The following is a 144,179-nucleotide window of genomic DNA, read 5'->3' on the forward strand; positions in this document are numbered from 1 at the left end:
TTAGACAATTACAATAATAACACATTTCCTTGCTGCAGAGGTACTTTTTTAAAAAACAGGTTTATTTAATGCCCCCCTCACACACCCCCCAAGAGAAAACAACCCTTTTCATGAAGGGCAGAGGCCTCTTTCATTCTGCTGAGATGCTATCTTAATGAAGGAACATTATTGACAAACCCCATAAAATGGGAGCAGATTCCCTCGGAGCAAAATCTCTTTTGCTCTCTCTCTGGTTTCTCTGGGGAAAAGAAAACCCTGTGCCTCTCTTTCGAGGGATTAGAACAGGTTGCAGCATAGAAAAGATGAAGGCAGGAAGAGGCAAAAGAAAAGAAAAATCATCTCAAACAGCTAGAGCTTGAGATCCATTGTTGGCTATCTCCTACCCCTTCTTCTTGGTTGGACGGCCCAGGAAGGGAGACAAGCTATTTATTCATCGTAGTAAAGGTGTGTTTCAGGTTGTTTTCCAAGCTCTATAGGCACAAGGGGTGCCTTGGGTGAGATGCCACAAAGGAGGAGATCACAGATGGATAAAGAGCAGAGCATGATTTTATTCCACGTGGGCACACCCACATTAGATGCTTCTACTAAATCTAGTTATCTCTGCTTTTTCCAAAAACACTTGGAAAAGCTTACGATAAAATGCCAAGCAACATCTCAAAATTAGACAGATGAGAAAATCAAGATACACACACACATTTCATAAACGTGTTGACAGACACGTAAGCCAATGTGTACTTTCCATACATGTATAAAAATGTAGACACCCCCCATACACATACACAGACATGTACCCCATACACAGTAGGCTCTCCATAAATATTTAGTGAATTAATGAACAAACTCACCCTTAAAGGCAAAGAAATATAAAAGTAAGTAACTCAGATACAGCCCAACATATAGACCTGTTAATACATATAAACATTGACACATACAATAGATATGTGAACATAGTCCTCATGTATATAAAATAGACCACCATCCATATGCACATGTCTTGTACACACCATTTTAAACACACACGTACAATTAAGCCTCACCCTTTTACAATAGACACAGTCCTAGACATACATGCACTTTGCAAACCTATATACACATATAAAACATGATCACATTTCCACATACATGTGGAAGTATACATTCACATAAACACACATTCATACACACAGACAGATGTGTACAGACAACACATGCACACACGCACAAACAAACAGAATATAAATCAAATAAGAACAGCTATAAAGATAAGCGTCTCTGCTCATTGCTCTTATCTTCTCTAAATGACAGTGCCTGGAGGCATGAACTTAATCTAGGGCTCTAGCCCATCACACCCAATGCAAGAGAAGGCAAAAGGTTGGGCCACCCACTAGGGAATCTGTCTCCAGGGCCAACCACGTATGTGTGTATCTTGTTCAAGAATCCGGGGATTTCAACTTCACCACAGATCACTGGGAGTGAAATATGTTGACCTACTTTCCCAGGTGCTCCAGATAAATCTCCTATTTCCCCTCCTTGACATCTAGTATCTGGTCTGGTCTGCTGCATCATACTTCACAGATGAGCCTTCCTCCATTCTCTGAATTTTCAGCCAAGGAGGGTGCCCCATACACCCAGGGATACTCCCCCTTTCCTTACCCACCCCACCAGCAGAGAATATCCTCTTTCCTCTCTTGAATATCAGTGCTTCTCTCTTCCAAGGAGCTTCTCAGATCTTTGCCTTAAGACATTCAGCAGCACATGGAACAACCATGTTTTCTTTCCACAAATAGCTTTCCTTTCCTGTAATGTCTAAAATGCACTTATTCCAACTGTCTTCAGTTACTTATTGGCTTTATTCTATGTTTTATTCTATTATTTGTATGTCTTTCATGAGTATGCCAAGATATCTATCTTAGATTTTAAGTTTCTGATTCTTAGAATACTGAGCCTACCTATGGATGCCTTTGCACAATGCTGACACTGTTGGGTATTTTCATTCTATCTCCACTCTGTCTTTAGACGGGCCCTGTCTTGGGTGTTTCAGGAAGATACACTTGGGTGTTTCAGGAAGATATACAGAGAAAAACAGATATTACATCCATCTAGGGGTTCTCAGACTGACAGTAGGAACAAACATTAAGAAAGAAACAGGGGGTGCCTGGGTGGCTCAGTCAGTTAAGGAACCAACTCTTGATTACAGCTCAGGTCATGATCTCAGGGTCATGGGATGGAACCTGTGTCTGGCTCTGCGCTCAATGGGGAGTCTGTTGAGATTCCCCCCTTCTCCCTCTGCCCCTCCCCCCACTCGCGCACTCTCACACTCACTCTCTCTCTCAAATAAATAAATAAATCTTTATTTTAAAAAAAGAAAGAAATGGGATAAAAAAGAAAAAAATTCTATAATGTCAGAGCTAGAAGAAGATTGGGGGAGAATTTAATTCAGACCCCTCATTTTCCAAGTAAAGGAATGGAAGTCCAGAGAAGTGAAGTGACTTGCCCGGAGTCACCTAGAAAAGTGAGTGGCAGAGAGGGAAGCAATTCCAGGTTCTTGTCTCCTAGTCCAATATTCCTTCCACAACTTAAGCATTTCCCAAACTGAATTTCAGGAAATGCTAATATCCCCAAAACTGATTAGAGGTTTTTCTTTAAAAGGGGTTCTGTGGTCTAATGATATCATTAGCCCTCTTGGAGATTTAAAATGAATATTAATATGTTAAAGTTTCTGAGAAGTCCTGCAGTTTAAGATTTCAGCTTGTCTAGTTCCATGTTTCCCAAACTGAGATGATCGTGTGGTCATTTTTAAGAAACCCCTATTAACATCACATGGGACATGCACATTCTGAGGCTTACATAGTTTAGGAAACAATGGGGAGGCTCTGAGTTGGATCTCTTCTAAAAAGGAGAGGCGATGAGCTGAGCAGAGATGTGAACATAAGATGGTCTCCTTTTCCGTGGAGGAAAACATGAAGTAAGTTTTGATGAAAAGCAAGAGGGAATATCGCAAGAGGTAGAAACGACTCCACCAAAGGCTTAATGAAAGGAGACGGTTAGGGTTCAGAAACCAAGTTCCTCCAATGGTGGAAAAGAAGAGAAAAGGTGTCACTACTACTAACTACCACTACTATTACAACAAAATGCTAGGAAAGGGGACTTTTGAATCATTTAGTCAGAGGTAAAAGCACCAGCGTTCTCCACAGCAAGAGCCAGCAAGCCTCCATCATGAGAACAGAGAGCCTCATACATAGTAGGCATTCAACAAATATTTGTTTAATGAATGAATCCATGAAGCAAGCTGATTTGCCTCAAGCAATGGAGAGAGCCCAAGCCAAGTGGATTTGAAGTTCCTGATAGTCTTCTGTACCTCCAGGGGGGTTAATTTTCTATGGGAAAGAAAAGTAGGAATATATGACCAGAGACCCATAAGTACTGGCTCTCTTATTTCCACAGGGTCTGAGGGATTTTTCCTGGCAAAGCCCAGCGATAGAACTGAGTACAGTTGTGGAGGGAATGAGTCAGGTTGAGCTGTTTGTTTGTTCTCCAGGGCAGGGCATTGCAAGAGTCAATAAACACACTGGAGCCTCTTTGACTGGGCCTTGGAGCAAGAGATCAGCTTGTTTGTTCTAGAGAATTTGAACTTGGGTCAAAATGGCTCTCAGGGCCTCCCTTCCCTGAGGTAGAGACCTCTAGGCAGCAACTGAGGTCATCCACTGGGCAGCCAGGTGCTCCACCTAACAATGCATTCCACATGGACGTTCCTTTCACCCAGCTTTTTTTTTTTTCTTCATAACATGCGGTGGACACACCAATCTGCCACCTACTAGTTGTTCAGGATGTCTTATTATCTAACACAGGCCACAGAATTGGTAACAGCATCAGGCTAGGGCTCTAGCATATCCAAGTTGGTGTACAAGGTTACAGAATCCCAGGACTGGAAATAACCTTAAGATATCATTCCAACTACCTTCCTGTCTCTAGCATACCCACCCACCTTGAGATCAGTCTTATCTTCTTTCCTCTTCCCAAATACAGAAGTGATTTAACTTTCTCAGACTGTCCAATCCCCCTGCTATGTGTTCTAGGCCTTGCCATTAGGAAGCTCCTAATCTGAGTTTGTTGACCGAAGATGAGTATCTATAAACTTCCTCCAAAATGCTTACTAAACAACAAAGTAGCAAGTACAAACTAACAACTGGGCTGAAAAGAGGATGAGCCAAGAAGCACCGAAAGACAGAAGAAGGCTTCCTGGAAGAGGGAGTATGCAGCTGGGCTGGGGAAGAAAGGGGCGGAAGGGAGAAGAAAGCGGCAGAAGGAAGGCATCCCAGCCTGAGGAGGGGATGTGTGCAAGGGACATTTCAGAGGACAGAAAAGGTGTAGCATGGACATGGAGGCCTGGAATAGGAACAGAAAAGAACTGAGTGGAAGGAGGCCAACAGGGGGAGTCTTGTAAGTAAAGCCAGAGTCCGAATGTGACAGGTACTAGCATGGTGCAGTATGGGAAGTCTTGAGGTGTGAGTCAAAAGACATGCGTTCCAGTCCTAGATCTGTTACCATCTCAGGTACCCCAGGCCTTAATCTTCTCATCTGTAAAATAAGGCCATTGGATCAGAGGACCTCGAGGGCGGTCCCTTGAAGTTGGAAAACACTCGATGCTAAGGTACAAGAGACAGTAAGGACTGCCATGGCAGTTCCTCCACAAATCCATTTAATATTTTTCCCTTATATAAGACAAGTCTAAGTTCCCTTTATCCCTGAGACTGAATTACAACTTGAGCATATTTACTACGTCAAAGATTAATCCTCTAAACCCGGCAAGTTCTCTGGTTGAACAGCAAGGAAATATCTCTATAAAAAGAATAGACTCTATAAATTATTGGTCACTTACCTAGGGTTGTTACTAAATTATTTTAAAAGGATATATATTCTGCTCCTACACTCTCACTTCTGTCTCTCTCAGACTAATTGCTTCCTGAACTAGGAAGGGTGTCCAGGCAGAGACCTAGGAAGTTTGATATATTCCGGATCCTTCAACTGCTGGGATTCCAGATGATAAATAAACTGCACAGTGGAATTTGAATCAACCTATTCACAGACTAGAAGGGAGCAAGAGGGTAAGTCATTGAAATTGCCCTCTTTTTTCCCTTCTAAGAAGCATTCTATGCAGTGTAACACTGCCATTGGCTTTAATTGAGAAAGTGTCAGCTTCTACCTCAGGCCTTATCATATTGGATTTTAAATGTCTATTTTTCTGTCCACCACCCTAGACTGCAAGCTCCCTGCTGGCTTGTTCATCTTCAAATATGACCTAGCACATGACTAGCACCTAGTTAGTACTTATGTATACAACCGTTCAGTGCATGAATGCATAGATTAAGACTGGTAATCTAATTGAGAAAGACTTTCTAGTGTCTAGCCTTAGTCTTATGTTACCACAACTACTCACCCCCTTCTGCCTCCTGGACCAGTAAATGACACCCCTTGCGTCTGAGTTAGATGTCTACCCTTCATCCCCATACCTCATGTGCACCTCCATCACAGCTTTGATCATGCTGTATTATAAACGCTGGTTTACTTGTCTATCTTCCCACCAACCTCAAAACACCTAAAAGGTAGAAACTTTGTCTTACTCATTTTTGCCTCCCTTGTCCAGATTAGTAGTGATCACAAATAAGGCAATTTGTTGACTGAATCCAGGAAGCATACTAGCTTATCTTTCTAGCGTTATGACCAAAGAAAGAATCCTTTAGGAGGATATCAAAAGTCAATCCCTATGACAAAAGATATACCCATAACATTATGTCTACTTGACCAAAGGCAAGGCTTGCAGAAGCAATCACATGGATATTCTAGTTCTCCAAACACATTTCAGAAAAACATAGTCTACACAGGACAAATTATCTAGGTAACTACTTACCTCTAGCACCTTGGATTATTATGAATTCAGGGCCTCAGTTGTACTCTGAGGGGTGTGGAAAGGAGCAAAAAGTGCAAACACAGGTTCTGTCTTCAGGGACACCCAGACTGAAACACATCAGTAAGGATGACCAGAAGGAAGCTGAAAACCATTAATGCTATACAATTAGCCAAAGAAAGGCATCAGACAAGGTAAGACCCTGGGGTACTTGGCTTGGGAAATGAGGAGGGATGGCCAGTTATTCACATTTTGACAAGCTGCCCTCCCGTTGGCCCAGAAGAGCTTCTGAGGTGTAATGAGGAAAGCACAGACTGTTAGAAGGATGAGGAAAAGATTGTCTAGTAATCTGGGGGAAATCAAACTACTGAAGTACAATAGGAAAGAATGTTCATATTCTCACATATGTCTTACAGGGGAAGAGTAAAAAGACCAAAAAGCATTCATTAGAGATGGTGGGCCAAGGAGAGGGGTGGTGAGACAGGATGATCTCAGGCCTGATTCGTGGGGTGTCATGAAATTCTTATGAAAGCATAGAGGATTACTGGGAGAGATTGAATATGAGGTAATTAATGGACTGGAAGACTAAGATGACAAGACTCTTGATGATCCATAATGGGATCTATGCTCCTAAAGTTGTTCTACACCTCCATCTTACCCACCTCTGCACAAGGGCCATTTCCTCCAAGAATGACCTCCTCCTCTGCATGTTTGCCTCCCCCAAGAAGCCTTCCAGAACTAATGGCCATTCCACACACACCGCCCCCCCGCGATGCCCTTCCCCACACACAGCTATTTGGACCTTGGCCAAGCTTTGTAGGACTCATTCATTTCCTGACCTTCTGTCACTAACTACCTCTAAAGCCTCTAGAGACTGTAGTCTATCTGCTCTCAGTAGACAGGTACTTGGAATAGAAATCACCTTATCCTCCTTTGTGAATTTTGCTCCCGGAAGTTGTTCACGGTAGGAAAGCACAGACTGCCTGAAGAAGACAGCCATCAGATGGCTCCATTCACCGCATCACAGAGTCTGCAATGGCCTCCGCTCCACACTAAAGTTATGGAGCAGGAGTTACGGCTTTCCCTGTAAAAAGTCATTATAATTATGAAAAATGTCTATGGCTCTTTCCACCATTTAGGCAAAGCCTCTGGCTGTCCCAATGAGCAGAGATTTAAGATCCTGTTCTCCATAAAGATAGCTAGATAGCCCCAGAGATAGATGTGTTAACGCCTAATTGGTCATGGTTGAGTCATCAAATCTGTTTCAGACAGCGGGACTGGACAATCCTGACTGATAAGGGAGGGCAGCAAACAGCTCGGGAGGAGGGTAACGAGGGATCACTGCAGTGAGCTCTCTTTCTGCTCCCTGCCCCCCTTCACTGTTCCTTTGCACAGGGCTCCTAGCTGCAGTAGATTCTATGGTCTCTCAGAGGGAATCCCATCAACTTCCCAGCAAAGCAATGCTTCCTCTAGTCTTGTCCTAAGACCTCAGGCTGAAAGTCCAGTTGCTTCTGCTCTGGCCTCAGTAACAGGCTAGCATTCTCCTTTGCTTGAGCTTCAACACTTTAAATCCCCCAGTCAGCATTCTCTCTCCTCCCTACTTCCTCTATCTTCCCCCTCTGTTCCCGACCTTTCTCTTCTCCATATTGATCACAACTTTCTTATTTATATCCTTTTTTCAAAGCCATGTGACTTTTTTTAAAAAGACCTTTCTAGAATCCTTAATCATTGCAATGAATATCACTTAATTCAGAGTGGGTAAAACATATTATTCGAACAATTGTCACTTTTGGCAGCAAACAATGCAGAGATGTAAGCCAAACCCCAAGCACCTGTGACGGGGAGGGGTGTGAGTGAAGAAAATGGCACTATTCGTAATTTGTGGCTTTAACAGCAAGGTAAAAGAGGACAATCTGTGGTTAAGTGAGATTTTTTTTAAATGCTAGAGTGTGTAACATCTTCATTTCAGGCTTTTATTTTTTTTTTAAGATTTTATTTACTAACTTGAGCAAGAGAGCACAAGCAGAGGGAGTGGCAGAGGGAGAGGGAGAAGCAGACTCCTCACTGAGCAGGGAGCCTAATGTGGGGCTCGATCCCAGGACCCTGGGATCATGACCTGAGCCGAAGGCAGACGCCCAAGGACTGAGCCACCCAGGCGCCCCTCCTTTCAGGCTTTTAAACGGAAAAGGGCACCACTCATGTCTAAGAAGATTCTCTAGGAGGTAAAACTAACTTCCTGGGAAGATGGGCAAACTAACTTCTCAAGGAAAATCTGTGCCTCTTCTTCCTTTCCAAGGAAAATGATTGGCTTTGTGGAAATGGTAAAGGAAAGGTGTTCGTTCCCAGAGTAAAGATGCAGAGGATGCAGGTAAGATGGGAAGCAGCAGAGGCCCTGGTTCCCTGGGCCAGTGACATTCCCACCCACCCGCCCATCCAGGTGGCTGCAGGAGCAATGGAGCAAAATTCCCATTTGAGTGACCCCTAAAAATCCTCTGCCATCTTTCACTATTAGGAGGGACAACCAGTCCTCTCAGGCAGAAAAGCGGGGCATGGTTGTGGCCTGTGGATTTATTTGCTTGGGAGGACATACTCCTTAGGGTTATCCCCAGTATCTTTCTGTGTCTGGAATGCTCCTCCACATCAACCATCCAAGTCAGAGATAAAAATTCTCTTCATTTAAAACCCTTCAGAGAGGGCGCCTGGGTGGCTCAGTCGTTAAGCCTCTGCCTTCGGCTCAGGTCATGATCCCAGGGTCCTGGGATCAAGCCCCGCATCGGGCTCCCTGCTCAGCGGGAAGCCTGCTTCTCCCTCTCCCACTCCCCCTGCTTGTATTCCCTCTCTCGCTGTGTCTCTCTGTCAAATAAATAAATAAAATCTTTAAAAAAATAATAAAAAATAAAAATAAAACCCTTCAGAGAAGGTGGAAGGCCTCCACGACTTCCCTGGTTTGACATGTTTCCTCTCTTTTTCTATAAATTTAACATAACTCCTGAGCAGCTTTAGTCAGAACCCATTTTTTTTTTCCTTCTCATGCCTATCCATTGAATTGGTTTTCTCAGGCTCCCAAGCACCAACCACTCCCCTCTCCTTTCAGTCCTGGAGACAGAAAGTCAAATGAAGTGGTCATCCTCCATCCCCAAGTCCCGAATGCTCCACTGGTCCCTCTGGAGATGCAGAAGCTGGAAAGGAGTCCGGTTTCTGTTGCTCTACACAAACCAGAACCACTTCACCTCCTAGAGAATGAGCATTTCAGAGTTTTCTGAGCTTTCTCAGTGTTACCTATCCAGCCAGAGGGAAGATGGCAGATCGTTAAAGGATCTTTGCTCATACCCCATCTGAATCCAAGGCAGATAAAGCAAGGCAATTTGTCATTCCTCAGAGAGCCTGGTGCTCCCATGAGGGACAAAGGAAGCTGGATGCCCTGATCATCTAGAGTAATTGCCGCCGCCACCACCCTGACAATAATAACCCCCGAACCACTGACAGCCCTTTTCATCTGAACGATCTCAAAGCACTTAGCCGCCAGGTGCTCATTAAGCCCTCTTGGATGAGGTTGGCTCGATGGGTCTGAGCCCTTGCTACAGACGGTCAGGGTCAGGGGGTGACTCAGAGAACCTAGGGAGCCAAATGTTGCAGAGGAGGGGGCCCATCAGCTTCCTACACGTGGGAAAATGAGCCTCCTTGGCCCAGGTCTGGGTGCCGACTCCAGGGGAATGAAAAGGAGGCTAGCTCCTCCCCCAGCAGTCTACAAGCAGGGTCATGTAGAATTAATCCAACACAGAGCTCGTCTCCCCCAATACCAGACAGGACTGTTTACTCCCCCAAGAACTGGTGGGAGGCATGGGGGAGTACGCACGGGCAAGGGCAATTTTGGAAGAGAGAGAGACAGCAATGAGGGAAACATCTCTTAAAGGAGATGGGAAATAGCTGAAGAAACACTGCCTGAATCAAGAGAGAGTCTGAGGAGGATGGTTCTGGGAAACTCAAGTCTTAGGAGTGGCCCTGGATGGCCAAGCAGGGAAGGGCTGCTCTTCATTTTCCTGGATGTCAAAAGAGGCAACATCAGTTTTTCTACAGAAGTGGCCTGTGCACAAAAGCTGAACACAAACCCATAGTATGTACATCAGAATGTGATTTCTATTAACTGGCGATCCTGCTCTCTTGCCCCACTTTACAGCCTCCGTAACACCACGCCAAAGAGCTGTGTGGATCAAGTAAATAAAAACATCCTAACCTACCTACCCAGTTCCACAGAGATCACTACACTGGAGTGAAGCCAAAATTATTTTGAATGGCTCTTTCTGATATAGACCACAAAGCCTGCCTTTAGAAAAATGGACCACAAACTAATTCCATGGACCTTTGGCTGGGTCATTAGACAATCTCAGAAAATCATGTAATCTACTCACTTCCTTTTGCTACTACAACTACCACAACAAAGATTGAAAGGGCTTTTGCCTGGTGGCATATGTGGCTTGTACAGAGCCAAACCTACATCCGAAAAGATACTTTAAAATAATGGCATTTTTGGTGACAATATGGAAATGCATAAATGGACAAGACTGCATACCTGTCTTGGTCTCTTTACATGACCCAAAGACAAATCACCACTGATTTGCCTAGTGGCAACTGCTAGAATTTCAGGTATAGGTGCCTTCAAGAAAACTGCCTTTGGTGTGCTAACTTTAATAGTCCCAAACTGAACAAAGATAGTAGAGTCACTTAGTGGCCTATGGACTTGGAGGAAGATGGCTCCCTGAGTATCAAACTTAAAGAAACAATTACTTAGGAAAACATGCCTTGAGGGAAGAGATGGGGGTCAGATGATAGCTCCCCAGCTTGCCTCTGGGACCAAAGCCCAGAAGCCCCCAAGAAATCCAAAGACCCCCAGACCTGCTGTCTTGCTCCTGAAGGTTTCCATTTCTCCAAAACTCTGCAATCAGAAGAAATACTAGAAGTATACTCTTTTTATTGAGTATACTCCTCAAGGTCATTTCCTTATTCTTCTGCCCCAGAAAAGAACACATCCCCACCCTCCAACCTCAATTTTCCCAGACTGTAAATAGGAGAAGGCATCCATTTGCCCAGAAATCGGGGGTCCCCACCCCCAACCTCCAGGAGGTGAGGGAGGCAGGGGAAAGACACTCATTAGCAAGTTGCAGGTGGTGTTACCAGGGTATTATTTATTATTTGTTGGCTGCCAAAGCTTCCCTGAGCCTGCAAAGACAGAGCCATTGCCTCGGGGGCTGCAAAGTCTGAGACAGACAAACAACACACAACCCAGGCATGAAATCCACCCCACTGAGGAACTGGAGGCAACCTCAGGGTTAGGAGCCACCCTCCTCTCTCGAGAGTCCTCTGGTTCCTGAAAGTCTTGGGGAAGGTACAAATGCAGGGGAGACTCTAGATCAGAGAGGAGCAGACTCTCCAAAGGAATGAGAGGGGCTCCAAAGAAAGGAGTGCAGGCACAGGTTGAGGCAAGAGGTCTTAGAATGGTGTGAGAGGTAGGAGGAAATGAGATCAGGGTTACAGGCTGGGACAACAGGCAGAGGAGGCGGGTTGGGGGGAGAGGCGTTGCTGAATGGATGGGGGAGGCCAAGAGATGTCATCAGCTGTTGCGTGGGGGAGCACTGATGCCAGAACACAAGTTGTGGCAAGAATGAACCGCCAGAGGTACCGAATGATTAGGAGTTTAACCAGAGGGGAAGAGGGGCTTGGTCATCAGTAACAGCCTATGTTGAGATGATATTGCTCCCTGATAACTGCTCCATTACCAGCAGAAAGCAGACTGCAAAGGAAAAGGCTAGCATATGGCATGGTAGGACTCTTCAAGGTAACATGTGGCCACATACCACTTTGCTGGGAGAAGCCCAACCATCTCAGCGAGTGGTGAAAGCTTTAAGTCTCGCCCATGACCTCTTTCCCTAGGAAAGCAACTTTAGGCTCGCTATCTTCTAGGAGGTCCATCCTCTGGCATCTTTGTCCTCGGTCCATGTTCTTGGTCTGATCTCATCTTCCATGCCCACCTTTCTAAAGCAAGAGAGCTTGTTTGGAGGCTTAGCAGAGAAGACTTCTGTCTAACCAAAGAAAGCACTTCTAACCAAAGACAAGCACTTCTCCAATTTTTAAGTATGCAGCTGCAACAGGGATGGACATGAAAGGGAGAGGAAAGTTGGGACTCCCATCCAGTCAACCCTGGAAACTGATTGGTGAGAGATACCATAATGACACTTGGCCCTCACACCCCAGGCAGGACAGCAGAAAAGAACGCCTGGGAGGAAGGCCAGAATGGCCTCAAAACCTAATGAGCTGGTCATGCTGTGCTTTCTATCAGGAAGTCTTTTGCTAAGTTTAATCTCAGCACCTCCAGCTCTAAATGATCTCTTTTCCTCTTATTTGGAAAAGGAAGTACCTTCTCCTTCATTTAGGTACCCCAGAAACTGGTTATCAAATCCCCGAGCCCCTTCTAAGCTCATCACTCCTGGCTACTCTTTACTGGGCTCTTCCCAAGGATACTAGGCACACCAAGTGAGGAATTCGGAAGACAAGAAACCTGCAAGAGTGTATTACCATCTCTCCTTCAAAACATGCACCCATTACTCAATATCTTTGGAGTGCTTACCCCATAAAAACAACTTCATACAAGCAAATGCTGCGGGACAGCTCACTCCTGCTATTTGTGCCCAAGCAGAGGCCAAATACCAGCCTCTTGCTTTAGATCAACTAAAGCTATCTGCAATAGGATGGGAATTTCTAAAGGTCTGGTCTAAAAGGGCTCTAGGAAACTTAAGCCAGGACTTCCCTCTGTAAGGACAACTACAGGATCACTACAGAGAGGAGGTCCGACCTCTGCCAGTATATCTCCAAACAATAACAAATGGAAAAGTCTTCTATCCCCAGCTCCCTCCAAACTGTCAAACCCCCTAAGTGGGATAAGAAATAACCGAGACCGTAATACAGGATAAATCTCTCTGTAAACTTCCACTTCCACCGCAGACTGTGAATCCTACATACTCTATGGGAATGAAGAACACAGACAATCCAAAAATGTTTGATAAATTTTCGAAAATCCATTTGGTTCTGAAATGTATGATGCAAAATTTTTGTACAAAAGATTTATCTGTGTTATTTAGGCAGACATGAGATTGCTTTTCCTTAATGCATGCTTGCTTGGAGCTGGGTGGGAAAACAAGTCTAAAGTCACAAACTCCCTGCGAAGATGTCCTAGAATGGAAACTAAATAATTGAAATAATTGACCACATTTAAGTGGTCCATCACGAGACACGGGGAAACCCAGACCCACCATGCATCCACCAGGGGGCCAGGCGGCCAGCAATCTTCCCCTGCAGCAAACACAGGGGCTGAGGGAAATGAGGTTATTATTACTAACTCCTGCAGGCTCTGAGAGCCCTGAAGAGTCTACTCTCATCTGTTAATCGTGGAATCAATTCTGTCCTTCAATTGGTTTCCAATGTGACTAATTTATTGGAAATGGGGAGGCAATCAGACCAGGCACAGTAAAAATTTTCCTAATAGGAAGGTGGGCCTATTAACCTCTAGGATCTTAGAAATGGTTTGCTTTAAAAGCATAGAATCTGTTTTCTTTTTCAAGCTAGGTTATGGGAGAGTCTGTCCTGAGGCAGCGGGCCCGGCAAGATGACTCTTGTGCTTGCTCAGAGTCTTGAATCTTTTCTCCTAAGGGAAGCCAGATCCAATATCCAGAAGGTGAGGGCTGCAGTGTTATTTTACAAACAGGCCCTCCCTATATCAAAGCCACTTACGGTACTGGAAGCTGGTATTAAGTGAACCGCTAGTGTAGTGCATCAAGGGCTTATTGAATATTGATTCCCATTTACGTGACAGCAAAATGGCCTAAGAAATCTTCTCTGGATGCCTCAGCCCCTTGATAAAGAGGGTGTTAGTTTTGTTTTATGAAGCCAGGATCCAGGCCAGTCACATCTTATAGCTCCACTTACTTTTATTTAATAAAAACAAGGGATGGTATGAGTGAGGAGGGGGAGTGTGTGGTGTCATGTTGTTTTTCAAGGGGATCTGATCTGTTGGCAAAGCAAGAGGAACAGGAGTTAGACTTCAAGAAGGATTTTTGCATCGGACCACGGGCCAAGGAAGGGAACAGAGAAATCCTAAAATGGGCAACCCCAAAAGCAGGTTTAGATCTTTCTTCTAAGAAAAGAACCCCTACCTGGGTGAAATAGGGAAGCGATTTTGCTAGCCAGCAGCTACCATACCAAGCAAACAATGGAAGAGGCTGCCTTTGGCAGCTCTAAGAGCAGAGTCATAGAGTCTCTCTTTAGGGAAACAGGGATCCAAAGGTTGCCCTCTCCCTTCCCCATATGCCAGATCTCCCCTAACCCAGCCCTTAATCTGTATGGGAATTCCTCCTATTCTCTGAATTTTCCAGGAAAAGAGATTATACTCGCTTTCCCACCGCACCCCCAGTCTCTAGTGGAGAAAAATTCCTTAATGTTAAATCTTAGTTCAATTCACCAGTTTCTTCAAAATGTTCCCTCTGGAAAATAAGCTACAATATTTTTGTGGAAAGCAACTGACAGCTCCATCCCAGAACAGCATGGGGGGCGTGGGGACCACGGAGAACAGGGGTGAGGCTTAGAAGGTGAATCCTCTCCTGGGTCTTCACCTGTACCCCACTCAGCCTCCACTCTTCAGCTTAGACACACCACCAAACTTCTCCATATGGAGGGCCACAGAAGCCACTTCCTTCTAGCCCAATTAGGGTGCAGAGGCAGGGGGATGCCAAGATTGGAGACGTGGCAACAAGGGAGGATGAACAGAGGAGCTGGGAAATGACCACAAATCGGTCAGCCTGCCAAGAGCCACTGACCCCGTTTTAATATCCCAGAGGTTGGAGGCGAGAATAGAAATCACAGGCTCCAGAAAAAACAATCTTTGAAAGAAAATTGCCTGTCGCAGCCAGAGATATATGAAAGTGCTGTTACAGTCGGGGGGGGGAGTGACTGTAAAACTACACCTGGTTATTGCACTGAGCGCCTGACACCGTGATGCTCTTGCACTCCAAACAGTTGTGTTCAAAATGAAAAATCCCTATGGACTTGGGTAGCCATGACCACGGGGGCTGAGGTGTGCAGACGAGTGGGGGGCAGGGCTGCTCCAGCTCTGGGGTAGAGCCAGATCTGTGATGACCAGATTGAGGGGAGGCACAGCAGGGGGACCAGGGACTTAGAATTCGAGTCCCACAATAGCAAGGGGCAAGAAGAAAGCAGGAATGTTCTTGGCCCAGGGATCTTACGCCGGCTTCTGCAAATGAACCGTTCGTCTCTGGCCTCTGACAGTTCTGTCTGGCCAGCTTTATCCCTCCTCTTCTTTCTCTTACCTCTCGCTGTTCCTCTGTGTCCACCTGTATATCTTTCCTGTTCTCTCTGCCTCTGCCTGGTGTGTATGCTCTGTTCCTCGAACTCTAACTGTCCCTGTCTCCATAGTGTCTGTCCCTCTTGTTGTCCTTCCGACTGTTTTGCAGTCATCCTCATCTACCCAGCTACATGGGCATCACTCTTTCTCTGCATCTCTACTCTCCCAAAAAGTGGCCAAGGAGCACAGAGAGGGAATTCTACAGACAACTGCTCACTGCCTTTTACTGAGCACTTACTTAGTGTCAGGCCCTCACTTAACAAACATTCTCTTATTTAACCCTGACAACTAGTCTAGGAAATAGGTCTTATTACCCCCATTTTACAGATGGGGAAATAAGATCAAGGAGTCTAAGTAATACAATACTAAGTGGTAGAGCCAGGATTCAGACCTAGGCCTGCTGGCTTCAAATATTCAACCCTTAACAATTAATGGGCAAGAAAAAAACAGAAAAATTGTAAGAAGGCAAGCAGATGGGAAAGATCCTGGAAAACACTATGGAGGTGGGAGCAAGTAAGTGTTCCAGACCAATCGGTAGGAGCAACTAGATGTCAATCCTTAACCTGCATGCCTTAAGGCCTGATGGGCCAATTATCAGATCTTTCAAGGAGATTATCAGCCCTGTCCTGACTCGAAAGTTGGGTGGAAGGGAAAAGAGAACCACTAGCCCCAAGAGGAGCATCCTCCGCCCCCCACCCCCACCCCAGTCTGGTCCAGGTCTTTTCCAAGCCTCCTAAAACCAGTCCTTTCCAACTGAACCCTCAAATCTTTTGTGAGAAAAGGCTGGTTCCTTGTGGCTTGAGAGAACATTATCTCTACCACCCGTTTCGTTTGTATAAATAACACCATCAGAGCTTTGTTGGATCACAAAACTCTCAGGCTAGAACATAGGTCTTTTATCTGTCCCCAATAAATCTCTTTTCTTTTAAAACTATAGTCCTCTCTATGCCCCGGTACTTCACACCCTTCCAGTCACAAAGTTTCCCTTAGCACCCCCGTCTATCTCTCCTGCTAGAACTGAGTCTTGGTCCCAGCACTGTGGCCATCTGATTGCATAAGGGATGGTGTCTTCTAGCTCCCATGAGTGCCTGGCGTGTGCCGTGGAGCATAAGATGGGATCTCTGCTATCTCGGCGTCGTTACAAATGGAATAATTGGTCATAAAATTACGCAGCCTGTTGGAAAAGAAATAACAACACACATACACACACACACACACACTCATTACAGATTCCTGAGATAGCTTCTCCTGGCTAAAACTTCATGATTTCTCCATATCCCCCCCCATCTCTGAGTACTCAAAACACTGAGTCTGCTCCAGAAAAAAGCCGGAGACAAAAGACAGACTCAAAGCTACAGCCTCGTCAGAAGTTCTGCTCAATTAAACCAACACGACCTGACCTAGAAGTTGAGGGCTTTTTTTTAATTTAATGTCTAATAACCTCTCTCATAATGGAACTGTGTGAAAACAAGTCGACACCTTAGATACTTTTGGAAGGAGAAATGTGGGACTCCCTTCAAGGCAGCCGTCAGCCTGATGGAGAAAAGGGACAAGTTTAGGACACTGAAATATTGCACTGAATGCTAGAGCAGTGATTCTAAGGTTCCAGATCGGGTGAGAGATGAAATGACCAATCCCACACTGCCCCCCAGGGAAGAGAGAAGTGAGGTGGGATTATTATTCGCTCTGAATGACTGAAAGGCCGGAAACTAACTGTATTCTGAAAGACCCGGGCTGCACTCCTCTCCTGGTCCTGACCACCAGGCCCCAATGCCTCACCCTGCCACTCTCAGCCATGCAATGACACTCGAGGACTAGATTATAGGGGGTGGTAAAATTCAAAGGGCACTGCTTCTGAGGGGAAATACTTTTGGAGAGATGACAAGAGATACACAGGAGTTCTCTGCTCAGGCTGTAATCCAAAGGCCTCTGCTCTAGAAATCACCTCTAGGGGTGCCCGGGTGGCTCAGTTGGCTGGGCGGCTGCCCTTCAGCTCAGGTCATGATCCTGGAGTCCTGGGATGGAGTCCCGCATTGGGCTCCCTGTTCAGCAGGGAGTCTGCTTCTCCCTCTGACCGTAGCCCCCTCTTGTGTATTCTCTCTCTCTCTCTCAAATAAATAAATAAAATCTTAAAAAAAAAAATAGAAATCACCTTTGGGAGAAGACCAAGAAATACATTTCTCCACCAGGACAGCACAATCCAGAGACCCAGAAAAATGTGGGAAAGATTCACAGTAATCTTTTCCATGACTCTGGGGGAAAACCTCTCACTACATTATTTGCCCACTCCACATACCGCCTCTTCCCAATTTACCCTAAGCTACTTTGCCTTCCAGTTCTTTTATAATCCCTTCAAGCCCTAAAAAGCAAGCAGGGATGCCAGTGAGTGGATCCTGGCATCCTCTTCTGGAGATAACCAAGGACAGCAAGGCACTAGCCTAAAGCATTTCAAACTCCCACCTCCGGCCTATGCTTCTGTGCATTGCAGTTCTCCTACCTCTGGAAGTGGGGGGGCAGGGGGAGATGTTACCTGTTCCCTTTAATTCCCACAGGGAGAGGGAACAAAAAAAGAGGGAAGCTGGATGCGAGCCAAGCAGACTCAGAGACTGGCTCCTCGTTTTCCCAGCTGTGGACTCAACTTCTTGGAGTGAGAGCAAAGAGTGAGGCGAGGCGACTGCTATGTGAAGAACAGGTTTGACTCCCACACCCTGTCTCCACTCTTCGTGCCTCTCCTCACTCCCTCTCCGTGGGGTGAGGAAGGAGAGAATTACACCAGCTCCTCAGCCATTCCCAGCTATGGTCAAACCTCCTACCAAATATGAATCAGCCAGCCATGGAGACAGAAACGAGGAAGATTATTTTGAGGCCTGAAACTCTGCTCCCCTCAGGACTTCAGTGATAAATGTCTGCTGGGGACGAGTGCTTAATTCTGGAGGAACACCACCGGTCAACCTCAAAGTGAATCATAGGGAACTTTGCCCCTGTTGTGCCTAACTGTGAGACAGACACCTAGGGGGGTTCCCGTGCCTTCCCCTTGAGAACACTGACTCCTGTTCCCTCTCAGCTTTCTAGGCAATTCTGATAGGGACTCATAAATTCAAAATACACAAAATATCCTCCTTCCTCCTCCTCGAAAACATTCACACAGTTTGAATCTAGTCTAGAAGTATTACTTAGGTAGCTTTTACTCAAACTCACCTGCAATATAAATTATTCATCCCCCCTCCTACGTGCTTCTCTCACCTAATGTACATATGCCAAAAATCTGGGGATCCTGTTAAAATGCAGATTCTGGCTCAGTAGGTCTGGGGTGGAGGCTGAAGTTCTGCATTTCTAACAAGCTCCTGAGTGACGCTAACGCTGCTAGAGCCCAGACCACACTGTGAGTGTCAAGGACCTAGAACAGAGGACATGAACCCGGAGTGGATTTCACCTGCTGCCTTGAGGTGGCCTCCAGTCTGAAAGGGAAGCAAGACACAGAGATGAAAAGGCAAGAACAGGGTAAGAGCAACCAGGCAGAATACTACAGAGATTAGGAAGGGGAGTCATCTAATAGAGGCTGGGACGTCTTAGGAGATGAGGGAGGATGTCTTAAAACAGGAGAATTATGAACAGAATATGAAGGTAGGGGCCAATGGGACTGAAAGGAAGAGTCAGGGGCAACACGTGCAAAGGATCGGGTGGGAAAGAAGGCTACTCACACAAGGTTATGGGCCTAAATTTGCCTCTCAGAGCAGGATTCTGGGCCAAGAAACGATAGGAGCTCATTGGAGTGAGTCTGTAGGAGCCGGTAGAGAAGGGTCTAGAAATTCAGCCAGAGAAGCTGAGATTTAATAGAAGAAATAGAGCCTCTGTGGTCAGAATGGTGCTTTAAGAAATTGAGTAAAATCATAGTGGAGGCATGCCAGGAGCTGGGGGCAATGGGGGAATGAGGAGTTACTATTTAATGGGCATGGAATTTCAATTTAGGAAGATGAAAATGTTCTGGAGATGGATGGTGATGACGATTGCACAACAATGTGAATGTACTTAGTACCACTGAACTGCACACCTAACAATGGTTAAAATGCTCAATTTTGGGGTGCCTGGATGACACAGTCAGTTAAGCGCCCAGTTCTTGGTTTCATCTCAGATCATGATCTCAAGGTTGTGGGATCATGCCCCATGACGGGCTCTACGCTCAGCGTGGAGTCTGCTTAAGATTGTCTCAATCTCTCGCTCTGCCCCTCCCCCTGCTCTTTCTCTCTAAAATAAATAAATAATTTTTTAAAAATTAAAAAATGCTCAATTTTGTTATGTATATTATACAATAAAAAATCATAGTGGAGGCAGAGGCCATAAAAAGTTGGTGCTACTATCTAACTAGAACTAAGATCCAAGCCTACTCTAGGCAGAGGAGACAGCTGAAAAATGAGCCTCCTGAAGTCAAAACAAAATCTGGAACCACCTCTCAGCCCCACCCCCCACCTCCATTTTACTACTTTACCATAAGATAGGTTGCTTCTGTTCTTAAGGATTTGACAGAAGAACCACCACATTACAAATGGGTTTCTGTTGTGCCTCTGAGCTAAAGCTGCTCAGCTTGAGTCACTAGAAGCTGCCATGTGCGCTCTCCTTGCTCAGCAGCCAGCAGATGAAAGAAGCAGGCTAACGATGAGGAAAGGCAAGCTCCAAAAATGCCCAGGCTCAGAGTCCTGGAGAACACGCAGCTCTTTCTGCAAAACTGGGGAGAAAAGGGATGAGCTGAACTGGTAGAGAATGAAACAACAAACTGAAAAGAACCTACCAACCATCAAAGTTGGAAACATTCCCACGAAGAAAATAGTGGTGGCTGCCTTAAGAAGCCAGAGAAGCAAAGAAACTGCTCTGCCTCGAGTCAGAGGCATGGAAGACACAAGCCCAACGAAAGTGGAAGAAAACAAAAAGGCCACTTGGGCTAGAGAAGAGGCTACACAACAGAACACCAGCGCAACGTGCCCACATTTCCACCAGGCGCACGTTTCCACCAGGCGCACGCTACACAACAGAACACCAGCGCAACGTGCCCACGTTTCCACCAGGCGCACCTTCCTTCCACCAGGAAGGAAGCTGGCCTGAAAAGAAAGGATGAGCCTCAAGCCAGACAACTGGAAAAAAATCCCTGACAGGATTCCAGTGGGGATGGGGACTGAGCAGAGAGTTTGGAAAACCAAAAACATTTCTTTGGGTCAGTCTGGAGGCAGACAGAGAAAGGAAATCTTGGAGAAGTCAGGTAGTTGCCCCGAAGCCTGATCCGCTGACCCATCCAGTGTGGAAGGATCAGAGTGATACCCCACTGCAACCTATCCATATGGGCGAGCCCAGTGAGCAAGGGCTCCAGGGAGCTGAGAAGAGGCTGGCTTCCCACCCTGAGATCCAAGCAAGGTCTCTGCCTCTGAGCAGCCTCTGCCCCTGCTCTCTGCTTCCACCCTCTGCAGGTAATGAGGTGAATCCAGCAGCTGCTCTTAAGTCATTAATAGGAGCAGAGCTTGATGATATTTTCTGACTCAGGGCAGCCTAGTCAGACTCTTAATTTCTCTTTGGAAATCCATCATCTGGGATCAAGCGTCATAGCACTCTCCCATGTAATCCTCGGGCTCCTCCCCAGTCATCATAGCAATTCCCCTGTCTCCAATGATAACGCAAAGGAATTGCATTGTGATCGGGGAGGATTTTGCCTGCTGCTTAGGCCCTCGTACGTAGGTGTTTAAGGGCTCCTTTCTGAAGTCTGCCCTCAGTCCCTATTACGACATTGAAAAGCATTTGTTTTCTTCAAGGAAATTTTTTTCAAGGGACATGCATCTTATTGGCAACAGAGGTCAAAGAATCACCATCTACAAATAACGAGTAAAGAGAAAGGAGGCTAAAGGTAGATGCAACTCATAATTATTTAAAATTATCTTGTGAGCTGTACTATTTGTAGGAGAAAAGGCTACCCTCTATTTCCACTGAGAAGTCAAGAGGGAATCACTATCTAACATTCACTAAGTTTTTAGAGGATTTTTACACCCATTATTTCAACCAATCTTCACAAATATCCCATATGGGGATGGGGAAAGTAGGCATTAGTATTATGATGCCCACTTTGATTAAAAAGTATAGGTAAGTAAATGGAAGCCCAGGGGATGATCTTCCCTGCAGGAGGAACTAAGGCTAGGCACTGAGAAGAACTTACCATCTGTAGGAATTGTGAAACATTGGAATGTACTACTAAGGGTTGTGAGTCAATCCAACTTGTCACAGCCGCAAGAGGACTCTGGAAGAAGGCCAAGGGGCTTCGCTTGTCACATTACATCAAAATTGCTGGAGTACTTTGTGCTTCCTCAAATTGCTCAGAGCCTATGTGCCCTCAGAACCAACTAGAGGACCTAGCACATAATAGGTACTTAATAAATGTTAGATGAAGGAAGGGGAGGGAGGTATAAGGAGTGGAAGCAGGGCTGAGGACGTTGTAGGGAAATGAGAAGAGGTTGAGAGGAAAATAGGAGAAGGGGACAAGAGCTAAAGGGACACAGGAAAAGGTGCAGGAGCTACCAGTGGAGGAGAAACAGACATTGTGGGGGAGGGGAGCACAGGAGTAAGAGAACTAAGGACCACCAGGATACCAGTGGAACCAGAATGCAGACAGGGTCACAGGGAAATAAGAAGGTGGGGGGAAATCTCTGCACAAGAGCCATTCCCTCATCGCCTCTCAGTTGGTGCCTACAATTGGAGGAGGCACCTTCTCAGGGACCCTGTAAGTTAGGTGCTAAGGATATGATGACAAAGAAGAACGGAGCACAGGACAGACAAGGAGGAGACATATTTTTTCAGCAAACATCCTGTAGCAAATCTCTGAGAGTGGAGAAGGCAGCGTTGGCAGCTGCCTCACTCTGAAGTCACTAGACAAGTCAGGCAGGTGGAAGGAATTTGGGGAGCACACAGAAGCTACTGTGCCTAAGACATGATCTCATTATGCTGGGGACCTGGGCACCCACTTCAACTGGGAGCTGACTACAAAGGGACATGACTGGAACAAAAGTCAGGGTACTCTGGGACAGGAAGTAAGTTCGAATCCTCAATATGCTAGGTGTCTTTTGGTAAGTCACTCAAGTTCTCCCAGCCCTCACAGGGTGGGTAAACAGAATGGTAGGGCCAGGAGTTTACAATATCCAGGCCTGGCACATGTGACACCTGAGCCATAGAAGCGACAGCTTCTTCACTGGCCTTTCCCACCACCCCACCGTCATCAACCTCTTCCCCTGTGATTCAATGCCCAATGCCCAACAGCAGCCAGACTGTGTTGAGGCTCCTTAAAGAGCTGGAGAGACTCAGATATAGGTTCCTACTGCTGCAAGGGCAATTTCAGGAAGGATCATTGGACTGTGGAGACCCAAACTTAGTCTCTGGTTTCAGAGGAGAGGCCCAGCTGGCTATACTCAGATAAGGGTGGCACTGCTTGAAGGACTCCCTGAAAAACCCCAGACCACCCCGCTGGTAAGAAGGGTCTCTGGATTCTGCGGCTTCTTTCCATCCACAGATTTCTTAAATGTAATGAGATATCAAAGGAGATAATTCAGTTAATCTTGGAACTACTCTACTCCTACCAAAGGCCCCTACCCCCACCAACTTCCCCAGCCCACCCCAGATCTTGATTCTTTTGAGGAGGCAAAAAGGTAGCAGTTCTCCCTTATGGCTTTTCCTGACCTGCTGCAGAAAACAGGAGAATAGAAATGAAGATTTTGGCCATCACCATGGAAACCAGCAGTCTCTCTAGCTCCCCCTCACACACGCTCCCCCAGCACTGCCTTCCTTCCCACCTCTAAGTCATATCAGCTCTTAAGATTTCTTTGTGGCCAATACACCAATTCATTTGAAACAAAGAACAGAAAAATCACTGGTTTGGGGAAAAAAGGCTGACCTCTAGCTTTCTAACCACTCACCTGAGCTGAAGTTCCTTCCCTACGATCACAGATGCTGCTCCTGCTCTCAATAGATGCTTCCCCTAACCCCTACCAGCCAAACTTACCACCCCTCTGATCCCTTCTCCCTATTCCCACACTTGCCCTATCCAGATCTCCTGTTCTACTGGTCCCCAAATACAGATACTTTAGCTTCATAAGCCCCCAGTGCAGACCTGCTCACCTTCAGACTGCCATCCTATCCTCCGAGGCCATTCGCCTTCACTCCTATCTAGACCCATTCTTCATACCACCCCTAAGCATAGTATCCCCTATTTTCATGTCCCCGAGCCTCCATTCTTAATGTCTTCCTATTCGGACTCCTCATCACCCATCCTGCCCCCAGATTCTCAAGCATTCTATAATAAAAAGAGTTCTTACAAAATATCAGTATTTCCCATTATCCATTCCCCTTTTTCTCTCTCAGTCTTAATTCAACCTCCAAACTGGATGCTTGAACATCAGGGTCCCTTGAGAGAAGAGGGATATAAGGGAAATCTCTCAGTGCTCTCTTCTCCTAACCTTGGTCTCTCTTCTCCTAACCAGTCCCCACTGGGGGCTCTGAGACTTAATTAGCCTTCCCAGATTACCCTGAGATTCTTGAGAGAGGATCCAAAGACTATTCTGAGCTGAGAGGAATTTTATCGGCGTCTTTTACGGCTTTGTTTGTTCTTCAATTTCTCCAGCTCGGACTCTTTATCCGAGTCTCTTCAGTCATAAAACAACCTCAAAAGGACAAGCTGAAACCAAACTGCATAGAACCACCTTGATGCCTGCCCTTAGCCCCACCCTATGATTGGGAAGGGGCACCTAGATCCCCACCACTGTCCCCCACCCACCAAGTACCCATCCCCAAACATGGTATCCCACTGCCACCCCCCCATCTGGGAAAACGGAAGCAGAAGATGACTCAGGGGGTCAGGGAGGATCAAGGCTTGTTTAGGGCTTTGAGATCTCTGGATGAAAAATAAAAAGGGTGGGGAATTGTGAAAAAGTCAGTTGAAGCGTCTGGGGCTCAGGAGCAAATCACTGTCCACCCCACCCACCCACTTCCCAGACTGAGATTCTTAGTCTTTCACAAATGGGTGCAAAACAGGTTTGCATCGAAGCATGAGAACTTTAAGCTAGCCTGAACAGAACTGCCCAAGTATTTACTTCTTCTCTAGGGAGTTGAAAATTGAGAAGACAGACACATTTATTTAGGATAGACTCTGCCTGTTTCAGCCAGATGAGTTAAATTCCATGAAAGTCCAGCCTATTACTGTCCTGGTCAAGATCCAGAATTCAGTGGAGAAGAAAACGCTCACAGAGGGCTGAGCATAGGGTCTTTTATGTATCTAGAGAGTTATTTAACCTCACCTCTCAAGAACAAGACCAGTAAAAAACTGGCCACAACACTGGAAGACATTAGAGGTGGCCCCTATAATGAACTCTTGCCTTCTGAAGATACCTCCAACTTTCTAGTTTTCCCCCGAGATACTTTTTTTCTCAATTGTCTCATCCATTTTCACAGCTTTAGTGATTATTTTTATGTGAGTGGGTTCTGAATCTGTCCTTCCAGACATGACCACATTCTCCGTGGTCTTCCACTTCCAATGTATGATGAATTTTCCTAGGGGGGTCTACCAGCAATTTAACCTAAAATATAATTCATATTCCCTCCACAACCAGCCTCTTCTTTTAACTTCCTCTTTTTCTGTTAGAGTCACCACTATTCTAATCACCAAAGCTGAGAAACTCCAGCTTCATCTTTGACTCCTCTTTCTTTTTCCCTCTTCTCTCATCTTACTCACCCTCCCCACCACTAGCCCATCAAAGTCCCTCAGTGACCAGGTCTGTTCATCATGCTTTCACAATGCTGGGACCTCCATCCTTTCATGTCTATTCCCACGCCATTGTCCTAGTTTAGTCTTGTAGCCTCTCTCATCTAGACTTCATTAGCATCCTAACTGGTCTCCCTGCCTCTGTCTCTTCTTCAAGTTATCTTCCCACTGCCTCCAGAATAATCTCATTTAGGGGCACCTGGGTGGCTCGGTCAGTTAAGCATCCGACTCTTGATCTTAGCTCAGGTCTTAATCTCAGGGTCATGGATTCAGGCCCTGCACTGGGCTCCATGCTGGGCATGGAGCCTACTTTAAAAAAGAAAAAAAGAAGAATCTCACTTAAACCACTTTGTGTGTCATTTCATCCCCTCTACTACAACCCATAGTTCAATTCATATCCCTTAAAAGATCCTCACATGAATGTTCTGTGCTAGATAAATGGGTCATTCATTCCTTCAACAAATACGCTTTTAACATCTAGCTACTTTATCTTTGGTGTGTTGAGAAAGCAAATGTGAATATATATCATCCTTGACCTTAAGAAGCTCAGAGAAAGCTCTATTTGGTATCCCCAGAACATATCTTTTACTTTCCTGATCTCATGACTTTGTACCATGAGATTCATGTAGAATGTCCTGTCTAGTCTTAATTTTTTCCTTAAAATCCTACCACTTCCATGAAGCCTTCCCTAGCCATCCCATCACGATTTCCCCTCCTTCTTCAGAATTCTAGTAGCACTTAATTGTCTGTATCACTCACTAGGCATTGTCTTACTGCCTTGACGTATAGTTTGCCAGTGCTATACTTAAATATACACTATAAATATTATACATTACCTATATATATGTTATAAGATACACATGTAACCTCCCCAAATGACTTCAAGCACCTGAGGTAGGGACCCTGCCTTTCTTTTTGTCACCCCAAGGCATTTAACACAGTGCCTTACACACATGATTGTGCATGTAATATGAATGGAGACACCACACAGGCCAACTGAAGAAGTGAACTTCCAAGACGGAAATGCAGTGTAGAGTCATGGATAAAGCAATGGTTCTCAAGTCAGAAGAAGTGAGTCTGCCTCCCAGCTCCACCAGTTATTAGAGACCTTAAATTCTGAGCCTACTGTGCAGGGTTTTATGAGGATTTAACTTGGTGAGAAAACATATGGAAAGAGTAGATCAGTGTCTAGCACCTATAAATAAATGCTCAATAAATATTCATTTCTTTCATTTATTTCAGTTTGGTTCTGGTAAGAAGGCAGGTTGGATGGAATAGTCTCCTTTGACCTTCCAATTTCAGAGTGTGCAGGTCTCAGGAACCAAGAGAAGCACTAACCTACTCAATCACTGCTGGTTTTCTCTCCACCTTTATTCTTTTTTTTTTTAAGATTTCATTTATTTATTTATGAGAGACAGAGAGAGGGAGAGAGAGAGAGAGAGGCAGAGGGAGAAGCACGCTCCCAAGGAGCAGGGAGCCCGATGCGGGACTCGATCCCAGGACTCCGGGATCATGACCTGAGCCGAAGGCAGACGCTTAACCATCTGAGCCACCCAGGCACCCTCTCCATCTTTATTCTTAAAATCCTCAGCACTTAGCCTACTTTTTATCATCACATTTGTTATATCCCAACCCCTATTCTCTAGGAAGCTTCCCACTCAATTTTTACCCAGGATTCCCTAAGGTAGAAAATTAGTCCCAGAATTCCATGTCTGGAGAATTGATTTTCTCCATCCTCCCATTTCCTAGGCCCGACATCATCTATTAATCTTCTCTGAAAATGCTTAAGCCTTCTAGGGTATTAGGTCACAGGGCCTCAGTTTCCCTTCCCTTCTCCTCATCAGCCTCAACCACCACCTCTCCCAGCATCTCACAGATATTGTGAAAAATCTTAGGACAGTGACCTGAACAATGAAGTGACCACAGAAGGCTCAGGGAGGTCTAGCACTTCACTGTTCAATTGAAATAAATCAAGGGTCATCCAACCCAGAAGGAGAGGAAGTGACTAAAACATTCTTTCCATTTCTCTTTATTTTTTTTAAGATTTAATTATTTATTTATTTGAGAGAGAGAGAGAGTGTGTGTGTGTGTGTGAGCGGTGGAGAGGAGCAGAGGGAGAGGGACAAGCAGACTCCGTGCTGAGCGTGGAGCCTGACGCAAAGCTTGATCCCAGGACCCTGAGCCGAAATCAAGAGTCAGACACTTAACTGACTGAGCCACCCAGGCGCCCCTCAATTTTTCTTTAGATTCAAGTAAGGATCAAAAACCAGACAAATAAAGAAGAACAAAAGGGTACAACCCAGGAGTCCTGATCCAGCAGAGGCAGAAGCCTCCTCTCCCATCACTGCCACCTCAGGCAGCCACAGCAGGCCTCCACTGGGGCCAGGAGAGCTCCTCTCATGGGGAGAAGGGGAGAGGGAGGGATGAGTCAGCGGGAGCTGGAAACAGAGGGTTTTGTTCAAGGGGAAGAAGTCTGTGATGCAAGCTCTAGAGAAACAATGTGCTCCCTGTATCTTCCCCCCACCTCCACCTCCTCTCCCCACACCCCAGCCCGGTCATTGACCAGGTCTCTGGTCAGAATCAGGACAACAGAAGAAACTTGCTTAGAGCCTGTAGCTTCCATCTAGCCATTCCACACTCATCGATCATAACTTTCACTGTCATCCTGATCTTTCCTCTTCTCAGGAGCCGGTGGGTGGCTCACAATCATCCCTAATTTTAAATCATCATTTCTCAGCTTAAGCTTTAGAGCCTAAGCTTCCAGCTGCGATTCCACAATGCTCTCTCTGCTTTAAGCAAGCAAACCTGTTTCTATTCTCTCTGCCTTCAAACCATCTCACTGACCTCTGCCTGGCACATACTTTTCTCTTTTTCACCTAGATCTAGCCTTTCCTTTCTTTCAAGCCCTGCCCAGGATTCTCCTCCTTTGGGAAGGCTTCCCTAAGCAAGCCAAATGTCCAATTCCAAGCTCTCTTTTATACTATGTATCTGGTACCCAGCTGGCAATTTCCTGTGTATGTATCTATCAGACTCATACTTGTATAGCCTGATGCTCCTCCTCCCCCTCAATAATTTCAAGAGTTTTATGTTCGGAATCGAGCATAAATAGAGTCCAAGTTACGGAGTTATCAAAACCGAGTGGGCAACCTGGGGAGGGGGGAGGCAACAGTGATGGGTAGAAGATCATGAAGGTGGGAATGTGCGATGTAGAACTGATGGAAAAGGCAACCTGACATAAGAGCATCATCTTCAAGCTTTTCTTCATCATCTATCTACACATACTCCTGGGCTGGGTTATACAGAAAGAAATTATATAGATCGGCCTCCTGCACGTTCAAGTTTCATAATACAGTCACAATGCTATAATAAATAAAGAACAGACAAACCCAAAAAATCAAAAAGGAAAGATCAGAAGGCTGAGATATTAAATAATAATATCCCACAGAAATCAGAAGTAAGTGTAAATAAGAGACTAGAGACCAAGATGTGTGCAACATGAGAGGGAAGGACAAAGTTTGAGAAAAGGAGTGGGGGAGGGATACAGGATGAGGTTGGGGGCGGATGTCCAAGTCCAGCCCTCGTGAGCCCAAGGAAGTCAACAGTTCACCTCTAATCCAGGAAGGCATCCTTGAAATGAAGGAACTTCTGGAATGTTTTGAAGGATAGGAAAGAGATGGTTTGCTAACGAGCATAACCCCTGTTTGAGAGAAAGTGGAAAGCAAAGAAGTACAAGAGGATCATAGCAGATAAGCCTGAGCGGGGGGAGGATGGGGGGCAGTGTTCTGCTCCCATCGTAATCCTCCACCGGCCAGCACCATACTCCCAGACTCCCACAGCTGGCTGGAACAAAGCACTGTGCATAATAGTCAGACCCAGTATCACAGACACAGTGCTACTAGTTCCCATTTCACAGTGCCTGGCATATAGCTGGTGCTCAATAAACACCAAGGAATAAAGCGTTGATTAACTGATCGAATGTTTTAATTTCAACAGAATGGGGTGAAGTTTGATATCAGAAATGACTTCCTGCCTGTGAGAATGGGAAGACAGTAAGAGCCAAAATCATTCACAGGCACAGAATTGTTCCACAGATTCTTGGGCCAACACGGACCTCTAAAATGTCTCGTCCTCCACCCCTCGCTTCTAAGAACGAAGGTGACACTTGTTATATCCCTACTATGTGCCAGTAGTAGGTGCTTAGAAGTGGGGTTACATACATAATACTGTATGTATGAAATACATACAGTATTTCATTTATGCAAGCCGTATTCTAGCCCAGCCCGTCCAGAAAGATTGCTTACATTTTTTCCTTTAATATCCTGCAGAGAGGGTAACTTCACACATTTCACATGGGGTCTTCCTACTTCCATTTTTAAGGCTTTCCTTTTGAGTAAGGGCAGCACTTTATGGTACAATTTAAACTCATTTTCATTCAGTTTCTCTCTTATAATCCCTCCCTTATCCCTCTCCCTCTCTTATCCCAGCAGCCCCTACATACATCCCACATATACATTGTTTTCTTCTCTTCTGGGTTCCTTGCTCCCTTTTTCCACCCCAAAGGCAAACAACCCTCCCTAAACCAGTAAAAGGTAAATGGAAAGAAGGAAGGAGAGGACACTAGGCTAAAATGGAAGCCTTGAGCCCAGAGAGACTAATGAGGGCGGGAGGAGAGAGCTACCCGCCCTCCGTCAAGGTGGCTTTGCCTGCAGTTTTTATTATGCATCGATTTTCTTATCCATCTTCTTTAGAGCCTCTTAGATCTTCGGGTTGCGGCTGTTTCTCCAAATTGTCATTCACTCCAAGCTCTCTAGCTCCTTGCAGCAGCTTGGCGGGGGGGTGGGGGGGATGGGGGGGTGGGAGGATGGTGGGCTGGGGGGCGGCCAGAAGGAGAAGGCAGCCAAGAGAGGTGAATGAGGGTTGCTAAGTAACCGTTGCCAAGCAGCCAGTACCAAGGAGCATCCCAAGCTGCCTGCTTATTCCAGCCTACCCCCCTTTCCACATCCTCCCTTCACTTAAGTTCTCTCAGGTCTATAAAGCAGCTTGATTCTGTCACCTTCGCCAGCTGCAGAGCTATTTCCTCAGCTCTTCAGGTAGAGGACTGCAGATTCCAGTGACTGAGAATCTCACATTCCCAGACCTGGGCTGGTCGTCATGGGCACCCATCTGTCCTTCAGATGACACAGTTAAAAACAAATTACTAAAATGTTTTAATTTAATTGACAAAAATAAAGATCCTGTCTGAGTTCAGAGGGTGGACAAGGAGGCCAGGTGGAGAGCCAGAGTGTGTCCAGCTCCCTAAGAGGATTTGAAACCCCTCAGGGAAGCTCCATTATTTGATCTGAAATTTTGTGAACTCCAAGAACAGAAGATGTATCCTATTCCAAAGTCAGCTCATTTCCAAACTAAAATGATACTTTGATTATTTAAAATTGGGATGATCTGCTGATTAGGATTATCCATGACTGCCCCCTCAGTCAAGGCAGAGACACCAGGCAGTACTACATAATATTTTATAACAAATTTACTTTATTAATTCCATTCAACTCAAATAAAAATTAGAAGTTCACATCCCTTCAGGGGTAGTAGAGGGAGTACATAGCAGAAAAAAACTGAAGGGAGTGGGCAGGGAGAGTATCACTCTGGAAAACCAGTCTAGAATTCAAACTCTGCCACAAATAATCCAGAAGGCAGATAATCATTCTTCCACCAGTAAACCCAGATAACCTTGGAGTCACCATCTTTCTGAGGCTGGTTTAGAGGAGCTTGGCATTACCCTGGGCTCTCACAAGTAACCCCACTTCTATTTTTTTAAAAGACTTTATTTATTTATTTGAGAGAGTGCGAGAGAGCGAGAGAGAGTGAGCGAGGTGAGGAGCAGAGGGAGAAGCAGGCTCCCTGCTGAGCAAGGAGCACGATGCGGGGCTGGATCCCAGCACTCTGGGATCACAACCTGAGCCGAAGGCAGCCGCTTAACCAACTGAGCCACCCAGGCGCCCCGCAAGTAACTCCATTTCTAAATGATTAAGGGTATTCTCTTCACTCCACCCAAATCTGATCATATGCCAGATATTGTTCTCAGAATGGCCAAAAGCATCCCTGTCTTTGGTCAAAAGTTTTTCTCAGCCATCCTCCCGTCATTATTGAGGAAAAATGTATTCCATGGTCTCCTTCAGAATCTACCAATTTTCTACTCCCAAGAGTCAATACATCTTAAATTTTCTGATACTGCTTTCAGGCCAATCAGTAACATTAAGGATAAGACGTCTTTTTATCTAAAGATTTCCAAAATGTAGTTGTACAGTATAGCACCAGGGTGGGTAAAAGCAAGGCTTTCAAGTCATAGGCATAATTTCTTGAGCAAAGAACTCCACCTCTCTAAACTTCCATTTCTCATCTATAAAATGAAAATAATATCACCTATTTCACAGAATTCTTGTAGAATTACAGGAGGTGGAGTTGTTTAAATATTTGTATATATTTATTCAATATCTGTATGTATTGTGCAATGATATGTACAGGGTCTTAACGTAAGTGCTCAATAAATACTGCTGTCATTATTGTCATCATCACTATTATGATGATTCTGGTCTACTCAAAATTAGGCAAATGGACAAATCAAAACATGGAAACACTCACCAAAAAAACCCAAGTTTATGTGGCCACCCAACTTCCAAAGGTGAGCAAATTATCAACAAAGTGAAGCCAGAAGGCTGAGGCTATATCTAAGGAACAATATGGACCCAAGAAGGAAACCTCCACTGAGGCTGGGATAAAGCTGCAATCAAGGCCATAACCTTGGCCCATTCTATCTTCTCAAGGAGATTATGAGTCCAACAAACAAAGTCTGAATTAAGAAACTGAGAAGAAAGAATGGATAAAGGAACGTGTTCTATAGGACCAAAGGTTCCCTCTGCCTTGACCCTTTAATCTAACCAACTTTATTTAAGTCTCTGTCACTTGCACCTCAGTCCCATCTATTCGGGAAGATGGGTCAGGAGGCCACTGCCCCTTAGGCCACACAAGTCAGTGTCTATCAGGTTCTTCTTGATGTCTGACCACCATGTCTCTTGCTGTGCCCAAAGCCCACCCCCTCAGAGATGCAGTCCTTAAAACATATCTTCCCATCTCTTCACGGATGAAGAAGGTTGAGAGGAAAAGAAAAGTGGAAAAGAGAAAGAAAGAAGGCAGGAAGAACCGACCAGGCAGTGGGTGGAGAGGAGTTACAAGGATGGTAGGGAGGGAGGGAGAGTTTGCAGGGTGAGAATCAAAAGAAGGAAGAAGCAAGAGTAGAGTAAATGAAATGTATAGAACATTATCCCCAACTCCACTAGGTGGTTATAGAAAGAAATGGGCCTGATTAGGAGGGAAAAGAGGAAGAAGGGAGAGGAATGGAGAGGGGAGCAGACAGCTATTCTATAGGAAAGTTTAGGCCTAAGGGAGAAATCCCCAATATACATGCTGCTTTGGTGTTGCAGAGCCTTTTCTGGAAGGGACTTGGGACTTAAAGCCACTCCCCCTGAAAGTGATGGGTCGCAGGAGCATCTGCTGAAGGGAGATTTGACAAGGTAAGCTCATGTGACGTGGAATAGAGGATCAGGGAAGTTATTAGCAATCTATTTTCTATTTCAATCACTTGGATTATGGTTAAAAAGGGATAAGTACCAAAGTAAGGTAGTTAATAGAGACCGTGATTCTAACTGAAGTCTCTCCTTCTCTCCCATCCCCTAATCCAGTGAACCCAGAGAGGATAATTGGACCCTCGTCCTTCCTCTATCTGCCATCCCTCATCCTCCATCTTTTGAACAAAGCTCCTTGGGAAAATCTGCCCATATTCACCCACATTAATGTCAGCTCTGGCACCAGAATCTGCCCTGGCCTGCCCTGAGCTACATGCCCCATCCTGTGTGCCTCAGAATGGAGCCAATAATGCTGCTGCCCACTGAGGGAGAGACTCCAGAAAGGACCTTCAGCTAGGAACTAGAGTATTAGCACAGCTCGGGGATTATGAACTCTGCCCTGGCTATAAATCTGGGCTCCCTGGGTTCAGGAGTCAGCTTCACCATTCCCCTGCCTCCATGTATATTCAGACCTCGCTCTTCCATTTCCTCTTCCAAGCAGTGTTCATTCTATCCTACCTCACTTCCCTGCACCCATAGCATGAAGTCCCTGGCCAGATCTAAAACCCACTTGAGCTCATCTCAGGTGCCAGCCCTAATGCAGATGTTGGAAGATATGCCTCCCGTTTCAGGCACAGCAAGTGGCCCACCTGGACAAGAACTTGGCTGTTTGACTTCAAGGGCTCCGTAGGTACCACTATTCGGAAGTGCCTGTCCATCTCCGATGATGAGAAGTGTGTCTTGTGTATGCCCTAGGCAGCTCAAACAAAGTACAGTTCTTCCTTCTCTAACAAGCATCTCTTCAAAACAAAGCAGTGTGAGTCCTCTAGGTAAAATTCTGGATTATGGAGCAGAGAGGTGGGGTTCCTCTTGAAGGAGAAGTACAGCGTTTTCCCTTGTGCAGGACACCACTTGCACAGAAGCTTGTCCCAATGGGGTGGGCAAGGGGTGAAGAGAGGTGAGGGCTACAACTTCAATCAGAGGAACTTATGGTAACCTAAGTAAGACCTCTCAACAGTCTGAGGTATCCCTCAGCATGACCAAGGAGGTCAGGGCCTCTGTGAGAAGGGGAACCATTACTCTTGAGCTAGCAACCAAAATGTGTTATTCTAACAGGAAGCAGGGCTCAGGAAAGGATTCGTGGTTGTAAAAGTTCCAGGACCAGTACCAGTCTCAGATTCTCTTTACCCACTCCCAAGCGTTTCTTAATGTGACCACTCCTCTACAAGAACCAAAAACTAATGCTACCAACTTGTGCCAGAGGAGGGGGCAGGAAAGTAGAAAAAGGAAGACCCTGGTAATGAAAGAACTAGCTGAGGCTGCTGGGAGATTGGTAGACCACATGCTCCTCACAGCCTTGGTTGTCTTCAGCCTTGGAGCACGGATCCCGGAGTGACCAGGGTGGGTCTCGAAAGTCACTCAGGGATATCTTGCCCCTCCCCAAAATCCAAAAGCCCTGACCAGCTCCCCCAAGAAGGACAGAGCCCAGAACCCACTGAGACTGAGGTGGGAGGTAAAAGGGAGTCTCTGTGACAGCAATTTGCCTCTTTCTTTGTGTACTTCTGTCTCCATCTCTTCCCCAGCTTCTCACATCCTGGGGCATTATTTCAGAGGCCTCTACCTTGATCTGTCTCCAAGTCTCTAACAAGATCAAAGCTCTTAACACCTGTTTTGCTTGCCGACTCCTAGGCTAGAGAAGAGGGGGCAGGGTCCATCCTGAGGCAAGGGGAGGGCCTTGACTTCCCCTCTTCCCAAGTCAGTTGGGAGGTTGGGAAGTTGGACCAAAGAAGGAACCAAACCTAAGGTTGGGTTGACAAAAACGCCCCCTGGTGGGAAGGCTGCTATTCTCATTGTGTTATTGATTTTATTATTATTGCGCTTCAGGTTATAAATTGAATTAACTCATAATAATAATAGGGTAAATGTATTACAGTGACCATAAAGGCCTTTCCTAACCTCCCTATCTAAAGAAAATACCCTGTTATTCTTTATCACAAGATCCTGTTCATTTCCTTTGGGTGTTTATCCAACTCCGTAATTATTTGAACACTTGTTTTCTTGCTTAATATCTATTTCCCACTAGGAAAAGCTCTAGATTTGAATGAGGGAAAGAATGAATTATAAATAAATAAACTATATGGGAATAAATCTACTGGTGGGAATCAACATTTCCTAATAATATGATCCATACCTGAAAGTATCATGTCCAGACCTTTATTAACAATAATATCCTTAAGCAATACTCATAATGCCCCTACTTCTATATCTCTACCCATGGCCTCTTCCCCTACAACTGTATACCTTACATGAAAGTTATTTAACAATTCTTTAGCTCTGTGTTAAGCACAGTGGAGAGAATATGAAACTATGCAGGGCACAGTCTCCCCACTCCAAAAGCTTAGAGTTGAGTGAGGGAGAAAGAGAAGACACAGGGTAACTACAAATGAAGACAGTGTGCAGAAAGACAGCTATGGTAAGACTGACACAAAGGAGTAGAGGAAGGCAAAGGAAATAAATTGCTTCTGATACAGATTATCCAGGAAGGCTTGGGCAGGAGGTAATATTTAAACTGGACCATGATGACTGTGTAGGATTTCAGTAGTCAGAGATTGGGGGATGGAATTCCAAGGACATAGCTAAGGGAAGGATTTCTTGACTTTGGGCATTATTTGATACTGAACTTCTGATCATCATTAGAGAGTGAACTGCAAGGACCAGTGAAATTCAAGATAAAACTGCAGAAGTTGGAGACTTTGACCAGGGAAGACAGAAGCCAGGACCTGGGTCCCGGCTCAGGTTCCATTTATCCCCACTTCTCTTGCATCTCTTATTTAAGGGGTATACGGTTCAAGTGGGACAGGGTACCCATGATGCCTCCATCTATATGTCTCATCTCCTCTCTCCCCCCACTGAGTTCTTTATTAACAACAAAATGATTTCTTAATCTCATTACTGAGAAAAGCACAAAGCACAGAAGAGCATATGCTACACAAATTAAGTGAGCTAATTTGCATACCTGGAGAAAGGAAGAAACCCCTCCTCCTTCCTCCATAGTCAATTTTTCTTGATCTTCTGACACCATATGTCAATAAATATCTGTATTTCCTCCTTTTCTGGACAAGAGATGCTGTTAAATGTCAAATGTAAAGTTTGTCATAAAAATCCCTCATTAAAAATATCTCCCAACTACCAGCATTGGCAAGCGGAGGAGGGGAGTTCCTGGGCTGTGTTTGCCTTCAGACCATGTGCAGGTCGTCCCGCCTCCTGCTTCCAGGAGCTCTGCTTCAGGTTTTCTAAGGAAGTAAACAGACACATTCAGCTCCTCTTACCATCCCTGCTCCTGTCAAAGCTCATTGCTTTCTATGAAATTAGTTTCACAAATGACTAGTTTCTCACAATCTCAACTCTAGATTCCTTAATTGGTATAATTTTTAATTCTCCTCTTCCTGGGATGGCTCAAATAGAGAGTCCCACTTGAAAGCAAAGAAGTAAATAAAATGACTTCTCTCAGTACCTTCCATCAGGGGGTTCTAGGAGAGGGGAGGTGGTTACGTGGGTGGTGTACATACAAGGGCGGCTGTGTATTAGGCTAGAAAGTAAAAGACAGGAGGGGATTGCCTTGTGGTTGCTGTTTCTCTTTCTCTGCAAACCTCCTCTGATTATAGCAGATTTATAGGGGCCCCAAAGCAGCCCAGCATCTTAGCCATAAACTTCCCAGAAAGAAAACTCATTGAGGTTCCCTTGAGAGGTGATGAAAAATAAATATCAGGGTTTGGTACAAACACATCAACCAGGGCCAGGGGTGGAAGGCAGCCAGTTCCTTATAGCTGGTTTAACTCCTTCAGGATTTGTGTACACACACACACACACACACACACACACACACACACACACACACACACACACACACACACACCATACCCAAATATGTTCATGTTTATAGACCTACCGAGATAAACGTACCCCACTCCTCAGTGCATATTTCCACTCGAATTCAAACACTTATGTCCATATAGTATGCACACACGCATGACTTTCAATGAGTTGCTTTATGAACATAATATACCCAGCCTCTCCCCCTTCCCAAGCTCCTGACTACAGGGTGGGGCACAATGAAGGTGAATGAGAGAATGTCTGAGTATAAGCTTGCATGTGTCACTAAGTGTGTCTCTGACTACATTCCATAAAACAAATAGAAATTGTTTTTTCATTATTCACTATTTGGAATTATCCACTGTCTTTCAGTTACCTCTATGCCACCAAGTTTCAATGATCATCTATCCCTTACTGAGCCACTACTCCATACAGACTATAGCTCAGGAGTGAGCAGCACGAGTTTTGCTCAAACTTGGTACAAATCCTAGCTTCACTACTCACTTTGCACAAATGACTTCACCTCTCTGAGCCTTAGATTCAACTTTTGTAAAATGAGGATAACAATACTCACCTCATAGAGCTTCTGTATTAAATAGGTGATAATGGAAAGTGTTTAGAACAAAGTATAGGGCATAGGACTCAACAAATGGAGTTACTGTTATCTTGATCATTTGGGGGAGGCATTGGAGATATAAAGAAGTAATACATAAAAGAGATGTTCTTTTCCCTTAGGAGTTTTTACAATGTCATCAATGAGACAAGATAAATACATGGAGTAGAAGGACACGGTAACCTAAAACTCTCATCTGAGTCCTAAAATGCAACTTATTCTCCTAAATCCAAACCCTGTTTTAAAATTTTTAGATTTCACTGCTGTAATAAGATTGTTTTTTCTTTCTGTCATTCATCATCCCCATGCCTCACCGCCTGACATATACCACACATACACCCCAGCCTCTCATTTAAGGAGTTGACTAGAGAATTCTTGGGATAAAAAAGATTTTGCGAGTTCATTTTGTGTATTTCCCTGATTTTGGGGCAGAAGCCCATCTGAAGCACTCCAAACCCAAGTGAGATAGCCATGTTCATGGTCAGAGAGCCTGCACCCTCCCATCTCCCCTGGTCACCCTCTAATCTCAGAAAATTCTTCCTTATGTTCAATTTCAATCTGTTTTCCTTCAATATTGGCCCCTCCTTATCATTCATTCTGATTGGGGGTGAGGCACACAAATCCTCAAAAGCTTAAGAAAGTTCTCAATGCCCACCTGGTAAAATTGTTGCATTTCCTATTACCCCAGGTCTCTAGAATTATAGGTCTCATTTATTTTGTTATTAACCCATTAAAAATCATCAAAAGATCCTTTAAATGTATTTGTTTGGTCCCTACCAGGGTATAACCCCTTATCCAGTCATCTGGTCTCTCCTTAAAGCTTTTGAAAGATGAAAATATCTTTGAGAGATAAAAATATCATGAAAATATCCTAATTTCCACGACAATTGAGAACTCCTATTTCAATCCCTCCAACCCCCACAGCCTTCTCAATTAGTATCACCAAATTATCACTCATTTGATTAAGGGACAGTACAACCCTGAGGCGGGGCATGACTAATATGACCTCCCCAGTCCCTCTCAGTCCATCATATGAAATAGGGGAAACAAAATCGGCAACAGTCCCAACCCACGCAATGCTCGCCCCAGGGGAGCCCCTGAGGACCAGGCAGACTCCAGCGTGGGCATGGCAGGCATTTTCCCAAAGTGGGCAGCATGCCAAACCCTGCATGGCGACTGGTGTGGGAGGCCTGGAGACAATAGGGGGGGGTCAGGGCCCACACTTCTCCCTCTTCCCCAAATTCAATTTCCCCAGCATAGGCCCCTCCCTGAAAGAGCATACAAATCACCTGGGAGCTTATTAAAATGCAGATTCTGGTTCAGTAGGTCTGGGTTGGGGCCTAAGATTCTGCATTTTTAACAAACTCTCGGGTAACAATCATGCTGGTGGTCCATGGACCATACTTTGAGAAGCAAGGCTCTAGATGACTGTAGTAGTTTCTATAACTGTCTCCCAGGAAGTCTGTCTATCCACATCCTTCTGTCTGTCTATCCTCCAGATGGCAATGAGAATCATACCTCATCCCTTCCTGATTCAGGAGTCTCACTCCATGGCACAATACACAATACAAACCTGGCTCATAAATTCCCTTCAAATGTGAAAAAACACATCCCTCACAACAGCCTCATTCTTTCATGACTCTTTAAGGTCCGTGTACCCTAGAATTACTGTCCCATTTCTTTTCCAACTCACCTATTCCTCTTTTATTTCCCAAACTGCTCCATAGGCAACCTTCTCCAGAAAGTGTCTCTTGACCAACACCTCTCTCTCAGTTTCTGCTCAGACCTTCCCTTCCAAAGGAATGATGCCTCCTTCCCTATCCAGTTCCTAATTCCTCCTATTTCAGTCCATTTTTCTCCCCATATGGGTGTAAACTCTCTCTCCAAAGAATCTTAGATGCTCTCCCAAGGTTTTTGCACCAGTCTCTCAAAACAGCATCTAAAGGAGCTGGTAAGTATTCAGGTAAGCCTGTCTCTAGCGGGCTCCCCCGGAGTCACCTGCTCCCTCTTGCGAATATGAGAAATTCCGCAAATAATAAAGTAGCTTCCTATCCCTCCCTCCCAGGGCAGGCCCCATACGTAAATACAATAGAAAAACACTGGCCCTTCTATGCCAGAGCATAGAACTCTGCTTCAAGAAATATGCCTGTTGTGCCCACGCTGGAGCCAGTCTAGACTTAGGGATTCCATGGAGTCAGGTAGAATGGGTTGGGCCTTCTATCAATTTTGCTACTTCCTGCCCCTCCCCCAAATCCCATGGGAATAGATGGAGCGGACCAGGGGAGGTCGTTTCAGGCATTCTCCTGCCCCGGGGCTGTATTTTCCCTGCTGCTCTTTGAATGAACAACACTGTTCTTACTGCTGGGTCTAGAGGAAGGAGAGAAGGACCTCCCCCTTGCCCTGAGCAAGATTCCACTGTGACGGAACAGACAGGTTAGGAGAGTCACCAGAACTCAGGCATAGCCAAACAAAGGCAAAAGCAGAAGTGCCTGGGTACAGTTCTAGATGCTGTTAGATACAGTTCTAGAAGCTACAGATCTTGATGCAGTTCCAGATAGAGTTCTAGATGGACAGAAATGCTGTTGGTCTAAGAGATTTTCCTAGAAGATAGCTTGAAAGGAGTAGCACAGTACTAGCCTGAAAGGAAGGAGAACTTTTGGTACAAAAGTCCTGTGTAAGGCTCAATTCAATTTAACATGAACTCATTAAAAGTTAATTTTGTGCCTGGTCCCCAGCTGGATGCTCTGGGGAAGTGAACAAGATACACTCCTTACCTATGATCTACAACCTAGGGAACAAAACAAATAAACTGTAGCATTTTATTTTTTTTTATTTCAGCTTTAGTCAGGAAGTATAAGTGACATATAAAATTATAAGATATTTAAAGTGTACACTGAAGGGCTTCAGCTGGAGCTTTGGTTTTCAAAGTGTGGTCCCGGGACCAGCAGCATTAGCATCACCTGGGAACTTGTTAGAAGTTCCTGGGCCCCACCCAGACCAGCTGAATTCCAAATGCTGGAGTGGGGACCAGCAAGCTGTTTTCACAAGCCCTCCAGGTGAGGTGACACCGCCTGAAGTTTGAGCACCACTGAGGAGAGTACTAGTCCTGGCTTCTCTCCACCTCCCCACCCCCCAACCCCCCGCCCACTGTGACTTGGATTAGTGAGTTGAAGAAACAGCACTGAGCATGCCCAGCTCACCCTCTTCCAGTTCTTTGCTGGTTTCCTTTTTTTATCCAGAACGAACCTGCCCACAGGACACATGCATTCAACCTGCTCATACATGAGAAAATCTAATAAAAGCAGGCTCTTTCCTGTGGTAAGAGGCAGGGGCTGCTCAGCACTACTTGTGATGAGGAATAAGTCTTTCTAATTTAGTGACTTGGTATTCCCAAATCAATTAGGCTGCAGCTCTAAAGCGGACGGTTTAACCATCCATCTATGTCTTGATTATCAGTTGGTTCCAAACATAGGAGGGGGGAAATGCAATGTTATTTATTGTACCTCTACAGCCCCAACAATGGGTTATAGTGAAAAGTGGACAGGATGCAGGTTCAAATTTCGTGCAGTAGAGAGACCTAGTTGGGAAAATAACAGGACAAAAAAACAGAGGGAATTCTTAAATTTTTTGACGAAACGGAACTTGAGAAATGATCAGTCCTGACCTCTCACATTACAGATAAATAAGCAGAGTGATTTGCTCAAGGTCACATTGCGAGTTAGTGGCGGAAACAAGACTGAAACCCAGGACACCTGGCTCTCAGCTATGCACTTTCTGAGCAGGTGGACCAAAGCCGACAATAGTAGAGGAAACTTTAAAGTCCAGGAATACAGATATCACCAAGTAGAAGAACCAACCCCAGGGATTTTCAGCATGGGTGGTGGGCTCAAAGCCAAAGTGCTTTGTGCTCAGAGGGAAGCTCTGGCTCCAATCCACCTGTGCATGTCCTGTTGCCCCTCATACAGCCAAGCCGCAGTGGGCTCTGAACACTGCTTTGTTCTCCTGTCCTGTTCCTAGTGTCATTCTCTCCGCCGACAATCTCTCCCTGCCGCCCACTTGTGGCAAAACCCTATCTGTCCCTGAAGAGAGCCAACTCAAATGTCATTCCTTAACAAAGTCTTCTCTGATTTCACCACTCAACCCTCACCACTGTGCCAGCCACAAATGATCATCCTCCACTCTGAATTTCCAAGACATTTTATTTGTATATTTCTTATGACAACACTTTCTACTTTGTGTGACAGCTATATGCTTTACCCACTGTAGTGGAATATAAGCTCCTAGAGTTGCCTGACTGGCTCAGTTGGTAGAGCATGTGACATTCCATCTTGTGAGTTCGAGCCCCACGTTGGGTGTAAAGATTACTTAAAATCTAAAAAAAAAAAAAAACAGAATATAAGCTCCTTAAAAATATATATATATATATAAGTTCCTAAATGGCAGGGACCATATTTCAGCTATTTTTTTTCATCTGTTTCTAGTTTATTTTTTTAGTGAAGTATAATTAACATACAGTGTTATATTTGTTTCAGGTGTACAATATAATGATTCAACAATTCTATACATTTCTCAGTGCTCATCAAGATAAGTGTACTCTTAATTCCCTTTATGTATTTCACCCTTCCTCCCACCCACCTCACCTTTGGTAACCACCAGTTTGTTCCTTGTATTTAAGAGTCTAGGCATTTTTTTGTTTGTTTGTCTCTTTTTTTGGTTTATTCATTTGTTCTGCTTCTTAAATTCCACATATGAGTAGAAATCATATGGTATTTGCCTTTCTCTGACTGACTTACATCACTTAGCATTATATCCTCTAAGTCCATCCATGTTGTTACAAGCGGCAAGATTTCATTCTTTTTTATGGCTGAGTAATATTCCATTATGTATATATACCACATCTTCTTCATCCATTCATCTATTGATGGACACTTGGGTTGCTTCCATATCCCAACTATTGTCAATAATGCTGCAATAAACATAGGGGTGCATACATCTTTTCAAGTTAGTGAAAGTGAAAAGCTTTTGCATGGCAAAGGAAACCATCAACAGAGCAAAAAGGCAACCTACTGAATGGGAGAAGATATTTGCAAATGATATATCCAAAAAGGGGTTAATATCCAAAATACATAAAGAATTTACACAACTCAACACCAAAAACAAACCAATTTAAAAATGGGCAGAGGACCTGAAAAGACATTTTTCCAAAGAAGACATACAGATGGCAAACAGACACATGAAAAGATGTTCAGCATCGTTCAGCATCAGGGAAATGCAATTTAAGACTACAGTGAGTTATTGCTTTACACCTGTCAGAATGGTTAAAATTAAAAAGACAAGAAATAACAAGTATTGGTGAGGATGAGGAGAAAAAGGAACCATCATGCAATGTTGGTGGTTGTTGGTGCAGTCACTATGGAGCCACTATGGAGGTTCCTCAAAAAATTAAAAATAGAATTACCATATGATCCAGTAATTCCACTATTGGGTATTTACCCAAAGAAAACAGAAACATTCTTTCTAGTTTCGTTTAATAATAGTTTTTAAAGCCAGTAAGCAGACACAATTGAATTAAAAAAAAAAAAGATGAGAAAGAGCAAAAACACACCCTTCACTCCACAATAAACACAGAGCTCTATTAGTGTTTCCCTACCAAACCTCCATGGGAGGCCTAGCTTTCTGTGTGCTCAAGAGAACTCTCCACCATAGTCCAGGGACACTAGACAGCATTTAGGTGTGATGATGTCAAATCGAACTGGCACTACTCAGTTCAAGGTCCTCAGTTTGTGCCCTGACTAAAGTGGGTTTAATCCTCCACGTATGCTGGATCCCATAGCCAAAGTAGATAGCCAACCCAATCAGCATCCAGACACCAAATCGGGCCCAGGTGCCAGCTGCCATCTGCATCATAAGGTAAACATTCACAAAGATGCTCAGGAGTGGGAGGAGAGGCAGAGCAGGGACCTTAAAGTAAAGGGGAGTGGAGCTCTGTGGCTGTCTACAGATGACCCCAGTGATCCCAGTGATGAGCACCAGGAGCAACACAACCACTGTAACCAACACTGGGTCTCCAGAAAGCAGCAGACCTGGCCACTGGGCCAGCACCAGGCAGAGAAGAGTCAGCAGCAGAGCAAGCGGTGAGGCGCAAACAGAGACAACCCAGCCAGAGAGTGCAGTGGGGGCGGGGCTGCCCGGACAAAAGAGTCCCCACGGGGACAGCTTCTCCGCCACAGGTCCCCTCTCCTGGTGAGCCCCTGTTGCATTGTCTTCATCCTTCATTTCAGGCTGATACCTGACAACGAGAACACAAATAGCCACCAGGGAGTAAGTAAGCAGGGTCCCAATCAACATGAGGTCCACAAGATCAGTGAGTCCAAAGAGGAATGTCACGGAAGCTGCAATAATGCCCGAGACCACAGTGGCCACGACTGGGATGCCTGTTCTGGTGTACGTCCTGGCAAGGACACCGAACAGGAGGCCATCGTCTGCCAGCACATAGATCATCCAACAAATGAGGAACATAGAGTCCAAGATGCCGGTAGAAAGAGCACAGAGGGCTCCAATAGCCACAACATAGCAGGCAGGGTCCCAGCCAATGTGGAGAAATGCCTCAGGCAGGGGGATCCCAGGTCGAAGCAGGTAGTAAGGCATCATGAGCGTAGATGAGCACTGAAATCACAATGCCCATGGGGACAGAACACTTTAGATTCTGGGCTTCGACAGCAGCGACAATAATGCTGTCAAAACCAGTAAATGCATAGAAACAGGTAGCTGTTCCATGGAGAATTCCCTTGAAGCCAAAAGGCACAAATCCTCCAGAGCCCAGAGGGCCCAAGCCAGAAGTGTCATTGAGTCTAAACATGGTCATTACGTAGTCCTCTTCTGTGAGCTTCCAGTTGTGCAGGTTCCCCTTAATGAAGCCAGAGATGATGACAAAACCAAGAACCAAAAGGTTCACCACTGTGAACACTGTAGTAACTGGGACAAACTCACTGGCCCTCAGAGCCAGCAATCCAGTGAGCAACACCACCAGGCCCACAGCAAAGAAGTCTGGATATTCTGTAAGGACACAGGGAACATAGAGTGAGACGTTCTCATGCAAGGTCCGAGAGATCTGGTTCCCAATCAGGTTGTCAAAAGCTAAGCTCCAGGCCCGGGCCATACTGGCCGTACCAGTAACATAGGAGAGGATGAGGTTCCAGCCATTGATGAAAGCCCAGAGTTCACCTACAGTGACATAGTTGTAGAGATACACAGAAGCAGACTGGGGGACCCGGGCACTAAACTCTGCATAGCACAGAGCAGCCAACACAGAAGACAGGGCAGCTACCAAAAAGCAGATCACAATGGACGGTCCTGCTTTATCACTGGCCACCTCGCCAGCCAGGACATACACACCTGCACCCACTGTGTTGCCCACACCCAGGACCACTACATCCAGAGTGCTCAGGCTTCTGGCAGGGGAAATCTTAGCCACGTATTGCTCCAGTGTATGTCTACGTACTAACTTTTTACCAAATCTGCAAAGTGCCTGGCACTAGAATCGAAGAGGATTCTAGGATCAGAGCGCTGTAGCAAGCCCAGGGAGCACAGAGTCTCCGACTGGGTTCAGTGAGGCTGAGCTAAGCCGAGTTGGGTTGGGTCTGCCGAGTTCGGGTGCTCAGGCTTCAAAGCTGCTGCTTCGTATTTCGTCTTATGTGTGCTCTCCCTCCGTGATGCCTAAGATACAGTAAACAATAAATATTTACTGAACCCATATTCAACCAACCAACCAAAGCTCAAGAGTCATATGTCACCTGTTGCAGCCCAAATATCACAGGAACAGACACCAAAGGACATTACAGAAAAAATCACCTCTGCTTTCCCCCCAGAAAAAGTGCCAAATACCTCCCAACATTCTGCTTTTTTACGCACCACATGACATAATCCCATTTGGGTTCGTCTAACTCATGTAGCTTCATGTACTAATTAAGCTGTAAGACACAACAGGGCATGAATTTATTGTGCAATAATTCACACGCGGGATGTTTGCGCAGTGCTTGGGCGTGAGTTATGACACATTAATTCACGGCCTAGAGGGCCTCGTTGCAATTACAGACCCATTTTTTAAATATCATCTGAGTTTAAAATACAAATATTGGTCCCCCAGTCTTAACACCCTTAGCCCCCAAATCAGCTAGCCAAAGTCAGATGGCACCTTGGCCCCCTTCCTCCTCGTTCTGCATCATCCATTTAGCTGTACTGATGGCCAAGGAAGTACAGTCCAACCCTTTGCCTTACCCACCTAGCCCCACAGGGGCACTGTGAGACGAGAAGAAGAGGGAGAAAGGGGCAGGTCCTTCATAACTACCTGCCAGAATGGGAGGAACAGGCTGTTGGGTAAGGAAGCACAGGAGAAGTGGGTGCAGCGGCCAACCCAGGGTCCATGACTAAGAAGGGAGAAGAGCCAGAAAGGCCATTTCATGATTTCTGACATTCAATAAACTTCACCCAAAGCAACCAGGCAAAATTCACTACAATTTTTATGTCCACAGTTACGAGAGTGTGATGGGTAGGGAGAAAAGAAATAAGTCACCCAGCTCAGTCGCTCACAACCAAAACAATTCCTTCTGTCTCCTCCCTCTCTGGATTCCGGGAGAAAAGGTGAGCTCACTTCTGCAGACGACTCTCCTCGCTGGCCACACCATGCTCTATAAACACCCTGCACCATCTGTGATGTCAGCCGCCAGCCACCTGGAGAATCTGCCCGGCTCTGTGAGCTTGTATTAAAACACTCACTTATAACTCCCTATTAATTTTTCACGAGGAGTTATTTTTAACTCGCTCAAACCATTGTCTCAATATGCCAAATATATTTTCTTAATGAACGAACCCGGCGTGTGGTTCCTCCTTCCCCTACTCCCCTGCTGCTATTCAAATGGTCCTCTCCTCATGGGGAGCAAGGCTTTGGATGAGCAATTCACAGCAATGCCCCGGAAATGAGTAGTGGAGAACAGAGAGAACAAAGTCATGCAACCCCCACTCTCCTCCCTACTCAGGCTTTGATTTTGAGAGAATTTTAGGAAATGTTGTTATGGGTTTTTAAAGACAGAAAAATCAAGTCAAAATTGAAAAGTCTTCTCTACAGATTATCAAAAGGAACCCTTGGGTTCTTGGGTCAGACCTTCCATCTACAAATCCATCAAGACTCCTTATTTGTTACCCACCAGTTCCAGTGTTCTAATTTACTAGCAAGCACACGAGAGAGATAAGGAGGGTCCATTCTTAATTCATGGAACCTTTCTACATTATAAATGTAATTGAGGTGTCCCCCACTCACCCCAGGCTTCAAACACGTCAGTGGTTCCCCACTGCCTTTCCTTTATAATGCTTCCTTCCTTCATAATCTGACCTGTGCTTATTCCTCTAGCCTCATCCCCTACCCAGTTCCTGCTCCAGCTGTAAGATTCTACACTCACTCTGTTTCCTCGCCTCTAATGCCCTCTCGGCCCCCTTCGCTTAGCTAAGCCCTCCTTATCTTTCAAGTCCCAGCTCAGAAGTTGCCTCCCCAGGAGGGCCCCCCTGATCCTTATGCTGCCCTTCCTATGTGCTCTCACAGCAGCTGGGCTTCCCACATGTGCCATTGATCCTAACGGATCAAAATTCCAGGGGGCACCTGGGTGGCTCAGTAGGTTAAGTGTCCGACTCCTGATTTCGGCTCAGCCTTGATCTCAGCAGGGATCTGCTTGAGATTCTCTCCCTTTCCCTCTCCCCCTCCCCCTGCTTGCTCTCTCTTTCAAATAAATAAATAAAATCTTAAAAAAAAATTCCAGTTCAGCTTCCTGTCTCCTCCTTCTGAGAATTAGGTGCTCAATAAATATTCATTGAACAAATGTACAAACTGAGAAGAGTAACCTGAAATAATCCAGAATGCCTATCTACTTGACTTTGAGATACATACCTTGTAACCAAGCAACCTTTATAAGCCTGGCTCAGGTAAATATATAAATGGTATTTACCTTCCTTGTAGAAGGCAATCAAAATGAAAAGTGTGGAGGGAAAACCAACTGTGATAAAACCTTGACCGCAGATCATTCATGGCAGGTATAAGCCACACATAGGTGATAAAGAATTGTTGGCCTTTGAGGACACTTGTTTTAAAAATATAGGGCTGCCTTGGGTTATAGGCAACCAACCACCCACACCCAGTTAGAGAATCCCTACTTTTTCGAAGGCATCATGTCCAGAACCTATAATCTAGGCAGGATGCCCTAAGGCAGAGGCACTCACCTCAGGGGACAGAAGGAGGCCTAATGAAGACACCTGGGAAACATTTTCAAACTTCAGATCCTCTCCCTCTGAAGATTCTTGTCCACCTAGCCGCTCACTTCCCGTGACTGCTGTAAGCCACCCCTACTGACAAGAAATTGTCCTACATTCAAAGGAAAGAGGTTCTAAAAGCTTCCTTCACAGGAAGGCAGCCCAGTTTAGTAGTTAGGAGTAAAGGCTGTGCAGACAGACTGTTCAGGTTCAAATCATAACCAACCTCTGGACAAATTAGTTCCCCTCTTGGTGCTTTAGTTTCCACAAATGGGAGTAAAAGTAAATACCTCATGGGGTTGTTGAGAGGAGTAAGTGAAATGATGCTTGGGAAGTACTCAGCTCAGTGCCTAGCAAACTGTATGCACATAATATGATCTACCTAATATTTAATGTTAACATCTGATCCAAAGTCCCCAAACTTTGAAAAGCAATTAATCTTTATAAATGTCCAGTCTCAAAATCATGCACTAAAATTCAAACCTGTTAGCTAGCCCTCATGAGAAAATGAAAACCGTTTTATTCCATACAATCTGCCTTGAAATTCTAAGGACTCTAATTAGACACCCTCATACATGCTGGTGCTAAACTCTCTGGGGTGCTAGACTGACAGTGTTAGACCAAACATTGAAAAATGCAAGGCTTGGGGTCCTGGCTGGCTCAGTGGGTAGAGCCTCCAACTCTTGATCTGGGAGTTGTGAGTTCAAGCCCCGCTTTGGGCAGGGAGCCTACTTAAAAAAAAAAAATAGAGGTCGAAAAAGAAAAGAAAAATACAAGGCTCAAATACAATAATTATAATACTACCTTTGTCTACAGATGCTTCATCTTATTTCTAGAAGAGGCAGTGCTGGGTACAAAGTGGTAAGAGCAAAGAACATTATGTCAAAAATTTCAGATTTGAGCCCTGGCTCTTTCACTTAACTATATAAACTCAGGTAATTTACTCAATCTCTCTAAACCTCAGTTTCCTTGTCCTTAAGGAACTTTACTTCCTTTACTGGATCGATAAGAGAATTCAATGAGAAGACACAAACTATCACATGCTGCTGGTGGGAGTGTCACTGAGGCCACCATCTTGAAGCACAGTCTTAGTGGAATAAGAACACACACACCCTCCCACCCCACAATCCCTCTCCTAGGTACCTACCCCAAGGAAATTCTCCTTAGTCCATAAGGAGACCCATATGAGCACGTTCATCAGGAGACTGTTTGTGGTCACAAGAGGTTAGAAGCTATGCCAGCATTCTGTTACTAGATGAATTTGTAAGTAAAATGTGCTATACGCACACAATGAAGTAACAGCAGTCGGAAATAATAAAGTAGATTTACAGATAGCAACATGGGTAGATCTCAGAAACAATGTTACGGAGGAAAAGCAAAAGCAGGCTGAGGGGTATAGCACAATGCCATTTATACACATTTTAGGAACAGCCCCAAAATGCTGTATGTTTGTCAAGGATACACATATATCTGCTAAAAATGTCATGTCATTCCTCTGCTTAAAACCTTCCACTGGTGTCTCTTTTTTAGTCAGAGTAGAAGCCAAAGTCTGCATTTACAATGGCCTACAAAGTCCTACAGTATTTGCACTGACCAAGCTACATCTCAGCCTTCTGTTTCTCCCTCTTCCCATTCATTGTTCTCTAGCCACTGGCCTCTAACCATTCCGGCCTCCGAACATACCAGGCAAGATCCTACCTGAGGGCCTTTGTCCTTGCCGTCCCCTATAAATGGACCACTTCCACCCCAGATAGCCACGTGGTGGCTCCGTTAACTGCATTTGGTGAAACAGCACCTTTGTAGCAAGCCTTCCTTAATCACGCCATATAAAACTGCAGTCTGCTCCTGATCACCCACAACAGACCTTAATCCCCTGCTCTGCTTTTTTTTTTCCATAGCAGTTATCACTATTTAAGGTACTATCTGTTTTACTTATTTCTTTGTTCATGATTTGTCTCACTCCAACAGAATGTAAGCTCCACGAAAGCAGAACTTTTTTATTATTTTGCTCCTGGTTGCATTCCCCATAACTGCAACTGCGCCTGACAGAGTCGGCACTGTGCATTTGGTTGAATGGATGAGTGTAACTGCAACTGCGCCTGACACAGTCGGCACTGTGTATTTGGTTGAATGGATGAGTGTATCTAAATACACACATAGGGGCGCCTGGGTGGCGCAGTCAGTTAAGCGTCTGACTCTTGGTTTCGGCTCAGGTCAGGATCTCGGGGTTCTGGGATTGAGCCCCGCGTCAGGCTCTACACCTAGCACAGAGTCTGCTTGAGACTCTCTCCTTCTCCCTCTGCCCTTCCACCCTGTGTGCTCTCTCTCTAAAATAAATAAAATCTTCTTATAAATAAAAATAAATAGACACCTATAAAGCATGGATTGGAGGAGCGTTTGTTAAATACACTAAAGCAAGTGCCTCCCGTGAGGAGGGGAAATGAGAATAGAGATAAAGATGAAAGGAAAAAAGAAAATGCATTGAAAAGGGACCTGACAGGGGCGCCTGGGTGGCTCAGTCGGTTAAGCGTCTGCCTTCTGCTCAGGTCATGATCCCAGGGTCCTGGGATCAAGCCCTGCATCGGGCTCCTTGCTCCGCGGGAAGCCTGCTTCTCCCTCTCCCACTCCCCCTGCTTGTGTTCCCTCTCTTGCTGTCTCTCTCTGTCAAATAAGTCAATAAAATCTTAAAAAAAAGAAAAGGGACCTGACAGGAAGTGATGGTGCAAACACGCCACGACTGAGGGAGGGGACTGACCCCACTCCAAGCACTGCAGGTTCAACACAGGAATTACAGGAGATAAAGGACCTCCTACAGAGCCTGATAAATGGCAGACACTCAATAGATTTAAACTGAAGGGGATGCAGAATCCTACAATCATCAGGATGTGGAGTATACAAAGAAGAAATACCTGCTGGAAAGAGGGTGGAGAACAAGGGATTGGGGGGCTCCCCTCCTACTAGTTCCTTCTGAACCCATGTCCCTTTTCCCAACTCCTCTTTCTCCTTCAGCCCCCTCAACTGTCTCTGGAGGCTCCTGTAGTTGGCACTGAGGATGCTTTCACCACAGTTCTCTCTCTGGGGAACCGTCCTCAGCCACCCATCTCGCAACAAAGAGTACAACGGAGGTTCTTCACGTTTGTTGAATCACAGACTCCTCTGAGGTTGCTCACCTCAAAAAAAAAAAAAATGCCATACACTCTTCCCAAGTCCATCCATGGACCCTGAGCAAGAATCTCGGAGGAGGACCAACTGAATGGCAGGGTCACAGATGCTTTTGATAATTTCTTTTTCCCTCAAATCTCTTACGCAGGGTGGTCCTTGGGCTCTTCCCACTTTTACTGGAGATGAGTGAAAACGGGCCTACAGACAAAGTGGGAAGATACCAGAGAAGCAACCCAAAGAACAAAACACATGGGAATTAAATAATCATATTTTATGACTCCAACAGAAGCAGGCAGAACAAACAAATGAACAACCAAACTTATAGAGGAAAAAGCAAACTCATGATTGGGAATCCTGAGAAACTCTACCTGCAATCCAGCTTATAACCATACAGAGAAACATCACCCTCAAACGCCATGTTCAGAAATGCCCTTTTTCCATGCAATAATCTGCAATTATTCCAGTGGCTTGTATCAGTTCGGACTCTCTGACTGAGCTGTCAGAGCCCCATCGGGCCCATCACCTCCTTCCTAACTCAGCTCCTCCCATCCTGACTTACCCTTCCTGGGATGAGCCTTTGGCCTGAGTAAGCCCCCTGCCCTGCCAGGGATGCCCTCCTCACTGCTTTCTGTCCAGTCTTGACCCTCTAGCTCTTCTCAGCCCTATTCTACAGTCTTGCCCCACATCTAGGAAGCTTTTCCTAAGCCATCCTGACTGATGCCCCATCTCCAACCTTCCTCCCCTCCCCGCCCATCCTGGTGCTCAGCTGAAACGAATTCCCCCTCTCTGTCTGGTGGTGTCCTGGGTGTGGCACTTACATTCCTTTACAGTCTAGAAGCTTCCAGAGGGCAAGGTCAGGATCCATATACCTCCTCCTTCTGAGTTCCACACTCGCACCCCCAACCCTCAATCCCCAGGACAAGGACCTGCTCATAATTGTACGAAGCAACCAAAAGGGGCATTTAGGACAGAGGAGATGAATATATAGATGCATTGATGGACTCCTATATCTTGAGATTCCTAGAAGTAGGAGTTTTTTAAAATTTTTTCATTTTTTGGAGAGAAGGGGCCAAAGAGAGGTGGAAACAGGAGACTGGAACATGCACAATCATCTATTTCAAGAGCATTTCCTGAGGACATTTCCTAATGAGGGCCCTGGGCCTGTGAATCTCAGCTTAATTAGGAAACAGTCTCTCCCAAAGGAGGTGCTTGGCGCAGGGGAGGTACTTAAAGAAGCGCAGAGAGAGGCCAGGGAACATGAAGCCAGCTTGTATGAATTCCATAATGCCCCCAGCTCCCCCCCTCCTTCCCTCCCTCCTCCTCCCTGTGTTTCTCTCGGTCTCTGAGCTCATTCCAAACTCCAGAACAAAAGTTCCATCCCAAGTCGCCAGGAAGAACTCCTGTCAAATCCAACAATCCACCCACTAAATTGCAGGCTGTCTTGCTTTCCCAGCCAGCCCCACCCACTCTCCTCCATCCTAGAGGTCACTGTGTTCACTCCTCTGTCTCTGAGAAGGGTACTGCCCTCACTCTGGACCTTTCCTTTTCACAACATTTTTCTAAGGCAGTACGTTCCATTGGTTCCCGTGGTTGCGTGTTAACCCTCCTGCCAGTCAGGAAGTTGGCCTTGTGGCTCCGCCTGAATGGCTTCAAAGAGGGTTTGGATACCAGTTGCTTTGCTAGAAGTTTGGTAAAGACTTGAGAGGAAGGCTAATGAGGCTATTCAATAATTATTTTCAGGTGCTCAAAGTTTCAGAGATGGGGACTTTATTTTTTTTTTTAAGATTTTACTCATTTATTTAATTGACAAAGAGAGGGAACACAGTAGGGGGAGTGGGAGAGGGAGAAGCAGGCTTCCCGCCGAGCAGGGAGCCTGATGCGGGGCTTGATCCCAAGACCCTGGGATTATGACCTGAGCCAAAGGGCAGTCGCTTAACCAACTGAGCCACCCAGGCGCCCCGAGACGTGGACTTCAAATGCAACATCTCCTGAGATTATATCAATCTCTTTCTATCCAAGCACAGCTCCTTCCCTGATCCCAAATTATATATATTCTCTCATCCACCTTAAAATTTCCAGAGAATGAAAACTCCAGAGCCAATCAAACCAGTGGCTCCCAAATAAGCAAGTATAAAGTTTTCTGGATAGCTGAGCTTTCCAAGAGTTTCCAAAGTCCTCATTCAAGCAGCCCCGCAACTCTAGAAGGGGGCAGTCAGGAAAACAAGAGTAGAGGCTTTGAGTTCAGGCCAAGAGCTTGAAATAATAGCAAGTGTGATGTACATAGTACACCCATACTTCCACCGTGGCAACAGTTCAGAATATAGGCAAAAAAGTAAACAGAGTAAAAGCCACCATGAACGCTGGGGCCAAGTCTCATACCCAAGGGTAGGAGGAATTTGTTAACAAAGCCAAAGGAAAAATGGAGTCTTCCCATTTTCTCTTTCTGTTTGTGCCTTGTCTAGAAATGTGTGCGTGCGTGTGTGAGTGTGTGTACTTGTGGTCATTCCTTTATTCATTCAACAAATATACTGGTTCCCAATTATTCAGCACAGCTATAAGGCAAAGAAAAATACAAAAATCCCTCCACTCAAGTTGCTTACATTCCTGCAGGAGGAAGCAGACCGTAAACAAGTAATAAGAATATAGATTGTGTTGGATTTGTGATCAGTGCTACAGAGAAAGGTAACGCAAGAGGGGCACCTGGGTGGCTCCGTTGTTAGGCGTCTGCCTTCGGCTCAGGTCATGATCCCAGGGTCCTGGGATCGAGCCCTGCATCGGGCTCCCTGCTCAGCCTGAAGCCTGCTTCTCCCTCTCCCACTCCCCCTGCTTGTGTTCCCTCTCTTGCTGTGTCTCTCTCTGTCAAATAAATAAATAAAATCTTTAAAAAATAATAAAAAGAAAAGTAAAGCAAGAAAAGGCTAGGATGTTCTCATGGTGGGTGTTGTGATTTTAAGATGGGTGGTCCAAGACAACCTGACATGCACATTGTTGTATAACTGTCACCAGCATCCAGCTCTGGAACTTATTCATCTTCCTCAACTGAAACTCTGTACCCATTAAACTGTAACTCCCCATTTTTCCCTCCCCGCAACCCCTGGCAACCACCATCCGACTTTCTGTCTTTATGAATTTAACTACTCTAGGTACCTCACATAAGTGGAATCATAAAATATTGTCCTTTTGTGCCAGCTTCTTTCACTTAGCATGATGTCTTCAAGGTTCATCCATGTTGTAGCATGTATCAGAATGTCCTTCCTTTTTAAGGCAGAATAATATTCCATTGTATGTATATACCACATCTTGTTTATCCATTCATCCACTGATGGGCACGCGGGTTGTGCGGGTTGTGAATATGGGCGTACAAACATCTTTTTGAGTCCCTGCTTTCAATTCTGGGGGATATATACCCAGAAGTGTGATTCTTGGATCACATGATAATTGTATATTTAATTTTTTGAGAAATCACTGTGCTGTTTTCCACAACAGCTGCACCATTTTACACTCCCACCAGCAAAGCACAAGTGTCCCGATTTCTCGGCATCCTCACTAACACTTGTTACCTTCTGTTTCTTTAATAGCAGCCAATCCAACGGGTGTGAAATGGTACTTGGCTATTTTTGAGGCATAACAAGGAGGCTTGTGGGGCCAGGACAGAGTGAGTAGTGGGAAGCAGTAGGGGATGAGGTCAGAGAGAAAGGAGGAAGCCAGATCCTTCACGTAGGGTCTGAGAATCACTATGAGGATTTTGGCTTTTACTCTGGGTGTGATGGAAATCCTAGAAAAAGTGATAGTTTCATGTTGGCTACCGATTTACATGTTCTTTGGACTAAGCATTGGGTTCTCAAACTAAGGACAGGCCTCCTCCAGGGTTTGAAAACAAAACATGGAGACAAGTTTTGCAGAGACCTCAAGAGATGTCTGGTGCTTCTGACAACACAGGAAGGCTGAACAAGCTGTGTTCTTGCATCTGCCTCTCTCCCTAGATGGCAAAGAAGAGATGCCATACAGCCTCCCATGGGAGAATAATATGATGGATTGCTTTCACTGAAACTGTTCGTATTATGGATTATCTCTAGGCAAGATTCAATCACTTAAAAATCAAACAAGAGTCATTTTAGTATCATTCACTATTTTAGGTTATTCCCACCATTCCTGTAGAAAAGCTGACATGGAGATAAGGGGTGCTTTTTCTGGAACCTGGTGAAATACGTGTCTGCATAGACAGGGGTAGGTAGACTCTTAGAAAGGGGACAGGAACCATGTGACTCAGGCACTTGGAATCCTTGCAGAATTAAATAGATGAATCCAGTCCCAAGCCCCAGATGCCTCAGGAAGGACTGTCAGAAATGTCTGAGATGATCAGAGCTGGAGAGAGAAAGGGCCCCAAAGGGAAGCCTGAAAACACATTTCTGAGAGGCAAAGAGTACCTCTCATAACCTCACTTCCCCCGGGCGACAGGGATGAAAGCTTCTACATCAAAATGAGAAGTCCGAGGAGTTATAGATTTTCTCAACAATAAATAATCTGGAGAGAATGGCCGCCCAACCACCGTTTATAAATGTTAGAAAATACACACTTGTGTGTGTGGGTTGGGGAGGGAAATGGAGGGTAGAGAAGGAGAGAATTATGGGGTTGTCCCCACTGGGAAAGGAGGAGGGACAGAAATCAATTTTCACCATGGCATTCTTAGGATTCAAATGGGGGTTAAGGGAGAGAAGTACAGTAAAAGCTAGAAACCTGAATAACTAGAAACAGGCCATATACTCCTAGGTTCTGTGTGCTGTTTTTCTTTCCATCTGAGGAAAGAAAATTCATCCTCCTGTCTCAAGTAGTATGATCACCACACATCCCCCAGGGTAGAGACTCTACAGCTTGCTTCATGTCATAGTCCCCTGCTCATTTCCCTGCTCTGTGGGCTCATCACAGAGGTCTTAGGTTACCTTCAAGCCTTCAAACATGTATAATAAAAGTGGGACTAGGATAGAGAAGGCTGCTCTTCCTCCTCTCCTCAAGCAGAAAAATAATACACCTAAGTAGCAGGGAAAGTTTTAGGTCATTCATTCAGTCGTTCATTCAATAAATATTAAGCATCTTCTAAATGCCAGTCCTTGTGCTTGACCCTACAAACACAATGGGAAGGAAGACCTGTTCCCTGTCTACATGCCATTCATTGTCTTTAAGAATGTTCTTATATAGGGGCGCCTGGGTGGCTCAGTCAGTTAAGCGCCTGCCTTCTGCTCAAATCATGATCTCAGGGTCCTGGGATCGAGCCCTGCGTTGGGCTTTCTGCTCAGCAGGGGGTCTGCTTCTCCCTCTCACTCTCCCTTTGTGCTCTCTCTCTCTCTCTTTAAAAAATAAAATCTTTTAAAAAAAAGAATGTTCTTATATAATATTCCTGCCCAAAATGTGTAACCTGAATCTAATGATAAAAATGATCAGTCTACAAAACAATTTTCTATAGAGAGTTGACTTTCTATAAAACAACTGACCTATGACATTCAAGACTGTCAATGTCAGGAATGGCAGGCTGAAGAACTGTTGCAGATGAAAGGAGAATCAAGAGATACGACAATGAGATGTAATGCAGAACCCTGGATTGCACCTGGATCAGGGAGAAACATTCTACTATAAAAAAAAAAAATTGGACAATTAGTAAACTTTGAATATGGACCATATTTCATACACACATAAACACATACACACACACTGGAGAGAGCATGTAAATGTAGCAAAATATTAACAATCAATCCTGGTGAAAGATAAATGGGTGTAAATTATACTGTTCCTGCAACTTTCTATAAGTTTGATATTTTTCAAATGAAAAAGTTAGGAGGAAAACAAGAATGTCCCAGTAGTAAAGGTTATGGATTCTCATTCCCTGGATGACCTTTATAAACCAGCGTGCCATTGCTTTTGGTTGGAACAAAATCCTACCCAGAATGATCTAGCCCCGAATCAGGAACTTCAGATCAGAGGAGTGGGTGGGAAGAAAGAACTCCTTTGTCTTTGATTTACAACCAAAATTGTCAGCAAGCAAAAATGCCTGGAAAGAAACCACAACCTTGGCTCATGTTAGTACAGTTATAAAAACTACATACTGTTATTGTCATTTTGTGGGACTAACACAAATTAATAAATCAAGGCCCTAGGCTTGAACTCTACGAGGCATTGGGGAACATGTGCAGAGGCTGGAGGCAGAGAAAAATGGTATCTAGCAAATAGGGGGACCAGGTACATGTGCAAGAATTAGGGACACATGGAGGGAGGGGTGGAAGAGAACCAGAATTTGTTGAGCTGTAAGAAATGCGCATATGTTATTTCATTTAACAGCTCAATGAAATAAGTATTATTATTCCACTTTACAGACTGAAAGGTAAGACAACTGTCCTAAGCTCATACAGCCAGTAAAAATAAGACCTGGAATTTGAACTTGGTTCTTTGTTACTTCAAAGACCACGTTCTTTCTACTGTAGCAGCCTACCTCCACAAAAAGTCAAGAGTCTAGAGCATGGCCATTAAAGGAGTATTTGAGCCAGTTCTTATCTTTGAGCCCAGGTCATCCTCCGCTGATGTCTTCCCTTTCATCCCAAATAGATACTGATGGGCCAGAGCTAGAAGTAGAGGGATCATTAAATCTGACAGCTCCATCTAACCAATGTCCTGGTAAAATCCTAACCCAATCTGCGAAGCGGCTGGAGGGGGGCGGGGGGGGGGGGGCGGGGAGGCGGTGCCTGGCTGGCTCCTTCAGTAGAGCATCTGATTCTTGACTTCAGGGTCTTTAGTTCAAACCCCACATTGAATGTGGAGATTACTTAAAAAAAAAAAAAAAAGTAAAATCCTAACCCAATCTAGAGCCAAAATGTCTCCAGACTATATTTTTAGATGCCAAGGAAGATTCCAAAGCATCCTCATACCTATTCCAATAGTTCCCAAATATGATTTTATAGCTAATTATAATTCCTACCCACAACTTTAACCCATCTCTTTTTGCTTGGCTTTTAGTAGAAATATAAGATAATATGGGCGCCTGGGTGGCTCAGTTGGTTAAGCCACTGCCTTCGGCTCAGGTCATGATCCCGGAGTCCCGGGATCGAGTCCCGCATCGGACTCCCCCTTCTCTGTGGGGAGCCTGCTTCTCCCTCCGCCTCTGCCTGCCACTCCCCCTGCTTGTGCTCACTCTGTCTCTCTCTCTCTCTATGTCAAATAAATAAATAAAATATTTAAAAAAAAAGAAATATAAGATAATAGATCTCTAGATGCCAAATATGTCACCCACCTGAGATTTCTTTCATCATCCTATTCCTTCATCATCCTATTCTTTCATCATTCTACCCCAAATCTTTTCTATTGACTACCTCATTCTTGAGAAGAAGAAAAAAAAAAAATCCTCAGTGGGTCAGGAAGTGCTAGAGAAGGCAACGAAGGCTTCATTCTCATTGCATAAGGAAAATGGGGATGGGGAGCAGATATTTCTAAAAATGGTAGCGCAATAGCAGGAAGATGGTTGCAATTTCCCTGAAAACCTAAAAACCTCCAGCTTTGGCCTTCTCAAACCTCAGCCGTCACCCAAGGCTTCCAGATGTTGCTGGCACACACTGTTAAGAAACATCTGTCACAAAGGACAGACCCAGCTGGGACAAAGGAGAGTAGGAAGGCAGACGGTGCCAATTTAATGAGGATGGTTTAACAAAACATCTTTTTAAGTTTCCTAATTCACTTGGCCATTTGCTCCCCAGACTTGGCTGCCAATCAGGAGCAGACTGGGAATGTTCGCCAGAGAATGGCAATCCCCTCTTTATCCTTAACCCAGAAAAACCCAGTACCAGAAAAATGTCAGCTCTCCAGTCACTCCAAAATATGATTATCCCCTTCCAGATCTAAAACTTCATGATGATGCTGGGAAAAAGGACTTGAGCTCTGCCAGATTGATCATTCTGGTTTGAGTGTTGTTGACAACCAGAGACCTGACCCAGTAGAATATAAAAAATGAGGATTAGTGTTCCCCATTGTGACCCATGTCTCTGACCAGCTCCAAACTCACAGCATCTAGAGCATTGTTAATATTTATTAATCATCCATGGAAATAAGCACAAAGACCAATGGACATGAGGCATCAATACAGACCTCTCTGTCTATTCTTGGATCTCCTCATTATTTTTTAAGGTTATTAAGAAATATGGACTTGATGGGCGCCTGGGTGGCTCAGTTGGTTAAGCGACTGCCCTCGGCTCAGGTCATGATCCTGGAGTCCCGGGATCGAGTCCCACATCGGGCTCCCTGCTCAGCGGGGAGTCTGCTTCTCCCTCTGACCCTCCCCCTCTCATGCTCTCTCTCTCTTTCTCTCTCTCAAATAAATAAATAAATAAATAAAATCTTTAAAAAAAAGAAATATGGACTTGAGATAAGGAATAATGGGTATTCTGAACATGCTATTAGTATAAGAAGATCAGAAGAGAAGATAATGGATTGCCTTTCTATTTTAGTTTCAAAAAAAAGAAAACCCCAAATATGTCCAAAAACAAGAGCACTGACAAAGCAGCTTCTAAGGACCCTGACTTTATTCAGGGAAATTGCATAAAAATTTTTATTAAATCTAAGGAATTCCAACTGAAATCATTGGTTTCAGATATTTGGGGATCACCAACCTAGCCCTCAATTCAATTCAGCTGATATGAAGTCACTTAGACACTTGGCACCTTGTCCACACTAGACCTCCATCTAGTAGGTTCCTACAGCTTGCAAATAACTGCATATCCAGGGACAGCCTCCTGCCACACTTCCTGGTCTACGCCCCTGGTCCATAAAATTGGTAACTCTAAACAATGAGATCCTCTCAGCTCTCACTCAGATTCACCCAGCAGCCATCAGACAGTGCTGCCCTTCCCTGAAGCAGGATAAAGCCCTAAATCACATTCTTCCTGACTACTGCATTGCAGAAGATAACTGAAGTGTGAGTGCCCTCTACCCTCTTTCTGGAAAATGACACTTTCCTCAAGTCTTAAAAAGACTCTCTCTTCCTCTCTCTCTCTCCCTCCTTCCCTCCCTCTCCCCCAACTAGACCTGCAGTTTCCTGCTTTCTATTAAATCCAAACTTCTAAGATTGCATTTCGAAGGCTTTCTTTTCACTGTTCTTCTACCACTTACTCCTACTATTAACCTTTTTTGTGGCTCCTGCTTGAACAAGACAAATCTTTCCCCACACATGCACATCTTGCGGGCATTATCAGCCCTCATACAGACTGTCCCTCTCTGCCTAGAACACGCTCTTTCCAAACCCGTTCAACATGACCCTCCTTCTGGAAGCTTCTCTGGCCACACCTACAGATAGATATCTGAGCTCTCCAGTTTGTTCTCCTTGCCCCCTGCTCTCTCCTCATGAATATCCAGTGGGCATATCTCACTGGCCTAGAACTCTGCACTGGGAGAACACCCAGTTAGGGAAGAGGGCAGGAGTAGTAGCTGATGAGGTGGAGCCAAGGAGCAGAGTTCATGCCTGATGACACTTTCAGCTTGCCTTTTCTTCCCCAGCTGAAACCTGAGGTGTAAAGAGTTAACTGGCCACCACCAAGGAAATACCCCAGGCTCTACAGCCCAGTTTGGCAATGTCAATGATCTAAAATCAGAACAGAGACCCAAATCTCTCTCACTACAACAAAGTGAAAGTGCAATGGAAATAACCCAAACTGGTTGAGACCAACTGCATTATCTGTGACATTTATGATTTGCTCCAGTGTCATCCCCTTGATGTGCGACAACTGAACAGACAACACAGAGTTTATTACTTCTACTGCTTTACTTAATGTGGAAAATAAGTCACCTAATGCTTTGGCATTAGGCAACTCAGAGTGTAATAACTACATGTAAGTCTAACCTGCAGAAGGGGGGCAGTGGACAATAGTCAAACGACCAAATGGTGTGCAGAACAGGATTTCACTTGTTTCAGGAGAGGGAAGTATCCGTGAAATGCCCTCGTCTTGTAAGCTCCCTGAGAAAAGGATCTGCTGTTATTTGCTACCATTTTTCCTGTACTATCTGTAAATCACTACACAGATGGATTCTGTGGAGTTTGGGTTGGGTCTAAACTGAGAAATCGGATGGTTCCCTCAAGTAGAAACCACAAAAAGTTTCCAAGTGAGAAAGACTGGATTCAATATATTAAAGATCAGATTTCAACTAAGTGTAAATGAATACAAAGGCAAATTCCAAATCAGAAAATTCAGGCACCACAGTGATTCTTTGTGCAAAAGAATTCAAGCAAAAGCAACATTTTTCTTCCCCCTTAATTATTAACACCACCACTGTCACCCCCAAATCACCAGGCACTCATTTACATACTGCGCAAGACAATGATGGCAAACAGAGAACTCCTTCTGGAAACTTAAAATTAAGGGCATTTCCTGGATACTTCTCTCTCCTGAAGGAATACTTCCCCACCTGCCAAAATAAGTAAAAGATACATAAACTACGAACCAGAAAGGGTATTCCTAAGATCTTACTTTGTACTGTAAATCAGAAATGAACAAGCAAGGCGAGGACATGTCAAGACCCCAGATGGCTTCATAGTTGATGGAAAGTTAGAGTAGTAAGGATCTCATTTGGCTGTGTTGGCAAGACTAGGGAATATCTTTTGTGCACTGTGGGTCAGCCTGAGAAGTTTGCGTGGAAGAGGCGGCATTTACCCCATCTCAGCATTTGTATAACTGTTTCCCAGGAAAACATCAGTTCCAGCTACATCTTCAGCTTGAGCCATGATCCAATAGAGCCTCTTTCTGCCCTTCCTTCCATGCCCCCACCAAAAACACAAAACAAACTCCACCACACCTTGAACCAGTAAATCCAGTTTGACCAACTATACAGATCCAGTTAAATATTTGCTACAGATATTAATACAGATCTAGATACTAAAATATAATAATAATTCTCCGTCTTAGTCTGTGCAGAAAAGGAAAAGAGAGAGAAATCATTTCAGTGTTACTTCTGCCCTGGGGAAAGATAAGTAAAGTTCAGACAGTTTCCCTGAAAGGCTAGAAAGAAAGCTGAAGTAGGGACGCCTGGATGGCTCAGTTCCTTGGGCCTCTAACTCTTGGTTTCAGCTAGGGTCGTGGTCTCACGGTCCTGGGATCGGCCCCAACCCTGTGTCAGGCACTACGCTGGGCATGGAGCCTATTTGAGATTCTTTCTCTCCCTCTCCTGACCCTCCCCCACCATGCTAAAGCTGAAGTAACCAAATTCAGCTCATACTAAAGAAAATAAATATCCAAACTTATCTCCCAGGAGTCTTCTGAGAACAACAAATGACCTGATCACTTACCAAGCATTTTCCCACCTATGATCTTACTTTGTACTATATTCTGTTTGAATGTTACTTGTACGAATCCATTGTCCCCCTTTCTAAAATAAAAATTCCTGGGGCTCCTGGGTGGCTCAGTCAGTTAAGCATCTCAGTTTGACTCAGGTCATTATCTCAGGGTCCTGGGTTTGAGCCCTGCATCCAGGCTCCTCGATCAGTGGGGAATCTGCTTCTCCCTCTCCCTCTGCCCCTCCCCTCGCCCCCTCTCTCTCAAATAAATAAACAATAAAATCTTTTTTAAAAATTAAAAAATAAAATAAAAACTCCTAAGAAATTAATAAAATGGGGCACCTGAGTGGCTCAGTCGGTTAAGCATCTGACTGGCTCAGGTCATAATCTTGGGGTCCTGGAATCAAGCCCTGCATCTGGCTCCCCACTTAGCAAAGAGTCTGCTTATCCTTCTCCCTCTCCCTCTGCCCCTCCCCCCACTCATGCTCTGTCTCTCTCTCTCAACTGGATAAATAAAATCTTTTTTAAAAATTAATAGGGGCGCCTGGGTGGCTCAGTCAGTTGGGCATCTGCCTTCAGCTGGGGTTGTGATCCCAGGATCAAGCCCCAAGTCGGGCTCCCCGCTCAGCGGAGAGCCTGCTTCTCCTTCTCCCTCTGCTGCTCCCCCTGCTTGTGCTCTCTCTCTCTCTGTGTGTCAAATAAATAAGTAAAATCTTTAAAATTTTTTTAAATTAAAATTAAATTAAATAAATAGAAACTCCTTAGGGTAGAACATGCTTCGTGTTCTCTCAATGAGGCTAGAAACCCTAATTCTACAAGTAAATACTACTAGGTGCAACCAAGACTTGAACGTGAAGGCATCACAGCCCCCAAACTGTCGGGTCATTAGACCAAGAGGAAACACAGCCACCTCCTCCAACTTACCTACTTACCCTACCACCCCAGCACTACACCTCTCAAATCCCATCACGGTCTGGCAGAGGCTGAATTCCAAGTAGTGAAAACCCATCCTGATGCAGACTAACACACACCAGACCAACTGTATATAGACCAAGTCCAACCCCCCAAATGTAGACCAAAATCTATGTAGATGTAGACCAAAATATTTGTGCTTTCTTCCTTCAATATCTATGGAGAGTCCCTGATACATGCAGACACAACACTAGTTTCATTGCACCATTATTTGAGTAAACAATCCAATAGCCAGAGCTTCTCTAGAGGCCATATAGACTCCATATGATCTAGTATCATTCTGGGATGGTTGTGAACAAGGTGGCTTTTCTTAGTCCCTCTGGGATAACTTTTGAGAAAGTTCCTCGTTCATGTTTTGAACACACTTACAGGTTTGGTTTCAGTGAGAATCCAGTTTTGGAAATCCTTAACATTTCTATCACACCAAAACAAGATGATCAACTTGACAAATCAGAAAATCCTGAGCTTCTGCTTCTAGAGATCTTCAGAAACTAGATGGGCTACCAGGAAAAATCAGAATTAGATTTTCCAAACAGGAATCAGAAAGAGAGCTGGGGAGGGCACCTGAATGGTTCAGTCAGTTGCGCATCTGACTCTTGGTTTCACTCAGGTCATGATCTTGGAGTTGTGAGATCAAGCCCCACTTCTCCACTCTCAGCAGGGAGTCTTTTTGAGATTCTCTCTCTCTCCCTCTCGGTCTGCCCCTCCCCCCACTCACAAATCAATCAATCAATCTGAAACAAAGAAAAAGAAAGAGCTGGGGAAAGCCAGGAAGGGTGTAAAATTAAGGGATTAGAAAGTGATGTGATACGTTGATGTCAACAGTGAAAATCTATTTCCTCTCGTTCCCCCTATGATTTGCTACTCCCCTTTTCTCAATCCCAAATCCTGTCAGCCCAGAACATGTAATAAAAGTCCTCAGGAAAAAAACAATAGAAGGAAATCCATCTGCCTGCCCACCTTTTTTCCAAACTACAACTGTAAGGTAGGATGGCCTTTGTCTACAATGAGCACTGATCCACACTCATTTTGTCCCAAGAAGCCTTGCTAAACAGCTGTTTTTTCCCCCAAATCCTTCCTTTCCTTGTGAGCATAGATCTAGAAATCCATCCAGTGGTCCCATCTATCACTATACCCTGTCTCTACTTTTAGATTAACAGTTGTGAGTGGTCAGAGCCCATGTCTCCTTCTTCCATGTACCTCCTCCCAATATACACCCTCAGTAATACACTGAACACAACGTAGCTTAGGAAACGCCAACTATGTCTCTGGTTATCTTCCTTCATATCTTTAAATGTGTCTTCTGTCCTCCCATGTAAGTACTTGGCTGTCGTTTTCTCTCTGTCCTCTCTCACCAGACTTTGCTTGGCTGCACCCACAGCCTTAGGTAGCTGCTCCACACTGCCACCTGCTCCTTTGGAAAGTTAATTTGTTTTTTGTTTTGCTGTAGGAAAGACACCAGATCCTCTGAACCATATGAAAGTTGTATCATGCCTCAAAGTCCTGAGTTCTTATCCAAATACAGATCACTGTGACTTCTCCATCAAGACCCATCTGGGGGCACCTGGCTGGCTCAGTCGGTAGAGCATGAGACTCTTGATCTCAGAGTCATGAGTTGGAGCTCCACATTGACCTTAGAGATTACTTAAATCTGTAAAAATAATTTAAAATGTTGGGGGCGCCTGGGTGGCTCAGTTGGTTAAGCGACTGAGCCTTCGGCTCAGGTCATGATCCCAGAGTCCCGGGATCGAGTCCCACATCGGGCTCCCTGCTCAGCAGGGAGTCTGCTTCTCCCTCTGACCCTCTTCCCTCTCATGCTCTCTCTCATTCTCTCTCTCAAATAAATAAATAAAATCTTAAAAAAAAATAAATAAAATAAAATGTTAAAAAACAGGGGTGCCTGGGTGGCTCGGTAGATTAACCATCCAACTCTTGATTTCAACCCAGGTCATGATCTCAGGGTTGTGAGATGGAGCCTCGTGTCAGGCTCTGCACTGGGTGTGGAGCCTGCTTAAGATTCTCTCTCTCTCCCTCTCCCTCAGCCCCTACACCCCCCCTCTCCCTCTCTAAAAAAAATAAATAAATAAAATTTTTAAAAAGACCCATCTGCGTCACCCCAGCTCATGCATCATGATGTACAACGAAGAACCTCCACCACCCTTCCCCCAGTCTGCTTTGTGATTTCTGCAATAATAAAAGAAAAAAGGGACGAGGGTAAACCAAAAGAACATAATCCAAAAATCATTTTTTGTCACTTTGGAATATACTTGGTGAAGGAAATTGGGCTTTCCACATGATTTTGCTTAAACTAAGGTCAAAATGAGTCTGCCTTCTGGAGGCATATAATCTCTATCAATTGATAATGAGAGAAATTGCCCAAGAACTGCTAGAGGGCAAGAGAAAGACAACCTAGAAATCAACATTTGCCACATATAATCAATAAAACCGGTGTCATGCATGGGTAAGTGTTTTCTGGGCTTCTGGTGTCAAGGTACTGCCTACAGGGTACATGATGGGGGGCGCTGGGAGGAGTACAATTTAAGAACCTCAAGGGCCTTAGAAATTAAAGAGTTGCAAATATGTTTTGTGATAACAGCAAAATGCCTCTTGGAGACCTAGAAAGCCAGTCCTATTTCAGGCCTCTCCTCCAAGCCTTTATCAATCAATAAATATGCCTATCGTGTACATAAAATTGATAGATTCCAAGAGAGAGAGAACAGAGCCATCAAGTTTCAAGGTTTATTTAGCACTGGCTCATTCACAATATATTTGGGACCTCAGACAAGCATCCGTACAGTGTTTTAAAGACCACTAGGCAGCCACACCCCAGGGGAACTTGGTAATCTTTCCTCCTCCAGCCTGACCTGGCCTATACTCAATCCCCACCCCAGCTTTTTTTTAAATTAGATAAGAAAGGCAGGGAGATACGTTCAGCAGCTGTAAAAATAGATACCTACCTTGAGCCTGGAGGAAGAAGACCCACAAATCTTCTCTCCTTATGGTGGACCGCCTCATCAAACTGGACCTGCTATTCTTTGAAGTCCACACCAATGCCCTCCCTAAGAAGACAGGATACAGAGACTTTCAGAATCTCCAGTGAGGAACAAGGCAAAACATGAAGGAGGCAGCAGAGCCAGGTGGAAGATTTCTTAATTAATTCAAAGAATGGGTCTAAGCATACTATGTGCTAGGCCCTATGGGAAAGGCAAAGATGAAGAAAGCAAGCTCTGCACTAGTTCAGAAAGGAAAGACCCGGAAGAAGGCCATGGCAAAGAGGTGGGAAGGACACTGTAGGAGAAGCGCCAAGGAACAACCTCCCCTAACTCATTTTCCTCAGCAGAGCTGAGAACATTTCTGGTCTGGAGGAGGGCAGAGTGTAGGCCTCCAAATCACTCCGACCCCAGCAAACCTACCAGCCCTTCCCAAACTCGCAAGGCCTCTCTGGTCTGCACCCCACAACACAAAGTCTAGCTCTCACACCCTGAAATACCCTCTGCTCAAACACCACAGGGCTTCCACAACCAGTGGCACCCCAAGCCCCGCCTTCTTCCTCTCTGGCTGTCTGTTTTCTTTCCAACTCTAGAAACACGAGAAATCACTTACCCATGCGCTTTTTCTACCTCAAAGGAGAAAGACCTGAGAAGAAAGTGCAAGCTAAACCCGAGGAGAGGTAAGGAGCTTGGCCAAACAGTGTCAAAGATGTGGAGCAGGGCCCTCGGGGAGGCGGGGCCCTCGGGGAGGCGGGTTTGAGGGGGCTTTGGGAAGGGTGGGAAAGTGGGAAGGAAGTGGCTTAGCCCCATTCCAGGAGGAAAGCTGGAGATGGGCAAAGGAAGACTAGTGGGTCCCTTTCTGTGTGAGGAGGCAGAGTGAGGGCTTAAATGGGACGTTGTTTGAGACTGGGCAGCAAGATACAAATTTAGAAGTAAACACTCTTTCCAGGATCCTGTTCATGGAGGAGGTCCCAGTTGGCAGGAGAGTGTGCAGAGCCAGGAGGAGCCCAGCCTGTGGTAATTTAGGGGCCAGTCCCAGATCCAGCTAAAGAACCCACTCAGGAGTCCTTTAAACAAGGATAGAAGCACCCCCCTAACGACCTCACCCAGAATATACTACTAGGTTCTTCTGCCACCACCATCCAACCCCAACCCCTCACCCACATTCCGCATCCCTCCGGAAATAAAACTAAAAGGGAACTGGCATAAGTTCACCACGAGGGAGAGTCATTCAATGGTCATAGCATATTCTAACTAAATATGCATTGAGCATTGTGCTGGAGGAAATGAAGAAAAAGATACAGTCCCTACCTAGAGAGCTTCCTGCTCCAGACACTCAAAACGTAGGGTTTCGAAGACACCTGGGTGGCTCAGCCAGTTAGGCATCAGACTCTTGATTTCACTTCAGGTCATGATCTCAGGGTTGTGGGATCAGGCCCCATGTCGGGCTCTCCGCTTAGCACAGAGTGTGCTTATCCCTCTCTTTCTGCCCACCCCTCTCTAAAATAAATAAATTTTTTTAAGATCTTATTTATCTGTTTGACAGAGACACAGCGAGAGAGGGAACACAAGCAGGGGGAGCAGGAGAGGGAGAAGCAGGCTTCCCGCGGAGCCGGGAGCCCGATGCGGGGCTCGATCCCAGGACCCTGGGACCATGACCTGAGCCGCGAAGGCAGACGCTTAACGACTGAGCCACCCAGGCGCCCCTAAAATAAATAAATCTGTAAAAAAAAAAAAAGTAGGGTTTCCAAGACCCTGAAACAGTGACCAAAGGAAAGTGCCTCCTCCTTCCCACCAATCCTCTTCAGAGGTGAGAATTCTCAGAGATGGAGACGGTGCGGCCTACTTAGAGACCGAGGGCTGAACGCACAAGTGATGGGCCCAAAAAGCCATCGGTCTCAGGGAAAAGGGGCACCACTGACTTTACTTGATAGTGCTGAGATTCCTCTAAACCCCAGGGGAGAGGTGGAGGGAGGGGAAAGAAGGGTGGTGGCGGGACTGCAAAGGGATGGAGTCTATACTAACTATACTAAGACAGAGCATTGGAATTGGAGCAGAAAAGATGGCTTCAGATCTCAGAAAGAACCTCCAGCTGAGGAAAACCTACAAATTTCATTGACCCTGCCCTCACACATCTCCGTGAGGCATGGACCAAAGGCATTAACTGAGCACCTCCTTTGTTCCAGGCCCAATTCTGGGCAGCGAATGAGTGGCCCAGGCAAGACTCCAGAGCCAAAATTCCTAGAGGCAAAGAAGACAGGCAGGAATTGGAAGGATGACTGTAATGACAGAACAGTAGGGGAGGGGCACCTGGGTGTTTGATTTATGTCTGTTCCAACAGTCCTAGGCTGTCTTCCCCTGCCTCAAGCTGGGATTTTCCCAGATGTGCATCTGCTTCAGGGAAAGAAGGGCGGGTGCAGGGGGAGGGTCTCCATGTCCTTGCATCTGGTCCCAAGAGCTCTCCCTTCCCCTTTCTCCCTGTGCTATTCACTGCCTGCTGGGTAGAGGGTGGGAGGCTGGGGGAAATGCCAGGGCCCCCAGATAATCACCAGGTAATGAAAAGAACTGGCCCAGGGCTGGGGGGAATGCAGAGGACGCAGAGTTGGGGCAATAAATCTCTCCTGGAGGAGGGGGTAGAGAATAGGGGGACCTGGCAGTTGGAGCCCATCCAGGTGATTTCACACGAAGTATCTGAACCTTGAGGGGTGGGAGGAGGGAGGTGGTGAGGAGGCAGGGGTGTGAGCCAGAGACAGGGGAAGAGCTGAAAGAGACAGAGAGAGGAGAAGCAAGGGAGAGAGATAGAAAGGGGGGGGCAAGAGAGGGAACAGGGATGGGGGGGAGGCAGCAAAAGGAGAGAGACCAGAGGAGATGTGGATAGAGAAACTAAAAGGCACACACGGTGAACCTCATAAAGATGTGATGCGAAGAGAGACCCTCGGAGACTGAGGGAGGGACGCAGGGAGGGAGACAGGGAGAAGGAAGAGCTGATGGCAGACACAGCCCTGGAAAAACTCAGACCAAAACATATTTGGAGTCGGTGAGACAGACCGATAGAAAGACAGATCTGCCTGACAGAAATGAAGGTGAAGGAAGCAAAATAGGAACAAAGAAAACAGGGATGCAGTGAAGAGGGGGGAGGGAGCAAGACAAAGAGAGAGAAGGAGGCAAGTGTGGAGCAGGAGGAGGGAGCGAGGCCCGGGAGGAGGATATATATTTTCTTTATGATCCTCTTCAATCTCACTCGGCTCGCTGCTAAGCCGGTTCCCCTCTCAGGTGCTGCTTGGTGGTGGATGTGCCCAGAAAGCTGATAGGGTGAAGCTGCTGTCATGGCTGCCCCCAGGCTCTCCCAGGGACCTCTGCATGGATAGAAAAACTGCCTCCCTTGCCCTCTCCCCCAAAATGCTGCAATCAAAAGAGGCCTAAAGCTCAGCCCTAAATTTTTCAGATTAATGTATCCTGGCAGAGCCGGTGCACGGGAGAGTGGGGGCTGAGGAGAAAGAGAAAGCAGGTAAGAGAGGCACACAAGCTCTGGACAAAGTGTTGGGGACAGACTTTGGGTAGGGATCACTTGGAGAAGAGTGAGGACAGGTGAAGGACCGGGACTGTATCTGCACTGAGAGCTAAATAAGCACCGGGCAAAGTATAAGCCAAATAAGCTATTAGTGACTGTCCATTAATTTGGAATCAACAATATAGACACCTTCCGAGCAGTCACGATCATATGCCTTCAAGCAACACTCCACTAAAGGGCCCCCACAGATATACATATGAAACCCACAAAAGGAGATACTGAGGCAGAGAGTAGAGACCTTGAGGCCAGTGTACATGTGTGAATCTAGGTTTTAAGGGACCAGTGATGAAGCAACCAGCCAAGTTTCTGAAGACCTAAGACTTAGCATGGCAAGCTGGCCCCTGCCTTTTCCCCCAAACTTTCTTGGGGCTCTGCAAAGACTAGCTCCCCTAGCTCCCCTCAGGGCCAGGGGAGACCCTAAGAACATTAACTCAAGCAATCTAAAGGGAAAATGTTCTACCCACCCCCTTCCCTGCCAGTCACATATTAAGGTCCCAGAGGCCAGATGTCTGGTTATAGCTAGAGCCCAAGGAGTCTCTTTAGCAGCAAAAGAACCTTATCGGGGCACCTGGGTGGCTCAGTCAGTTAAGCGGTCAGCTCTTGATTTCGGCTTGGGTCATGATCTCAGGGTCCTGGGATCAAGTCCTGTGTCATTCTCTGCCCTCAGCACGGAATCTGCTTGTCTCTCTCCCTTTGTTCCTCCTCTCTTTCTCTCTCTCTCAAATAAATAAATCTTTTTTTAAAAAAAAAAGTGGGGGGGAAGAACCTTATCACAGCTGGTTTGGGCCTCCCAGAGGTAAGTTCAGAGGCTGCAGGACAAGAACTGAGGTCACCTACCTCTTCCTACACCCATTCCAAAGGGATATGGGTAGATGGCCACCAGGGAACCGGGTCAGAAGGACTCCACAAACCAGGGAAAGGGAGGACTCGATCCCCAGAATCCCTGACAACAGCTAGGTAGGTCAGTATATCTGGAACAGGGACCAAAGTTGGGCAGCCCAGGCTCCAGGCCAGTTGAAGGACCCCCTCCACCCCACGCCAAGGCAGCTCTATACCTGTTTCTTGGTTGGGTCACACAAAGCGGGCAACTAGGAGGCTCTGCAGTACCAGAGGGGAACGCTAGGGAGTGCTTGCCAACAGTCAGGCTCCGGAGAGGCAGGAGCCGGCTGACTTGTAGGAAGGCAATCGATCAGAGTCGCCCTGGCAACCGGACTGAGCCCGAGACAGACAGCACGTCGATAATGAAATCATCGTTAAATGACTTCAAGCCCTAATTAATAATCTGGGCCAACTGAGGCCATGCCTGACTGGGGTCGGGGGTAGGGGATGTCATTGTTGGGGGAGCATTGGAAGCTTCTGGACAATTAATCAATTAATCCACTCACTCAATAATTGGCTCCTTTGTCCTCTGCCATGCCCCCTCCCCCACCCATCCACCTCTGACTATGGAGAGAGTAAGATGAGATGTGGGGCTAATCATTTCCGAGGGCCACAGGCCCTCCCTCTCTCCTTTTTATCCACCTGTCTGTTTCCTGGACCAACTCACAAAAGCCTTCCACAAGGCTGGACTTCCTTGTGCTCTTCTACAAGACCCACCAAAGAGTGAATATTTTAGAGCCTGGAGCCCTAGCTGTCCAGATACCTCCCCATACCCCCCTACTCCTTCTCTTATTTCACCCCAGCCCACGTGCACATGCACACATAGACACATGAGCAACCCACAGCCCAACCTGACTGAGTAAAGAGCACCGAACTGAGAGTCATGGAAGTCAGGTAAATCCCAGTCACGCCAGCCCACCACTGGATATGTGACTTTGGGGTAGGTTATGTGCCCTCTCCAAGGCCTCAGTTTCCCCATCTGTTACCTGAGGAGACCCAACTCATAGCTATGATTCCTTCCTGTTCTGTCCTCTGTTATTCTAATCATGGGACCTGGATCATCTCCCGGTCCTCTCTACTCAGTTTCTTTACCTCAGGGAGGGAGGAGGGGGATTGGAAGGAATGCCAGGTACTGATTTATCAAGTGTCTCATCCCTAAGGAACTCACCTTGAGACCTGGAAAGGGGGGATGTCAGAAGAGTGATGGAGGGATGCTTCGCCCAGCCCATCCCCCACCTGCCCAGGCTTTCAGCCTGCCCACCCACCTTGCTTATTGCTCTCCACAACCCCCAGCAGGAAATGAAAAAGGTACAGGAAATTGCACTTTAAATCCCCCAGCTCCTGGCTCCCTCCATCAAGCCAGGGAGCTTGGGAGGGAACCTCACAGACCAGGCTTTCTGTTTGTAATTAGTAAGCAGTTTAGGAGGAGACAAGTCTCCCTGCAGAAAGACCCCCTCCCTCCAGAACAGCTAAGTGGGCTTATCAAAAAATGTGGTGTTGGGGGAGAGCATTTGGGTTTGGGGAGAAGGAACCAGAGGATCTTGAGAAATATAAAGAGAGTCGGTGAGACGCCTGGACTGGACAGGTGATAGCCTCCCTTCTGGAAGAGCTGATCAGAGCGCCACCTGCAGCAGGGCGAGAGGTGTGTGTAGACAAAGGGTGGGATGGGGAGAGACGGTAGAAAGAGAACCCTCCAGAGAGGTCCTGCAGAGAAGACCAGGAAGCAAAACCCACCAGATCCATCCCACCCCCATGGACACTTAGAAGTTTAATAAAGTTCAGAATATCCAGGGCTTACATGTAATTAAAACCAGGAGCCGGGTAATTACATTTCTTCTCCAAGTTCTACCCTTTACTCTCCTCCTCCCCCACGGACACACATCTTTTATGAAAGACATTGAACCAGATACTGGACTTTAGAAACTGCCTCCACTAAAGAGATGGGCTTAATTTCAGCAAAAGAAATTTAGAATACACTTTGGAAAGGACTTCCTTTCCTTAGAGCTAGGGTTGGTAAATGCTAGGACAAGAGAAACACACACACACACACACACACACACACACACACACACACACACACACACACACACACACACACACACACACACACACACACACACACACACACACACACACACACACACCCCAAACAGGAAAAAGAAAGCCCTCTCTTGACTGCCCTTTCTTTTCATGTGGGATGGACCTCCAGGTGATGTGCCCCACATCAGGGTAAAAATATAGTCTCGCTAAACATTAGGAAAATAATTTCCCTCTAACCCTTAGCTCCAGGAGGAAGATGACTGTTCCCCTCCCCCAGTCAAGGCAAACATTCTGAAGAAGGATTGACACAGCCTGGAGGGAAGAGCCCCATAAGCAGACAATTTGCTGTCCAGTTTCCTGTCCTGTCCCCCAAGGCCTCCCTCTTGTGTTTGAACCTCTCGCGGTCCATTCTTTGGACTCACCCTGTGAATCCAACCCTAGGGGGAAGGAAGGCATCCCAAGGAAGGAGGAGGCAGGGCCCTGTTCTCTGGGATGTGAGAAGAGAGACACAAGAGACAAGAAACCCTGGCAGAGAAAAATGCATATAAGTTAATAAAGTATAGCCAGATCCTTCAAGTGCTGAGGGACCTATAGACACAGAGATTGAGATATAAAGCAAGATCAGTGGGAAGGAAATGCCAGATTCAGAGGCTGGAGGCAGGTGGGTACAAAGAGCTTGGGAGACAAGAGGCTGATTTGCTGGGCTGGTCTCGCGAGAAGAAGCTGAGAAGATATCAAAGATGAGGATGAGGGTGTTTTAAAACGCCTAATACGGGGCGCCTGGGTGGCTCAGTTGGTTAAGCGACTGCCTTCAGCTCAGGTCATGATCCTGGAGTCCTGGGATCAAGTCCTGCATCGGGCTCCCGGCTCACCAGGGAGCTTGCTTCTCCCTCTGACCCTCTCCCCTCTCGTGCTGTTTCTCGCTCGCTCTCTAATAAATAAATAAATAAAATCTTCTTAAAAAAATAAAGCGCCTAATATATTTGGATTTATAAACCTTCACAACTGTACACAACTCTTTCACATAAATCTCATTTTATCCTCAATAACAAACTACAGAAGCAGGTGTTAGTACTGCTATTTTACAGATAAGGAGACTAAGGCACAGAGAGGTTCAGTAACTTGCCTCAAGTCACAGAGCCAGTAAGGGGCAGAGAGCAAAGAATCAAATGACTGCATTCTGGTGCCCCCTCCTGCAGGTTCTGTCCTGGGAAGCAGCCAGGCCTGGGGCCTATTTGTATAAGGGAGAAATCACTCCCCAGAGGGCAAAGACATGCCTCCTGATACCCTTTGCAACATATTCTGCCCAGGAGAGCTTTGCCAAGTTTAGGCCTCATCTGTGAAGTGGGGATGTAATATCTCACTGTCTGAAGATGAAAGACTAAGCCAGATCATTTACAGAAGATTTTTCTAGCTTTAAAACACATAATGCAGTCCATGGAAGGGCTAGGTAAAGAGGAGAGCCAGGATAAAAGTCTCAAAGCCTTCAATCTTCTCATGACCCCTCCCCATCCCCATCCCTGTCTCCCTCCCCCTCCTTCTGTCTACTGACCCCCAGAGGCCGCTTCCCCACATTTCATGGCCTGAGCAGCTGTCTCCACCCAGCCATGGCTCACTAGCCTATGAAATCCTGGCTCATTCATCCTCACAGGTATGAGGACACATCAAGGCCAGGGAAGTCAGCCCCCTTCCCAGCATCTTGCATCTTGCCTGCCCAGCCCCAGGTCACCGTGGAGCTATGACCCTGGCACATTTTACGTTGCTGCCCCACATCCCCACCACCGCTGCCACCCCCATCACATCCCACCCCTGAAGGGGTGGCCCTCTAGGTCATCTCCACCCAAGCTCTCTGGCCCTCTCTCCAGCAGACCCTGCCTCCTCCATCCCTCTGCCTCCCTAACACACATGCACACCTACACGCTTCCTCCTCATCTGTCTCCAAGGTTCATATTCCTCACCCCAAGATAATGCAAGAGCTCTGACTTATGTGATCCTCTCCTCTCCATGTTCCTGCTCCTTGCTAACTAGATAAGTACCATTCTCCTTGTCTCCTAGGAAACTTTCGAGACCTCTGTGTCTTCCTCCGTCTTCCCTCCTTTGGTCATTGCCAGTCTCCCAACATCCGAGTGATGGGGCCTGGTCCATTTGCCCTTGACCAATTCAGCTCATGAACATTTGCTGAGGGAGCGCCCAGAGCACTGTGCCTCTCTGTCTTGGCTGCCAGCCTCATCCTCCCGGCTGCCCGGGAGCTACTGCATGCAGGGCCCCTGCTCCTCCCTCTGGATCTCCCCTCGCTGCCCGGGACACATGGAGAGAGCAGAGTGTGTGACTCATTGATTCTGCTCCCTAGGAGAGTAAAGGGAACTGAGAAAGAAACCCAAGCAGCGAGACAGCATTCTGAGCCTCCACTGCCCTGTGAGGTTGTGCCAGGGAAATGACAGCTGGAAGGAATCCATGTCTAGTGGGGTAGTGCTTCCCTTTAGAAATTGCAGGGCACCTGTGTGTGTGTGTGTGTGTGTGTGTGTGTGTCACATGCATGGAAGGGACAGGAGGATGGAGATCTGAGGCTCTAGGAGTCCGGGTCCTGTCCGGAGGTGAGAGTTTTGGGGGAGCTGGACTCCCAGGCCCCCTGCAGCCTCCCAGCAGACACAGGCCCAGACAGCAGGGACAGAGGCAGCCATTGCTGCCACCGCAGGTTGGCCTTTGGGAATGCCTCCATCCTCCCTGGGTTTGAATTTGCTTCCTCCAGGGCACCAATTCACATGGTTTCCTGTGTTCAGTGGTTCAGTCCAATCCCCATCCTCCCTCTTGTCTACACTCACAGGCATTTCCTGGGTTCAGACCTTAGAGCATTTGTTAAGCTGAACCCTGTTAAATTCCTGATATTCAAGAGGCTTTGGTTTATACAGTCTATTACTCTGGTAATTTTTTTTTTTTTTTTAACTCCAGGCTAAGGAGAGAGGGAAGCAGACTGAAGAAGGACAAATAATAAGAGCTCGTTATGTACTGAGTGCCTACTATGTGCCAACTATGTCACATTCCCTGCCGCGGTGCTAATTCTCACTACAATCCCATGAAGCCCCCAAAATTATTTCCCCCATTTTACAGGTTAAGAGGCTACACGGCGAGGAACAGGGCCAGGGTTCAAACCCAGCCCAAGACCAGCTTCACCGCTGCCCCCCACAAACAGGAAAGTCCTGACAGAAACTGGGAACCAGCAAGCACCGCCTGCAGCTTCACAAAAGGAAGGGAGAGGAGGAAACAGGCCAAACTGGACCTCTGGCTGGGCCCCAGAGCCCCCATGGAGGGGGGCGGGGCAAAGCCAGGGACCACACCTGAAACCCAGGCGGAGATGCGCCGGTCCGAGAAAGACCCGGGCAGAAACAGAACGAAGGCTAGGCGGGAGACGGGGAGCCGGCGGAGCGCGGGAGGCCGCAGGGAGAACGTGGGGGGCGAGGCCCAGGCGGGTGTAGACCGAGCCCAAGGGCAACGACACGGAGGAACTGGGCTACGGGGTCTACCACGCCGAGCTGGAACGGTAGCGGCGGCCTGGGGAGGCAAGATAAAGTCGAGGCGAAAGTCAGAGCGGGAGGGAGGGAGAGACCCTGTGCAAGAGATACGGAGACTGCGGCAAAAGAGGAACCGAGGGTTAGAGGCGGCGGCGGCGGCGCGCGGAGAGGGGGAGCCGGAGTCCGCCGCAAAGAGGGAGGGAGGGGGGAGAAGGGAGGAAGGGATAGGCCCGAAAAGGAAAGCCAGAAGCTCGCACTGGCCGGCTGGCGTGGGGAGGGACCTTCATCTCAAGGACATTGAGAAAGGCAGAGGGGTGGCGGAGAAGTGGGGGAACGGCGGGCCCTGCGGGGCGGGCACCGGCCCCTCCGTGCCGCCCCCGGGTGGCCAGACCCGGCCCCGGGCGCTCTGGCTCGGCGCCCCGCGGACCCCGAGCGCGCCCCCGCCCCCGGCCACGGCCCGCGCTCGGCGATGGCATGAAATTGGCTGCAGCCGTAATGAGTCCGCCCCGCGCGGAGGAGGCTGAGGGCCCGCCAGGGAGCCCTGCGCGCCTCGTTTAGCTTGTTTATTGTTCAGGCCTAATTAAAACGTTCCACCGCGCTGCGTTTACATCCGCCCCCCGCTAATGAATTCTCGGCCGCCGGGCGATTTCGGAAACTGCCGCGGGCCGGAAGGGGGGTGGAGGTGGCAGGACCGGGGAAGGAGTGAAGGAGGGGGCACACACGCATACACACGCACGCACACCCTTCCACGGCCAAAGGAGCGGTTTGACATCTGGAGATTGGCTCCGAGGTCCGAGTGAGCGCCCCCAGCCCCATCGCCCCAAGCCCTCGCTGGCGTTTGGAGGTGATGGAAGGCAGGGACGCAGGGCTCGGAGGAGGGGTGGGGAGCGGGAGGTCAAGAGCGAGTGTGTGTGGCCTTCTGTGCGTGGTAGGCCTGTGAGCGCACCTGCTCAGAGGAGCAGCCTGTGATTGCAGGGCTCTGTCTGTCTGTCTGTCTGCCCTCTGGCTCCATGCGGTTTTCTCCCCCGCAGGAGGAGGCTGCGCGTGGTTTAGTGTTTCATGTCTCTCTGGGCTTAGCAGTTTGCCGTTTGCTGTTTGCCTCCTTGTCACGACCTCAGCGAGTGCAGATGGAGCCAGTGGAGGGAGAGAGACAGACGGTGATGCTTGGGCAGCCAGGGCTCCCCACCGGCCACACTCCTCCTGCAGACACGCGCAGGCACACACACACACATACACAACACACACCCCGCACTCCACCGCATGCAGCCAAATAAAATATATAAAAAGCAATCGAGATACCATTCACACATGACCACATGGAAACACACACAAATGAACAAACGCACTCAGACACAGCAACATACCAATCACACACACAGATGGAAAAACAAGAGCCTGGGGCACAAAGCCACTTGGCACAAAGCCACCTGGATGTACATCCCCCCCCACATACACACACAGAAGACATGCAAACTTGAGTATGCTCTTCTCCAGAAATTGTGTACACACACACCACTACCTAACACATGTCAGGGCACCCTCCATTGGGCACCCTGTCCTAGCAAATTCAGGTCACCCAGCCTGCCCCTCTCCATTCCCCTTCATGCTGGTTCCCCAATCCAGCTATTTATTCCAGGCCAGCAAAGCTGTCTCCTGCCTGGCTTATGGTTTGCTCTTCCTGCTTCCAAAGCAACAGAGAGAGGTTCTCTTGTTCATTTCCTCCTCTAATCCATGCCCTTTTGGGTTTCTCCTTCTACACCCCACTCATAACTTGCCTCCTCCAGATAGCCTTCCCTGAACTTACTGCCTCTGACTCTGAATTTGCCCTAGTCCTTTGTACTTGTTGATCTATGCTGGGTGAGTGTCACTGGGTTACTTTGCATATTAGTTGGCAGGAAAGGGGACAATAAACTCCCCAAGAAAGGGCAGGACCACTTGACCCAATATTTCTGGCAAATGCCAGGCCTCCACCCTCCAGTACCAGGCCTCAAATGCTCCTGGGAGCACTACTGCCTGGTTTGAACAAACAGAAAAATCACACTGCGGCTCCAGCAGCCACCAGGAAGGTTTTCTGTCACATCCTGCAAGCTTCTCCTTCACAATGACCTTTCAGAGCCATGGTGGAGGACACATCCTCCACTGTGTCTTCCCACATTCACTTTGTTTTTAACTGTAAACACTGCTTCCCCGCTGGGTCCTCACCCTATTCTCCAGACTCGGAGAAAACTTGACAATTTTCAAAAATTAGATCCCTCCTAAAGGATAAAAATTGGCCTCCGGTGAGCACGCTCAGAGCTGTACCACAGGCTGTAAAGGCGATCCCCAAGGAGGAATGGCAGGAGTGACCCAGGCACCTGCAGCAGCAGTTAGAAGCGCTACTTTGAAGAAGATGGCATGCCTAGGAATAGGTTCCTTGTATTTAGAAAAGAGAGAGAGAAAGGTCATCCTAAGAAGCACTCATTGACCACCTCCCTACCTCACCATAGGGTTGTTTCATCCCAGCCCACGAGCTCTTTGGGGAGACAGGTGTCTCGCTTCCTTCCCCCCCTTTCCCCTTACTCTGTCTTCTCAACCATGCCTACTCAGCCATGGCTCTCTCCCTGCCCCTCTCTCCCTCTTGCAGGGAGAGGCGCCCGCACCCTCCCTCTCCCTGTCTCTCACCCACGCCCCTCCATCATATTTCTTTCTCCACCTCTGTCTTTCTCTGTCTTCTGTCCATTTCTCCACTCCCTTTTTCACTATCAATTTCTCTCCCTCTGATCTCTGTCACGGCTCTGCCATTTCTTTTCCTATCTCAATAGTCTTTCTCTAACTTCCATCTTTTTGCTGTTCTCTCCTCCACCCTCCACCTCTTCTGCCTCGAAGCAGTCGTTGCAGAGGGAGACTGTGTGGAAGTCTCATTCAGCACCAGATGACTCTGGCATTTTGAATAGAGCTCTGAATTGCTGTGTTCCCCTCTCTCTCTCTCTCTCTCTCTCTCTCTCACACACACACACACACACACACACACATAGTTATGGGCCTCTCCTCCCGCCAGAGTCCCAGGTCCTGAAAGGCCAGCAGAGCCCTTGACGCAGAGCCTGCATCCCACCCTCTGCCACCTCTCCCTGCTCCTTCTCACTGCCTCAGCCTCTGGCCCCCACCTCCTCCTTTCCCTTCTCTGTCTCCCTCTCCCTCCTCTCTGTGGGCACTTCTCCCAGTATCTTCTCAGCCCTGGCCCCACGTCCATCAGTCAGTCTTCGGCTCTGGGTTCGGAGCTTTTGGACCCCCTGAGCCTGGGTCCAACTCATGTCTCTGAGTCTGTGTCTGCCTCTACTATCTCTGGCCTCTGGGTGTCTCTTTGTGTCTGTCTTCCATCTTTCCCCCTGCTCTCTAGAAGCACCTCTCTTTCCTCTCTCCTGTCTCTGGGCCTGTCTCCCTGTCTTTCCGTTCCTCTCTGAGACGGTCTCTGTTGACTCTCTCGGTCTCTCTGACTCTCCAGGGTGCTCTGACCGGCTCTGCCTTCTTGGTTCCCACTCTACCGGTCTTGGCTTCAATTTACTGGGCCTTTCTACCCCTGTCTGTGTGTCCGCCTCCGCCTCTTCTCTGCAGGCCAGCACAGCCGGGCAGTTACGGGGCGGGGAGCCGGCTGGTACCGAGGGCCGGGAGAGGACGCGGCGGGCGGCCCTTTGTGTGGAAGATTGACGGCTCGCCGCACAGCCTCCCCAACGCTGATTAGGATGCAGCGCGGGCTCCGACTGCAGCATTCTGCTCCTCACCGAACATTCTCCACTACTCCAAATACTGATCCCCTCCCTGCCTGCTACGCTGGCCGCTCGGGTCGTGAGGCTTACCCCTCCCTTTCCCCAGTTCATCCACTGGGAACCACTGGAAATTCTGGGAGGGCACCGCAGGTCCCCCACTCCCCCGTCCCCAGGTATCTGCGCGTATTGAGCCTTCCGTGAGAAGGGGAATAAGGAGAGGCAGGAGGCCCACTGGAGGTGCTTTGCCGGAGGGGGCGGGGGTGTGCAGAACAGAAATGAGCCTGGGAGCTTTTCCTCTGCAACCCCGGGCCGAGAACTGCCGAGCAGCCCCTTGCACCCGTCAGACAAGCACGCGTGGAGCAACAAGTCCAGGGAGGACATACGGCAGGTCTTCAAAAACAGGAAGGAGGACAGGACACATGCCTGCCCCTTTTTTATCCCCTCATAGCACCTATAACCCTTCCTTGTACAGAGGAGGCTCTCAAAATAATCATTGGCTCCTATTTCACCAGTGCTCCCAAAATTAACGCCTAAATCAGTGGAAATCAATGCCTTTAAATATCCCCTCCCACCCCTGGCTCCCCACTCACTCACCCCTGCAACTCAGTGTCTGTCCCCAGGACAGTAAGCACCCCAGTGATCATCTGACCCCAGCTCAAATCCCAGTCATTCCAATCACTCCTCCTCCATCATTTACCTGGTGTCCCTCCCTCCTTCTCTCCCCCTTTGCCCACCCCAGTGCAACTTGGCTGACTGGGTTTCTCCCCAAAGATAGGCGGTCACTAATGAACACTGAGTACTAGAAGGGGAGGGCCAAGGGCAGCATGGTGGGTGGGAGGGGATTCCAAAGCTAGCAAATAACCAGTCCTGTCAGCATCTGTCAAATATGCCATCTCCCTCCATCATCCCTGTCTCTTGCCTCCCGGCTCCTGCCAATCCATCTCCCTGCTGATGCTGACAGACTGAGCTCAAGTGCAAATTCGAGGAAGCCTAGATGCATAGTGCCTGGTCTGCTCCAGACCCATTTTCTCCAGGAATGTGACATTCCTGCCCCTGCCGTCTTTCTTTGAAAACTCCCGATGACCCTGGGAGGCTGGGGTTGTAAATGGAACCCAAGGAGGAAGAGAAATTGCTCTATCTGCTCAGTTACTTGATCTCAGCCCCTTGTCTCCACTGCACATCCCCAAAAGCAGAACTTAAAACTTCAGGCAATGGCAAAGAGGGTCAAATCTCAGGAAGACTTTTCCAGCCTTAAGGAGGTCTTGAGTGCCTCCAGAAACTAGGGGAGGTGGGGGTGGGGAAAAGATGCGGTTGGACGACCACAGATGGCTTCGCTTCTTGTAATATACGCAATTTCCACCAGGGGGCGAGGGACGCGGCCCTGAGGACTTGGGAGGAGCGTTCTCAATAGCGACTTGCGAAGGACTCGGTGGCCACAAGAGGGCGGCAGAGAACGGCTCTCCCTGCAGAAGCAGCCCTGGGTCCTGGGTGCTGAGATAGGGCTGGACCGCCCGGGGAGGGGAGTCTTTGGCTCCCGCAAGGACCCATGAAACCCCGCTTGCAGCCCTTTCCACTGGCATTCCTTATTCCCTTTGGCCCCTGAAATGCCATCACCCGCTCCAGCCCCTTTCCCTTTTCTGGTCCCCAGCTCTGGGGCTGCTGGCACAGAAGGGTCACACGGCTTTTCCTTCCACGATTGTACAGTAGATGACATCCCACCTCCAAGAAGGTGATGCCTTAGAGGGGCCCAGCTGAGAACTAGAGCCAGAACTGAAACCCAGCTTTTCTTGATTCCCAGTACAGGGGTATTCCTTCCTACTGGGGCTGACTGCCACTCCTAAAAGAAAAACATACTTCATAGGCCCAATAGGAAGCCACTCACCACCCTGGGTTTAAAACATTGATGTCGGGGCGCCTGGGCGGCTCAGTCGGTGAAGCATCTGCCTTCAATTCACGTCATGATCCCGAGATCCTGGGATCAAGCCCTGAGTCGGGCTCCCTGCTCCTCAGGGAGCCTGCTTCTCCCTCTCCCTCTGCCTGCTGCCCCCCTTGCTTGTGTGCACTTTCTCTCTCTCTCTCTCTCTCTCCCCCTCTCTCTCAAATAAATAAATAAAATCTTTAAAAAATAAAATAAAAAAAACTGATGTCAAAACTCCACCCTTCCCCATGTTATATATGTTTACATACAGAACTGGTGCACAAAGGACTGTTCACCGCAGAGCCCTGAGATGTATACCACAAATACCTGTTGTGCACCCCCTCATCCTCAGCACACACACACCCCTCAGGTCCTCAGAGTCCCACAGCCCCTGCCCCTCTCCTCCTACTTCCTGACCGCTAGAAGAACATCTCTTCATTCATCATTTGCTCTTTTCCCTGTGTTTGCAGAGGCTCCTTAAAGCTGCAGACAGGGAAGCATCTTCCCAGTTCTAATCTTGGTCCCTCCTACTGCAGCCCTGTACACATGGAGGCGAGGGGCCACCCGGGGTCCCCAACTCTCTCTTCCCAAGGATCCTCTCTCTCAGGCCCTTCCCTGCTCCTTGCCTCTCCCATCCCTCTGCTGCCCCGCCTACTCCTCCTCCAGATCCTTCTTGCTGCCACTGGCTCTCCTTTAACCTCAAAAGCTGGGTCCCCCAGGGAATTGAGCACAGAAAAGAAAGAAAAGGAAAGATGGGAGGGACAGGGAAGAAAACCTCACTGTACACCAGGAGAGGGCTCTGTCCTGTTCTCTTTCTCCTCAGCTGGGAAGTTCTGCTTTAAGTATGATTCCAGTCTTCTGGCTATAGCCCTTACTTCTTCCCCTCTCCTGGGAGCTGAAGATCTGACGAAGGTGAGAAGGTGATAGTAACTGGATTGAATGCATTGATTCAGTGGAATGGAGCCGGGGGGGGGCGGGGGAGGGGGACACACACATGGGCAAACTTGTGAGCTGATGGACCGAGTGTGTGCATACAGGTGTGCCACATCCTACCCTTCCCGCATAGCTCCCCCCGCCACGCATGAACTCTATGCCATTCCCCAATCCAGGACTCCTTCCTTATAAAACAAGATGAAAAAAAGCCATGCCAGCCTCTCAAACACCTCATTCTGACTTTCATCCCAAAGGGAAAACCTGAAAAGACAAAACCTTCCCCTTTTCTTTCCCTCTCCCCATGTGCCCCCTTGTCCACTCTGGCTTTTGCAATCTCCCCCTAGACCCTCTGGTTACAGCCCCCACACACCTTCCCCAGAATGGAAGAAGCACCAAACAGAGCCTCCTCCCTGCAAAGGACTGAGACAAACGCCAATCATGTTGGGGCCTCTCACGGTGCCCATTCTGCTATGAATTCCCAAGGTCAAAACCATTCTGGTGTTATTAAAAACATAAATGTTGCATACCAGGCAGCAGGGGAAAAAATTATAAGGCAGCCAGACGAGAGGGAGACGGAGGGGCCGGTAATTGTCTTCGTCTTCCCAGAGTCAAGCTCCACGGGGCTGGAGCCGCACACAGAACATTGCTTTTTAATTTAACTCAGTAAGGTCAGCAGCAGCAAATGAGGCAGGGGAGGAATGGCACCTCAGAGGGAGGGCGTCAGGGCACAGCCCCCACCCTGAGCCCTCAGAGCCAGGGCTCCTGGCCAAGATCTCTAAGCAGTGATGGGGAAACAGAGGGGAATGGCAGGGAGAATTCGGGAACTCTCAGCCCACCAAAAAGCGGTGCTGGAGTCGGGGTAGGGGGGTGGAGGAGGAGGTGTCATCATGAGGGCTTCTGAGGAACTGGAATGTGGGTGCCAGGGAAGAAAAAGACTTCAAAGGGACCCTGGGTGAGACCAGAAGGGCTCAGGATGATGGAGACAAACACCACCCCCCCATCTTCCCTCCCCAAGATACCCACCATATAACAAGGGTCATGATTGGAACTCAGAGCTTCACCCTTCCCCCAGCACCTCTGAATCCCGAAGCCCAAGCAGAGAGAGTTCTCCAGCCAAGGGAACCACTCTGTCCCATCTCTTTCATCTCCAAGGATCCGATGGGGCAGGGGAGAGGAGGATGTAGGAAAAACTGAGGCAGAACTGCCCTCCCTCAGAACCTTCCTCACAGGTTCCTTTCTCTGGCCACTATCCCATCTGCAGTTCTGGCTACAGGAGAGATCTCTCCATGTCCAGTGTTATAGGAAAGACTGCAGTTAGACCAGAGAAGGGACTTCCCAGATTAACATCTTGGCCATAGCCACACACAGGCTGGAGTAGGGAAGGCTGAGGAACCTGAGCTTTTCTGAATAGGCCCAATGAGCCGAGCATGATGAGATCAGGACACCTGGGGAAGGCGGGACAACTCACTAAGAATGGTGGGGGGAGTCTTTGAAAAAGCTGTGCACTTGTCAGAAGCAGTGGCATCCAAATACAATTTGGAATTTGTTGGGAAGCTCTTCTGCCAGTCAGATATCAACTCCTGCTTTAGTTTCAGACTGTTTCCCTTTTAGGACTCTTTTGGAGAGGGAGAATTTGAATAGGAGGTTTCAGACCTGAGGACAGGGTTTCAATTATCTCTCTCCATCTAGACGTGTCCTTGCTACTTGGCTTTCCTCCCAGGTTTCTACTCACCTGTCAGTTAGGAATTCAAAGGTTCCCTGAGGAAACCTCCAATGTCAATTAGGAATTCTGAGGCCCACTACCCTGTAATACAAACCCCTGCTGTCATCCCCCTCTCCCTTTCTCCTCTCAGCACGGCCCGCACCCTGCAGTTCTCGATATGGCCACAAGGTGGCGGTCAATGCATCCCTTGGTCCCGAGCTAGGCCTGGCGCCTCACCCAGAGCCAAGACCCTCTCCTCCACCCAGACCTCCACTCGCCCATCCTCCTCAGAATGGCAGAAGGCCAATCCCAAGGGTCTCAGGAAAGGAAGAGCTTGCTGAAAGAACTCAGGCTGTGGGGATAGGTGGGCTGGGTGAGGATGGAGTGGAGGAATGAAAGAGCGAGTGGAAGAGAGGACTGAAAGAGAAAACAGGTGTGCAGAGACCCAGTGGGGGGAAGCAGGTGCTTGGGGCAGTGTGAAGCCCAAGGTGAGAAATCACAGTGAGACTGCCTACCACTCCTCACGCCAGACACAGCATCTCAGGGCTCCGGGGTAGCCGTCTGGTGGGGCCTGTTAACTGGGTCAGAGGCAACCAGGAACAGGAGGAAGAGGAGGAGCTGGGGTGAGGCCTAAACCAGAATAAAAGTCTAGGATACAGATAGGGGAGGATCTGCTCTGCCACCTCCCTCCTCAGGATGAGACCCAGTTGGACACCATTACCTCTGCTATTTCCAGAACACAGAAAGTGTGTTACTGTGGGAGAGGGGAAGAGTTCAGTCAAGTCTCCTCTGCAGGGCTAACCCTCCCGGTGCATGCAGAGGGGTCCTGGGAGGAAGGAGAAAACTCAGCCCTGCCCATGGGGAGGCACAGGTTGGGGCAGGGGAGAGGCAGGGAGGTTGGAGGAGGGAGCAGGGACAAGGAACACAGCCAGGAAAGAGAAGAGAGAAGAACAAAGAAAGGCTTGCAGGTACCTTGGCAGTGGTCTAGAAAGAAAAGATCTGGGATCCACAACCAGGAGAAAAAAAATCAAGGAAGACTTCCCAGAGGAGGAGAACATGGGGCTATATTGCAAAGGGTTGAGTGGCTGGTCTGCAGGAAGAGGAGAGAAGACGGTTCAGACTGGGGACAGACTGTGAGGTCAGGAGCGAGATAAGGAGGGCTGAATACTAGGCTGGCTGCCCAGGTGGAGCTAAGAGACCAGATCCTGGGAGCCTGTGGAGGGAGAGTAGGAAGGAGAAGGAACAGGTGTCTGTGGGTCAGAGGCCTTGAAACCCAGTTGGGAAGGCTTATAATCTTAAGCAAGAGGAAGGGGGACAGCACCCCCATCTAGCTGAAGTACTCTTCCCTTTCTCCCCATCGCATAAAACCAAGAGAATAGGAACAGGGTCTAGGGTCCTCCAGATGGGACACAAGAAGGACTCTGAGACCAGGAGTCAGTGGCCTGGTTTTCCCAGAGGTAGCAGTCAGGGAGCAGGGGACACTGAGTGTTCCCACCTGGAGGGCTTCTGGCTCCTGTGTATAAAGTGTTGGAACTGGTGGTCTCTGAACTCTCTTCTCCAAATTTGCCCTGATGATCACTGCTCCCCTGACTAGGAATGGTCTGACCCATCCGTGATCCACCAGGCTTTAGCCCCAATCCTCTCAGTGTCTGTGTACTCCAGACCCACTTTCCTACCCAGAAGAAACTACTTCCGTGCTTGGTGCTGGGTTCCAACTTCACAAACTCAGCCTGGGCCTATTTGGCACAAAGTGCAACAAGAAGATTTCAGGTTAGACTCAGTAAGAACTTCCCAGCACAAGGGGTCTGAAAGCTTGTGTGAAATTCAGTAAGAATGCATACACAGCCTTACTAGAGGCCCCCAAGAGACAAGGACTTGTTTTGGATCTGTCTGGGTAGTACTGACTAGAGAGAGAAGTTTTCCCTGTGATTATGGCCATCCCAGTGTCAGAGGTGGCCTGCAAGGACTTCTTGGGACTCCACTGCCCTAAGGCAGAATGGGTGGAGCCTTTAGTTAGGAATTGCAGCCTCCATAGATCATTCCCAAAACCTGGTGGGGAAAGAGAGTCAGCCTAAACCCTCCATTGTCTGGCCACCCTCCCACCCTGCCCCCCCCCCACCCTTATGGCCCTCCCTGTTCAGAGCAGGCCTCTGAGCACTGAGCACTTCCAATGCAAGCCCTGAGTGCAGGCCTCAGGACCCAGTCTCCACCCAGCCTCAGACCCAGGATACTGAGGCCATCCCCCTGTGCCTGGCAGGACAGAGGCACCCCCTGCTCAGGCTGCCCCAGCCCCCACATCCCAGCACTAACAGCCTTCCTCCTCTGGCCTCCCACCTCCCCTTACCACATGCCACAGCCTCGAACCTGCTAGAAATTCAGACAAATCAAATTTAAAAACATCTTCAGCGAGGAGTCTTCAGGCTCCCCTGGGACCTCACACACATGTACACATCCACATCCACCTGCACACATGCAGACACACACAAATGCTCACACTCATGCATACATACAGACACATACTCTCAAAAATACACACATATACATACCCAGAGGTCACAAGCATTCTCACATGTATGCATCACAGACACCTACTCACAAACTCATACATTTACAGATAGGCATGCACAAGCAAACTTACACACACTCAAACACCCGTATGCATATATATACACATGCAAATCTATTCCTTGATTCTAAGGATCCAGAGCCCCATCCTTTAGATTCTAGAGGTTTAGAATCCAGGAGAAAGCAGGGAAACCTATTTCCAGTTTCCTGACCCCACCCTGGAACTCTTTTGCCATATTCCTCTTCCTACCACCAGAGTCTCTAGGACCGTGGGCCACACCATGGAAGTGAAACCTGCAAAGATAATTCATTCCTTCCTACAGTGTTGAGCATTTTTGAGCACCTATTGGGCTCCCCCCACCCACCTCACCCCCAGGCCTGAAGGTGAGGCAGACACATAAGAGAGTGTGAGACCTTCTGCCCAGTGGTGTGGGGGAAAGAGCAAGAGCTCAGGAGTAAAGGACCTGAGTTCAAATCCTGTCTTGGCCTCTTTTAATAAGCTGTGTTACCTTGGGCACTTTTATCAGTTTTATCACCTATAAGGTGGGGTTCATAAAATTTACGCAATCATTCTGTGAAGATTAAAAGACAGGGAAAGCTTCCATCAGTAACGTGTCCAGCAATGTGTCCACCCATAGAAAGCCATCCCATTCCCTTCCCTAGCCCTTGTGGTGAGCGTCTCCCCAACACCTTTCCAATCCTACTGTCGCTGAAACAGCAACCCAGTCTCCTTCAGCCTCAGACCCCAGGTGCGCACACCTCGAGAAACTTGATCTCCGACTTGGCCGGCTCCATTCTACTCCCCTGCCCCCACCCCAGCCCCCGCCCCTCCTGGTCCATCATGCCTCACGCCCGTTTGCAGGTCGCGTTTTCCGTAATAACCTTTAATGCGGCTGGCCACGGCCCAAATGTTCGCGATGGAGCGCTGGGCCCCGCGCATCAGATGGACGATGAAGTGTTAATCATCCCCCAGGGAGCCGTCCCGCGGAAAGTCGTCATTAATTTCTCTGAATTACACCAATTCCGAGACATTCTTTATGGACAGACAGTGCGGGAGACAGTTATATGACAGGACTTGCTGTGCTAAGCAGATGTGGGAGAGATTGCGTCGCCCCATGAATACTAAACAATCGCTCGGAAGAAACCCCACTAGCTTCTGCGCTCGGAGCTGGGAAGCGGCCCAGCCCGCCCCCACCCTGATGGGCACACCCTGCAGGTGCCTTGGGCTGGGGGCGGGGAAGAGATCGCACCCCTACCCCTGCCTCTCAGGGGGCCTCCTCAGCTCCACCCCAGAGTCAGGCCTCAACCTGAGTGGGAAGTGGCTCTGGAGGTCTTACCCTCACCTTCCTGGGACTCTCCAAGGACCCACAAACCCCCTTGCTTTCCCTGCCACAGCCTTTACTCCCTACTAGATTCCTCCCAGGCTCTGACCTGCCTTGAAACTGCTGTCTGTCTTCTCCTTCTCCCACTCACATCCTCCTCCAGCCCTCCTTCCAGACAACTCACCACCCTACCTTCTCTGAGTTTCCATCTGGCATTGCCCCGTCCTGGTTCCTCCACCTCCCCACCCCGCTCACCCTCATCTCTCCGACCCCCTCCCCCGCCCACCCTACCACGCTACTCAGCCCGCCTCCCCCCACTCCTGGCTTACCTCCCCAAACAACCCCATCTCCCAGTGGGCTCCACCTTCCCATTACCTCCATCTCTCCAACCTGCTGCATCCCACCATTTTGCCCCATTTTGAGTCATTTCTACATCTGTTTTCACACTTCTTCCCCCCTTCAGAATCTAGGGAGGAAGAGCAGGGTTCAGAGCCGAGTGAAAGGAAGGAAGTTTGTCCCCTCCTCTCTCCTCATGCCCTGTGCCTACCCTCCCTGCTGTCTTCCTTCTGAGAGACCCGGACGGGTGTTAACGAGAGCTGAAGAGATCTCTCCTCATCAGCAAAGTGATGGGCGGGGTGCGCAGAGGAACAGGGTGACCAGGGGAAAACCTGCGAGGCAATTCAGTCACACCTGGGGGAAGCCCCGCCCACTACGGCAAGCCCCGCCCCCTCCTGGGTGGCCTCGGAGGCCGTGCCCTCACGGCTCCGCCCTGCCCCGGGTCTAAGGGGACCCCAGGCAGCCCTGGGACCTTGGGTAGTGGGCCTGGTTAGTTGGTCACTCCAAAGCCACTCCCTCTCAGGAGAGGACAGAGGCAAATAGTGACTGTTCTCCATCGGGTCGTCCCACCACCTCGGCCTCCACTCCGGCTGGAGGGAACGCTTCCCCCCCACCCCAGCTCCTAGCGCGGGTTTGGGGGAGAGAAAGAAAGTGCGCAGCCTCTGCGTCTTTTCTCCTCGCAGATAATTTATGTCTGAGAGCCGAGCAGATGGCGGGTAATTTAGCAATTACCGTGTGCAGGAACGGGACTCGCGCCTCCACATGGAAGCCAAAGATTACCCGCCGCAGTCTCATCTTCCCCTCTGCCTGCTTGCTCTATTTTGTCTCCTCTCCCCACCCCCCACCCCCGCCACACCTTGCTGAATCCCAACACTCAAGGGGAGAGGATCTCCCTCTACCGGTCCCCTTTCAGCCTGATCCCTCCCTGTATGAGGCAGAGGATTTCTGCTTCAGAAAACAAGTAGCTTGGTCATCTCACTGGAAGTTCTTCCTCTGCGCTCACTTTAATCTTTCTTGCTGCTATACCTAATCATACTGCCCGGGGAAACTGGCGGGGGGGGGGTCTCTCCCAACCCTCCCCTCCCCCCCACTTCTGCATGTTCTCCATGGTATTTCCTGAATATCTAGGTTCCAGTTTCCGGGCTTCAGAGGAGGCTTCTGGGCTCCGAGATCAACCCAGGGCCTGAGGAGTCTGGGTATCTGCGTGGGCAGCAAGGGGAAAGCAGTGGTTATTGAGGTGAGAATGGCCAAAGAGCATTTTGGAGCTCCGTGCCCCCAGTGAGTGTGAAATGGCCTGTTGAGAAGCTGGGTTTAGCGAGGTGAGGGAGGGTAGAGAGGACAGGTATGAGTCTGAAATGTCTCTTCCCATTCTCTTCCCATCCCCTCTGAGCCACCTGGAGAGAATATGCTATAACACAGGCCCTGAGCCTGGAGTCCTCCCTAAGCTGAGGGGGGTGTCCTCCCCCTTCCATCCACCTCCACCCAGCCCAGCTCAGGACACCCTCCACCAACAGCCCAGGCCACACTGTACCCCGCCACATACACATACCCTCTCTTCAGCCAGGGCTCCCAGAGCTCTGACTGCTAACCTTACACACCAACCTGAACGCCCCCATTCTGGCAGAATCTTAGGTGACCTCTGGCCTCCACGAGCTAGGCTCTTGGGCTTTGAGTCCTACCACCACCACCTCCCCCAGATCCTCCTCATTCCTCGACACCAGAGGAGCACTAATTAATTAGCGTGTGCAACCAGCCATAGGCACGATCTCGTTACTCACCACAGGGACCCGCTGTTAACACACCAGACCCCCGGGACGCGGGCACACACCAATTACACAGCCAGCAGCTCGGCTAATCACCGCTCCTGGTGACACTGTGGCTCACAGAGGAATCCCCAGCTTCCCTTGCCCCATCCCCCCACCCCACCCCCTGCCTCCTAGACTGGGATGCTGAGAGGGAAGAGGTGAAAACTGGTTGGGGAAAAGTTGAAACTTGCTGGGAAAACAGGAGGCCAGCCACAGAGTAGCTAAGGGGAGACTGGGTATGAAGTTAGGAAGAAAAGAGAATTTTCCTATAAACAGCCACTCTGAAAACAATAACTTCAGCAAGAGGGAGTGCTGGTTAGACTATGAGAAGGAATTCCTGAATTGTTGCTAGTGTAGGATTGGGCTGGGAAAGAGCTGCCTTTCTCCTTACAAGCAGGAGGCAAGAGAAGATGGCCGCTGAGGTGGAAGAGGAAGGGAGAAAGGGACAGCCCCAAGAACACAGGTACCGACTTGCATAGCGTTCCCCCACTGCAGTTCAAGGGTACAGAGAGGAGGCAGCTTCACTGCAGACACAGATAGACAGCTTCCCCCCACACACGTCCCATTGACTTTGCCATTCCGCTGTCACTCCACAGCTTCTCCGAGATTTAGCATATTGACTCTCCGAGCTACAGAAAATTGAATTTTCTTCATTACGACTGTCTCCCGACAAAAGCAGCTCATAAATTCTCCATCTTTTTCAGACTTCCCGCCCCCTCACCACCCAACATTTCTCCAGGGAATTCACATATTTGAACATACCATTGCCATGTAAAGGCGAGGCATGACCAGCTCTCCCCACCGCCATCCCACTCGCCGAGACCACCCCTCGCGGCGCATGCGTAGATGCAGCCTAGACCTGGGCCAGGCCGTGACCGTCAGCTTCCACAGCCGGGGTCCATGCGTGCAGTACTCCTGTGCCCCATAGACCAGATACAGTGGGTCCCTACCATGGGACTGAAAGGTCCCATGCCTCAGGCGTGCTTGTGCTTCTCCTGTGCCCTAACAGCCGTCTCACAGCTGTCACTCCCACACGGGACAGATTCAGATGTCCGGACCTGCAATAGTCATTGTGCATCTGGGCACCGCCTGGGCACAGCTAACCACCCCTCCCTCCAGGATCGGAGCCCTGCCCACACTCCCACCTTGGGATACAACCCCCCCCCCCACGTCCACAGGCTGTGCACAGTCACAGAGGGAGAGGAAGAAACGCCCCCAGGATCTAGTAGGGAGTCTTCCTTTACACCATGGCAACCACTGCTGTCTCCTCCAACATTGCCCGAGCCCAGATGCCCATGAAGGTGCTCCTCCTCTATGGACTACAGCCTCGTGCCTCAGCAGTCCTCTCCAAGGCACAGACACCCCTTTCCTGCATCCAAGGGTTTGTGTCGACATTGGTTTCCGGCCCCGGCCCGTACTCTCTTCATGTGACTCTCCACCACTTTGGCCTCAGGAACAGAACTGGGGGGAGGGCAGAACCCAGTCGAAGTTCCTTTTAATACCTGTGCCAGCCTGGCAGCTGAGGCTATAATGGATGGGCAAGAGGCCAGGCTGATGGCCAGCACCATGTGGCTTGTGCCCAGGGCCAGCTTGGGGCAGGAAGTAGTGGGCCAGATGCCCAGGCACCCCACCCTCCAAAATGCCACACAATCTGTGAGTGGAAAGAGACAGAAAGAGGGACCCAGATAGATAAAGACAAGGACATCCCCTGAGACCAGACTAAGCTAATCTCCATCCCTATCCCCGCCCCTCAACAGCCGCTCCCTCCCCCACAACTCTGACCCAGTCACAAAAGGAAGTCACCCTATACTGACAGGAGGGACCCCAACCGGTTGTTTCTCTTGGAGTGTGACCAGCCCTACTTTAAACAGCAAGCCAGGGGCTTTGGGGTACAACTAGAGGATGATTCTTCAGTTAAGAGAGGGGCTGAGACTTGGGGGGGTCTCTGTGCATTTTTATATGTGCTAATTATTTGGGAGGGAACTTACCACCAGTTTGGTGGCACTTCACGGTTTTTTTTTAAAGATTTTATTTATTTGTCAGAGAGAGTGCACAACAGACAGAAGGAGAAGCAGGCTCCCCACTGAGCAAGGAGCCCAGTGATGCAATCCCAGAACCCTGGGATCAGTGACCTGAGCTGAAGTCAGACACTTAACCGACTGAGCCACCCAGGCATCCCTATGTGTGTTAATTAGTGTGCAAAGATTATGCACAATGTAGATGAACATCTATTGTCTTTGCAATCCCAACCTGCTCCTAATGGTATTTACACACACACACACACACACACACACACACACACTCTCTCTCTCTCTCTCTCTCTCTCTCTCTCTCTTCACCTATTTTATCTATGTTTGGCTCCTCTGCTTCTCCCAACACCTAAATTTCTGAACCACCCCTCATTTCCTTTATGAGCAAGTTTGCAGCTGCAGAAAGATGGGGGGGGGCGCCTGGCTGGCTCAGTCAGTAAAGCATGTGACTCTTAATCTCGGGGTCATGAGTTCAGACCCCACGTTGGGTGTGGAGACTACATAAAATAAAAATTTTAATTTAAAAAATTTTAATAGAAAGATGGCTAGGGAGGCTGAGCTCTACAGTACAAGGAATGGCTTTCTGAAGACTAGGAAGTATTTCAAACCTTCTATATCCAGAAGTAGAGGAACAACTTCCCCCATCCCAATCCCCCCCAGACCTACCCCAAAACCTGCTCCTCCCACCAAGTTCCCCATCTCAAGGAGGGACCACCATGCTTCACCATGTGAAGCCGGGAACCTGCGATCAGCCATGACTGACTCTTCCTTCTCCTTGGGTTAGAGATGGGACAAGGTACTCTGTTGCACACATTAAGTGACATAAATGACAATTTTTTTGAAAAGCTAAAAGTTGAACTTTTTTAGGGTCACACATCCATAGGCATCAAAACGCCTTCACAAATCAAAGTGTCCTGCCCCCCTCTCCCTCACCACCCCCACACCCTTCCCATGCTATGTCCTAAATAACTCGTGAGTCTATCCTCTTTAGTCCATTCTCTAGCTGAGAGTGAGTTCTCAGCAAGATAACTGAGCTACCTCCTTCCTGTTTTCCCAGGCTCCAGAGTTAACCTTCTCCCTTCTCCCTGTACTAGGGAGGCCAAGGAAGCGAATGGGATATGCCCACCCACAGTCTCCCAGAGAGCAGTATTGTGAAACTGCTAGGAAGGTAATAGAACTTTTAAGTACATGAAATCAAACACTTAAATTGTGACCACAACAAAGCTCTGTTTATTTTGTGAAGTGTAAACATCTTCAAACTTTCCAGTAGAATATAAAAATAAAGAAAAACGTTAGGAATGACAAACAGCCTCTTTAAAAAAAAGATTTTATTTATTTTATTTGAGAGAGAAGGAGAACATGAGCTGGGGGGAGGAGCAGAGGGAGAAGGAGAAGCAGGTTTCCTGCTGAGCACGTTTTGGCTGACTGGACTCTAATCTGTCTTTCAGCCAGGAGATCTTTGACTATAAATGTGGCTCACAAAGTTGGTGCTCTGTGAGTTCCAGTGGAATGAATGAGAGACAAATAGGGGCATGAACATGTGGGCAGATTAGGATCGTTCTCTCTCCAGAAGCATCTTTCTCCCAGGACAACTCTATCAACTCTAGAATGTTAACTCAAACCAGTATCAATAGAGAGTGGCTGAATTTGATCTCCAGCCCCTTTGCAGCAAGGTGAGGCCATATAACTGGTTATCACCAAAGAAATATAAACGTCCAGGCTGAGGAAGTTAAGAGCGATTGTACCTTCTCCACACGTCTTCCCCACCTGCTGGCTAAGTGACATCTGGGCCACCTGAAGCCACATATTTAAGATGGCAGAGCCAAGCTTGAACAGGTCTGGATTCCTGAGTTACCTGATCACAAATATCCACATTGGACTATATGATACATAAATCTTTATCATGTTAAGCTACTGAAATCTGAGGGTTGTCCTTTGCGCCTGTTATATACACCTGTGATGGCCATGGAGGGCAGAGGGGATCACTTGGAAGTCAGAAATTCTTGATTTGAATCTCATCCTAGCTGTGTGACTTTAGACAAGTTATTTAATATTTCTGAAACTTGGCTTCTTCAATGATAAAAATGACATAGTAATAACATGACCCACTTCATAGTATTGGTTGCCAGAATCAGAGGAATCTAAGAATGTAAAAGGCCTTTGACACCAGAGGGCTACAAATATCGGCTATTATTCCAACAGGTGACACATAATGCTTATTAAAAAATCTGTTGAGGGGCGCCTGGGTGGCTCGGTCATTAAGCGTCTGCCTTCGGCTCAGGTCATGATCCTGGAGTCCTGGGATTGAGCCCCGCATCGGGCTCCCTGCTCTGCAGGAGGCCTGCTTCTCCCTCTCCCACTCCCCCTGTTTGTGTTCCCTCTCTCTCTGTGTCTCTGTCAAATAAATAAATAAATAAAAATTTTTTTAATTAAAAAAAAATCTGTTGAATACGGGTGCCTGACTGGCTCAGTTGGTAGAGCATGTGACTCCCAATCTCAGGGTCATGAGTTCAAGCCCCACATTGGGTGTGGAGCCTATTTTAAAAATAAATAAATAAATAAATAAAAATTAAAAATAGAAACAGATTTTTTTTTAAATCTGTTGAATAAATAGATGGATGAGTACTCAGAGCCGTATCTTGCTCCCTACTAATAGAGGAAGGACCAAGGAGATCTGAACACTGTGACATTAGGGTACATCTGTGGGTCCATGGGGTGAAGTAGGAGCTGTAGGACCTGAGTATTATGAGAACCCTAAAGCACCCTTCCACCCAGTCTAAGGAAAATGGAACCAAAGAACTAAGGAGACAAAAGAAAATGGGATAGGAGCCCTAAAGAAAAGTCCAAGAGAATCAGACTTTGCCCTAAAATTATGTTAATGTTTTCCTTACTGTTATGGACTGAATGTTTGTGTCCACCCAAAATCCATACGTTGAAGCTCTAAAGCACAATGTGATGAGATCTGGAGATGGGCTTCTGGGAGGTAATTAGGGTTAGATGAGGTCAGGCGATGGAACCCTCTTGATGGAGTTGGTGCCCTTACAAGTAGAGACCAGAGATGTTGCTTTTTCTCACCGTCCTCCATGTGAGGACACTGTGAGAAATCAGCTGTCCACAAGCCAGGAAGAGAGTCCTCATCAGGAACCGAATCAGCCAGCACCTTGATCTTGGATTTCCCTCCCCAACATCTAGAAATGTGAGAAATAAATTCCTGTTGTTTGCACCACCCAGCCTATGATATTTTGCTATGGCAGCCCGAGCTGACTCCAACTCTGACACCTACTTCCCACAGAGTCCACAGTTTGGAAACACTAGTAACAGCCTACAGTATCTGATACACCAGCTGCTTCTGTATGTTTGTAAAGCACCCAGCAGAGCGCCTGGCCTATGGCAGGCACTCAGTAAATACTGGCCATTATGATTTTCTGAGAAAGCATCCTGTTATATTGGAAAAGGTACAGGTTTCAGAATAAAATTTTTCCAAGAGACCTTGAGCAAGTTACTCTTAGAGTTTCAGCTTCTTCATTTGTAAAATTGCATGGTGGTTGTAATGATTCTGTGCGTGAAATAGCCCACTCTGCATTGCCGGCCCTCAGCAAGAGGTAGCTCCTCAAAGCCTTCCAAGAGTCCAGAACCAGCTTCCATTCAACATTTATTACATACCAGGCACTGGGCTTGATGGAGCAATACTGAAGAGACGGGACTTTTACAAAAACAGAAAAGAGACTTTAATCTTCAGGAAGATAGGATTCATTTTGCAGTAGCTCCTTCCACAGCCTCTAGAGAGACTTTCAACGTCATGTCAATCTAACCCCAACCCCAGTCAGGAGTTTCCCTGTATTCTGACAACACTGACAGTCCCAAGATCTCGCAACCTCACTCAGAAAGTGTTCTTCAATCCTGTAACTGTCACTTCCACTGGTCTTCACAGTATTATTTATTTAAAAAAGCATCGGGGGGCGCTTGGGTGGCTCAGTCAGTTAAGCATCAGACTCTTGATTTCAGCTTAGATCTGATCTCAGGGTTATGAGATCAGCCCCGTGTCCAGCTACTCTCTTGGTCCAGAACCTGCTTGAGATTCTGTCTCTCTTTCTGCTCCTCCCCCTGCTCGCGTGCTCTCCCTCTCTCAAATTAATTAATTAATTAATTAAAATCTTTTAGGGCGCCTGGATGGCTCAGTCCATTAAGCATCTGCCTTCAGCTCAGGTCATGATCCCAGGGTCCTGGGATCGAGTCCTGCATTGGGCTCCCTGCTCTGTGAGGAGTCTGCGTCTCCCTCTGACCCTCCTCCCACTCATTCTCTCAATCTCTCTCTCCCTCAAATAAATAAATAAAATCCTTTTTAAAATAAAATCTTTAAAAAAAATCTGGGGCACCTTTGGTGGCTCACTTGGGCGTCAGACTCTTGGTTTCAGCTTGGGTCTGCTTGCCCCTCCCCCCCGGGTAAATCAATAAATAAAATCTTTTTTTAAATTTTATTTATTTATTTTGCAGAGAGAGAGAGAGAGACAGCGAGAGAGGGAACACAAGCAGGGGGAGTGGGAGAGGGAGAAGCAGGCTCCCCACTTAGCACAGAGCCCGACGCGGGGCTCGGCTCGATCCCAGGACTCTGGGATCATGACCTGAGCCGAAGGCAGACACTTAACGACTGAGCCACCCAGTGGCCCCGCTGATAATTTTTTTAAAGATTTTATTTATTGGGGCACGTGGGTGCCTCAGTCGTTAAGTGTCTGCCTTCGGCTCAGGTCATGATCCCAGAGTCCTGGGATCGAGCCCCGCGTCGGGCTCTGTGCTAAGTGGGGAGCCTGCTTCTCCCTCTCCCACTCCCCCTGCTTGTGTTCCCTCTCTCGCTGTCTCTCTCTCTCTGCAAAATAAATAAACAAAATCTTTAAAAAGAATACTACTATTTAAAAAAAAATCACAGGCAACTAACTTCCTATTCCTGATGGGAATCAAATCTACACTTTTTAACCTGATGTATTGGTTGGGAAACATTAACTATAACTATATAGTTATATATTATTTTAGTTATATATTATTTTATAGTATTTTATATAACTATAAAACATAAAGCCCAAAATTTTAGTGTTGTAACGAATAGAAATTGATTTATTGGTCAAGTGAAGTCCAAAACGCATGCTCCTGATTATAGCAGGCAGTTCTCTGCCGAGTGGTGATTCAGGGAACTAGGTTCCTTCCAACCTGTGGCCCTATCATCTTTAACATTTGGTCTTCAAGGTCACCGTGCTTAAGGTCATACTCATCAAATCACAAAGAAAACAACATGAAGTATCTTCCTTGGGAGGCTTCATAGGTCAAGCCTGGAAACAGAACATATTACTTAAAATGAAACTGAAAAATGTGGTCCAGCTACGTGTCCAAGAAAAAGAAAGAGATTCTGATAAATACACAGCAGTCTCTGCCTCACCTGGCATTCAAGATTCTCCACACTCTCGCTTAAACTTACTTTTCAAACTTGATCTTTCAAACTTGATACCATTACACAGGTATGACTATTGGTCAGTTTTGCTGCACTAACAACCAATCCTAAAATCTCAGTGGCTTACAGCAACAAAGGTTTATTTCTGACTTATGTATACGCAGGCTGTGGGCAGGCTACAGCTCTGCTCCATGGGTCTTCCCATTTCAGGACCCAGGCAGAAGGAGCATTTCTCATGTGGAATATACCCAGTCTAGTGGCAGAGAAGAACAAGAAAGTGGAAACTCACATGTGCAAACATGGCATCTGTTCACATCCCATCAGCCAAAATATGAAACATGATCAAGGTCAAAGTCAGTGAAATGAGACATATATACTCCATCTGCAGGAGATACTTCAAGTCACACAGCAATGGGCAGGGAAGGAGAAAGTAAATAATTTCAAACAACAAGTCAATCTATTACAACTGCCATCTTCCTTCTAGGGTACATGATAGATACTACTAATTAATCCCAGCACTCTTTCCTCAGAATCCTTCTCAACACATTTCAGGCAGTCATTACTAATAATCTGAGGGGTTTTTTTTAAGCTGAAATTTATATGCTGTTCTTATATGACCTCCTAGGCTCCAATAAGCATAAATTCCCACTTCTGAATCTTTGCTTCAGGCTGGAATAAGCTTTGCCTTCCCACACCTTGTTCTGCCAAACTATCCAAATCCCAATCCATCCTTCAAATATCTGTATTTTATATTCATTCATTCGGTTTTTTTTTAATTTTAAAGATTTTTTTATTTACTTGAAAGAGAGCACGCCGGGGGAGGGGCAGAGGGGGAGGGAGAAGGAGAGAATCTCAAACAGACTTGGCACTGAGTGCGGAGTTCAATGTGGGGCTCGATCTCAGGACCCTGAGATCACGACCTGAGCAAAAACCAAGAGTCCCACGCTTAGCCAACTGGAGCACCCAGGTGCCCCTTTATGTTTATTCTTTCAACAAAATTTATTGAATACCTAGCATAGTACCTTGCACATATATTTGTTGAATGAATGTTTCACATCACCTGTGCCTTGCACATAAATGCTCAGTGAACATTTGTCCCTTGATTAATTAATAGCACTGTTCCTTAGAACAATGGGAGTTAGTATCACATACCAGCAGTTTCTGTGGTGGGAGCCTAGTATACTGACTTCTTATGCTTGAATCCTGATTCTACCACTTACTAGTTAGATGATGCCAGGTAAGTCACTTTAATTGTGCCTCAATCCTCATCGTATGTAAAATGGGGATAATAATAGGACCTACTATATAAGCCTGTCATATTAAATGGAAAAATTTCTAGCATAAACACATTGTAAGCACCTAAAAAATAGAAAATGTTGTTGTTGTTGTTGTTGTTGTTGTTGTTATTTTTAGCTCCAGCTGAGGCTGAATTTTCTTCCAAGCCTTTTTTCTGGGTGGAAGACAAAAACCCAAAACACATGGGACCTGGGTCGCTGAACAGGCCCCGCTCTTAACCCACCCCAGGACCTTGAGCCAGCTCCTCATCCAGCAGCTTAATCCCTAACTCATAAATCCTGACTAATGACACAGACATGTCACCTTAATGTTTGTGAAGCCCAGTGACTTATTGTTAAGTGCTTGGAGATCTTCAGATGAAAGACACCCAAGGGCAGGCACCAGACACCCTATTCAGTCGTAAAAGCAAAATACTACCAAAAAACTTGGAAAAGGCAGAGGCTCCATAACTTAGTAAGCAGAGAATTAAAGCAGGCACCCAGGAAGAGCAAATCAATCCTAAGACTGTAATCCCTTAATACAGAGACAGGGAGAGAGATCATTTTGAATGCCTCAGACTACCTGGAGGGTCTTGGAGGGTCCAGGAAGGGGGAGGCAGGAGGATGCCCAAGTCTTTAACTTGACTTAGGTTGTGGGAAGAGTGTGAATCTTTCACCTCTCCTAAATAAAAACAGGAGCAATAACATGTATTGTTATCCTAATTCATTTAAGCCAGCTAAAAGGCTTGGGCAAACCAGCCCCTCTAAGTGGCTTGTTTGTGAGTTCTGACCAGTCCTGAATTATGTCAGTCTCCCCTTTCAACCTCATTCTCTCTTCACTTCCCCATCACCACCACCACCACTTCAAGCAATGGGTCCTCTTCCTAGACCTAGAGGCCACTCTAGGAGAGCCCAGTCCAGATGTGTGAGTATTGGCAGGCCCCTGGCACTGAAACCTTCGAGTTGGGGGGAAAAAATAGGGGTGCACAACAGGTTTTACAGCGCCTGCTCCTGAGGTGGAAGCAAAGAAGAAACTGCTACCACAGCCTGTAGTTTCCCGTCCCTAAATAGTTGGTAGCTGTGATGTAGTGGCAAGAGCACTGCCCTTGGGAGTCGTGCAGCACTGGAGATCTACCATCGCATAGCTTTGATACTTTTAGCCCGGTTCCTTAAACATTCTGGGCTTTAGCGTCTTCATCTGTAAAGTGTGGATAACAACACTAGCTACCCCACAGCCTGTTGTGAAAAGCAAACGAGAAGAGGCAACTCAACACGCTCAGCAACCCCGTAAGGCATTACGCAGGAGGCGTTAGGGCCCTAACTCCTCCCTACCGTCCCACCCACCACGCACGTTACAAACCAGCAGTCACCACTAATACAGCCGGCCCCCTCCTAAGGAATCATGGGCCGTGAAGTCCTTTGGTGGCCACACCCTCGTTTACAGTCACAGAAGTGAGAACTACGCCTCCCAAGATGCCGCGAGGAGGCCGCCGCCACGGCCGCCCTCTGCTCCGCCCTCCTCACGCACAGCTTCCTGGGATGGGTAGTCCCAGATCCAAGCCAGCTCGCCGACCAAAGAGGGCGGAGAAACCACAAACCCCAGAAGCCCTCACGTCCACTCTTCTCCCTCCCCTCCAGGAGTCGGAGTGCTGTTTTTGTTGTTGGTGGAAGGTGAGGGAACAGCTGATCCGTGTGTGGGGTAAGAAACTTGGCCTAATTTGGGGGCGATCTGATGCGGGGGTCACCCCACTTTCCAGTCTGTGAAAGGATAATCTAAGGGAACTGTAGAAGGGAGATGCAGGAGCGCTTGGGTTTTAATACTTTCCGTACTGGAGAAGCAACCCCTACTGTTTTTAAGAGTTCTGGGTCTCAAGGGGGCCTGGATCAGGAGGGTGCCCCCTCACTGTTCTCACCTTCCCCTTAGTCCTTCTCTAAAAGCTTGTTACGGTTAAAGTAGTTGGGAGAAGCTGAAATATTTACTCATTCTCTCCCAGGCAAGACTTGACCCTCACAAACCTTCCCTTTGTCCTTACCCTCCCGCCCCAATCCAAAGGCCTTTACTACGCTAAATCGTTGGGGGGCGGGGGGGAACCTTCCAAGTGGTAGAATGTTAAGGAACTCTAGAGCCCTACAGAGTTGGGGGAATGGGACTCTTCCCCTCCCCCCTCGAACACTTGAATCTAGCTACACTCATACACTTGAAGTGCCCAGAGCTTTGTTTCAGGTTTGGTGAATGTTTCCAGCTGTTACGGATTTTCTTTGTGGGGCATATTTGGGGTTCCCCAGGCTTAGATCTTTGGAGACAACTCATCCCTACTTAGAAACCCAGAAGAATTGTATTTGGAGAAAACATGCACTGGTTTTAACTAGGGATTGTTCAGAGATGAAACCCCAAAGAAACCTCTTGTCCTGAATCCAGTCCTTATTTTGGAGGGAGGATATGCTTCCTTTTGGAGAGCTAGCTCACTTTTCCTTCTCTACTGAATTTCTGTTGTTGTTTTTTTTTAAAGTTCCTAGCCCCAGACTTCAGCCTGGCGTGGGTTTGTGATGTTTAGGGGTGTGCACATGACTAGTGATGGCTGATTGGACGCTGTCCTCTGCAGTTGACATAGGATGAAGATTAGTGGGCTCGAGTGGAGTGATGACGAGAGCCATCTCACAGCCTTAGGCTGAGGAGTTCTGTTGATTATTGTTGTTGTTCCTCACCCTATCCCCATAGTGCCCACCTAACTTGGAACACCTCTTCCTCTCAGTCCCATATTACAGCCTGCCTCCAGCTCCCCATCCAGGCACTTGGAATCAAGGCCGAAGGGGGCAGAGAGAAAATGGAAAGGAAAATACTAGAACTGGGTTAACTAACGTAGTCAAACCAGTAGAATTCTAGTTCTGCTCCTGGCAAGATCTGAAGAAAAGAATGTTAGGTTCTGTTTGAATTATCTCTCCCTTCTCTCAACATCATATATATATTTCCCCTTCTCAGGGCCCCTTACTTCCCACCTTCCAGTCTATCCCCTACTCAGGGGTGGGGCTTTCCTGGCTCCAGGCTCCCACATTCCATCTCCCCACACCACCACGTTCCTGCTGAGTGTTTCACTCCACCCTTGAAGCAGCCGCCTCCAGAATTCTTGACTTCCTGGAGTAATGAAGTGGAGAGACAAAACCTGTCTTTCCCTCTATCCTCCCTTTCCCTTTGTCTCTTGAATGAGAGCAGAAGCTTTTTTTAAAATTCATGGGGGTGGACAACTCTGAGAGAGGAGAAAACTGAGACCTCAGGGGCCCGAGGATTGAGCTGTTGGTCCCCCCGCCCTTTCCAGCTCTGAAGGCTCAGTCATTGCTTTCAGAGATTAGTTGCTGTTTTCAGGTGTCATAAGTCATCCTGGGTACAGCTGGAGTGGGCAAGGAGACCTGCTCAGAAGGAGGGTGCCCCACACCTCAGTTGGATTTTGAGCCAAAAGATATGGGGGATGGGATGAGGAGGTGGAGGCTGAAGAATCTGGAATGCTCAGGATGTTAAGAGGTGGAAAAAGAGGGACTCAGGGTAGAGCCTGGGATACTGAGACTTGGTCAATGAGGCTGTGAAAAGGGAGCAGAAATGAGAGAGATGTTAACTCTAGGAAGAGTCTATGACTCAGAAAAGGTACAGTGTGAGACAGGATGGGGACTGACTCAGAAGGCCAGACCTATGTTCTGGAGACTAAAAATGGTACCTCCAAAGGGTCCTATAACCCGCAGGGGCTGGAAACGAGATATGCCTTCACCTCCAGGTGTAGTGACAGGAGCTGTGAGTGGGTGGGAATGGAGTTGGAGGGAAGAAGAGATGGATTGGAGAGATTTTTAGCATATTAACCCTTTATTTCATAGGAGGGCAGATATCGTGAGGGCAGAATGGAGGAATCATCACTAAGCCGGGCACCTTCCCGATGTGGAGTCAACTTTCTGAATGTAGCCCGGACCTACATCCCCAACACCAAGGTGGAATGTCACTATACCCTTCCCCCAGGCACCATGCCCAGTGCCAGCGACTGGATTGGCATCTTCAAGGTATCCCTGAACCCCCTTTTGGCTCAGACTTATGGGCCATGGGTTGGTTGGAATAAGGGGAATGACTTAGTCCTTGGATTCTCAACCTCATGTTGATAGAAAAGAAGGGAAAAGATGTCACAGATAACAGAGGCCCATCGGTATAAGCAGAGCTCATCTTCTCACCGTGTTAACCTTGCTCTTTCCTGCCACAAAGTATCCCTCCTCATTCCCTGTCTCTCATCATCCTTGCCCCTGTAACAGCTTCCTGTCCCCCGTTCAGTCCCTCAACCCTTTCTGCCATCCATAGCTTATAGTTGCATCACCATACCCACCCCTCCCCGCTCCCACCATGGGCCTTCACAGGTGGAGGCTGCCTGTGTTCGGGATTACCACACGTTTGTATGGTCTTCAGTGCCTGAAAGTGCGGCTGATGGCTCCCCTGTCCACGCCAGCGTCCAGTTCCAAGGTACAAGGGAGGATGGAAGGTCCAAGACGGCGGAGCCGGGGGATAGAGGTTTAGAGGAGGACAGTGGGCTCAGAAACAAAAGGCACAGACGACAAAGAAAAATAGTGCAAATAAATAAAATAAGAACTATATCCAACAGGGCTCAAAGGACATAGAATCATGGGATTATTATAGAATCAGGGACTTAGAGATGGAAGGAACTGTAGAGGGCCACAAATCCTGCCTTCTACCAAAACAAAAAAAAAAAAAAGGAAGTCCTCTTAGGGAACGAGGGGTGGGGAAGAGGGAAAGGTGGTGTCATAGATTGAGAAGGTGGTCGTGAGATTCCGAAGACCTGGGTTCAAATCTCAACTCTAATACTTACAGGCTGTTTGACCTTGGACAAATTACTTAATCTCTCTGTGTCTATTATCTTAACAGTAAAAGGGGATGCATGGCTTATAGGTACAATATGAAGGTTTAAAGTGATACAGGTAGAGGGTTAGCATCATGCTTGGCACAGGGTGGGCACTCAGTAAGTGGTAACTAGCATTATTATTATTATTATTATTATTATTATCATTATTATTATGGAAGGTAGGTTTGGGAAAGAGAGGAAGGACAGGCCTAGGCAGAAAGGAGGGACAAGAGTACCCCAGGGAATGGAAATAGCTTGTGGGAGGTGGAAAGAAAACAGTAGATGGAACAGGGAACAAGAGGCCGGAGCCAAGGGCAGTAGGTGATAAGACACATCCAGGGGAAGGGAGACCTGTCAAGCACTTGAGGGCCTGGGATCATATTCGGGTCCTGGGTCCATTCTTCTTCCCACAGCCAGCTACCTGCCCAAACCTGGAGCCCAGCTCTACCAGTTCCGATATGTGAACCGCCAGGGCCGGGTGTGTGGGCAGAGCCCCCCTTTCCAGTTCCGAGAGCCAAGGCCCATGGATGAACTGGTGACCCTGGAGGAGACTGATGGTGGCTCTGACATCCTGCTGGTTGTCCCCAAGGCCACCGTGCTGCAGGTGAGAACAGAGCAACAGAGCTGCTTCTGGGCAGGGGAGTGGGTGGGCAGCATGGCAAGGGAACCCTTGCTTTACCCTCCCCTGGGCTGTGGCCTCAACCGAAGACCTCACTGGGAGTTACACAATCTTGTCATTAAGAAAGTGTCATTCTAATGTAGAAACAAACATGTAGGGCAGGAAAGCAAGCCACCCACAGGCCACTGTCACTCAAGATTACATGAGTACTTTTCGAGCATTCCTCCCAAGTGCTACATCCTGTCCTAGGCCCTAGAGGAAGATCTAAAGGGTGGAGGGAGGCCACTCCAAGGAAGGAAGGTTCAGAGGAAGAGGAGGATGAGACCCACGTCCAGGACAGGTGAGGAATGACAGCAGATAGTTAGGGCCCCAGACAGTATCGGAGGCTCGTGAGCACTTGAAATATGACTAGTCCAAATTGAGATGTAAAGTACATAAAGGATTTTAGAGACTTAGTATTTAAAAAAGTAAAAGAGCTTAATAATTTTCTGTATATTGATTGCATGTTGAAATGACAATATTTTGGATAGACTGGGTTAGACAAAATATCATTAAAGTGAATTTCACCTGTTTCTTGTTACTTTTTTGAAATATCTACTGGAGGGGCGCCTGGGTGGCTCAGTCGTTGGGCGTCTGCCTTCGGCTCAGGTCATGATCCCAGGGTCCTGGGATCGAGCCCCGCATCAGGCTCCCTGCTCAGCGGGAAGCCTGCTTCTCCCTCTCCCACTCCCCCTGCTTGTGTTCCCTCTCTCGCTGTGTCTCTGTCAAATAAAGAAATAAAATCTTAAAAAAAAAAAAAAGATACATGAAGTATCTACTGGAAAACTTAAAAACTATATATGTGGCTTATATTCTTTTCCCATTGGACCAATAGACCAAACTGAGAAGAATTAGAGAGTGAGGGTAGATGTTGGCAAGAGTGAGGGTAGATGTTGGTTCTCTTCCTGAAGGAAGAGAAGGGACAGGGACAGGTGGGGAGGAAGGACACTCCCTAGACAAGAGGACAGACTTGAGGAAGGCTCAGGAGGTGAGAATGAGTAGCTTGTCTGTGACTGAAGTAAATTCTTGCCTTCTAGAACCCTCTAAACACACGGAATCAACACAAGAATAGGAAGATGTTTGTATCTTGCATAAGTCAGATATGTGTGAGCTCCTACCCCATGTTCTGTTTTTTTTAATTCTAATTCCAGGGTAGTTAACATACAGTGTTATGTTAGTTTCAGGTGTACAAGAGTGTACAGTACAGTGATTCAGCAGTTCCATACATTACTCAGTGCTCAGTATGACAAGTGTGCTCTTAATCCCCATCACCTATTTCTCCCACCCCCACGCACCTCCCCTCTGGTAACCAGCAGTTTATTCTCTATAGTTAACTATGAAGAGTCTGTTTCTTGGTTTCTTTCTCTCTTATTTTTTTCCCTAGGTTCGTTTGTTTTGTTTCTTAAATTCCACATATGAGTGGCATCATATGGTATTTGTCTTTCTCTGACTGACCTTTTTCACTTGGCATTATACTCTCTAGCTCCATCCATGTCATTGCAAGTGGCAAGACCTCGGTCTTTCTTAAGGCCGAGAGTATTGTGTATGTGTACACACACACACACACACACACACACACACACATCTTCATTATCCATTCCTCAGTCGATGGACATTTGGGCTGCTTTCATAGTTTAGCTATTGTAAATAATGCTGCTATAAACTTAGGGGTGCACGTATCCCTTTGAATTAGTGTTTTCATACTTTTTGGGTAAATACCTAGGAGTGCAATTACTGCATCATAGAGTAGTTCTATTTTTAACTTTTGAGAAACCTCCATTTTCCAGAGTGGCTGCACCAGGTTATACTCCCACCAGCAGTGCAACAGTTCGTTTTTGTCCACATCCTTGTCAACACTTGTTGTTTCTTGTGTTTTTGATTTTAGCCATTCTGACAGCTGTGAGGTGGTATCATGGTTTTGATTTGCAGTCCCTGATGTTGAGTGATGTTGAGCATCTTTTCATGTGTGTTTTGGCCATCTGGATGTCTTCCATGTTCTGTTTTTACATTCGTTATTCTTATTGCAATTACCTTTCAACAATCTACACTAAGAGATCACTTTACAAATGAGGACAAAGACTCAGAGAAGTTAAGTAACTTATTCAAAGTGACATAGCTGGTAGAAATTGTAAACCTACATCCGTCTGGTTCCAGAATAGATAAGGTAAAATTCAGGGAGCCATCCCTTCTGTCTGCATGGATTGAGAGAGACTTCTTCCAAGGGGGTCGGGAGCTGGTGTGTCTGACTAGTGGTGGGCAGGATGCAGTAACACCCCAAGCCTCCCCTTACTCACCTCTTTATAGCTTGTACTGATGCAACTTCCCAGCCCCGAATGCATCTGCAGAGTGATGGGGACGGGGCTTTCACAAGCACAACCCCCTTTTCATCCTGCCCCCTGTAGAACCAGCTGGACGAGAGCCAGCAAGAGAGGAATGACCTGATGCAGCTGAAGCTGCAGCTGGAGGGACAGGTGACAGAGCTGAGGAGTCAAGTACAGGATCTCGAGACGGCTCTGGAGACTGCCAGGCAGGAGCACGCAGAGCTGATGGAGCAGTACAAGGTGGGAGTTGGGCCAGGTGGGGGACGGGGCCTGGCTGCTCACCCAGAGTCCAAAATCTAACCCAGTGAAGATGGAAAAGGAGAGACATTAGCGGGCTTTTAAGATGGTTCTGGCATCAAAAAAATAGCTTTAGGGAGTAACAAGTGGGATTAAGCTTGAGATGACAGGAGACACATTGCAAACATAAAGTATATAAGACTCAGTTCTTTGCACACAGGAGTGCTGAGGTAGGGTGAAGGTGGCCATATTCACCAGCAAGAGAATGTTCTCTTGCAGTTTCTTTCTCAAGGAAGGTGACAGGGTGATGGGGGGTTGATAACAGTCAGATTCTGGTATGCTCCTCCTAAGCCCTTGTTCTGTTCTTTGAGAGACGAGTCTCAACTTCATTATTCTGGGATAACCTTAATTCCAGGGGCTTTCCCAGTCACACGGGGAGCTCATAGAAGAGAGGGACATCCTGAGCCAGCAACAGGGAGACCATGTGGCACGCATCCTGGAGCTGGAAGATGACATCCAGACCATCAGTGAGAAGGTGCTGACAAAGGAGGTGGAGCTGGATAGGTGAGAGGACCTCCTCTGCCCCCGTTACTTCCTTTCATTTCCTGTCACCCCAAACTCCAGCCTCTCGTTTCAGGCAGGGGAACCTGCTGTCTCATGTGGTTATCCCACTTACTGGGGAAATCTTTTCCTGCCTAGCTCTCTTCCACCTTTCCTGAGCCTGTTCTGTATTCCTCACCTTCAGAAGTCATCACAGTTACTACTTACGGTACAGCAAAGGCTACGCAGGAGCGGGGAGTGGAGGATTTGGAAGAAGAGAATGGATAGAACAGTCAACACTAGATAAGAGAGGATGGATTTCAGAATGAAATCCATCTTTCTATCTATTCTTTACCACAGCAAAGAAGATTAGAGGGGCACGTGGCTGGCTCAGTCAGTAGAGTGGGTGACTCTTGATCTCAGGGTTGTGAGTTTGAGCCTCTCGTTGGGCGTAGAGATTACTTAAAAACCTTCTTAAAAAAAGAAGGGGGGGGCACCTGGGTGGCTCCGTCAGTCAAGCATCCAACTCTTGGTTTCAGCTCAGGTCATAATCTCAGGGTTGTGAGATCAAACCCCATGTCAGGAGCCACACTCAGCCCGGAGTCTGCTTGAGATTCTCCCTCCCCCACCACCACCCTCCACCCCACCGGCCCCTGCTTGGGGGAGCATGCACATACGCGAGCACTCTTTCTCGCAATAAATAAATAAATAAAAATCTTAAAAAAAAGAAAAAACTATATTAAAAAAATAATAGAAAATAAAAATAAATTTAAAAAAAGAAAAAAAGACTAGACTCCATTCTCACTGTTAGGAAATGTTTGAACTGGTGATCCAGAATGTTATGGAATCTCTCCTCTGAAAAAAGGCATAAGTCATAGAATTTTAGCACTGGGAAGAATATAGGGCATTTGAGAGGGTCACTACTTCAGAAGGCAGCCTCTTTCAATATCGGACAACTGTCAGTTTTGTATCTCTTGGATTGAACCAAACTGTCCTTCCTATAACTCCCTCCTATAACTTTCCTCCCTTGGTCCTGGTTTAGACCTCTGGAACTGCACAGAACGAATTTCTTTCTTCTACCAGACAACTATTATTTCTACCAAATAGCACAAATATTGACCACTTCCCATGCCTGTCCTTCAGATTTTCACCAGGAGAAACACATTAGTTGTTTCTTTCATCACATCACACAATTAAGTCTCTTTCATTCAGCACTGGTAGATCTTATATATATTTTTTTAAACTTCTTAAAGGAAAGAGACATATTATCCAAGGCCCAGAGTAAAACATGAGTTACTCCCTAAGTCTTCTTCAGTGCAGAATATGTTGGTCTTGCCCTAGGGAGATACCAAATGTCTAGGTTTTAAATCATAGAATAGAAAAGCAGCGATCAGGGGTGCCTGGTTGGCTCATTCGGTTATGTGTCTGCCTTCGGCTCAGGTCATGATCCCGGGGTCCTGGGATCGAGCCCCACATCATGCTTCCTGCTCACTGGGGAGCCTGCTTCTCCCTCTTCCTCTGCTGCTCCCCCTGCTTGTGTTCTCTAACTCACTGTCACTCTCTCAAATAAATTAATAAAATGGTTTAAAAAAAAAAGAAAAAAAAAAGCAGAGATCAGACTGAGCATCTGGAAAAGATTAGGGACTGTTTAGACCAGGGTCAGTAAACTATGGCCCGTGTGCTAAATGTAGCCTTGCCACCTGTTTTTGTACAGCCTGTGAGGTAAGAATGGTTTTGACAATTAATTAATGGTTAAAAGCAGAAGAAGAGGGACTCCTGGGTGGCTCAGTAGGTTAAGTGTCTGCCTTCGGCTCAGGTCATGATCCCGGGGTCCTAGGATCGAGCCCCGCATCGGGCTTCTTACTCAGCAGAGAACCTGCTTCTCCCTCTGCCTGCTACTCCCCCTGCTTGTGTGCATGCTCTCTCTCTCTCTCTCTCTCTGACAAGTAAATAAATAAAATCTTTAAAAAAAAATAGAAGATATGAAAAGGAAGATACGAAATTCAGATTTCAGCGTTCATAAATAAAAAGGTTTATTGGGACAGCCCTGCTAGTCATGTACATGTTGTCTGGGGCTGCTTTCACACTACAATGGCAGAGTTGAGTAGTTGCCACAGAATTCTCATGGCCTGCAGAGCCTAAAGTCTTTACTGTCAGGCCCTTTACAGAAAAGTCTGCCAACTTCTGATCTAGATCCAAAGTTTATAATCAATCACAGCTGTCCCTTGTCTAAAAAGAGACTCAGTTCTGGTCTCTTGATGGAACAAAAACAACTAGAAAGCCACCAGCAGAATATTCCTTAAAATGATACATAAAGAGAAAAGAAAAACTTTATTTCTAGATTGTGCTCTAGAACCAGGAATCTTGGGTACTCAGGGCTTACAACAGGATCACGTTTGGTCTGGGGATTTGAACATCCCAAAGACAAATGGAGGTCTGGGCATAGAGGAGCACCAGTAGAAGAGCTCAAGACAGAAGTCTGAGCCCCTCATTTCTTCTCTGGTGACTGGGCGGTCATCTGACGTTCCATCTCCCCACGCACAGGGTGAGAGACACAGTGAAGGCCCTGACTCGGGAACAAGAGAAGCTCCTCGGGCAACTGAAAGAAGCGCAAGCAGATAAGGAGCAAAGTGAGGTAAGGGCTCAGAGTCGGTTCGCTTTCTGAATTGTTCATCCAGTGTTTATTAATTAAGTTCTGAGTGCTAGCCACCAAAGGGGATACAAACGTAAAGAGAACATTGTATGCACTCTCGTAGGAAGCATAAAATGTATACCCGAATCAGGATTAGTCAAAGTGGAATAATAGTAAGCATCACCAGGGAAGAAGAATAAAGTGTTCTGGTGGGGCGCCTGGGTGGCTCAGTCGGTTAAGCATCTGACTATTGATCTCAGCTCAGGTCTTAATCTCAGGGTTGTGAGTTCAAGTCCCAGCGAGGAGCCTACTTAATAAATTAAATAAATAAATGAATGAATGAATAAATAAATAAATAAATTGATGCTTCACAGAGGTGGGTGAGAGCACATGTTGTTAGGGTCATTAGAAAGGGCTTTTAGGGGCACCTGGGTGGCTCAGTTGTTAAACATCTGCCTTCGGCTCAGGTCATGATCCCAGGGTTCTGGGATCGAGCCCCGAGTCGGGTTCCCTGCTCAGCAGGAGGCCTGCTTCTCCCTCTCCCACTCCCCCTGCTTGTGTTCCCGCTCTTGCTGTGTCTCTCTCTGTCAAATAAATAAATGAAATCTTGAAAAAAAAGAAAGGGCCTTTAAAAAGGCGGGCACTTGGGTGGCTCAGTTACTTAGGGGCTGGCCTTCCACTCAGGTAATGATCCCAGAGTCCTGGATCAAGCCCCATGTCGGGCTCCCTGCTCAGCGGGGAGTCTACTTCTCCCTCTGCCCTCACCCCGCTCATGTTCTCTCTCCCTCTCTCTCAAATAAAATCTTTAAAAAATAAAAAGCAGGGCATAGGAGTGCCTGGCTGGCTCAGTCGGCAGAGCATATGACTCTTGATCTCAGGGTCGTGAGTCCAAGCCCCACTTTGAGCATAGAGCTTAGTTTAAAAAAAAAAGCAAAAGGGTGGAATAAACTAGCCTAGTATTTTCCAACTTTTTTAGCTTTCCTCCCCACCCCCCAGTAAAGTTTTACATCCTATGTGGAACCTCACTGAATAGATAAAAGCAATATTTTATTACTATAAATTTTTATAACTTCAAATATTCAGTGTTGACTTATAAGGTAACGAAAGTAATCAGGTAATCCTGATGGATGTCAAACCTTGAAATCAGAGGTTATAGATAACTGTTCTGTCAGCCTCAGCAGCTAATATAGTTCTGTATCATGTTTTGGTTGTACAGTACTGAGAACACTTTGAGTCTCACACACAAGTAGGTAAGAGTGACAGCCATTGTTAAACTATCCACCTGGCCATCTCAGTTTGCTTTTCAGTTCAATAGAAGATCCAATAGATACTTTATTCTGAGGTTTGCACAAAAATGAATTAACCTAGAAGCATATGTCGGTGGATTGAGACTGTTGTGTTAACTTGTGATTCTGTGTGGGTTTTTTTTTTTTTCATATTCTTTATATAATTTAGAAGAAGCTTAAATCACATATTTGCAGAACCTCTAAATGGCTTCCTCCAAACCCTAGGCTTCTGTGGAAGATGATTTGAAAACCATTTGCTTAGCAGTGAGGAGTAGGAAGAATTTGAGTAGACAGAGATGAGAGGGAGGCCGTTCTGGAAACAGAGAAAGATGCGAGCAAAGGCTGAGAGCCCCAGAACACTCAGGGCAATTGAATGTGTGGGTGAAGAGTTTGAGGTAAGGCCTAGGTCAGATTGGAGAGGACCTGGAGTTTAGTCTTTATTCTGTAAGCAGTGAGAGGCGTCAGTGATTTTCAGGGGGGTGAGATGTACTTAAGAAATGGTACTTAAAGAAGATTCATGTGATCTCCTTGTGGGAAATGAACTAGTTATGGGATTATTCAATAATCCAAGTAAGAAATGACCAGGGCCTGAGCTAACGTGGTTGCAACGATAGTGGAAGAGAGAAAATGGCTGTGAACAAGATGGAGGATGGAGACACCAAAGGCTTTTCTGTGGGTCACTAAGGAAAGAACAGAACCAAGCAGGCATGGCACCAACGGATCCAGCCTGAGTGACTTGGGAAGTAGTTAGTACCATGGGTGGAAATAAGAGTGGAAAGGAGTGGAGTGGGAGGTAGAATATGCTGAGTTTGAGAGCCCTATGGGACATCCAGACTGAGTTTTGATCTAAAAGGAAGAGCAGATGGGCGCCTGGGTGGCTCAGTCAGTTGAGAGTCTGCCTTTGGATCAGGTCGTGGTCCTTGGGTCCTGGGATCGAGCACTGCATTGGGCTCTCTGCTCAGTGGGGAGTCTGCTTCTCCCTATCCACTTGTGCTTGTATGTGTGCGTGCGCACGCGCGCTCTCTCTCTGTCTCTCTGAAATAAATGAAAAAAATCACTTAAAAATAAATAAAAAGAAGAGCAGAGAAGCAGAAATGGTAACGGGATACCTAGATCCGTGTAAGACCCTGCCCAGGCTGTGATGCTGGTACCTCATGTTGGGAGCCGGAGACCGGATGTTCAGGACTGAGTGGCTTTGAGCTGAGACCCCAAGAAGGGCTGACAAGAGCTGAATGCTTGGGTTTGTGTTAAATCTGGGAAGCAGAACCATGACCTCTCTCATCACAGTGGTTCACCCCCCAGCCACCCCAGATACTACATATACCCCTTTCCTTACGTATTCACCACCTCCCATCAGGCTGAGCTCCAAATGGCACAACAAGAAAACCATCGCTTAAATTTGGAGCTGCAGGAAGCGAAGGGCCGGCAGGAGGAACAGGGTGCTCAGGCCCAGCGACTCAAGGACAAGGTGGCCCAGATGAAGGACACCCTAGGCCAGGCCCAGCAGCGTGTGGTGAGTGAAGCCCCTAGGCAACAGGAAGTAGAGAAAGTTCCAAGGGCTCACTATAGTAAAGTGGGGAAAAGACAGGGCTAAAGATCGAGCAGTGCAAATCTTGAGTCCTGATGCAGTGGTGGGTAGCAGGGAGCCTGGTTCACGAGTGACTCACTGGGAGCCCTAACTCCATCTCCTCCTGTCTTCTGAGGCTGAGCTGGAGCCCCTGAGGGAGCAGCTTCGAGGAGCCCAGGAGCTTGCAGCCTCAAGCCAGCAGAAAGCCGCCCTTCTCGGGGAGGAGCTTGCCAGCGCAGCGGGAGCCAGGGACCGCACCATGGCAGAGCTCCACCGCAGCCGCCTGGAAGTGGCTGGAGTCAATGGCAGGCTGGCTGAGCTCAGCCTGCACTTGAAGGAGGAAAAAAGCCAGTGGAGCAAGGAGCGGGCAGGGCTGCTGCAGAGTGTGGAGGTAGAGGGATGGGGGGACCTGGCCAGCTCACGGCCACTGCCCCCACCTCCCATGTGGCCACATCCCCTTAGAGGACCAAAAGGGATGAGGACCTTAGAGGACTCAGGGATGGGGAGGGGCCCCGAGGGAGGTACAGTTCACTGTCCAGAGATGACCCGTCGTCTCTAAGCAGAGTGTCCCAGTCCTGATCTTTGTGGCACCTTCCTTGGTTACCATCTTGATTCAGAAACATTTACTGCCCTAGGCACCGGGCCCCATCAGTAATGCCCATTCCTGATCAGCGAGGCACCTTGCTGGCATGTCCCTTCCTTCAGTGAGAAGTATAGGGAACGAGGAAGCCAAGAAGGGGAAATTGCTCCCCAAATACTCATTTAACTAAAGGACAGGACACCGTGAGGGATGGAGCTGTTGCCAGTGGCATCCCTTTTCCTTCACTTTCCCCTCCCATGTTCCTTTTTGGCCATGTCGCAGGCCGAGAAAGACAAGATCCTGAAGCTGAGTGCAGAGATACTTCGACTGGAAAAGGCAGTTCAGGAGGAGAAGACCCAGAACCAAGTGTTCAAGACTGAACTGGCCCGGGAAAAGGATACGAGCCTGGTGAGGCGTGCAGCCACCCGTGAGTCCGGTCCCGTGGCCTCCTGAAGCAGCAGTGCCCCTTCTTGCCGTCTTGGGTGTGGGCTCAGAAGTGCTGGGTGCTCACTTCCATGTTGAGTGGCCTCTTACTAGCACTCGTCCCACAGCTCATCAGTTTGAAACGAACAATGTCCCCTTCTGTTCTCCAGACACATATCCTGGGCCTCTCAGGGATGACTTAGGACAATTATGGAGTGCCCCTGCTACAACCAGGGCCTCTGCACCCCAGCCCAGAGGCAGTCACCCAGGCCCACACTCAAGAAGCAGAGCCTGGGACTCAGGCGACTATCTCCTGTGATCAAGACAAGGGACTCATGGAAGAAGAGTGTTGGGGCTTCCCCTGTGTGTGTCGGGGCAAGAGAAGGACAAAGGCACAGAGAGACATGGTTCTAGGGTGGTGGGTCCAGGTCGCAGAGCCTGGGTTCTTGGAGGTACATTCTAGGCTCCACATTCCCTCAGGTGCAGCTGTCAGAGAGCAAGCGGGAACTGACAGAGCTGCGGTCAGCCCTGCGTGTGCTCCAGAAGGAAAAGGAACAGTTGCAGGAGGAGAAGCAGGTGAGAACCCATGACTCAGGCTCCCTGGATGCCAGAATTGAGGACGTGAGGGCTGGGAACTTCGTATCTTCTTGCCATCTCTTGGCTTAGAAACTGTTATCTTTAAGAGGGCCCAGAGGCTAAAAATGGGACCATGGCTCCTCTCATTGGCCGACTTGACAGGAGAGTACTGCAGGGGCGGGGGATGTAGGGGGTGAAGGAGGGCTCCTGGGGGGGAAGAGTGAGGCTCTACTTTGAGCTGCCCCCCACGTTAGGGAAGGCACCTGATCCTGAGGAGCTCGGAGTTCATCCTGGGTGCCAGGGAGGACTCTGCAGGGCAGCGGGGTGGGCATCTTTCCAGCCTCTCCTGCCTCTCTGTTCCCAACGCCAGGAACTGCTGGAGTACATGAGAAAGCTGGAGGCCCGCTTGGAGAAGGTGGCAGACGAGAAGTGGAGTGAGGGCGCTGCCACAGAGGACGAGGAGGCGGCTGCAGGGCTGAGTCTGTAACCACCAATCTTGTGACACTACTTCCCCGCCCCCCCCATTTCCCTGTTGGGGAGCGCTGCATGCGACCCCTCTGGGAGCTGCCTCCACCTTCTGTGTCTTGCCTTTTCCCTTGCTGGACTCTGGCCCCCTGTCCAGTTTAACCATATCCCTCATCCAAAGGAGACAGCCCAGCCAGGCCTCTAACGACACATCCTTCTCTACCCTCTCCCTCACCAACAGGCTGCCCAGCGGCTCTGACAGACTCAGAGGATGAGTCCCCGGAAGACATGAGGCGCCCTCCCTATGGCCTGTGTGAGCGGGGAGACTCAGGCTCCTCTCCTGCTGGGCCACGAGAGGCTTCTCCCCTGGTTGTCATCAGCCAGCCGGCTCCCATTGCCCCCCATCTCTCAGGGCACGCTGAGGACAGCAGCTCTGACTCGGTGAGCAGTGCGGGGAGGAAGGGGTGGCTAGGGCCGTACCCATGTGGCCCAGCCTCTGGAGCAGGAAGTCTTAGCCCAACAGGGCTCTCTTTTTCCCTTGGGGGAGAGGAGGCAGGCCCAGCCTCTCTTCCAGGCCATCCAACAGACAACACCCTCAAATCCACCCCAACCCAATAGCCTCACTGCTGCCACCCCCTGCACCCCACACTTCTCTTCTCACCCACCAGCCCCCATCAAAACTCCTGTCTTGCCTCACTCCTACTGCAGCCCACTGTCTACCGTCTGGGCCTAGACTGCTCTTCCCTTACCTGCTCCAGTGGGCTGCTCCCCTGTCTTGGGACACTCACTACCCCAAAACCCAACCCTACCTATCTCTTCGGTGCCCAGGAGGCCGAAGATGAGAAGTCAGTGCTCATGGCAGCTGTTCAGAGTGGGGGTGAGGAGGCCAATCTGCTGCTTCCTGAGCTGGGCAGTGCCTTCTATGACATGGCCAGGTGAGCGCAGAAGGGGGAGACGAGGAGGGGGGTGGGAGGATGCCAGTGGAAAGGGCATCTGGGTGAATGGTCCCCATGCCCTTCGCCCAAGCTCCCTCTTCTTGTCCCTGGCCAAGAAAAGGAGACATAGGTATGGTTGACACAGAAAATCACCCACCACTCCGAATCCCAGGTGCCTTCAGGTAATTCCTGCCCCCGTCTTATCAGTGCACTGTGCACTCAGAGACCCTGCCTTTAACTGGCTTCTGTGTTGTTCTAGCACCATCTTCCGTGGAGCCCAAATTGCCCTGCATCCCCTCTCTCCTGCCCCTTTCCCTTCCCCAACCACCAGGTAGGTACCTAAGCTCCATCTGGGGAGGAAGGGAGGTGACCGATGCCCCCAGGGATGGGATCAGAGAGAAGACTGGGATCCAGCGTCCATCTGGCCAGCTCTGAGATGTCCCTCTTCCCAGACTCTGCCAGGAAACCCTCTGGGCGATGCAGCTGCAGGGGCGGGGGTTCCGGTATCAGATTGCCCCTTCGGCCTTCCCTTTCCTTTCGCAGGTCAAGAGGGGAAGGCAGGGGGAAGAGAGATTTTATCATCTAGCCCCTGGCTTTGCCTCCATGTGAGATGGGCTCAGGGCAGGGAGGGGTGATGCTGTCATCCTTCTCAGCTGTAGCAGGAAGATGAAGGACGATGTCAGACTCATTTTCAGCCTCATTAGGCAGCAGACGGAGATGGAGGGAGGAGAGCAGGGGGTTGGGGGAGGGGCTGTGCACTACAGCAGGCACTAAAGAAGAGAGGACATGGAGAGCCAGGAAACCAAGCTCCAGTAGTGTGGGGAGAAAGATGCTATGGGTGAGGTGCGGAGAGAGAGCCACCAAGGAGCTGCATGAGGAACAGGGGCACCTGGGAGCCTGGGTGCGTGGGTCCCTCTCCCTGAGGTCCACAAGGCAAGAGGGCATCGGAGCGCACTGACCCTCTCCTTTCCTTCTGTCTCCTTCAGTGGCTTTGCAGTGGGTCCCTTGTCAGAGGCCAGCACTGGGGGCCCTGCCACCCCCCCGTGGAAAGAGTGCCCCATTTGTAAGGAGCGCTTCCCAGCCGAGAGTGATAAGGATGCCCTGGAGGACCATATGGATGGACACTTCTTTTTCAGCACCCAGGACCCCTTTACCTTTGAGTGATCTCACCCTCCCCCCCCCCGCCCCAGGACATGCCCAGATACACTTACACACAGACACACACTCATGCACACACATACACTTGGGTCTCATGCCTTCTCTGCCACCCTGGGCTCCATGATGTTCTGTTCCCTGAGAACCACTCCCTGAACTGTGTTCATCCCAAGCTCTCACCTTCATCCTCTCCCGCCTGGCTCTTTTGTCCAGGCAGGGCCCCTTCTTAGAAACAGTGGCTGACTTTACCCCCCTGAAAGCGGTTTTGGAGGAACCAGGATGGAGGAGACCTTCCCCAGGGGGAATAGGATCACCCCCTCCTCACCCTGGTTGCTTCTGTCACTGACACCAGCCACCCCCACGCACACGCCCGCGCACACACATGCACGCACACACACACACACACACACATGCACTCAGACTCACACGTACTTTCTGCTGCCCCAAAGCCAATTCCTGGGGCACCCCACCGTCTCTTATTCGGGGTCTGTGTTGGTTTACCTGAGTTTTCTCAGGGGCCTGCATCGAGGCAGCAGCGTGGACACCATGGCCTCTTCAGGTCTCTTTCAGTTCTGAGCTTCAGTGGTTCCTTCCATCCTCCAACCCCACCCCATTGCCTTCTGCACCCTGCCCCAGCCTTTTCCACACCATTAGGTATGAAGTTTGGAGCTTTCTTTTGTATTTTTGAGGTTTTCTGTTCTCTATCTCCTGCCCTTCCCTGCCCTCCCTCCCCCAGTGTCCTCACATGGAAAGAAAGAATGCATTTGTGCCTTCTGTGAGGGATGAGGGGAACAGATGGTCCCAGGTGTCCCCATTTCTCACCCCTTCCTCCCTCTCCAGGTTCCCCCACAGCAATAAGAGCTTTCCCTCTTTATCCCTCCCTCAATCTGTAGTTTGGACAAATATATTTATATGATATGTATAACAATTCTAATAAAATGTGTTCTTATCATGAGGTGTGACTAGAGCAATGAAGGTCCGGATACCTGGCTCCTAAACCATAGTGGAGGGGAGAGGGAGGGAGGGGACTCCTCCCTGCCTTGTTGGGGCCAGTACCTGCGTAGCATTTCCACATTGTGCCTCCTGGTGGGCAGAGGAGGAGGGAGGGAGCTTTGTCTCAGGTTGGGGGGGTGGGGGTCTGGCTTGGAGAAGACTGCCGTTGTGGGGAGCGGTGGGCAGCAGATTGATGGGTCATTGTGGGCCCTGCTCAGGATTTCAGTCCTGGGGTGGGAACCAGAGTTCTGGGCCCAGATGCATGTCTCAGAAGGCAGGGGAAGTTTCCACTGCTCAGGCCTTCACCCCCCCCATAGCAGCCATCACTGTACCATGGGCCAGAGACAGGCATTACTCCGTCAGGAGTTCACACCATTGAGAAGCCACTTAGTAAAAAAATGCCCTAAACCGCATACCTCTAAAGCCTATTTGATATTCCTTCCATCCCTGCCTCCTTCTCTCCCTCTGTTGCCATATCACGTACACGTATGCACCCTCTGACTCCACGGTCACAAAAACACATTCATCCACTCTAACCAGCTTCACAGGCTAGACACACACGGCATCGTAAAGCATTTATTAAGGACCTGCGTGCTCACCAAGGCGCTCGGCAATGCCCAGCACAAGCCGTGCCTACAGCCCCCTTGTTCCCCATCCCAATATCTCCCTTAGCAGCCACCCTCCTTTCCCTTCAGGGCCTCTGGGCGGGCAACCTGCACCAATCTCTCTCTGCACCCACCTGAAATCCCCCCAATACACCCCCCTTCCAGCCCCACCTGGATGACATCTTCCATCCTTCCTTCTTCCCTCCCGTCGCTGTCTCCTAGCAACCCCATCTCATTCCCTGAATCCCTTCCAAGGAAATTAGAGATAATGGATCTCTCCTCTCTCCATCTCAACTCCTCTTTATTGATCCTCCTTTAATGAAAGTTAATTATAACAATGATTTAATTAATAGAATCCCTCTCTTCCTTTATTGCTTCCCGTATTAAGACTATTAATAAATACGAGCTGGGCTGACAGAGGCATCCATCACCCGCCTAGGATTCCCCCATCCCTGCTTTTTCCCTCCCCCTTACCCCTCCCCTTGCTTGGCCTATAAACTTGCCGGGGTAGTGGGGGTTAATCAGAGAGGAATTATGAGCCAACATCCCCAGCAGGAGGTGCATTTAATGAAATCACTTGTGATTTATGTCTGGGGGAGGTTGGGGAGGAAAGAATCTGGAACCCAGACATCCTGGCTTCCAGAAGGGTGCCCCACCTAGTGCAAAAGGGGAGGAAGGGAGAGACAGAAACGGGGACCCAGAGCCCCTGCCCCCACCCCACAGCCCCTGCCATGCCACACACACCGCCCCCCACCCCCAGGAGCCACATGGGTAGCTGCACAAGGCCATTGACACAGGCTGCTGGGCTAAGAGCACTTCGGAGGGATGCAGCATAGGTGTTCTTCCCCACCTCCAGAACATTACAGGGGTCATTCTCATCTACTCTCTGTGTGGTATTTGGCAACTTGGCCTTTCTACTTGTTTCCCTTCCGGAATGGATTGTTTCTTCCGCCCTGCCTGCCAGCATCCATGCAGAAACTGTTGGATCTGAATGGGCTCCAGGCACAAGTGTGAAAGGAAAAGTCAGACAAGTCGCAGCAGATAGGAACCGTGGTGTCAGTCATTGATGGAAGAGAACGAATCCAAACATCATTTCCCGCTTACAGAACCTCAGTGGCTGCCTGGGACCTAAAGGAACTGAAGTGCAAATCACTTAGTGTGTCAGTCAGGGTCTCCACCATCCCACTCCAACCTGCCTCTCCATTTCCCATCCTACCTTAAGGAACCCTGGACTCCGGTGTCACACAACCACTCCACCATTTTTGCAGGCCTCTGAGCACACGGTTTCCTCACAACTCACAGGACACCTCCTCCATGAATTCCTACTCGACTTTTCTCAGTTTTACCCCCTGAGGTGCTACATACAACCCTTCGCAAAAATACACCACAGCATGCTTACAAGTCTTCCTTCTCTCGACTCTAAGCAGCTTGAGGGTAGGTTCTGTGTTTGTACATCTCAGGTTCCTGAAGTCCAGTACGGAGACCAGCACATAGGGCCAGTCCTTCCAAAAATAAATTTTTTAATTATTTTACTAAAATATTTCGTATATACAAAAGGATATATGTGTCCACATAGAAGGGATGAAGAATAATAAAGTGAACGTCATTGGACTCACTAACCAGCTTTAGAAAAACATTACCAATACTGTTGAAGTGCCCTGTGTAGCCTAAAAGAGTAAAATGTGATGTCATTTGGGACAGAGATACGTCATGCATTAATTCAGAGAACCTCATGGAGTGCTCATTATGGGTCAGGTGCAGGGAGTAGAGATGGAACGGTCAAAAACAGTCAAAAACTGCCCTCGAACAGCTTCTGGTCAACATAAAGCAACAAAAACAGGAAAGCAAGATAAGCACTACTTTAGAGATAGGCTCTGGGCCCACAGAGGAAGGATAATCAACCAAAACTGGGGGAGACAAAGCTTACCATGGGTGACGACGTAGAAGCTCAATCTTAAAGAGACAGAAGGAACAGAATGTGCAAAGACATAACTGGCTCAGAAGCTTAAATACTCAGGTAGGGCTGCTGAGTGAAGGTCGTAGACTATGAAATGAGGCTGGAAGGATGGACTGGGAGATCTTTTTTTTTTTTAAGATTTTATTTATTTATTTGACAGAGAGAGAAACAGCAAGAGAGGGAACACAAGCAGGGGGAGTGGGAGAGGGAGAAACAGGCTTCCCGCAGAACAGGGAGCCCAATGTGGGGCTCGATCCCAGGACCCTGGGATCATGACCTGAGCCGAAGGCAGATGCTTAACGACTGAGCCACCCAGGCGCCCCTAGACTGGGAGATCTATACTCAAATGTTCACTCAACAAATATTCATTGAGGGGCACCTGGGTGGCTCAGTTGGTTAAGCGACTGCCTTCGGCTCAGGTCATGATCCTGGAGTCCCGGGATCGAGTCCCGCATCGGGCTCCCTGCTCAGCAGGGAGTCTGCTTCTTCCTCTGACCCTCTTCCCTCTCGTGCTCTCTATCTCTCATTCTCTCTCTCTCAAATAAATAAATAATCTTTAAAAAACAAAAAAAAAACAAAAAACAAATATTCATTGAGTGCCTACTATGTGGCAGGTGCTGTTCTAGACACTGGGAAACAGCACGAACAAAACATAAGAATGCCTGCCCATATGAAGCTTACACTCTATTGACAGATCATGAAAAGTCCACAGAAACCAGTTAGGAACCCATCGTAATAACCCAGGCAAAAATGGTGAGCACTGGGGCACCTGGGTGGCTCAGTTGGTTAAGCGACTGCCTCTGGCTCAGGTCATGATCCTGGAGTCCTGGGATCAAGTCCCGCATCGGGCTCCCTGCTTAGCAGGGAGTCTGCTTCTCCCTCTGACCCTCTTCCCTCTCGTGCTATCTCTCACTCTCTCTCTCTCAAATAAATAAATAAAATCTTTTTTAAAAAATGGTGAGCACTAAACTGAAGCAGTGTCAAGAAAAAAGGCAGAATTCTTGAAGACGCAGAATTAATGGGACTTGGTGATAATTAGATAATGGGAAGTGAACAGAAGGAGTCAGGTTGATCCCCAGTTTCTCATTTCAATGACCAGATAACCAGCAATGCCATTCACCAAATAAATTGTATAAACGGAGAAATATATGGAGGGAAAATATGACTGGTGCAATTTTGACTTGTTGAATTTCCAATGTGTTTGGGATCTTCCAAAGGAGAGAGAGATCCAGTAGGCAGTTGGATAGATAAATGTAAGTCTGGAGCTCAGACAAATGTAAGATGGGCCCAGCAAGAGAGTTTGGAACTGAAGACAGAGACTTAAGATCCTTGAAAGTAAAGGTGATGAGAGTGAAGAAAGATCACCCAGGTGTCCCTGCATGTAGAGTGAGAGGGTAAGAGGGCCAAGGGCAGAACCCACATGACCATCCACATGAAAGGGAAATTTGGACAACTCGAAGTCTCGGAGAAGACTGGGAAGGATCAGTCAGAGATAGCAGAGAGGTCAAGGAAACGACTCCCGGAAACCACTGGATTGGCAGCCTGGAGGTTGCTGGTGGCCTGGCAAGAAGAGCTTGAGGAAAGTGTTGCAGCTGGAGCTTATTGTGCTGCCAGACTTCACAGAACCTGTAATAGATACACAATTCTGACCCATGGGAATTGGGAATATGTCTCCAGACGCATATAAAAACAAGGACTCCTGAGTCAAGGTGTCAGAAAAATCAAGGGCAGGAACCAAGATGTCTGGATCCAACATCAAAGAATTCCTACTGCTTCTGACTAGTCAGGCGTGAGGCACACTCTAAGCCTGCCCTGTCCACTATGCTAGCCACCAGCCCCTGTGACTACTGAACACTTGAACTGTGGCTAATCCAAATTGAAATGTTGGGAATTTCAAGACTTTGTACAAAAAAAAAAAAGAGAGAGAGAATTTAAAATAATTTTATATTGATTGTTTAAATGATAATAATTTGGATATATTGGATTAAATAAAATATGGTGTTAATGTTAGTTTTACCCGGTTCTTTTTTTTAAAGATTTTATTTTTAAGGAATCTCTATGCCCAACGTAGGGCTCAAACTTACAACCCCAAGATGAAGAGCTGCATCCTCTCCCAACTGAGCCAGCCAGGCAACCCTCACCTGGTTCTTTTTACTTTTTTTAATGTAGCTAATAGAAAACTTAAAATTACAAATTTAAAACTGTGTATTAAATTTCTCCTTCACAGTGCTAACCAAAGCCCTGCCCCAGAATGGGATCCCCACAACCTGGACTCCCCTAGAATCCCAGCATCCCTCCTAGCAGGAAGATTCATGCCTGAAATTTCCAAGACTGCATAATAGATGCACCGCTCTGCCCTATGCTACCAAGGCCATAACCTAGGGCAAGAGATCCCCGTGCTTAGTACCCTATCTCCAGGTTGCCAGTCCCGGTCTCTCATATTTTTTTCTTTCTCCAGGTCTATTGATAATCAGGTGAGAGTAGAAATGTCCTATTCTAACTCACGAAAGTGGATTTTTTTCCCCAGGGTTAGAATCCAGAATCTCTCTCCTAACCCTAAATTTAGAAGCTATATCTTCCCTCCTCTGTCTCCCCTATTTCTCAACTCCCATGCTTTTCTAAAACTGGAAATCTCCCAGATTGGTGGAACCATGGTGTTGTGGCAATCAAATAGGTGTCAGAGGTCTCCAGATTTAATTTGTCATACTTCTTAACCATGTGACCTGGAACAAAACACTCCATCTCTCTGAGCCCTTATCTGCAAAATGTGGATAACTCTCTCCAGAAAGGTTATCGTGATGATGATATGAGATCAAATGTGTAAAATGCCTTGCACAGAGCCAGGCACACAGTAGGTACTTTATAATTCGGGGGTTTCTGTTTTGTGTCTTATGCCTGCATATTTGGAGAAACAGAGCAAACTCAGGTTCATATATGGGGACTGATAGGCCCTCAAAACCAAAAGGGCACTTAGAGATATATTTCCAACTTCTCACTCGGTACAGAAATTCCCTGGACTATATCCCTCATTGGTAGTCATCCAACCTCTGCTTAAACATCTCCAGGGGCCATTCATTGGTTCACTCAATAAATAAGAACAAGGCACTGTGGGAGCCACAAAGAAGGACAGGCACAGATCTTGCTGTTAAAGAGCTTATATATTAGCAAAAAGGATATACGGAAGAATAACTGTAACATAAGGTAAATGTGGCATGCGCCAACTGAAGTGCCATGAGAGGGTCAACAACCTTATAAGCTAATCCGTGGACAACAAAAAGATAGCTCTAATATTCAAATCCCTCCCTCCCAAGTGTCAGAGCTCAGTTTTCCCATCCATTTCGTGGAAAATAGTACAAGATTTTTCCACACTAGGTCACGGGTCATCCTTAAGGAGGACATTTCTGATATAACCTTAAAACTTCAGGGATGCCTGGGTGGCTCAGTCGGTTAAGCAGCTGCCTTTGGCTCAGGTCATGATCTCAGGGTCCTAGAATGGAGCCCCACCTCGGGCTCTCTGCTCAGCAGGAAGTCTGCTTCTCCCTCTCCCTCTATTCTCTCTCTCTTTCTTAAATAAATAAAATATTTGTAAAAATTTCAGGAGACTGTGGCCATGGAAAAGGCTAGAATGGATGAGTTGAAGCACAAGTGTGGGGAGAACTGGATTAGTTGCAAGCTGGAGAGCATCTTCGGTATCATAGAATTTCTGGGATTCCCTAGATGCCCATCCCACCCTCTACAAACTACCAAGAAATTCCTGCCCACCTGGAAAGCCCAGCACATTCCTACTCTCAGGACTTATCCAAACATTTTCTGTCTGCTTTTTCTCTCCTTTTTTCCCCATCCTTATCACATTTTCTTCATCTTTTATCAGCATCTCTATAATTTTGTGTCCATCTCTGCTTCAGTCTGTCCCTCTCATCATTTAGATTTAGAGTGCCTGTTATTCCTGAGGTCCCTCTGCCTCTATTTCTGTCTTCCTCTCTTTGACTCTTTCATCGTTCTCCATTTCTTGGTCGGTTTCCATTTTTCTGTCTCTGGCCTTGCTTTCTCCTCAGCTGCCGCAAAGCTATAAAGCCAGCCGGCCCTGCAGCAGGCAGCCGCCAATCACTAGGCTCCAGGAGTTGGGGGAGGGGGTTGCCGGAAGGTGGGGGCCTGGGAAAGCTGGGGCATTGTTGCTACAGCAGGGGAGGGGAGAGGCAGAAAAGAGCAGAGAGATGCCACTCCCAGAAGGCGGCCACAGCTGCCTCCACAGCCTGTGTCTGGACCCCTTTCCTGCAAGGAGCACACACCTGGCCCTCTTTCTGTTGTAAGGCAGGGTACATGGGTCCCTCCCATATCCTCCCCAAACCAGGATTTCTCATCCAAAACCACTGGCCACAGATCACTCCACGAGAGATTTGCCTCCTCCTTCATTCTTAGGCCCTCCCAAGATGAAGGAGCTAAAGGACCCTGGGGATCTGAGGATGTCTGGGACAAATGCTTACGTGAACACTGGGACAATAAAAGAATGGTCCAGACAGGGTGGAGTGAAGGATGCTGAGAAGCAATGGGTAGTGGGGAGGCCCAAGAGGAGGGAAAGTCCTAATCAGGCAAGGGTGAACCAGAAGGCTGGGCACTCCAGGCTTCTTACCAACTCCCTGGCCATTCCTAAAGCAGGATCGACAGCCAGAATCCCTGGTCCCTGGTCCAGATTGGGATGGGGCAGATTAGGGTGCTGCATAATGAGCAACTACTTAGCTCATCATTAGAGACCTATAGGGTCGGGGCGAGGAGCGGGGGTTGGGGGGTTGCCTAGGAAGGGAAAGCAGGGAAGGGGTGGGATTAGCCAGAGATTTTAGGAGAAGAGCAGAGGAGGAGTAACATTTCCACCCTGTAGGGCAGAAGGAGACGGGCCCAGCAAGTAGTAATTCCTGGTGTGCCGGCGACCTCTGCTGGCTACGCACGCCACCACCCTGGGAGAAGAGAAAGTAAAGCCATCTGGTCTGAGTCCCGGTGTGGGTAGAGTGTGACACTGAGTCTTTGAATGTCTCACTGCACAATAGTGACGGGGCATGTTAGTGCTACCCGTGATTATATGTGGGCACCCCCGGGTGAAGGCAGAAAAGTGACCAGCACAAAAGCCACAAAGTTCAGGCTCTGAACTCCTGGCCCCTGTGGGGAGTCTGGGTGTCTGGGAAGGAAGGGTAAGGTCTTTGAGCCCAGCACACGTCCTCATATGTCACAAGAGTAGTCTAGGTCCACTCGGTAGGGCACTGCTGGCATCCAAGCAAAATTAACCAGTCTGGGGTTGGGGGGTGGAAAGTAGGGGCTTTGGAATCAGACATCCCTGGGTTAAAAATCCTGATGCCCTGGTTACTTACTACCTGCATGACCTCAGGCAAGTGACTTAACTGCTTTGAGCCCAATTTCCTCACCTATAAGGGCAAAATAATACCTATCTCACAGGGCTACTGTGAGTGTTTAGCACAGTGCCTGGCATTTAATAGATGCTAATTTCCTGCCTCCCTCTTCCTTTATCTACTCCCACCCCCAAGGTCGAGCAGGGATTTCAAAAGGCAAATAAACTGAGGATGATGTTGACAATGATGATGGTGGTGCTTTATATTTACATCACTCATGCAAATCATTTTAAACATATCTTTAATACACAGCTTTTTTCCTTTTTATTAGCCAAGTACATCATGATCATGTTTTATTGGGACAGAAATATCCTGGTGTTATGGCAGGTATCTAGAAGGATGGCCTTATGAAGTGATAACAAGGCATGACAAATCTTTCTTTATTGTGATACATTTTCATTACTCAGGTTAATCAGGAATTACCCATTAGAACAAGGGCTTAAGATAAGTACATGACAGTCATCTGTGGAGATCAAAATCTCCTGATTTTCCAATGGGTATCTAATTGTTATTGCTGTTGTGGGGACCGATTAATGCTTTGATTGAACTGGTCTTAAAACATTAGAATAACTCAAGGAGATATGACAGGTAGTTAAAAATGGTATATTCTGAAATTAAAAAGAAGATGGATTTCAATTCCACGAAAGGATCTTCTAATCCCTCCAGCAGTCCAGCGATGGGGCAAACCGTTTATGAAGTAAAGAGCTCCATTTCAGCAGAAGGATTGAAGCAGAAGCTGCTGACTCCCTAGCAGGCTTACTGTGACAGAAATTTAGGCTAAAGAGGGAGATTGGTAAGAAGCCCTCCGAGGCCCCTCCACAAACACACTCCAGCGCAGAAGTTATACTTAGCTGGTAGAAGTGTTGTTCCAAATGGCATAACTGCCATACCCAGTGGTCATTGTTTGTCACCATGGGGTGGAGGCAGTAGGGGGAAGGGAGGTAGAAATAACAACTCTATTCTTTTCCTCTCTGAAACTTTGCTCTTCCTAAGGAAAGGCAGAACTCCAGGATCTTTCGCTCTCTAACCAGCTCCACATTCCTCTTGATTTCTTCTGCAATTCCTTTTTTTTTTTTTTTCTGGCTTCATGGGATCCACCTTCCAGTATCTTAAAGAAAGCCTTACTTAAAGAAAAGGCTTCTTTCGTCCTTTAGTTTTCTGTCTGGAAGAGGTGTGCAGGCAATGGGTGGGGGCAGAGAAGGGGACAAATACTTGTTGAGTTCCTATTTAGTACAGATGCTATAATTTCCGCATTTGATTAAGAGAGGTGTGTATCTGCTGTCATGCAGGTAAATATGTAGATATAATGTATATACTGCTTTGTAAATGTGGATGTAAATGCGATGCATCTGCAAGAATTCCTTGCTGTTCAGGCCTCTCTGAGGAATTTTGTTTGGTGTCTTGCTGCCTGTGGGGAAACCTGTGTGCAGCTCCTCTGAGGATTTCAATACCTTCCATGTGCATGTGGCCTAGCCGGAGTTATTCTTCTAGCTTCAGGATCTTTGTACATGATTGCAAGCTTCTCTTCCCCCATCCTAGGCACAAAGGTGTCACATCAGGACCCATCTGCCTCTTTACCTACCATGCGTGTGTCATTGCATTTCCCATCTCTGTCACAATGCATACAGACCCATGTGCCCGATCTGACCCACATGAAGCCATGTGTGTCCAGCGGCCCCTCCTCCCACCTCTGTGGAGAGTCCTTGGCACCCTCCCCTCCTGGCTACCCCCACTCCCCACTTTCCATGCCAGGAGAGATCTAATTACACAGAAATTAGTACAGAGAAGGATCGTTTGCTTTTATGGCACCAGCACCAGGGCAGCTGTAAATCTGGGGCTGCCGCTATAGCTGCCTCTGGGCACTGTGCAGGCTGTAGGGGGGCTCTCACCTCCACACCCCACTTTGTTCCATCTGTCCAGCTGCCTAGGCCTCCACCCCAGCCCAGGAAACCAGAGCTCTATTTGGTACCTATCTCAATGGGGTAGGAGGAGGTCTGGGACAGGGAGAGGGGGTTGGGGGTGTGGACAATAAAAAATGACACATATTAGGTGTTTAATTAATGTTCCCTGAACGATTAGAGAGGGTTAATCCCAGCAACGCTAACTAATACCCAACTACCTAGACCAGTGGCCAAGGGATGAATATTCCTAGTAAGCACTTACTGGATAGTCTCCACTTCCTTATGAGCCCAGGTGAAGTAAATGCGGTGTTCTGTCATCCTGGCTTCCACTTTTGAGACCCTAAACTCCTTCTCAGGCAGCATCAGTTAGTGAAGACAGCCCAGAGTTCAGATCTTGATACTTCTGTTTACTGGCTGAGTGACCTTGGCTACCCTACACCCTTTCACCTGACCCTTGGCTTCCTCATTTGTGAAATGGTAGTTGTGAAACCTACCTCTCAAGTTGTGAGACATCAGTAAGAAAGCACCGGATCAAGAAGAAAGTGGTCCACTAATTGTTGTTATCACTGTTAATGTCTTGCTAGCTAACACTTCCATTTCCCACCTCTTAACTAGCCTTTATCCCAACCAACTCCCTCAAGAGCCACTATACAATTTGGGGCAATAGAATATACAGGCAGGTTGTTCCCAACCTAGAAAGAATGTTTCTTTATGTTAAGAATCTCATCAGAAGACAGGTGACTCCAAAAATCCTCATGCACCTGCAGACACCATTTTACTCATAGCCAACTTTCTCCAGGCTCCTACCTTGGCAGTGATTATTTTTATCTCCCTTATTTTCATAGAGGGTATGAACTTGTTCCTTGGGCTACTGGAGAGTCTTGGTGTAAATGTCTGGGTAAAAAGAATCAAGGACTTAGGGAATTAGGAAGGAGCAGGAGCTGGGGAACTAGGGTGGAGACAGGAGGTTTAAACTCATCCCAGAGCAAGGTCAAAGGGCCTTTTAAGGAGTAGCAGAGACAGAAGCCAAATGTGCAGGCTCCCATTCTTGCCAATACAGTCTCCAAACCCAGGAACTTGGGGTCTCCTCCCTCTTGTCCTCTTCTATTCTGATATCTCCAGCCAGGGCACTCAGCCAAGAATTCTTGATTTTACCCATATGCAGATAAACCTGGAGAGCTCTAAGTGGTGTGTAGGCTAGGAAGGGAAGAGTCAAAGAATGGAAGGGGTACACCCTCTTCCCCAACTGGTCTGCCTAGATCTCCAAGCACGCTTTGGCAGGAAACCCTGCTCCCACTGTTCAGGCGCATGAGGAGCCCACAGGAGAAAGGTGAGGCATAGCTTCTGTGTCTGGCCTCTCACCCCTTGATCTGTGTCCCAAGGAGGGTGAGGATTTGGCGTGAAGGGCAGAGCAGCTGGGGCATCTCTGGCCCTTGCCTCCCCCACCCCCAACCCCAACTCAGGCTGCAGTCTCTCCTCGTTGTAGCAGAGCGAGAGCAAAGGGACGGGCAGTAAAGATGAGTGATGGCACGGAGACAAGCAGAAATACACCATCATGAAAATGCTAATGACTCCTTGCTCTCTTTCTTTATGGTTGGAGTAATACAGACTTCAATCATAAAAACAATCTCCCAACATTTTAATGGGCTCCATCATGCCCGCACTTGTCGGTATATTTGAAGAATAAATCACCCTCCCCGCTCGGAATGAATTCGCTGTCAAACTCGGCTCCCTCGGAGAAAATGGATGGGAAGCGAGGATAGAGGTGTGTGTGTGTGTGTGTGTGTGTGTGTGCGCGCGCGCGCGCGCGTGTGTGTGTGTGTTGGGGGGTTCCTTTTCCTAACTCCCTCCTAAACCGTTCTTCTGACCGTCGTGCGAGATGCCAGCATCCTGAGCGGGAGGAGAGGGCAATCGGGAATTGGTGGAGCTAAGCCCTAAGGGAGAGTTTGGGGCAAGAGTGGGCAGGGACAGAGGGATTCCACAAGGAGAAGCTGCCCCAGAGATGGACGAGGAAGACAGAAAGGGGCAGGAACTGTGGCGGCTTTGGACGGAAGGGGCAAAATCATGACATTGAACCGAGAGAATGCAAAGACGATACAAACAGCATACAAATCCGCATTATTTCTGCGTTATTTGGTCGTATTTCTTTCAGACTAGGCCCTCAGGCAGAGGTGCCGAGGGAAAAGGGAAAAGTTCGGGAAATCTCTCTGGGGTAAGAGAAGGCAGAGAGGGCAAGAAGCGAGCCCAGGAGTTCCGGCTCTGAGCTTGCAGGTTTCAGCGCAGGAAACTACAGGTCCAAACTGCGGAGACCGGCTGAGAGTCCCGGGTAATTCTCATTTCCATACAGGTGGCCGTCAGCCAATGAAAACTTGAGATGCGCACATTGTGAGCAGCCAATCCCAGTTAAGGATGAGTCGAGCGGCCGGGCTTAATTGCATCTTGATTGGTTGTGATGTTGCTAGGCAGAAATGGAGTGCTAGAGATTGATGCGGGCAAGACTGAAGAGGCGGGTGGATATGAAAATATCTGGAAACCTAGACTCCCGGATTGACATTTTTCTTCCTGATCTCCTTTATTCCTTTTTTTTTTTTTTAAGATTTTATTTATTTGAGAGAGAGAGAATGAGAGATAGAGAGCACGAGAGGGAAGAGGGTCAGAGGGAGAAGCAGACTCCCTGCCGAGCAGGGAGCCCGATGTGGGACTCGATCCCGGGACTCCAGGATCACGACCCGAGCCGAAGGCAGTCGCCCAACCAACTGAGCCACCCAGGCGCCCCTGATCTCCTTTATTCCTAAAGGATTAATGGAGTCAGGGGAATGACTCTCCCTTGTCTCCTCCGCTTGAGTGGGACAGAGCCAAATAGTTGTATCTTTCCCCCCAAAAGCCTTCAGAGAAATCTGGCTATTTCCATGGTCTTCTAACCCGAAAAAAACCTAAGGGGTAGTTCAACCTCACGATCATAAGTCCTTTCTGAGACCTATCTTCAAGACTTCTGGCTGTGGTTTAGGGCAAATTTTCCCCAATACGCTCGGGAAAGAGAGAAATCTTGCCACACGTTTTTCTTTCACCCGGCAAGACTCAAAGAGCAAGAGAATGCCCTACCTCCTGGCCACTCCACCATGACCCAAGGGGGGACCCGCAGACCCTGCGAGGGGTCAAGGCGGCCACAACCTACCCCCAAAGGGCTGTGTACCGGCATTCCCAAAGGCGCTATTTCTGCACCTTCATTTGCTTCCATTTGCATAAACCCCGTTCCCCCGCCACCCCGCTTCTGCAGTTTCTCTCGCTCCGCGCGACCCGCCCTCCACACCCTACCCCTCTCACCAGCCCGTTCGCCCCCACCCCGGCGCACCCCGGCCTGCAGCCTCCCTTCCTAGAGACAGAGCGCCGAAGCCTCCCGCGGCTCCTGAGTCACAGCCTCCGGGGAGGCCGGAGGGAGGCGGCGGGGGGAGAGGCGGGGGTTGCAGCCGGGAGCTGCGAACCCGCTGGTCTGAACTAGACCGTCCGCGAACAATATGCCACCATTTAAATCTGAACGCGCGCCAGCCGCCGATTGTGATGTTAATTCGGGAATGATTTAGGGGGGCGGGACGGAGGGGGGCTGGCCGCCTCTCTGTCAAAGTGCTGTCCGGGGGCTTAATATTTGTAATTGAAGCTGATGAGGACTCCGTCTCTGTTTCCACTGATAAAAAAAAAAAGGCAGGGAGGGAAAAAGAGCAACTAAATTATGGGGCTGGGAGAAAAACATGATTAATCAAAGGTTTGAACTGTCGCCGTGTTCGAGGCCCAGTAAATCTCGCCCGGCCGGGGCCTGTGGAGGCCGGAGGATAAATCTGAACCGCCCAGTGTTTGCCGCCCCTTTCTGTTTGTCTCTCGGTTAGCACGTCAATTAATTCAATAATTGGATTTGAAGAGATGTCAGAAGATTATCGAGGGGGAGCCAGGAGGAGCGGGTGTGGAGGAAGGGGCCCGGGGATGGCGAGGAAGGAGGGGAGAGCCAGCGGGGTCAGGTGGTGGAAGGACCCAGAGAGCCGGCCCCGCCGAGTCCGCATCTCGCCGGCTGCTCGGGTTAGCGCAGCACGAGGAAGAGACCCGGGGGAAGGCGTCTGGGCTGCGCCCTGCCTACGGCTACGGTTCCCAGGCAACCTCTCCGAACACGCTTCCTCCAAGCTTTCCCAAATTTTCTCTAAATTCTGCCCTTGTGCCCTCGACTCCTATCTCAGTTCTGTTCTCCATTTGAAGCTGATGGGTGTCCCGGCGTGAATTCATTTGCATTTGTTTGTATGTTTGTTTGTAAACGGAGTTTAACTGTTCCTTCCTCTGATTCACCCTATCTGACCCAGAGTCCGCCCCCAAAGATTGGGGTTCCCAGAAACGCAGAAACCAAAACTTCTTTCTGAATCCCTTCCCCTAGGGGTCAGAACAGAACTTTTTTCCTCACCCCCCCCAAGTGCCTCTCCCACACACACACTTAGAATTCTAACCTATTATCAAAGTTACTCTCTGCTTAAGGAAAACACCTCTACAAACAAATAACATACACACCAAGTAGGACCCCAAACCACAGGTCACCAGGCCCTCGAGAGCTGCAGCCTGACATAGAAGTAGCTGCTTCAAAAATTCAGTCCTTTAGTAACTTCGGGTGGATCCCCCAAAAGGGTAGACTCATCTCCTAGAAGCAGAGTGATGTTTTTAAGGTTCTTTTCCTCCATTTTTTGTTTTGTTTTGTTTTTGTTCTTGTTTTTTGTTTTGGGAGTGATCCTGATTTGATCTTTGGGGGCATGGTAAGGTCAGAGGAGAGACCATGTCTGCCTGCCACTGTGTGTGTGTGTGTGTGTGTGTGTGTGTGTGTGTGTGTGTGTGAGAGAGAGGGGGGGTAGATCATTCTTTAGTAGGTTTTTGTCCCTGGTCTCTGTAGAATTTTATGCAGAGATGAAGAAGGTTGGGAAAAAAACATATAGGAGAACCATGCAAATGATTCTGAAAAATGACAAGATGAGACTGGAGGCTAAAGAAGGTGGTGAGGGCAGGGACATAAAGGCCATCCTGCCAGGTTGGCTCGTGTTAAAAGAAGCCCTAGGAAAGGCCGCTAGCAAGCACCCCAACCAGAGGCTGCCCTAGTGAACAGGACCCACAGCTACCAGTGGTACCTAAACAAGGGAGATTAAGGAGCGAGAACCGAGCGAAATAATAACATGAGCAGTACAGCAAATCCATTTTTATTTAAGCCTACCAATTTAGAATACTGATGCCAGCCAGCCATGCACACTTGTTCAGATAATTATCATCCTTTGTCTATATACGTAGGAGGCAAAAATCCCATCTATGAAGGGACAAAACGGAGGATTTCGGCAGCGTCGGTTTCTGTGTGCAGGCTCCTAAGAGAAGTCGACTCTCGCCTGCTCTTTTATGTTACCTGGTCTCCCATCTATTGCCTATGTAGATTAAGCTCCACACTCAGAAGTGAATTGGACCGACCACCTGCCCTTCCATCACAGCTTAGTTGTAGCTATGTGCTCTCTGAATGCTTCCTTGATAGCAAGCATCCTGTATACTGGAAAATGTTTTCATTTAAACCTAGCAATTGAGGGATGGCGTCACAGGAAGAATTTGGGTTCAGGGGTCCTTCTGCAGCTCTCTCTATACTCCTCATCACCCAAGCCTTTCATGAAGCCATCAAGATCTTCATACATAACTTATCAAAAAAGGACATCCATCTCATGAATGACAGTACCACAAGCTGCCCCAGATACCGCAAGGAGGGGAAAGAGGAGATTTAAGGGATCCCCACAAGATTTAGACAGTTGAGGCTGGTAGAAAGAGCAGAGGACTTGAATTCAAAAGAATAGGCTTTAAGGGCGCCTGGGTGGCTCAGTTCGTTAAGCGACTGCCTTCGGCTCAGGTCATGATCCTGGAGTCCCGGGATCAAGTCCCACATCGGGCTCCCTGCTCAGCGGGGAGTCTGCTTCTCCCTCTGACCCTCTTCCCTCTCGTGCTCTCTATCTCTCATTCTCTCTCTCTCAAATAAATAAATAAAATCTTTAAAAAAAAAAAAAGAATAGGCTTTAAGACCCTGTGGTCACTGTTGAGTTATGTGATCAGAAGGAGCTGCTGATCAGAGAACTGAAATGACTTCTGTAGGTCACACAGCAAGCAAGTGGCAGGGCCAGCTCAAGAGCTCAGTTCTTGGGGCACCTGGGCAGCTCCACTCTCCCAATTCACTATGTAGACAGCACAGTGTAAAATCAGACTTCCTGGATTCAAGTCCTATCTGCTCAGCAGTTGTGCCTCAATTTCCTCTTGTGTAAAGTAGCAATAATAATCATACCTACTTCATAGAGTTGCTGTTGTTAGGATTTAGATAATTCATGTAAAGAAACCAGCACTACATCTAACACATAATAAGTATTCAATAATAGCTGTTTTCATTATGATGATGGGCACAGTTCTCATAACTGACCAACCTGAATGAGGCAAACTGGCAAAAGGTATTCACTGGCTGGCACCTGTTAAATGCTTTGTGATTTAATCACTAGGCCTTAAGGGAAGCAGTGAACACTGCCTTGAAAAGACTATGTGTTTTGATGATGTCAAAGACCACTTCTCCCCTCAAACCAGTCGTACACCTTTAAGTCTGCCAGAACCAGGTCCATATAGGAGGGTACACCTGGAACAGCTGTATCAGGGATCATTATTCAGTTATTGCATTCATTTGTTCCCTCGTTGAATGCCTAGTTGAAAAGAAGCATGGTCCCTCAATCCAGCGAACCTATATTGAGGGCCCATTATGTGTGCAACACATTTATAAGCAGTTACCAAACCATGAATCATTACATTATTAGCTCCTCTAGTGAAGGATATATATGTGTGTGTCTGTGTGTATGTACACACATATATGTACAGTGTATATATGTAAATATGTGTATGATATATACATATATATTATATGTAAAGAAAAATGTTTATACCCCTAGCACCTAACAGTTCAGGCACATGGGAACACAATAAATGATATCGAATGAATACACAGATACAGACAAATGGGAAATGTTAGAGAAATAGAAACAGTTCCTTCCCTTAATAAGTTTAAACTCTAAATGGGGAGACAAGACTTGCACACAGGAAAGAATAAGAGAACAATACAAGACAGTAAACCCATTAAGACTGTGAATGAGTTCTGGGTGATATAGATTAGGAAGAGCTCAAGGGAAGGTGGGGAGGGTAGTGGGGAGGGATGCTTAATATGAAAGGAGTAGGGGGTGCCTGGGTGGTTGAGTCATGAAGCATCTGACTTGGTCTCAGCTCAGGTCTTGATCTCAGGGTCGTGAGTTCAAGCCCTGCACTGGGGCTCCATGCTGGGTGTGGAGCCTACTTAAAAAAAAAAATGGAAGGAGTGGATCTGAAATAAAGAATAGAATTTGGAATGGCTGAGGAGGAAAAGGGCATTTCAGCTGCAAGAATAGTAAGAGTGACAGCATATGGTAAGAATCTCTACATGTTCAGGAACAATACAAGATCAGCTTAATAAGGTCAGTCTCTGTATTTGAAAGACAGAATCTATATGTGTTTACAACCATGTGTTTCCCTGATTGTGTTCCTGGTCACCAAAAAAATGATGTTTGGATTTTCTATTATTTTAGATTATTTACACCTCCTTCCCCTGTCTTAACCTGAAAACCAAGTAAGCAGCTGCTACTGTCAGCAAAACAGATTGTAACAGCAATTATGCCATTACTATTTCTCATTTATCTGCATATAAGACAACTTACTCTTCCTCCTTCTCCCACATGGTCCCAGCCCAAGATGGGATTGTTACTGCCTACATTATGACTCTCTCCTTCATAAAACTCCTTTTTTCCCAGACCCACTCCTCCCAGACAGCTTTGCCTGAGAAAAAACTTCATATTTATTCCCCAACCTCCATGGTTACTTTGAGGAAAGCATGGTGGTGTGTGGAAGGAAAACAATGTGAATGAGTGGTTGTTATTAAATACCAGAGGCTTTGTACATAGTAGCATATATATTCTCACAATAACCCCATGAGGGAGATATTATTATCCCCATTTTATAAGTAAGGAAACTGAGGCTCAGAGAGTTTGCCCAGATTCAAAGAAGAGTTAATATCAGAGTAGGGATTTGAGCCCAGTCTATCTGATTTCAGAGTCTGTGCCCCTGGACCTGGCATAATGGACCCCTACCCTGAATGCCTGTTTTAGATGGTCTCCTCCTCCAGAATGAGGATAACTTAAGGCCAAGGGGATATGCCTAACCAGAGCTCATGCCTCCTCCATTCTAAACCATTCTCCAGTTGCCAGAACCCCTTGCCAAGGGGCCCTGAGCCCCCTTCCAGGGCCTCATCCTGAGTCCAATCTCCTTTAAAAAAAAAAAAAAAATTTTTATTTATTTATTTGACAGAGAGAGACACAGCGAGAGGGGGAACACAGCAGGGGAAGTGGGAGAGGGAGAAGCAGGCTTCCCGCGGTGCAGGGAACCCGATGTGGGGCTCGATGTGGGGCTTGATGTGGGGCTCGATCCCAGGACCCTGGGATCATGACCTGAACCGAAGGCAGACTCTTAACGACTGAGCCACCCAGGTGCCCCATGAGTCCAATCTCCTAAAAGCACAGAAGGAACTCTTGGGGGAACACCACTAACCCTGTTGGCCTGGAGTATGGATGGAGTTTAGATGTGTGGCTGCATTGAGCACACGCTTTTGTGTGAGGCCCCTCAAGTAGTAGGACAGAGCCCCGAATGGAAACAGAACTCCAAATGTCAGACTAGGGGCTAGAAGAGTCCCAGAATTCTAATTATAAATCTTCCCATTGGTATTGACATAGTTGTCAAAAGGGTAGAATATGTTTTATTTAGCAGTATGTTTCCTTTGATTTACAACATTTACATATTTAGACATTTGGTATGTAGGCCTATATTTTTTTATCTTGCCCCACAAATATTAGGGGTAAGCCTGTTCATCTCCCTATGACGCTGACTCTTTTCCTCCTGCCCTTTCCATTCTCTCCTTTATGCCTAGAAAGCCCCCAAACTTGCCCACCAACCAATTTGCCCCTCTTCATTCTCACAGCTTCCCAAATCCACCTTTCACCAAAACTTTTTCAGCTGGCTACAAAAGGAAGCGCTGATTTCCTCTTCCCTGTCCTTTCACAGCTACGAAGACTTCTGCTATTCCCAGTCTGAGGACAATGTAACTAACTTACAGTGCATGCCTGTGAGTCATTTTACTCTGTCCCACCATTCTTTTGCCCTTTATGTCTGGGAGTCTTCCAGGGGTCTATAGCACTCACCAGTGGCTCCCAAAGGCCACAACCCTGTCTTATCCTCTATAGAGAAATATTGGGGAAGATCCTTGATCTTAGATGAGCTCCCAATGTAATACACAAGGCGGGCCTAGTGACTCAGGCAGGGTTGGAAAAGTAAGACAGAACCACAGTTATCTAGATGGTGGTTTCAGTTTCATTTTTATTTTTTAAAGTAAGCTCTACCCCCAACGTGGGGCTTGAACTCATGACCCAGAGCTCAGGAGTTGCATGGTCTACCCACTGAGCCAGCCAGGTGCCCCTTCAGTTTCATTTAGTCTGTTGAAAATGAAGGGAGTAGAGCCCGGAGAGGTTAGATTCATGCAGGGTCATTGGGTACAGGACCAAGTTTAGAGAAACGTCAGCCTAAAGCGCAGGGCTCCTAGGTTGGAGAGCTTATCAGGGTGGTTCCTACAATATGGAGATGGAAGAGGACTAGGCTTGGGAGAGAGTCAGAGAATGGCACCATTCAGTGACCCAGGCCAGAAAACTGAGTGCCATCTTCATCTTCCCTTCTCCTTCATCCCCCACAACAATCCCTCAGGCCTATCAGTTCTTCCTTCTAAACCTCTTGAGCTCTGCCCATTTTTCTCCATTCCCACTATCACCTCAAAGCTCAGGCAACAACCATCTCTCACCTGGATTTTTTTTTTTTTTAAGATTTCATTTTTAAGTAATCTCTACACCATGTGTGGGGCTCGAACTCACAACCCCGAGGTCAAGAGTTGCATGCTCTACCTACTGAGCTCCCACCTGGATTTTGACAACAACCTCCTGTTGCATGCTATGCCCCCAGTCCTCCCATTCTCCACACTAGAGCTAGAAAGAAGTGCAAATCTAAAATGCAAGAGCTTCAAGGCTCCTGGTTGGCTCAGTCAATGGAACATTCAACTTTTGAGCTCGGGGTCATGAGTTTGAGCCTCACTTTGGGTGTTGAGATTACTAAAAAATAAAAATAAAATAGGGGCATCTGGGTGGCTCAGTCAGTTAAGCAGCTGACTCTTGGTTTCAGCTCAGGTTGTGATCTTGCAGTCGTGGGATGGAGCCCCACATCAGGCTCTGCACTCAGGACAGAGTTGGCTTCAGATTCTCACTTCCTCTCCTTCTCCCTCCAGTTCACACACTCTCTCTCTCAAATAAATAAATAAAATCTTTTTAAAAAATAAATAATAAAATAAAGTGCTACAGTTTCCTCACTCTTCTGTTTAAATGACTCCTTGCTGCTTTCTGGATAAAATCTAAATGCCTTAGCTTGATGATCAAGATCCTTCAGGACCTAGCCACTAACAACCAGTCTCCCCTCTGCACCCTTGCAACTGTTCGTTCTGGCCACACTGAATTACTTGCCCTTTGTGGAAGAGACCATGTAGTCCGCCTCACTTCAAAGCCATTGTATTTACTGCTCCTTCTCTATGGAACATCCTTCTATTCCCTCCCAATGCAGGTCCTCCTTGTGGGTCTTAAATGTTACCACCTCCTGGAAGCCTTCCTTGACTACCAGTTCTCAGGACTAGGATGCATAACCTCCCTATGTGTTTTCATAGCATCCAGTGTTTAACCCTCTTATAATAATACTGCACTGTGTTGAAATTGTCTGCCTTTTAATTCTCTGTATTCCCTGCTAGACTATAAACTTTTTAAGAGCAAGGACTCTGTATTATTCACTGTTCAACCATTCACGAAATTTCTGCTGAGAACCTACTATGTGCCGGATACTGCTCCAAATGCTGAGGTTACAGTGGTGAACAAGGTCCCTGGCCCAGTGGGGCTTATCTTCTAGTGGGGAAAAAAAGCAATAAAAAATAAAAATAAAATAATGATAAGTGCTAAAAAGAAAAATAAAGGAAGAAAGGAGTCAAAGAAGGGTAGGTAGTGACTATTTAGTTGGGGTGGTCAGGAAAGGCCTCTCTAAGGAGGTGCTATTGAAATGAGACCTAAATGAAATGAGAGTGAGTATGATCTGGGAGAAGAATGTTCTGGGCATAGGAAATAGCCAAGGGCCTGAGTAGGAACACAATGGTGTGTCTGAGTATCAGCAGGAACAAGCTGAACCCTGCAATTTTTTCTATGAGCACTGGAAAACTGTTGGGAGGCTTTAAGTTGCATTGTCTAATCTACATTTTAAAAGATCACTTTAGCTACTTACTGTGTGGAGAGTAGACTGTGGCAAAAAATTGGAATCAGGGAGACCAGTAGTGATCCAGCAAGTTGGCTTGGACCCAACTAGATTGTGGAAGTGGTAAGGAGTGAGTAAATGTGGGATATATTTGTATTCTCAGTGTCTAGCATGATGTCTGGCTAGACATTCAATAAATATTTGATGAATGAATTAAGAATTAATTAATCCAATTAAATGAGGACTCTGAGCTGGAACTGAAATCATCCATCCTTTAAACCTTTACTAAAATGCCAACCCCTCTACAAACTGGAAGTAGTGAGCTGGCACTAACAAAGGATCAGAACTAGGCCATATATATTTGTTAATTCCTAAAAATCAATAGGGATATGACAAATAACCCAATAGGAAAATGGGCAAAGGACATACATGAATAGGCATTTCACAGAAGAAGAAACATGAGTGGCCAATAAATATATGAAAATATGCTCAACCTCATTAATAATTAGGCAAGTATAAATTTAAACCACCATGAAATACCATTTTATATCCAACAGATTAGCTAAATACCAAAGTTGGTGGGCAACCAAACTCTTACTAACTTTGGTGGGCATAAATATTGGAAAACAAATGGATGTTATCTAGAAAAGTTCATATCCTACAACCTAACAATTCCCTTTATGCAGAAACTCTTGCCCATGTATACCGGAGACATGTACAGAAATATGCTGTGCAGTATTGTTTGTAATGGCAAAAAGCTGGAATCAACAGGGGAATGAATCAACAAATTGGTGGATTACTATACAATGAAAATGAATAAACTATAGCTACCTTACATCAGCATGGATGAATCTTAGGAAGATACTGTTGAATGAAAAGAGGAAGCAAAGGGAGTCTACAAACAATATTACATCTTTCTTAGCATGGTAAAAAAAAGGGGGGGGAGTCAAAATAAACAATATATGGCAAAATTAGGAAGAAAAACCTTGAAGTGATAAACATAAAATTCAGGGGCTACTATAAGAGAGAAACATGTGGGGCTCCTCAGTAGCATTGGTAATATTTTTCTTTCTTTCTTTTTTTTTTTTTAAGTAAACTATTCCCAATGTGGGGCTCAAACTCACAATCCCAAGATCAAGAGTCACATGCTCTACCAACTGAGCCAGCCAGGCATCTCACGGAAAGCAAGGATTTTTGTCTTGTTTTGTCCACGTCTGTGTTTCAGGCACCTAAAACAGTGCCTGGCACATAGTAAGATAGCAATGAATATCTGTTAAGTAAATAATATATGTTACTTGCATTCTTTCAAGTGATTCAAATATTTCATACTTTAAAAAAAATTTTTTTTAAAGATTTTATTTATTTGAGAGAGTGAGTGAAAGAGAGAGAGAGAGGAAGAGGGAGAAGCAGGCTCCCCTGCTGAGCAGGGAGGCTGACGTGGGCCTAGATCCCAGGACCTTGGGATCATGACCTGAGCCGAAGGCAGACGCTCAACCGACTGAGCTACCCAGGTGCCCCATTTCATACTTTTTTATAAAAGAAGAAAAAAACCTACTTTAATCATGGTGTCCCCTTGATCATTCTAGTTGTAATTCATACTGCTTCTTCAACTCCTATTACCCAATAACCTATTAAATCTTGTTGCATATTATAGCTATATACACGTCTTTCTTACTGATTCTAAACTTATGAAGACAAGGGATTATGCTTTCCCCTTTTTTATTCCCATTCACAATATGAAGCACAAAACCTTGCACATAGTAGATACTCAATAAATGTTGATTGATTACTTGAAGTCACAGGAGACAAGGGCAAACCAGAAAGGAGAAAGTTATGCTATTTATATTTAAAGCTGAAAAGAACTTAATTAGTCATCTAGTGCTTTCCTACATTTTGCAGCCAAGAAAACTGAAGTCTAGAGAGGTGAAGTGATTTTTCTCTAAGTCATATAACTAATTAGCAGTATTACAAAATATAGATTCAGGTTTCTGTGTCCTTAGCCCTTCACATTACATCACAATGACTTTTTTTTTTAAGACTTTATTTATTTGAGAGAGAGCAAGAGTGGGGAGGAGGGGCAGAGGCAGAGGGGGAAGCAGGCTCCCCACTCAGAAGGGACTCGATCCCAGGACCCTGGGATCATGACCTGAGCCAAAGGCTGATGCCCAACGACTGAGCCACCCAGGCACCCCACATTATATCACAATGACTTTTATTTCTGTGTTGTCTGTGTTCCTTGGCCTGGGAGCTACCAAATGGCAAGCACCAAATCTATGTTCACACAGATACTTAATCATAACTTCTCGATAAATGTGTAGGACCTATACAAATCCATCATACAAATTCAAAGGAATTTAGGTTCTTCTCCAGCAAAACTTTGTTTGACTATCCTGCCACCAGCTTTCCCACTGGTCCCTCCCTCAGAAGCCTGGGTACTAATGACTCTTTCTCTCCCTCAATCTACTGTTTTCTTCATTCAGGAATAGGCAGGTTTACTGATGGCTCACAGTCCTGCTGTCCTGGGGAACTGATTTAGCCAGAGAAAGTAGGAAATCCATCAGTTAGTACCCACCAGCCCCAGGTGCTTGAAATTAACAATCACCAAATAGAGTTCAAGACTTAAGAGTAGTCCTTGTTGAGGGGCCTGGCTGGCTGAGTCAGAAGAACATGCAACTCTTGATCCTGGAATCATGAGGTTGAGCCCCACCTTGGATGTAGAGATTAGTAAATAAATAAACAAATAAATACACTTAAAAAAATAGTTCTTATTGGCAGTGCAAAGGTACCATTCTAACTTGTATACAAGTGCCTGTTTAAAAGAAAGAAAGAATATCCTAGTTAACCCTGGAGAGAAACTTAAAAATCACCTACTTTTCTCCCTGATTTTTCCAAGTGAGGAAACTGGAGTTTTGACACATGAAGTAACTTGCAAAGTTATTCAAGTAGTTAGTAGCAAGGCTGGGACTAGACTCTCAGTTTCCTGCTTCCGGGACAGCTGTTCTTTCTATGCCACGTGCTGGTGACATGTGCATGTCACGCCTAGCAAAACGCATCATAAAGTAGCCTCATCTTAAGCCATCAGGAGTGAAAAATAAATTATTCAAACCCTTCCTCTTCTCTCTGGCAATTTTTTCCTTTGCGTTTCTCTGTGTCCTACTCTCTCTTCTTATCCTTCTTATGTTTCTCTCTGTGAATCCATCTCTCTGTTTGGGGTTTCAAATTGAACTGTGGCATGCCTGCATGATTCTTTTGATTATTCTTCTCTAAGCTATTGTTTCCCGTCCAAAGGCAAATATGCATAAGCCAATCAAGACTCTTTCTTGGTGACCTTTGTGGAAAAGAACACTCAGAATTTCTATATGAGAGGTGCTGGACCTCCCTCTTAGCCTATCCAGTCAATTAAAATGAGTCCCTGGCCCCCCTGAGAGCTGTTAACCAATCCTAAGAAAGAAAAGATCAATCTCATTTCTTCGACACTATTGTGCCGGGAGGCTGCTAACCAGTCAGAATGTGCCACTAAGAGTCATTAGAAAAACTGGCCAATCAGGCCAACCTTGTTACATGGTCCGGTAGGAAAAGAAAGGCATTGATTGGAAAGGATAGTCTGGCTCCACACCCTTTCCTTCCTGGATCCTAGTTTTCCCTCGCTGAAGTGGTGGAAGGACCCCTTTCCAAACCCGGAGTTAAGAAGATCCCTAGACCCTTCACTAAGGCTCGCTTTTGTTGTCTTCAAATTCACCCTTCTCTCACATACCTCAGCCACTTTTTGCAGTCTCACTGTTCCCCTACTGATTGAATTTCTGACTTCAGGCCTGGCAGCAATAGCCAGCCTCCCGAAGTCTCAGTCCTCCCCACAGATCTCTCTATCCACCGACCTGTCAAAGAACTTGTTTTGCATGATTTATGAGGGTGAAAAAGTTCAGTACCTGATAGTTGAGTCTCAGGAGATATCATTGCAGGGACCTTGCAATCAAGTCTCCAGGGAGCAGTGCAGAATCGAATTGCAATGCTTCCAGCTACAATGATAATAAAAACAATAACAATAACTAGTATTATTGGGGCGCCTGGGTGGCTCAGTTGTTAAGCGTCTGCCTTCGGCTCAGGTCGTGGTCCCAGGGTCTTGGGATCGAGCCCCACATCGGGCTCCCTGCTCCGCGGGAAGCCTGCTTCTCCCTCTCCCACTCCCCCTGCTTGTGTTCCCTCTCTCGCTGTCTCTCTCTGTGTGTCAAATAAATAAATAAAATCTTAAAAAAAACTAGTATTATTATTACCATCACTTATTGAACTCTTACTGAGTTCCAAGCACCTTGCAAAAAGCTTCACATATATTATCCTAATATTCGCTGTGGGGTAAGCACCATTACTACTCCAAATCTGCATAGGAAAAAATCGATTTAGAGGGGTTAAACAGCTTCCCCAAGGTCACAGCGATTCGGGAACCCAGGTTTATGTGAATCCAGAGCCCAACACCGAATGGGCTTAAGGGAGAGTTAAACACTGCAGGCTATAACAACTTCAGCTTCCTCACGGGCCCCTTCTCCAACCCTCCTTTCTGATTGTCCGTGATATCTAAGAGGGGATCTAAACTGTCGCAACAAACAGCTGCAACAACCGTTTGGTGGTGGCGGCTCCTAAGAACTGTGGACTTTCTGCTTGGGAGGCCGTGAAGCC

At 47.3% G+C, this 144,179-nt stretch overlaps 2 protein-coding genes and 1 non-coding gene across 4 annotated transcripts; 2 read left to right on the forward strand and 1 right to left on the reverse strand.

Annotated features, from left to right (window-relative positions):
• Positions 1-42,918: 42,918 nt before the first annotated feature.
• LOC113922350 (cationic amino acid transporter 3-like) lies at positions 42,919-87,778 on the reverse strand. The gene is given in 4 exon segments (XM_035729315.1): positions 42,919-43,834; positions 43,836-44,232; positions 65,863-65,964; positions 87,638-87,778. Coding segments are annotated over 4 exon segments (1,473 nt in total). The 5' UTR covers positions 87,696-87,778.
• Positions 87,779-94,704: 6,926 nt separating this feature from the next.
• TRNAG-CCC lies at positions 94,705-94,777 on the forward strand. The gene has a single exon. It is a non-coding gene; the product is annotated as a tRNA-Gly (tRNA).
• Positions 94,778-100,529: 5,752 nt separating this feature from the next.
• CALCOCO1 (calcium binding and coiled-coil domain 1) lies at positions 100,530-118,172 on the forward strand. 2 transcript variants are annotated; one of them, XM_027593220.1, is made up of 15 exons: positions 100,530-100,661; positions 102,824-103,003; positions 103,349-103,451; positions 104,262-104,452; positions 106,909-107,067; positions 107,480-107,628; positions 110,149-110,239; positions 112,880-113,035; positions 113,226-113,480; positions 113,952-114,077; positions 114,573-114,668; positions 115,039-115,147; positions 115,375-115,574; positions 115,962-116,068; positions 117,055-118,172. In XM_027593220.1, the coding sequence occupies exons 2-15, from the start codon at positions 102,848-102,850 to the stop codon at positions 117,230-117,232; spliced, it is 2,076 nt and encodes a 691-aa protein (XP_027449021.1). In that variant the 5' UTR covers positions 100,530-100,661; positions 102,824-102,847; the 3' UTR covers positions 117,233-118,172. The 2 variants fall into 2 exon arrangements, with proteins under 2 accessions (XP_027449021.1, XP_027449022.1); XM_027593221.1 differs by lacking the exon at positions 113,226-113,480.
• Positions 118,173-144,179: the final 26,007 nt, after the last annotated feature.

This window comes from Zalophus californianus, chromosome 9 (assembly GCF_009762305.2).
Source record: "Zalophus californianus isolate mZalCal1 chromosome 9, mZalCal1.pri.v2, whole genome shotgun sequence".
Lineage (NCBI taxonomy): Eukaryota > Metazoa > Chordata > Mammalia > Carnivora > Otariidae > Zalophus > Zalophus californianus.

Coding starts and splice junctions, on each gene's coding strand:
- CALCOCO1 (XM_027593220.1), top strand. CDS start 102,848: ATGGAGGAATCATCACTAAGCCGGGCACCTTCCCGATGTGGAGTCAAC. Junction 114,078..114,572: donor GGGAAAAGGATACGAGCCTG/GTGAGGCGTGCA, acceptor ACATTCCCTCAG/GTGCAGCTGTCAGAGAGCAA. Junction 114,669..115,038: donor AGTTGCAGGAGGAGAAGCAG/GTGAGAACCCAT, acceptor TCCCAACGCCAG/GAACTGCTGGAGTACATGAG.